We start from the raw sequence: 119,149 nt of genomic DNA, 5'->3' as shown, positions 1-119,149 counted from the left end.
CAGAGGTGACTACACTCCAGGTGGGTGGGGTGGGACCCAAGGGCAATTCTTGCCTCTTGAGACTCCCGAAAGGCCTGCCTTCAGAATTTTCTCCCAAGGAGGAGTTTGTACCCGGTATTTGAACTGGTGAGAGTCCTTTTTCCTTTACACTCTTAACACCTCTACAATCTTCATACTGTGGCCAAAGGATCTTACAAAGACTTTTCAGTCTGGCAGTGACTTCCCAACTCATTCATGAAGCCTGTGTGTGAGGCCCTGCGTGGTCTGGCCCTGGCCCCCCCCCCCCCCCCCCCCCCAACTCACTGGTTTTTCTCATGTCCTTGGACTCCAGGACTCCAAGCACCTTCCCACCCAAGCCCTTTGCCCATCCAGTTACCTCTACTTGGAACATTCTTCCCTGCCATCTCCCAATCCTGCCATCAGCTTCCCCTTCCTACAGATCTCAGCTCAGGAATCATCCTCAGACAAGATGTTCCTGATCCCAGACTTGCTCAGGTCCCCCTTTAAATTTCATAGTGCCTGTGCTTTTTTTCCCAAATGGGATTTTTTATATATATATATATAGGATTATAATAGAGAAGATAGAGGACTGGCATCTGTTTGGGACTCACCCTTGTCCTTTTCTCCCTCCTTGGCAGTGACTTCATCACCTAAAGCTTCAGTGTTGTGTCTGCTTAGCCCTTGAGCTAACAACCTCCCCACCCCCTATCTCTGGGAACTACCCTCTCACCCACACAGGTGGGTACCTGGCTGCCATATTTGTACTCAATGACTCTAACTAATTGGAAAGAGGACGGAAGGTTTACCTGCTCATAGCTCAACCACTTCTCAAGGCTGAGAAGTCTAATGGCCTGAAAGTCAGGGGACTAATGGTGTATGTCTTGATCTGAGTCCCAAAGCCAGAGAACCAGGAGGGCCAATGTCCAAAGGCAGAAGAAGGATGTCCCAGCTCAAGCAGAGAGAGCAAAATTGCCCTTCCTCTGCCTTTTTGTTCCATTCCAGCTTCCAGTGGGATGAATGATATCCACCTGCATTGGGGAGGGTGATCTTCTTTACTCAGTTCGCCAATTCAAATGCTAATCTCAACCAGAAACTCTCAAGGTACACCCAAAATAATGTTCTTTCAGCTATCTGGGCATCCCTTAGCCCAGTCAAGTTGACACATAAAGTTAGCCATCGCATGGAGGCAAAAGGAGAAGGTCAGGGTCAGAGAGATTCTATGCTACTGGCTTTGAAGATGGAGGAAGGGGCCATGAGCCAAGGAATGCAGGTGGCCTATGGAAGTTAGAAAAGAAAAGGAAATGGGTGTTCTCCTAGGGTGTCCAGGAAGGATCACAGGCCTGCTGACGCCATGATTTTAGCCCAGTGAAACCCACGTTGGAGTTCTGAACTAGAAACCTGTAAGGTAATTTGTGTTGTTTTAAGCTATAACGTTTGTGGTCCTAAGTTGATTGCTTGACTCTACTACTAGAATCTTGAAGAATCTTGCTAGAATCTACTAGAATCTATTGAAGTAGTTTCAGTTTCTGTTACTTGCAACCAAAGAATCCTCAGACAGGCCACTTGGGTCCTTTCAATCTTGGTTTTAGAATAAGGCTTTGTTCTTAGAAGGCTATTTCTTTTATATGTCACTTTCCTTTTTAAAACCTTGATAGAACATTATTGTAGAAGGTATCAAATCAAAAATGCAGCAGTTGCTTTCAAGAGCTTCCGTTCTCTAGCAGAAGTAAGGGGACATCCACGTGAGTAGTAGATAGCGGGCAGGAGGGAGGTCTGGGTGTTGCAGAAGTACAGAGGAAGGCTGGGCTTTCAAAGAAGTTTCAGGAAGGTGGAAACATCTGAGTTGGACCTTGGAAAGGGGAAAGATTGTAGCAGGCTCTGTGGGGAATGAAAGGCAAGCACATCCGGTTTCTCAGTAGGGAGATGAAAAGAGCCACGGCCTGGAGGACACGAAGGCTGGTCATCCAGGTGAGTGGGTGTGAAGGGACATGGGTGGTGAGGCCGGGCAGGTGAGCCAGCATAAAATTATGGGGGGGGGGGGGGGTCATTGATGCCACAGTAAAAAGTTTGACTTCGCTCAGGGGACAAATACCAGCTATAGAAAGTTCTTGAGCAGGGGAATGGCTGGTTTAGGGTTATGCTTTGGACTGATAAATCTGATTTTACTTCCAAATGTTTAAAGTCTTTGCGCTTCATGCAATATGTGTTTTTGGGGTCTAGGAAAGCCCCGGATATTAGCATTAACATGGAGGGTGGAGGTGGCCTCAGGATACCCAAGATGTCCCAAGTGCCTTAGGGAATTCCCACTGTTGCAGAGTTTGCTACTCTTCGGGGCTTCCCATTTCACGTGGAATGAGGCTGACTGCAGCTAGCGGTTGCCGGCCGTCGGGCACACTCTTCCCACCTTTCGCATGGCTGACGGCTTCTCACGTTCCCGTCTCCGCTCCTGTCTCCCCCATACAGGCCTGCACCCCCCCCCCCCCCCCCCCCCCAGGTCACTCTCAGACCCAGCAAACCACAGGTTAGCAAGATGCAAGCGCTAGAGGCCGCGAGGCTCTTGACGATAAGCTCTCCGAGCCGGGGCCACATCTGCTTCCATCCGTACGGGCCGCCAGCTCCCGCCACCCCCGAAGGGCCCAACTGGCGGAGAAATACGGGACTCCAGGCCCTTCTGGCGTGGGAACCAAGGCTGGCCTCCCAGGACTTGGGCTAGAATAATTGCGCAAGGAAATGCGAACCGGACGTCTGTTCACGCGGAGCCGCAGGGACGGTTCCCGGAACGGCCGTGCAGGGCTCGCCCCTCGGCAGCGGGCAGCGCCGCAGGGCCCGCGAGAGCAGCTCACCCGCGCCCACGTTTGCAAGTCGGGAAGCCGGGGGGTGCCGTTCTCGAAGCGCAGCCGCCCGAAGCGAGCCCCTGGCCCTGCCGGCGGAGAGACGCAGCCGGAGTGGAGAACGGCCGTCTCCAGAGGCCCGGCTGAGCTGACTCGGCCGTCCGTTGTCCCGCAGCAGGGCAGGAGAGGAGCGCCGAGGGGACAGACGGGGGGCAGGCAGCGGGGGGGCGGATGGGCCGGCCAGGCCCGTTACAGCTGGACTCTGTCCACCGCACCATCCCCCACCCCACCCCCGCCCCCGCCCCGCAAAGGGGTATGCGGAAGCCCTCACCCAGTACCTCAGACTGGGGCTGCATTTGCAGACTAGGCCTTTAAGCGCCCGGCGCCAAATCTGTTACAAGTCGGAACCCTCTAGAGCAACAGGACCAACAACGTGCAAATTTATACCCATATCTCTGCCACCTGCCTGTACAAGAGATGGACTACGTGAGCTGGCTTTTGTGATTATGGAAGCTGACAAGTCCCGCGGGCCGCGGGGCGACTTGACAAGCTGGAGACCCCGGGCGAGCCCAGGGTGTAGCTCCAGGCTCAAGCCCCAGGGAAAGCCAGTGTGGCAGTTGGAGTCTGATGGCAGGCGAGACCCGTGTCGCAGTTCAAAGGCAGAGTCGGGCAGGAGGAATGCTCCCTTACTCGGGAGGGTCAGCCTCCTCGTCCTCTGAAGGCTGTCGGGTCAGCGAGGCCCGGCGGCCGAGGACCCGCTCGGTCACTAGGTCTGCGAGGCCCCGCGGCGCACGGACCCCCTTGGTCACCAGGCCCTGCAGAGGAGAGAAGGACGGAGCAGCTCGGGACGCACCACGTCTGCCTCAGTCCAAACCCAGCGAGCACGAGAAAAAGGAGGTTGTGCTTGGGCTCGTGCGGGTGTGTCTGTGGTGTTTATACTCCCTGCTGACAGCTTTTCTGACACACATACGCTCCTCAGGAGGAAGCTGAGAAAGTGAATGACAGATGCTCTGTGTCCAACAACTTCTTGGACCAGGTCCAGAGATGAAGCGCCTGGAGATGAGGCTCTGGCGCTCCAGGCAGGGACGCAGGGGGCTCACACCAAGGTGCGAGCAGGGCCGGGGAGAGAAGTCGCCCGCGCTGAGTATTCGTGTCCCCTGCAGGAGCAAAGCTCCTTGACCAGTCAGTCGGCATTCGCTGTGCGCTGGGACCAGCCCGGCCCCGAGGTGAGGGTCCCTCGGGCCAGCAAAGTGTCCTTGGCCTCCCGGCTCTTTCAGTGCAGACTGGGAGATGAGAGATCAGGGTCTGGTGAGGACCAAATGAACACAACAGATAACTGCTAGGAGAGGCCTGGGGGACCAACACTTGCAGCCGGTGGCGGATAATCCCACGTGTGGATAATGTGATCCCTAATCCCTGGTGTGGGGTTTAGGGATCCATCCGTCCCCGCTCCACCCCGGGCAACTCAATCATACTATTTCTCTCATTCTCTCATGTTCTTCATGGTGGTGGTTCAGGTGAGTGTTGGTGCCTCGGCCGACTTTGGAGTTCTCCGGACAGAGGTGAGTCTGGGTCTCTGCCTGGCACTGAGATGGTGTCAGCACATACGGGTGGGCACCCCATTGTTGCTGTGGAATTTCACACTGCGGTAGAGATGTTCAGGATGGCCCCCAGTGAGCAGGATGTATGTTCAGGATGGCCCCCAGCGAGCAGGGCTGCCGAGGCAGCTACAGGTGTGATTCTAGCCCAGAGCAGAATTCAAGACGGGGCAAATCGGGTTTGGGAGGATTGGAAACTTGGGTAAGGATTTGTTTGGCTCTTCAGTCAGCCCCTTGCTGTGTGTGTAAAACCCTCCTAGTGTCTGGTGGAAATAGCATCTGGGGTTAGAGCCCAGGGCTGGGGGCCCTTGGGAATCCAGTCCCACAAAGGAACGGCCCAGCCTCACGTGAGCGGGTCCTAACGTTGTATCAGGCTAGGCTGGCTCATGATGCGGTCATCAATGACCCCAAATCTCCGTGGCTTACACAACAAAGGTTTATTTCTGGCTCCTGCTACTTCTCCACGGCGGGGTCGGTGGGAAGAAGTGGGAGGTCCTGCTCACCACAGTCTCTCAGGAATCTGGGCTGGTGGAGGGGGCTCCGTCTGAGGCATGCTCCTGCATGGCCAGCTGCACCCAGGCTCTTAAAGCCTCTGCCTGGAAGTGATCCTCACTTCTGCTCCTAGTCCTCCAGCCACAGCAAACCGCAGCTAACGTCCCAGCAGGCAGGGGTCACACGCACGACAAAGTGTCCAGAGGAGGAGGAACAATACCCGTGAGCCAGTCAGAAGGCCGCAGTGGGGCGCCTGGCTGGTGGAGAGTGCCTGGGGGCCCGAGGGCTGCTCTGCTCCACTCAGACTAAGCCAGATGCAGGCAGAGGCAGAGCAGGCCTTGGGGGCTCTGGGTCCCGGGCAAGCTTTACCTTCCTGAAGCTTTCTCAGCAGACTGCAGAATCCAGTTTAGAACCTTCAGCAGCACCCAACTGTTCTAACCTCATTACGGCCGTCAGCAGGAAAACAGCACATCAGGGCCGGGGTTTAAAGAACCTTCAGGAACCAAAGGGTTTGTTGCTGTTGTTGGACTTTCAGGAACTAAGGAGGAAAAAAGTGAAATGAGGACAGGAATGCTATTTAAAAGAAAACAGAAGCAAAGACGCCTTTGCCTTTGCCAAACACTGGACAAACACGGGGATGCGCTGAAGGGAGGAACCCTCTGGAGAGTGTGACTTGGGATGCCACGAGCTGTTGGGGTTCCGAAGCCAACAGGAGGAAGGGCTCTGTCCTCCCAGCCCTCCATGGCAAAGGCAAAGCTGCTGAGCCAGAGACGAGCGACGAGAAGACATTTGCTGAGGTGAGTTGGTGGCAGGGGGAGGTCACAGAAACAGGAAGATGCCTGAGGGGCTTCCGTGCCTACTTCTGTCAGGCTGGGACATCCTGGGCCCCAACCCTCCCTCCACCTTTAATGCCCTTGTTCATCAGGCCTCCTTAACTGTCCCTTCTCTGGGAAGTGTCCCCTGACCTCCCCAAACTGGGCTGCCTGGCCCTCCCTGTGCCTGCTGTATTCCTTGTACCCCAAGATCTGGGACCACCTCCAGAACAGAGGGCGCACTGTGAATCTGACAGTGAATGAATGATGGGGCTTGTGAGGGCCCAGCATCCTTGCTTCAGGTGTCAACAAGCCAGATGGAGTCCCCGGCTCTGACTGCAAGGGGGCTGCAAGGTCAATGCCGAACCCTTCCTGGTTGCTTCGGGCTGCCCTGGGCGCTGCTGCAGGGCGGTTCCCAGATCCTGACAACACAAGCCCCTGGGACTGGCCCAGACTCAGGGACCTCGAGACCAGCCCAAGGCTCCCCAAAGCCAGAACGTGAGCTGATGAACCGCCTGGCCCAGTTCCATCCCACAGACACCCTGGCTTGCCCCATCCTTGGGGGCTACAATTTCAACCGACCCCACACTACTTAGAGTGGCACATTCTGGGGCTTTATCCCTAATTCACCGGCCCCAGGGATACCTCACTACTATGCCTTTACCACCCTTCCCAGAAACATCCCGAAATGTTCCCATACCTTCTGTAGAGTGGGCCATTCCCGGGCACTGGGAAACAGGAGTACCTTGGTCACAGCCACAGTCTGCCTCTTCGTGCCTCGGTTTACCCATATGTGAAACCTGGGCTGCATCTGCCCCTTCTTATATTACAGAGATTCAGGAAACATTATTATTAAAGCCCTGGCTGCTCTTTGGAAGAAAAGGACTCTATTTTCATGCTTTTGTCCTCTAGCTCCCCACCCCCCACCTCCCTAGAACTTTCTGGAATGTGCTCCATAGGCCAAACTAGAGAGGGAACCCCTGGGACTGGGGGGTGTTGGCAAGTGAATGGTCACAGGCCTGGGAACAAACACAGGCAACGATGTTGTCCAAGCACTTTTAGTCCAAAGGGAAGCAAGTTCAAAAGCTGCTAGTCATGGAGGTGGGGTCCTTGGGCCAGACAGTCCAGGCATGCCCAGCCCCGGCCCTGGGAGGGCTGCTGGGGGGATGCGACCCATCAGAAATGAGGGGAGGCTTGTAGAAATGGCCTCCAGATGTGGACCGTCCGGGGCAGCAAGCCAAGCTGCTCTAGCTGCTGCCGCGTGGGCCTGTAGGCACTGAGGTTGCTGCGGGGAGCTGGGGCGCTGGCGAGGGGCCTCGGGGAGAAGTGCGCCTGTGGGCTCCGGGCCCCCCACGGGCCATGGTGGGGCCGCAGCCTGGGGGGCGGGGGGGAGCTGGGGGTCAGGGGACTGCTGGGCCCCGACGCCGCCGGCCGACTCTGGTTCTGGGGGTTGCTGCCCGTCGAGGCGCTGCTGAAGGGGTCGGAGGACGTGTGGTCGCTGGCTGAGCAGCTACTACCACTGAGGCGGCCAGGCGGGGGGCTGCGGCCTGCTCTGGGCTGCAGGGGCGCCACCGGCCTGGGGGACTTGGGGCCCATCACCGGCTTGGAGGAGGCGTAGAGGTGGCGGAGCTCCTCGTCAAACAGCTCCACCGCGGCGCCCGTGAACTTGGAGAGGATGTTCCGGTGGACGTGTCCGCAGAGCCAGGTGAAGCTGCAGGGGAGGAGGAGAGTGACGGGTGGGACCAGGGAGGCTCCTGCTGGGGGGGGGGGGGTGGGGGGATGTGGGCTCCTGCAGGGCTGGGGGGAACGACTCAACGTTAGCCCTCCGCTCCTCTGGCCTGCTCATTTCATCCCGGCAGAACCCCCGGAGGGCCACCTTGGTACCCCCTTCACGGATGGCAAGACCGTGGCGCAGAAGCCAGCAAATGTTTGCAGGTGAACAGTGAAGACACGAGATTGGATCTCTGGCCTCAGGGTTCCCTCCTGGTGCTCAGATCCTCGCCTCTCCCTGCTGAAGCCCAAAACGGCTAAGCGACAGCTGAGTCCCAGTGTCCCCAACTCTGTGCTGATGAGTCCCCTAGCTGCTGAAGCCCCCTGTGAAGTGTGGGAACCCCTGCCTCTTCTAACCAAAGGGGGGGTCTGGGGAAGACAGCTGCAAAACGTGGGCTGCTCCTTAGTGGGAGGGGAGGGAGAATCCCATGCTCTTCGGGAGGTGGAAGAGGGAACACAAGGCAGGCCCGCAGGAACAGGAATGACAAGCCGCGCCCCCCCCCCCCCATTCCTCCAGCCCAGCCCAGCCTGCAGAGTCCCTGCTCTGTGAGGCACGGTGGGGCCCAAGCAAGGCTGGGCCAATCCTGGGAAGAACAATGAGGCTTTGTTTACACCTCACCTCCCACCCAGGAGCCACCCACACACCCCAGAGAGGTGAGCAGCTGATGCTGAGCCTAGGGCCAGCCAGGTGGCAGGGAAGGCGGCAAACGTGGGGACAGCGGGACTCTTGGCTACACTAAGATGTCAGTCACCCTGTGTTGTTTGAAATCAGACTAGATTAGGCCAAGCAACTGTGTGCTTTACACAACGAAACAGGTCCAAGGGTGCCCTGGAGACTTTTCAGGCTCCCACGCCCTCTCTGCCCTCCACCCCAGGGGCCTCTGCACCCCCCCTCAGGTCCCTTGGTGTCCCGGTCTCCCCTCCTTCACACCCTGCGTGGCCTTCATTCCATGCCCTAGCTTTTATACTTTATCACCACCCGTGGTAGGAAATACACATCATATCTATTGCTTTCTGGCCCTTAGTACATGGAATTGACTTCGTCACAATCTCTCATGACTGGTCTATTCCTGGCCCCTTTTAATTTTTGTAGCTATTTACTTAGTTATTTTAAATAACGTAATAAGCACCAACAAACCCACCACCTAAAATAAAAAGCTAGCATCTAACCATATGGTCCCTCCCAGCAACCTATTTTCCAGGTCCCCCTCAAAAGAGGGAATCATCACCCCAAATCCTGTGTCATAGTTCCCATACTTCCCTTTCTCTGTTAAAAAAATGTCTTATGTATTCTGGAAAGAAAATATTTTGGTTGTTTTTAACATATATGTAATATTTGGGGTTTTTTCCCACTTAATATTATATTGCTAAGATTTATCCAAGTTATCTCTGGTTGCTGTCCCTCATTCATTTTTGACTGCTGTATAATATTCCACCAGTGGCTAGATCATGATTTATTCATCCATTCTTCCATTGACAAGCATTCCCATTGCTTCAACAGTATTTCTGCTGTGACCAGTGCTATAACGAGCATTCTTACACATCTTTTACTGTCCCGTGGACTCATTCTCTTAGAAATAACCCTAGGTGTGGAATTGCTGGACTGTAAACCAGGTGAATAGTCAGCTTTAGGAGAAAATTCCAAACTCTTTTGAAAGTCACTGTATTGACTTGCAATCCCATCATCAATGTAGAAAAGATCCTGTATGAGGTGCCTGGGTGGCTCAGTCATTAAGCATCTGCCTTCGGCTCAGGTCAGGATCCCAGGGTCCTGGGATCGAGCCCCGCATCGGGCTCCCTGCTCAGCGGGAAGCCTGCTTCTCCCTCTCCCACTCCCCCTGCTTGTGTTCCCTCTCTCACTGTGTCTCTCTGTGTCAAATAAATAAATAAAATCTTTAAAAAAGAAAAGAAAAGATCCTGTACATCCAGCATTTGGTATTGTCAGTCTTATTTTTTTTGCTACTTGAAAAAGTATAAAATGGCAACCGGTTCTAGCCTTGATTTGCATTTTTCTGGTCACTTATAATGCAGAACACCCCTTCATGTTTTCACATGCATTTGTTCCTGGCTGAAATGCCCACTCCCGCCTCCCACCTGCTCTTCCTTGTGCTGCTTTGCTCTTATGATTCACAGGAGTTCTTTGTGGTTCTTAACACTAATCTTGTCAGGGCATCATGAAAACCTGCTCCCACTCTGTAATCTGATTTTTCACTTTCTTTCAGCTATCTTTCAATGAACCAAAGTTCTTCATCGTAATGTAGTTGGGTTTAGCAATCTTTTAGAGTCAAGGCTTTTTTGTGTTGTGTTTAACACAAAAGAGGGGTGTCTGGGGGCACCTGGGGGGCTCAGTCGGTTGGGCGTCTGCCTTCAGCTCAGGTCATGATCCTGGGGTCCTGGGATCGAGCCCCGCATCAGGCTCCCTGCTCAGCAGGAAGCCTGCTTCTCCCTCTGCCCCTCCCCCTGCTTGGCTCCCTGTCTCTCTAATAAATAAAATCTTAAAAAAAAAGAGGGGTGTCTGTGTTAAGACACCTAATCCTTATGCTAAGGTCTAAAAGATATTCATTTATTCTTTTCTACTAAGAGTTTTAAAGTTTGTTTTTGACATATCAGGCCTTTTAATCTATCGGAAGGTGATTTTTTGTGTGTGTGTGTATGTATGAAGTGGAATCTAATTTTCCATGTAGAGAATTATTTTTTTTTCCAGTTTCTCCTTTCCCCACCGCTCTGACATGCCCCATCATGGGTGGGCCTGTCTCTGGGCTTTCTGCTCTGTTCCATCTGTCAGTCTGTCTGCTCCTCATCCAATGCCATGTTGTCATGATGACTCCAGCTTCACGAGGCGTCCTGATCTCTGGCAAGTCCCCCCTGCCTGTTCTTCTTCAGACTTATCATGGCTAATCTTGGAGAAATATATTTAATACATGACCTACTCACATATACAAACACATACATCACCACACAACAGTTTTCAGAACATTCCTTACCTCAGTGTGCCCTCAGTATGTTTATTCTATCCTATTTCATTATAAAAAAAAAAATTCCAGGCATCATCCACTAAATTGATTTCATATCCTGCTAATGGATAATGATGCACAGGGTTTGAAAACACTTTGTTCCTCTAGCTACACTGGATGGCCAGGACCTTACATGGACATTCATTCATTCATTCAGCAAATATTATGGTCATATATAATGTTCAGGCACTGGATGAACTGTACTTCATGCCAGGAACACAACAGAGAAGAAAACAGACCCAATCCAGGGCCTGACGTCATGTTTACAATCCTGGCTAAACAAGTCCACAGAGAGGCTCTCTAGGAGATGATCTGGAAACTATAAGAAAAGGAGTTCGCAGGATAAGACAGCAGGAATGACCTCTCCAGCAGAGGGAATACACAGCAAGTGCAAAGGCCCTGAGGCCTCAAAGAGCATGAGAGACCTGGAGGAACACAGTGTGGCCACAGCATACTGGGGAGGAAGGAGAATCCTGCCCAGACAGAGGCCATGCTAAGCATGACTTTTTTTTTTTTTTCCTTTACTAGGAGCAGTGACAAGCATGGAAGGATTTTAAGGATGCAAGTGATCTGATCTGGTTTGTGTTTAAAAATCTTTCTGTTCCAGGTAGAGAAAGCTCAGAGATGGAAGTGTGGGTCAGGGCAGGAAAGGAATCAGGGCCAGTTAGGTTCTCATGCTGTGCCCACCAAGGCCCAACCCCAAAGGCACCAACCTCCTGTACCTGCCAGCAGAAGCCGGAGCTCCCTCCTGGTTGGCCCCAGGGCAACTTCTTAGCTCATGCTGATCTTAGAGCACACACCACACCGCTCTGTGGCCGTTTACCCATGTTGCTTGACAACAGAGACAAGCTTTGTGTCCCCCGCACCTGGCGTGGTGCCTATGCTGGGGTAAGACTTTCTTGTCTTAAGACAAGAGCTTAAATGTTGAAATGCACACCCCCCCCCCCTCAGCCCCAACCCTCAGCTAAAGATGTGGACAGGGCTCTTTAGTTTGGGAGAACTGTCTACAACCAGGGCCAAAATATCTGAAGCCCAGGGACAGCTGCATTGAAAGATGGGATGGAGACTTGTGTTTTGTATTAACTAGAGACAACCCTGAGAGACCCGGGGAGAAGCATCGTCCTCAAGGCTGGCAAGCAGATCACCTTTGACTGCTGAGTGCAAACCAGGTTATAGTTGTCCTGCCCTCTCTCCGGGAGCTGGATTCTTCAGTTCTTGGGAATGGCCCTGCATGTCTTCAAGCCCGCCGGCCCCCGCCTCCTGGCACCTCCCCTATCAGGATGACAAGCCCAGAAGACGCTGGAGAGCTGGGGATCCTCGTCAAGGAAGCTGGTGGCCCTGGGTCAATCACCTACCCTCTCCGTGCCTCAGTTCCCCCATCTGTCCATTGGAAGAATAATGCTTCCCTCAAAGGGTTGTCATGATTAAATCCTTCCTAAAGGTCTAATCACACCTGGCCTAGGGCCTGACACAAAGCTCAACAAGGTTAGTTCTGCTTCCTTCTGCCCCTACCAAGGGCAAGCTCCCCCACCCCCACCTCGGCATGATGAGCTCCACAAGGGCAAATACAGACTGTCTCTTCTCTGTACTGGTTCTTTTTTTTTTTTTTTTTTTTAAGCAATCTCTACACCCAGCATGGGGCTTGAAGTCACAACCCCAAGATCAAGAGTCACATGCTCTACCGACTATCTCTACAACCAGCCACGACTGGCTGTTGTTTATCTCCTTGGTTTGAATGGGAGCTCCAGAGCCGCACCCCAGCCTTGAAGCATGCCTGGTATGTACCCGTGGGTCTCTACATAGCTGTCGAATAAATGAAGGAACAGAGAGGTGCAGTGACTTGCCCAAGGTCACCCAGCCAGGAAGCTACAGAGCCAGGAATTGAACCTCTGTTGTCTGACTCCTAGTTTAGGCTGCTGCCACGGCCAGTCCCTAGCACCAGCCTTAGGTCCATGGAATTTGGACACACTTCTGAAAATAAAATAGGACACACACACACACACACAGCCCAAAACAAATTGCATAGCTTTACCATCACGCCTGAGAGAGCTGAGGAGGGAAAAAGAAGATTCTGTGTCCTATTGCAATCTGCAAGGAAACTTGGAAGTGCCTCTCTACCCTGAAGCCCCCCGCCCCCCTCCACGAAGGGTCCAGATGTCCCCCTTCTGCCCAGGCTGGTCCTGCCTCCAGCCTCATGTATGTGAAGCAGCCCCAGCGTGGCCGGGGCTGGGAGGGGTAAGTGCCTGAGCGGCTGGGGGTGCTCTGCACCAGGCTCAGCCTTGGCCTCCTCGAAGCCGTCGGCAGGTGAAACCCAGTGCTCACCTGTACGATCCCGACAGGACATATCTCCAGTCCGAAATGATGAACTTCTCCTGGATTTGGCCAGCGAACTTCCGGCCTGATTTGGCACAGTACACCTCTCCTTCCACACTCCGGATGGAAATGTTCTGTTGGAAGGAGAGTCAAGGCGTCATTCACTAATTACATGCATATAGATAGATACACGTTTGCCTAGGAAAACATCTGGAAGGATGCTCAGCAAGACATAGGCAGGGGTTATCTCTTATTCATAGGCTCACTGGCTATTTTTATTTTTCCCTTGGCTGAATTTTCTAAATTCTTTTCATTGTCCTGACATTATTTGAGTCATGGCGGGGGAAGGGGGGAGAAAAAAGGAGATGGTAGAATTTAAACAAAGTGGCAAACAGAAGAAAGATGAGGGCCTAATGTCCATGGAGCCCTCCATCTAGGCTCCCAGGGACCACAGAGTCCTGGCAAGCCCAGCCTTGCCCTTTAAGTGGCTTTAGTGACATGAGTCCCTGACCCCAAGCTGGTCAGAGGGAAGTGCAGCCGGAGGGGGTACCTTTGCGGAGACCTCAGTGGACCCTAGATTTTCCTAAGGAAAGGTGTGTCCACAACCCAAATCATGGCCCCGTTTGTCCCTTCCCCTGCCCCCAGGAACCTGTTGCCCCAGCCCTCAGCCAGAACCCTTGGGAGGCTGGAGAAATGAAAAGGTGGGTAAAGCACGGGTATCTCAGAAAGGTAGGATACTGCTGGGATCCCCTGAATGTCCCTGGTGGCTGGGCAGGCTCTGGGAAGGGGATGCACAATGCTTCCAACAGCGATTCCCAGCCCCTCCATAAGCTCTGTGACACGTTAAGAGGAGGGCTGCATCCCACCGTCCCTTGGGGGACAGAGGACTGGCAGGCGTGGCCGGCATGGGCCACGGAGGCAAGGCCTGCGCTGACTCTCTGCACCTCTGTTGATGGCCTCCTGTTGAGGAGGTGTGATCCTGGTCAAGCAGACCCAGTAAGCCCAGGACCGAGGCCTGCCTCTCCGGGAGGTGCCTGAACTCAGCTGCGTCCCGGGCAGTGAGGAGGGGACGCGCAGGAGAAAGGGAGGACGGCGGGGTCTCCCGGAGGCTGACCTGACCGAGCTAGAGCAGGGTCACCAAGGGGCCCACCCATCCGCTGTTCCTCGGAGCCTGCTCATAAACACTGGGTGGTTTTACATCGGACCTTGAGTTAGCTGCCCTAAATCTGACATGACTAAATGAACCCTTATCTCTGGGTTTCTTTTCTCCTTGCCAGAAGAAGGAAGTCAGCGGGGAGTTGGGTTCAGTCCAAGAGGATCAGCTTCCCGTCAGGGCTGACTCGTGGATGCTGCCCTGGCCTGTGAAGTGAGGCCACGGGGTTTCTTCAGCCAAGAGGACAAAAGGCATGTGCAGCAGAGATTGCTGCTCACGAGACACCCAGGGGCCCCCTTCAGTTCCCAGCTCCCGTGTATCTTCATGAGGCTGTAAGCAGGAGGGAAGGCAATCTCTTCCAGGTCAGGTCCTGCACATCCCTCTGCTCTCTCCCTACCACTGCCATCTGGGAGGCCATGTACTCCTTATGGTGTAGCTACAGGATGAGGGAGGGCTGTCTGTCCTACGCTGGACTTTGAGCAAGAAATAAACCTTTACTACATTAAGCCATTGAGATGGGGGGGGGGGTCTGTTAGCATGGCGTAAGCTATCCTATCCTAATACAAAATCCCTTTTGGATGCTCACTGGGGGCCCCTACCTTGAGGTGGCTGTCAGAGATCTGGACTTTGTCACACATCTCTTGGAAGAGCTTCACACCTCCCTGGTCCAGGAGCACACAGACAAACACCCCACGCTTGTTGGCCGCCTCTAGAATGTCACAGAAGATCTCCACATCCGTGAACATATCCATCACGATGGCCAGGACCTGGGCCAGGGCAGAGGGGTGGAAACAAAAAGAGTCAGGGGCCAGGTGCTAACTGGTTTCAGCAGAGCTTCCCAAGTCCCGGTGGCCCTAAGAGAGCAGTTCCCATTGCTGCTGGCCTGGAGGAGAAAGCGTGAGATGGGGGGCTCGCCAGGGCAGCATTCGAGGGAACAGAGCTGGAGGGGAGGCCTCCGCCTGACTCCATCTGTCCAGCCCAACCACTGACCGTCCGGCCTCCCGGCCCACTGCTGGAGTGCGGCATGCACGGGAGGAAGGAGACGAAGGCAGAGAAGGAGCACAAGGAGGGGGAAAGGAGAACAGGAAGTGACCAGGCAGGCTCAGAGCTGAGGGATGGATTCAACGTCACGGCTGCTCAGCCATGTGGAGCTCGAAGGCACTCTATGGCCCCTGGTTTTCAAATGTTTTTAAGCCACGCAATACTGCCTCGAACAAGATCCCCGTGGAGACCCTACAGATCGACTGGACAAGGCTGAGCTGCCCCAGTGGGACGCAGAAGGGAGTCCTCCTCTATCATAACAGCATCCTGGGGAGGGGCGCAGAGAGCCCTAGAAATCCAGCAAAAGGCGGAGACGTGTGTACGCCCGCCTGCCAAGGACCCACCCCTCCTGTTGCCAGCCAATCTCCCTTTAATCAATCACTTCTCCACAAGCAACGTGGCTTGGGCGGGGCCACTGCCCGGCGTCGGATTGGGCGCGGGGAGGGCACATCACCAAGGCCAGACCAATGAGAGCACGGCATCCCCCGCTGGCCACAGAGATTGGCCCAGGGCTGCTCACATGACCTAAGTTATTCTAATGAGGGCCTGGGGGAAAGGAGCGGGGGTTGCTCAGCTCGGGGAGGAGGAGCTACAGCTGCTGGCAGCCGTCTTGCCGCCACGTGGGGACAGCCTGCCTGAAAATGAAGTCAGCCCCCGCGGAAGCAGGACCAAGCACGTTGCCAGCAGCATCCTTCGAACATCTAGTTTCAGTCATGCTTGGAAGTCAGTCCTGCCCTTGACTTTCCCACTGTAGATGTCAGTGCATGCTCCTCTTCTTAGACTTGTTTGGGGTTGTTTTCCACGGTATTGTGATTTATAAAAAGAAATGTATATTTGGTCTTTGTCCTTGTTTCTGGCACCAAGCTCTAAAACACTTGGAATTTCCTAAGTGGTGAGAGCGGAGAGATAAAGGTCCTTTGTTATGTTAATGAGGTGACTTTTGGATGAGGGCTGGTTGCCTGGGGAACCAGCTAAGTGATTAGAGGGTTGGAATTTTCTGTCCCTCCTACCCCCCTACCCCAAGGAAAGAGAGAGGGGCTGGAGGTTGAATCAACTGCCAATGTCAATGATGTAATCATTCGTGGTGTAACTGAAGCCTACCTAAAAACCCAAGAGGATGGGTTCAGAGAGCTTCCGGGTTGGTGATTTGGGGAGAGCAGAGTGCTCAGAGAAGGTATGGAGCTTCCATGCCCTTCCCCATACCTTGCTCTGTGCATCTCTTCCATCTGGCTGTTCCTGAGTTCTACCCCTTATAATAAACTGGTAATCTAGAAAGTGAAATGTTTCTTTGTTGTGAGCCACTCTAGCAGATTGATCAAGCCCAAGGAGGGGGTCGTTGGAGTCTCCAGTCTGAGCTTGGGACTGGCATGGGTTGGGTTGGGACACCCAGCTGGTGGCTGAGAATTGCTCGGTGGTGGGGACCCCCACACAGTGGGATTAGAGCAGAATTAGACGGCTGTCAGCCAATCAAAAGTCTGTCCTAATACCCAAATCGTGGCACGTCGACATGTGGATATGGCAGCCATTAGCAATGATAATTATAAATTATCACATAAAAACTGAGATGTGGTAAAATGTTGAAGCAAAACTGCTGTATGATCCATGCTCGACACAGATGTATTAGCAATGAATGAATTTGGTGAAAAAGGGTAACAGAGCACGAAATGATGGTCCATCCGGTATGATTGCCAGTGAGGGAAAGTGGTGTGTAGACACATAAGCGAGGACAAAGCCAAAACGAGCAGTCACGTTTGGACTGGGCACTACGGCAGTTTTCAACATTACCTGTAATAACGTTCCACCATTTTTCTAATAATTACTATATAGTATATATAGTAATTATGTATATGGAATATAGAGATATATATGTATATACAGATACGTAGATATATTGTCCATCAACATCTGGGAAGTAGCCAGGACAAGAAGAGGGTCATTGAAACAGACCAAGGAGATGTCTGGTACCCACGTGGAGTTGACTTGCTGCTCAGATGATGTGACTGTCCGGACAGGGGAGGGAACTGCCCAGGTTAGAAGTCAGAAAAGATGCTGAAATAGTGAGGCCACGCTCCTTTAGAGCCGTGGCCCTGTCAGCACATGATTGTCTCTGCACATTTAAATTTACGGTATCAACAGCAACCAAGGCCCTCTCTGCCGGAAGAGAAATGTGTCCTCCTTGAGGGTGGTATAGGTGAAAGGGACACTTCTCTCTCCCCGGGAGGTCAGTAAATCCTCCCCGGGTGTGTTCCAGCGAGTCTTGCTTCCCAGAGACAGGGCTGGTGACAGATTGAACAGAGAAGGGGCCATGTTTGCAAATAACCCCAGGTTGTGATTGAAGGGATGCTTGGAAAAACAGGCTCACGATGTCTAGGTTTATCCTGTTGGCCTCCTGTTGGGATTGGCTCCCAGGCAGATTGACTCAAAGCCCATAACCTCTTCAGTCCCCTGCGTGGTCGTGCTACCTTACAGGGTGTCGTGGGATGAATGACGACCTCCCGAAAGATATGTCCACCAGAACCTGTGGACGTGATCTCCCCCTTGGAAAAAGTCTCCACAGGTGCAATTAAGACTTTCAAGATGAGCTCATCCTGGATTATCCGGTGGGCCCTAAATCCAATGGCAAGTGTCCTTGTAGAAGACACCCAGAGGAGAGACCGGGAGAAGAGGGGGAGCTACATGAAGACAGAAGCAGAGCGTGGAGTAAGACGGCCACAAGTCAAGGAACGCCCACAGCCACCAGAAGCTGGAAGCAGAAGACAGGACCCTCCCCCAGAGACTTCAGAGCAAGGAGGGCCCAACTGACAGCTTCATGTTCGGTCTGGCTTCCGGAACAAGAGAATAAATATCTCTTGTTTTAAACCACCCGCGGGGTGGTAACTGTCGCAGCAGTCCTGGGACACTAATACGGAGGGGTCACACACAGTCCAGGCCACAGTGCTCTACGGGGTGTTAGGGAACTGTGGCTCCAGCCGCCGTGCTACTGGTGATGAGCTGAGAGCCTTTGGACAAGTCACTTACCCTCTCTGGGCCTCAGTTTCTTTACCGATAAAACACTGCTCAAAAATAGAACATTAGCTATCATTCAAGCTGCATCTAACCCTGAGCCCAGATAATATAAATGAAACCAGGTGCAAAAAGCAAAGGTTTTTATTCTTGTTTGTAGTGAAAATATGACTATGATTTTATATGCATTATGAGCAAGTATGAATCATGTTAGAATAACACCATGTAAACATGCTTTAGTCCAGGGTATGGAAAAGGATTAAAATTAGTGCTGACACCTCTAGGGGCATAAAAAAGAAATAAAGTAGGCCAATCCGCTGGGCCAGCACGTTGGGGTGGGGTTGGCTGAGAAGAAGGAAGTGCTTCCTCAACCCCTCGCTGAAGGAGGAAGCCCAGCCTGGCAGGCCGGCTCTGGGAATCTGAGCTGCAGAGAGACCCAGGAGCCCCGCCAGGGGGATGCTGGTCCTCTGGAGCTCTACCCATAGGCAAGGGTCATCCTGTGGGGACTTCGAATCCTGGCTGAGAGTCCCTCATCCCCTGCCAGACAGATGGGAGCTCCTCCGGACCAGGAAACCCTGCCGCCTCGAGAATGGCAGGGTGGAGGAGGTCCTGGACAACGAGGGACCACCGACAGCCCAGAGCCTGCTGACACTGTTCCAACCAGCCAGTCCTAAGCTGTTCGCTCTGCCTGCCCTCCCTTTCCTGCAAAAGCACAGTAAGGGCCTGTGCCCACGCGTCCTTCTGGCCCCTTCTGCCTCCCACCCCACTGTGGTGCTTCCTGTGTGGTCCAGCATGGCCTGCTCCGCCTCCTGCTTCTAGAGAGCTCTGAGCAAAACCTCCTTGTTTCTTGCCAGTCATTTCCATGGCACGTCTTCCCACCGGCGGGACACCCAGCCCTCTTACACCTCCTGCCCTTTGCCTGGACTCCCTCTCCCTTTCCCTTCCCTCTCTGCCTGACCACCTCTTACTCAGCCTCTGAGACTCAGCTCAGGGGCCCCCTCCTCCGTGAAGCCTGCCTTAGTCACCCTGTCCTCCCCTCGCAGGCACAGAGGGTTGCTCACACCCAGGGCTGCCTCCCACCCCATGTCTCCTTCTCCTCCCCTAATGGGCAGGCAGAGGCAGGGAGCTCCGCAGAGGGAGGGAGGCCTCTGGTTCTGCTCTGCCATCCTGGGTGCAGGGCCCGGCTATGAATTAGGCTTTGGGGAATAAAGGAATGCGAGCACGGAGGGAAAGAGGGAGAATTCCTGCTAGTTTAGGTAGTGGAAACTGGTCTGGAAAACACGGAACTCTGTTTGTTTTCCTCTCAGGAGGCTGAAGCCATAGGGGGAACATGCAAACCTACCCACCCTCTGGCTCTGAGTGGGGAGGCAGGGTCACAGCCTGCTTCCGTGGACAGCCTATGACGAGGTTCCAGCCCCCCTGGCATCTCTGTGGGGACAGGTCACCCCTGAGCCCGTGTGTGTGTGTGTGTGTGTGTGTGTGTGTGTGTGTGTGTGTGAAGACTATCAACACTCTCTGCCTGCAGGGGCCTGAGAGAAAACAAAGTCGGGGGTGGGGGTTGCCTGGGTGGCTCAGTCGTTAAGCGTCTGCCTTCTGCTCAGGGCACAGTCCCAGGGTCCTGGGATCGAGCCCCGCATCGGGCTTCCTGCTCAGCAGGGAGCCTGCTTCTCCCTCTCCCTCTGCTGCTCCCCCTGCTTGTGCTTGCTTTCCCTCTCTTTCTCTCTCTCTCTCTCTCTCTCTCTCTCTCTCTCGCTGTGTCTCTCTGTCAAATAAAGAAATAAAATATTAAAAAAAAAAAAAGAAAGAAAACAAAGTGGGGGAAGCTCATCAAGGCCTGGGACAAGAGGGCGTGGTGGGGACTGTGGCAAAGGGGACTCACCCACCAAAGAGGGGGTTGCCACCTTCTTACTTCAGGTGAAATCTTCAGGATTTTAAGTGTTGTCTTAAATTCGTAACATGCTGTATTGGTGAAACAAAGCATATCAGGGGCCTCAGGGCCACAGAGGGAGGGAAGCCTCGCTGGGTGGGGAGGAGGGGACAGGGGAGGTCTCAGCCAGGGGATTGCTGGAGTCCCTCTGCCCCTTCCCCAGCTGCAGCGGGAAGCCACCGGATGGGAGAACTGATAACCAAATGCCCTTCACCGTGCCTGAAATTCTACTGGCCAAGCTCCGGTCATGAAATATTTTTTTCTTTTCTTTTTTTTTTTTTTAAAGATCTTATTTATTCATTTGAGAGAAAGAGCATGAGTGGTGTGGAAGGGCAGAGGGAGGAAAAGCAGACTCCCCTCTGAGCAAGGAGCTGGATGCGGGGCTCGATCCCAGAACTCTGGGATCATGACCTGATCCGAAGGCAGACACTTAACCGACTGAGCCACCCAGGTGCCCCTATTTTTCTTCTTCTAAAGTCATCTATTAAAACGTAAATACTCTGCGGAAAAACCTTCTCTCTGCCTATTCTGTCTTCTGTCTGACCACCAGCTGGTTTCAGGGGCTGCCCAGTCATTTGTGGGCAGACAGGTCTATGCTGAGTCTGAGAGGACAAGGGACAAGCGTGTGTCTCAGCGGACTGGCCCCTTCATTTGGAAGCACAGAGGTGAGGCGCCTGGCCTAGCCAGGGGGGAGTTCAGGAGAGCCTTCCTGAGAAAGGGACGTGGGTGCTGCGTCCTGAGGAAGGAGTAGGCCTCCGTCAGGTGAAAAGCAGGGAAGGTGAGGGGGTCCCAGGCAGAGGGAACGGCACATGCAAAGCCCCAAAGACAGAGCAAGGGGGGCTGGAGAGGCTGCAGGTCCCTCGGGACTGAGTGGCAGGAGCTGGGAGAGGAGCTGGAGAGGTTGTGAGCCATAAAGACTTTGCTCTTCCCACTGTGGGCAATTGGGAGCCATGGAGGGCTCTAAGCAGGGAAGGGACCAAGTTAGATTTGAAGCATAGAATAAGTGCTCTACTACAACAGGGAGACTGGGTGGGTGGGGGTCAAGATGGAAGACGAGGGGCAGGCAAGAAGCTACTGCAGGAGTTCCAGTGATGGGTAGGGGTGGTCTGGACGGGGACTGTGACGGGGGGATCAGAAAGTCAGCGATCCAGGGCAAGACAGAGAATAACATCCCCGACTCCATCCTCAGACCCGGTCGTCTGAACTCCGTGCCTTAGAGCAGGACCCACCCCCCTCTTCCTCCTCCGCCAGCACCATTCCTCCCCCCACCCCATGGCCAAGGGGACACAGGCCCCACCACGGATACCTGGCTGGTCCGGCTGATGCAGCGGCGAATGAGGTCTCTGATGTTGTTGTGCTTGTCCATCTGGAAGTACACAGTGGCGCTGGACTTTTCCTTCAGGTAGGGCTTCTCGGCTGAGGCCCAGGTGTGCAACAGGGGCGGCTCGCTGCCCTCCGAGGCCACGGGGAAGTAGGTGCCTGAGTGCAGGGAGTGGGAGTCCATCCCCCGGAGGCCTGCCTCTGCCCCTCCTGGGGGCTCCGGGGCACAAGCGGGCTCCTTGGCCTGGGCCTGGATGTACTGGGCCTCCACCGAGGACAAGAAGTCTACCTCACCTTCCTGGCTGAGCGCCTGCCGGTAGGCCTCAGGACCCCCATCCAAGAGGGCGTCTGTGGCCAGCCGGGCACTCTCATTGTCGCTGAAATCGGCCCTGGTGGGCCGGACCCACTGGCTCTTGACCTCTTCCAGGCGTTTCCGGATCTTGCCCACATGCCTGGACCGGCTCATGTTGCCCCAGCCCTGAGTCGTGGCGGGCAGGAGGCCGCGGCTTGAGCTCCTCCTGATGTCAGGGCAAATGGGCTACACCACCGGGGAGGGGAGCCCTCAGCGCTCCCGGGAAGCACGCAGCATCCACCTGCCACGCCTCGCGCCCGCTCCAACGAGGTGACTTACCACTGGCCTGAGCGACACTTGCCTGGGATCACCCTCCCGGCCAGGCCCTGGCTTATCTTGGGTGCCACCGCCCTGCCCGCGGGCCGGAGGGCCGGCTCCACCACACCCTGGCACACTCAGCCCTGGGAGCCGTCCTCCACGCCCAGCAGCCGGCCCGCGTGCCTTGCACAACTCTCCGGGGGCCCCGGCCTGCGATGCAGAGCAGGGAGGCTCTCCCAGCACCCCCGGGGGCCTCGGCCCCTCCCGTGCTCTCAGTTCAAACGCCATTGGTGCAAGACGAGAACTCCCCTGTGGGAGAAAGAAGTTGCCCCTGAGATTGCGCCAGCATGGGGCGGGAAGCTGGCCGCGGGCCAGGCAGAGCCGTCCACCAGGCATACTCCCTTCTCCCAGAGACAGCGAGTTCCCGGCCTCCGGTCCTCTGAAAAAGCTTTGCTCTGCTCCCTCTCTCCCCTATTGTGTTGGCCACAGTCGTGTTTGAACAGAGCCCCCCAGAGAAGCTCCAGTCTGTGGGCTGCACGACCTGCTTGGAGGAGGGCCTGGAGAGGAAGCTACCCTTGTGTCTGGGCCCCGGGGGCGTTGGGACTTGTCTCCCAGCGGGAGGGGCAGGGGGTAGCAGGTGTGTTTGAAATATAGGAACAGCTAAGGGGGAAGGCACATTTTCTTTCTAGTTCAGGTCATGGTCAAGTCCATGTCGGCGGAATGCAATGTCTGTCTCTGGGTTCAGCCAGAAACAGACCGAGACAGGATTCGAGTATAAGTAGCCCATTGGAAGGTGATTCTAAGAAGCGCCAGTCAGGGAGGGAGGAGTGAGACAGGATGGGACAGGCAGGGAGCCACCACGGGGCATGCTTACGAGCAGGCTACTGTGATGCACATCTGGGATTTATTAACATCGAGGGACCATCTGGGGTCATTCCTGCCGGGCCCCCTGGGAGATGGTCTAGGGGACCTCTTTGAATTTTCCTACCCAAAGGGTGAAAATTCATCTACCAGCCTCCATTTGTCATCGGCAGAGGGCTGCTCCTGGGCCCACATTAACCCCCATGGGGTGGGCCTGCCCGGTGCTCACCCAGCACAACCCTGAAGCCAGAGGAGGCATGGGGTCAGACTCCCCGGGGCGCGGTCAGAGGCTCACGGGAGAGGGGAGGGCTAGGGGGATCGAGTAGGGCCCTGACAATGTCTGCTAAAAGAACTCTGCAGAACACTGGGACTGTGGGGTCCTCGCACGGCTGGCATTGAGGAAGAGCCAGAAGTCTGTCTGGGGCTGGTCTGTTTGGAGGAAAATCGCTGTCAGCATCTGTAACCCACCGAAGCTGCAGCCCAAGCGGCTCCGTCCAGGGGGAGAGCAGGATTTTTAAAAGCACAGCCCAAAGAAGAGAAAAAGAAATTAAAAGAAATTTCTTCTCCTCTTCTGAAGGTCATTGAAGAAATCCAGTTCACAGCCTCAGCGACCCTGCCTTTATTGGAGGTTATCTAATCCCTGAAGCCCTCCGGACGACAAACGTAACAAACTCTCTCCCCAGTGCCCTTCTGGCTCCATGCCCTTCCGCCAACTCTTGCTGATGCGGATCGACTTAACCTCTTTCCCACGTTCTCCTCGGAACCTGCCTCCTCTCTGGCCCTCCTCAGTCCCTTCTCCCGTTCTGTGTCACCTACGTCCAGTGCCCAGTCTGTTGAAACCAGCCTGGGGAGGGGAGGAATGATCCCTGGGATTTGTTCTGGTTCACACCCAGGCTTGAAAACTGTCCGCGGCTCTCCATTGCCTGCCATGTTAAGTTCCATTTCCAAGGCTCACGTTGGAGACACTGTGTGCTTGAGACCTGTGTGAACATTCCAGCCTGTCCTCTCCTACACTGGGCTGTCCTTGAGTGCTCGCAGCAGGCTGGCCATCTGTGCTGAGGGAGATACAGATTAGTGGGCCTCATTTCACAGATGAGGAACCCAAGGCTCTGAGAGGTTGAGTAACGTGTCCAAGATCACACAGCTAGTGAGTGGCATAGCCTGGGCACTGTCACTCCAAACCCCTTGTATTTTCCCCTGGCCAAACTTCACCCTTCCCCTCCCCTCCCCTTTCCCTTTCTACTCTCAGAACAATCCACATCCTCTTACCAGTTCCAGAATGTATACAGGGGAGGATAAAAAAAAGGGGGTGGATGTGATGGGGTTCTCCTCTCACCCAGGCCCAATTCTCTTTGTTCAATGAGTTGAGGGACCCCTGAAGCAGTGGCCAGTCTCCCGGGCCTGCAGGGACTATTTTTAGCTGTGCACTTGCCGAGTAGCTCTCATTTAAACAAAAACAAAAACAAAAAACAAAAATCTGAGTGGACCTTTCACCTCTAGAGCTGCTGGAGGAAGAAGAGCCCCGTTTCTCCTTTCCTCAGCTCCATGCCCTCACAGAAACCCAGAGACTCTACTTAAATCCTCCAGAACAGACACAGATACATTCTATGTGCGCGGACACATCTTATCCCCCTATTACTGTGCCCCTGGCAGACATGACTAGTGGATCACAGAACTCTTTCCCCAGGAGCTGGGAACCACCCCTCCCTGCCCTCTACAGGGCTCAGAGAGAAGCCCTCCCCTGGAGGAATCTTGGATGTACCGCAGACACTCCATTTGCTGATGAGAAGCCAGAAGCGCAGAGAGGGGATGTCCGGTGCGGGTCATCGGGGTCGTCCTCCGCTCCTCTCCTCCGCAGCCCCAGCCCTGTGGAACATCACCGTTCTTGCTGGGTCTGCTGGCTGCAATAACAAATCCCCCGACCTGGGACTGCGCGTCCCGCCAGCTGTTGGGCCACACCTTCATATGCTGAGAAATCCTTCCCAAAGAGCCCTGAGCTACAGGCCCGGCGGCTTGCAGAGGACTCACCTCCTTCCTGCCTTCCGCCTGATGTGTAGTCTCCCCGGCTCCTGATGACACCCACGAGGAGAGCAAGAATAAGAAGCAGGCTCCTATTAGCAAATGAGTGAAATGAATGGTGGTGGGGCTTGGCAGTTTGGGTCTTCACCCGGCGGGCATCTGGCAGTGTCTGGAGACATTTTCAGCTGTCACAGCGATGGGGGTGATGCTGCTGGTATCGGGGGGTGTAAGCCAGGGATGCTACTGCATCCTACAATGCACCGGCCGGCCCCCACCACGAAGAGCTAACTGGCCCCCAACGTCAACAGTGCTGAGACGGAGGAACCTTGTGGAGGGTCCAGGCAGGTGCGCTCGCAGACCCCGCTGAGCAGATGCCTGACCCTCCCCTTGTGGGAGGTCCAGTGCTCCGCCCTTGTTCAGCTTGCCCCCTGCGCTGGAAGTCCTGGCCTCCACCATCACAACGTAGGCAAAGCTTTCTCAGCGTCCTAGATCTTTCTCGATTCTCACTTTCCCTGCCAATTCTCAAGCTGCTGACTTCCTTCCTCTTCTGAGCCTACAAGGTGCTTATAGAACTTGCCTCAGTCAGTCTTGTACTAGATGCGTGCCTCATCTTCCCCAGTGCCAGGAAAAAAGCGTCCATGCCTTCGGAACAGGCACAACTGGGTTCCAATGATACTATGTGACCTTGGGCAGGTAACTTAGAGGACATCACTGAACTTCACTTTTCTGTCCATATACGAACAGCTGACATTTAGGGAACATGTCTTGTGCACCATTCTAAGTGCTTCATGTGTATGAACTCACTCAATCCTCATAGCGACCCCAAGAGTAAGTGCTATTACCATTTCTGTTTCATGGATAAAGGAACCCGAAGCATAGAGGTTACCTAACTTGCCCAAGGTCACCTGGCTGGGAAGTGGCCATGCCAGGAGCTACACGTGGGTGGTCTGGTCCCAGAGTCCACCTGGTAGCCATGGGTGCATTCTGGCTCCCTCATGGGGTGAACCTCAAAGTGCATGGAATTTAACGGGGAAGCCCTGTGTCATAAGTGATCAAACCTTGTTTCATTTTTGCTCCACTCTTTAGTCTGAGAGCGCCAATATGTTTTTCTGAGCTTTTTACGTGGCTTATATGATGCTCTACATGCCATTTTATATCTTGCCTTCTTTGATAGCATACAATACTCAGAAGTCTATTTCTCATATCATTACAAATGTCCATGCTTCCCTCTCCCTTCTCCCCAACCCTGTTTCTTGCTGAACAGGTTATTTATTTATTTATTAAAGATTTATTTATTTATTTGAGAGAGAGAGAGCAGGGGGAGGGGCAGAGAGAGAGGGGGAGAGAATGGATCTTTTTTTTTTTTAAGATTTTATTTATTTATGAGAGAGAGAGAGAGCATATGAGAGGGGGGAGGGTCAGAGGGAGAAGCAGACTCCCTGCCGAGCAGGGAGCCCGATGCGGGACTCGATCCCGGGACTCCAGGATCATGACCTGAGCTGAAGGCAGTCGCCCAACCAACTGAGCCACCCAGGCGCTCAGAAATAAATATTTTAAGGATGTTGGAAACCAAGTCTCTTGCCATAGAGCATACAGAAAGCGGGGAGACCAGAATGAACTCTTGAGTGTTGAATATGAACTGGAGATGCTGATTTGAAATCACAGCTTCCAATATAGATAGATAAATTTAGAAATGTTTAAGTTACATGAATTCTAATATATAATATATAAATGATAAATACATGATATAAAATGTGAACATAACACGTAAATATATGCATATATTCCCTGGTTCCCTGATTTGTCCACTGACAGTGACAAATTGAGAAAATGATTTCTGCTTTTGCAGAAATGGCTGCTTTCATGTCTGGGGCAGGGAAAACACAAAAATGATCCTGAAACATCTTGTGCCAGAAAAGTGCCAAAAGAATAACACACACGTGTCAAAAAGACACAGAAGCCAGCTAGAAGGAGCTCCCACTGGATAACCTGGCACAATCGGAGGATCAGAATAATGGTAAGAAACAATTATAATACACAAAATAAAGTAGGAAACCCTGAGTCCATACTGACAAAAAATTTGAGGAATACTGAAAATTTGAGGGAGAACAGGCATTTAAACAGTGTCAAATAAATTCTCCTTAAAATACTTAGTAATTACAAAGAGGGAATAAGAAATTTGGCAACAGAGGATCCCATCAGCTACCACCCCAATCAAGGGATCAAAGTGACCCTCCTCAATAATGGCAGAAATCAAAACCTTGAGCCACCTGATAGGATGCAGTGAGAACAGCCAGCATCGCTTCCATGATATTCTTGCCAAAGATGCATAACCTGAATTTTGACTGTTTTTTTATTAAAGATTTTATTTATTTATTTGACAAAGAGAGACACAGCGAGAGAGGGAACACAAGCAGGGGGAGTGGGAGAGGGAGAAGCAGGCTTCCCACTGAGAAGGGAGCCCGATGTGGGGCTCGATCCCAGGACCCTGGGATCATGACCTGAGCCGAAGGCAGACGCTCCATGACTGAGTCACCCAGGCGCCCCTTGACTGGTTTTTTAAAAATGTTTTTCAGGGGGCACCTCGGTGGCTCAGTTGGTTGAGCGGCTGCCATCGGGCTCCCTGCTCGGTGGGAAGCCTCCTTCTCCCTCTCCCACTCCCTCTGCTTGTGTTCCCTCTCTCGCTGTGTCTCTCTCTGTCAAATAAATAAAAATAAAATCTTTAAAAAAAGTAATAAATAGGGGCGCCTGGGTGGCTCAGTCGTGGAGTGTCTGCCTTCGGCTCAGGTCATGATCCCAGGGTCCTGGGATCGAGCCCCGCATCGGGCTCCCTGCTCTGCGGGGAGCCTGCTTCTCCCTCTCCCACTCCCCCTGCTTGTGTTCCTTCTCTGGCTGTCTCTCTCTCTGTCAAATAAATTAAAAAATAATAATAATAATAAAAAAAAATAAAAAAAGTAATAAATAAAAGCATCCTATTCTTTAAAAAAAAAAAGTTTTCTAGGTGATCCGGTAAGGAGGAAACAATCAGACACACCCAGACTACGAAGCATTCTAGGAGACAAGCAGGGGGAGATGGGGATGAGGACGGGGACCTGGGGGGAGTGGATAGTCCCATGACATGGGTAGTAAATTCCTCAGTGGCCCAACAGCAGAGCCTGGATCGGGTTTGTCTGCAAAGCCCTTGCTCCTATCTGCAACCAGATTCTGTGTTTGCTGGCTTAGGTGAGATTCTCCTCCTTTAGTCTGTGACCAATTTAGGGGGCGGTGGGGGATAAGCAAGGCCTGACTTAGCCTCTTGACACCCCCAGTGCCTATGCTATTCGGAGCTGGCACACAGGAGGCATTTAATAAATGTGTGTTAGGTGAATGGATGGCCATGTGCTCCTGGGGCAGAGGTCAGCTCACACAGAAGGTACCCGCATAAGATTCCAGAGCTTGTCTGTGGAGCCTTGGGCCCAGAAACCTGGAGGAAGAGGGGGCCTGTTTGACCGTAAGCAGCACCTGCTACCTCCTCCCTACCACCTCTGCATCCGGGCCTGCAGCAGCATGAAAACCGTAGGCTCATTACCCAGTGACCCAAGAAGTGCAATTAAATTGAAAATTAGTCGGCATAATTAATTAGACGGGTAAAGAGCTCCCTGTCAACACCAATCAATCCATTCTGCATATAATCAGCTCAGCCAAGGCCCTTCTGTTGGCGGCCAAGGGCAGAGGGAGGGAGCGAAAATGGGACGGGATGTCCAGCCAGGCATGCTAAACCCCACCCGCAGGTCCTTCTACAGTTGCTTTTCACCGGAGCAGGCTCTCATCCTATCAGGTGGCTCAAGGTTTTGATTTCTGCCATTATTGAGGAGGATCCCATACCGGACACCCAGCAAGACCACAGCTTACCTCCCAGGGGCCCTCAGCTGTCTGGTCCCTTTGTCTCCTCCAGCTTCCTACCTTTGAGTTCCCAGTTTGTTGCTCAAGATTTCTGGTGTGCATAAAAACCATAAGCATGCCTAAAAACCATGGGAGTTCCCAGGTTTTGGCTAGTAAATTTGCAGATGCTTTTTTCAAATTAAGGTAGAACTAAATGAGTAAAATTTACCCTTGTTAGTGTTCAGCTCTATGAGTTTGGAGAAATGCATATAGTCATGTAACCATACCACAGCTAAGACCTGGTGTGCATAAAAACCAGAAACATGCCTAAAAACCATGGGTTGTTCCCACTTTTGAGTGTTTATGAACAAAGCCACTATAAATATTCACATATAAGCTTTTGTATGAACATAAGTTTTCATTTCACTTGGATAAACACCTAGGAGGGACTTTGCTGGGTCTTAAGGCAGGTATGTCGATAACTTTATAAGAAACTGCCAAACCATCTCCTAAAGTCCTGTGCCATTTTGCATTCCACCAGCGATGCATGAGACTTCCAGGAGCTCTGCATCTTTGCCAGGGCACAGACTTCAAAAACCAGTGATATCCTTCGCTGCTGGCAGCAGGGCCGGCTGCAAAATTTTCCGGGCCCTGTGCAAAATGAAAACACGGGCCCCATGATCAAAACAAAAGGAAAAAATTGCCATTAATGGTATTATTAAAATAAAAAACTTTTTCCTTTCTACTGTAGTCTTTCTCTCAACTCATGGTGGTTGTTCTTTTTTTCCACTTGCTATTCCATGTTTTGAGGAAAGAAACATTAAAATTCAAGGCTATTAGCATGAATCTTGCCATTCATCTTTATATTGTGTAATGTTATTTCAAATGCAAATGGGAGCGCATTGAACCTGTCTGTAGGATCACTGACATTACGCAATTCCTATTTCGTTCATACATGCATATGTATTTTGTTTTTCCCAGAAAGCAGAAACGCTGCACAAAATGAGCTCACCTGTTTTTATTTCACTTCTTACTATGTGCGTGTTCTACCAACACTCTCTACCTCTGGCTTACCGGTGACAAAGGAAGGACAGAAAACAGAAGGAAGCATCTTCTTTCTGTTCCCTTCAGTGAGCGTAGGTAGAACTCCTTGGTTGTTTCTTAGAACTCTGGTGCCCTTTCCTGCATTCGAAGCAAATTCCGGTTCCAACAGAAAGCGTGACCCCTCCGGTCTGCTCTCGCCCCCACTTGGCCACAGATGTCAGGGACTGACCTCGTCTTCACGGGGAGTCTCGCCGACCTCCCACGCACGATGGGCCCACCGGAGCTCAGAGCTCACGGACACCAGGCAATCCTGTGCCGCAGGTCAGCCAGGAGCTGCAGACGGGCTCCGTGCACGCGTCTCCTGCGCTCACACCGCCACTGGGCTTCACTTACAAAGCCCCAGTTCAAGGATCGCACCATCCCGAATTTCAAGACGGTGACAAGCAGAGCCTTCAACCAAGCGTAGGGCCCTTGTGAGCCCGGGGCCTCTGTGACACTGGCAGCCTGGAGAAAGTTCTTTCATGTGCGTGTCATTTGTGACACCAAATTAAAATACTTTTATAGGGCGCCTGGGTGGCTCAGTTGGTTAAGCGACTGCCTTCGGCTCAGGTCATGATCCTGGAGTCCCTGGATCGAGTCCCTGGATCGAGTCCCGCATCGGGCTCCCTGCTCGGCAGGGAGTCTGCTTCTCCCTCTGACCCTCCCCCCTCTCATGTGCTCTCTCTCATTCTCTCTCTCTCTCAAATAAATAAATAAAATCTTAAAAAAAAAATACTTTTATAATATTAACACAAAATTCCATCCCTGAGATCCTAGCTAATGACATTCTTTAGGGTATTGTTCTTTAGGCGATTGACGTATGTTTTGTCTCTCTGATGGTATTGTTCCTTTTTCTAGAATGACGAACGCAACTTCTGTTCTTTCATTACAGCACAGCCCCTGGCCCGGCCAGGGCACCCATGGGTGCTCAGGAAATTCTAGCTGGTTTTCAGAGAAACCCGCTGCACTGGAATGAGCTCCCCCCATCCCGTAGCTCTGTGTGGGAGCGGGAGGGGAGCAAGAACACTGAGGTCCCCCCCCCCCGAAGACCCCCACCCCACACACAGCTGGGAGGGGCTGGGGCAGGAAGGTTGAAGCTATCGGCTGGTAAAGGAAGGATTGTGTAAGTAGGTCAACCCAGCAACATTGCAACAACTTAGAAATGATTCTCAGGAATTTCATAGAGCTCCAGGTAGAGGTCAGCAAATGGTCAGAACCTGCCCCAGGTGCCATGGGAGGGACCCTCTCTCGGAGCTGGGCGGGGAAACTCTTCCTCTGCAGGACTCCACCCTGTCTCCTTGCTTTGGAAAATAATTCTGTTGGCTCTGCCCTTTGTTTCGGGAATGTTACATGTTCCTTATAAAAATTTGTAAAAAACACAGATAAGGGGGCGCCTGGGTGGCTCAGTCGGTTAAGCGACTGCCTTCGGCTCAGGTCATGATCCTGGAGTCCCGGGATCGAGTCCCGCATCGGGCTCCCTGCTCGGCGGGGTGTCTGCTTCTCCCTCTGACCCTCCCCCCTCTCATGTGCTTGCTCTCTCTCATTCTCTCTCTCTCAAATAAATAAATAAAATCTTAAAAAAAAAACCACACAGATAAGCCAAAATAAATAAAATGCATCAAAATGAAAACAACAACAACAGCAACGCCCTATCTTCCACGGCCACACCCCCCGGCATCATAATTTTTAACATTTGTTGTGCGATGTGGCAAAAGCATCAACGAGATCTCTCGGGACCCCCTGCAACCTCCCTCTAGAATGTGCTTCTCCCTTTCCCACCCCCCAGGCCTCCCCAGAGCCAAAGCTCTGCGTGGGACCCAAGCTCTGCCAGGCAGGAGTGTCCTCACAGGCCTCGGAAGGCGCCACTGAGCAATCGCAACAGGGACCAGCTCATCTGCAGCCGCGGCTCAGGCCGGAATGAGTGAGGCTCCGGGTCCGGGTGTCAGGGGTGGAGAGCGGTGGGAGCAGGGTTTCCACCGGAACCGTCCCTGGTGGGGCTGGGCCTCTTCCTGGGCTTGTCCTTGCCTCTCTGGCATCCAAGCATGCTTCCCTGGCCCTGCTGGAAACTCTGTAATGAACTCATACTCTGCAACAAATCCCCTTCTGCTCAACCAGCTAGACTGAGTTCTGTTGTCCGCAATGAAGAACTGGCTCCTGGGGCCTCAGTTTCTCTCTTCCCAACTTCCTTCATAGCCCTTACCGGAAATTGCAATTGCCTTGTTTGGGTATTCGTTTACCTACTTAATAGCTCGCTCTCTCTCTTTTTTTTCTTTTTCTTTTTTAAAGATTTTATTTATTTGAGAGAGAGAATGAGATAGAGAGAGAGAGCATGAGAGGGGGGAGGGTCAGAGAGAGAGGCAGACTCCCTGCCGAGCAGGGAGCCCGATGCAGGACTCGATCCCGGGACTCCAGGATCATGACCTGAGCCGAAGGCAGTCGCTTAACCAACTGAGCCACCCAGGTGCCCCCGCTCTCTCTTTTTTAAGATTGTATGTATGTATGTATGTATTTGGCAGGGGAGGAGCAGAGGGAGAGGGACCAGCAGACTCCCTACGGAATGTGGAGCCTGTGGACACGGGGCTGGATGCAGGCTCAATTCCGGACTCCAGCTCACGACCCTGAGATGAGGATCCTGAGCTGAAATCAAGAGTCGGACACTTAACCGACTGAGCCACCCCAGGGGCCCCTACTTAATATGTCTTAATGAGGGAGGAAGCAATTCTGTCTCATTCCCCACTTTGATCCCAGGGGCTGTCCCATGGCAGCCCTTGGTAAGTATTTGCCGCGTGAAATATTTGGTCCTTTCCAGCAGCCCTTACCTTGCCCCAAGGGAGAGTGAACGTACTAACACCAGCCACTTCCGTGGATCAAGTCGGGGGGCTCTTCTTCCTACATGTATGCCCTCCCTGCCAACACTTGCTGACTGCCTCTTTCACAGAGAAAAGCAATGTCCTAGAAGATACCGGCTTGCACCCCCCTGGCTCTCGTGACTTAAGGTGAATGTGACAAATGAATGAGCTCACTGTGGCCAATTCCCTGCTTCCCTTCAATGAGCAAAGCTCTGCTCTGTGATGAGTGTGTGCATGTGTGTGTGTGTTAAGTGGGGACAGGTTTTCTGAGTAGAAAGGCCGACAGACTCAGAAGAGCAGACGTAGATCATTCATTCCTTCCTCAAACAGCGACTGCGTGTCTGCTATGTCTGTCTGTCTGTATGAAGAGCAGGAGGAGGCCTGGACCTCCCAGTAGGTGCCACTTTGTAATCAGACTTTCTCCTTTGGTATCAGACTGTCACCTAAATTAGTTGAAGGGTGAGAAGTCCCAGCCTTAAATTATGGGCCGGATGATGCAACTTTGCCATAATGTAGTTGTGCAAATTCAGACACAAAAGCTGTGTTTGAAATACAGGTGTGGGAGTAGATTTTAGTGATATGATTTGAAAGCATTAATATTTAAGCAGCCCAGGCCCTGGGTGCCCTGCTCCTGTAGGTAGGAACCATGACGCCCATTAGCCCTGTGGAGAAGGGGGCCTCATGCCTCTGTGTCTCAACACAGACTGGAGTTCTAGGATGTTCACTGTGACCCCTGTCACTGCCATTGCAACTGTCGGATCCATAGGCAAAACCACTGTCGTGCTCTAGGTCTGACCCCGGAAGGGGCAGGCCCACCTGCTGGGACCACACCCTTCTCCCCCTGTCTCACCTGCCAGAGGGGGATGGAGTGGGAGGGCCCTGAGAAATGGGTGCTGTCACCCTTTCCTCCCTTCTGGCTAGGGGACCTCACCGTCCTCCCCCCCCGCCCCGTATGGATCTTGGAGTCCATTCCTGGCCAGGTCACGGAAAGGCCCACTTGGTTATTAAATCTGATCCTGCCCATGTTTGGAACTAACAAATAGGTCTCTGATCAGACTAAAAGCTGGGGATATAGAAAGGAACCAACCACAGTCCCTGCCGTCCAGGAAAGACAAGCAATTACAGTAGAATGTGAGAAGCTTCCCCTCCTTAGCAAACACTGGAGGGCCCCCGCGGGTGCTGCTTGGCCTACAGCAGACCCCTGTCGTGGTGGTGCCCACACCCCACCGGAAAGACGGCAAACAAGAAGTCACGACATCAAACCAGGATGAACATTATGGTCAAAGGAGCCAAGAGAAGGCGGAACAGAGAGGCCTGACCCAGCCCAGGGGTCAGGAGGCCTCTCTCAGGTCACAGCCATATGTAGGTGGTGACTAGCAGGGCCGGAGGAATCAGCTGGGGGGAGGGGGAAGGGGGGAGGGAATGGGCACCCAGGTCACACAGAGGTCGTGAGGAGGGTGATGAGGGGAGGGGACAGAGGAACTCCAAAGCTCAGGCCTCTAGGGGCATAGGAGGAAAATCCTCCTCCTCCAGTCCCACATTCCAGCCTCTCTCAGTCTCCCCTCGAGTTGCCCAGCTGGCTGTGCCCTCGCTCCTGGCCTGTCACAGTCAGAATAATGAGATGAGACGCGAGGGCCTGCAGCCAGTTACTGAGTCCTGGCTGGGAAGGGGCCAGGCCTGGAAGCCTCAGCGGCTTCCCCGAGAGCCACAGGCCTGCTTACCATAAACAGCGCCATTCTCCCCAGCGTCCTTCCTTCCCTGATAGCTTTTCCCCTCACTTAGCCCTCTATATGGTTAATATATATATATATATATATATATATATTTTAAAGCAGAGAGAGCTAGAAAGGAAATGAGGATCACAGTGAGCACAGGCCCTGGAAGCTGCTCACCCTGGCTCCCCCCACCTGGCGCAATGACAGGAGAGTGTTGGAGGAAAGATAGGCTGTGGGCTGTGGTCAGGTCAGATGCGGCTCGCCACGTGCCTGTGACCCTGCCAAGCAGATGGAGTCAGCGGCCCGTGGGTGGGATGGAAGTGCAGGGAGAGGTCAGGGTGAGAAGTCCCAGCTCCTAACCGCTGTGAGCGCCAGGGCACAGACCGACCCTGGAGCTTCTGGTCTTTACCCTCAGGTAAGTGGAAAATTCCAGATGGGCTCCCCTGGGAGTGACCCAGCCAATCCTCCAGCATCCAGGACGGAACAAAGTGTTTGGCTGTCCACAGGCTCCTCAGACGTCGCCTGCCAAGCACACGCACGAGAATGTTCACTACAGCATTTGTTACTGATGGGGAAGGACGAGCTGTTCCAGAATCAGAAGGCTAGAGCAGCTGGGGCTGCCACAACAAAGTACTACCGACGGGGAGGGGGGTGGTGGTGGAGGGGCTGAAACAACAGAAATTTAGCCTGTCACAGTTCTGGAGGCTGGAAGCCTGAGGCCAAGGTGTGGGCAGGGCGTCTCTCCGAGGCCTCTCTCCCTGGCTTGGCGATGGTCATCTTCTCCCTCTGCCCTCCCTATGTGTGTCTACGGCCTGGTCTCCTTTTCTCAGAGACATTCTGCTGTGGTTACAAAGAACAGGAAGATCTATCTGTATCGGCAGGAAAAGAGTCCCAAGCTTGCTCTTAGTCACAGGGCAATAGGATACTGATATCCGTGGTCTCCCTCTGGAAAGGGAACAGATCAGGGGCCCGGGTGGGACGAGGGGGATTTTATTTACTTGTGTACAGACTGGATTACTGCTCTCACCTCTTCACTCCCTGCTTTGCCATGGCTTTGTGCCTCTCCCACTGTGGGCTGAGTCTATTTCCCTGCCCCATGGATGTCGAACTTGGCCAGGTGGCTTGGTTGGCCCAAAGGAATTTTGATGGATGTACCAAGAGCAGAGGCCTTGAATGTGCTTGCTTGGCACGGCTCCACCTCCTGGGCTGCTGTGACCCTCAGTGAGAAGAATATACCCCAGGAAATGGCTGGTCCCGGGAGAACGCGGAGACAACCATGAGCAGAGGTGAATTCAACCTCAGCCTGGAGCTAGCAACCCACATACCCATGAGCAAGGAAAATACATGCTGACCTTGAAAACATTATGCTGAGTGAAGTAAGCCAGGCCCAAAGGGACAAATATTGTATGATTCTATGTACATGAACGTCTGGAATAGGCAAATCCATAGACAGTAGATTAGAGGCTACCGGGAGCGGGGAGGGGGGAATAGAGAGCCACAGCTTAATGGGTACAGTCTCTGCTTGGGGTGAGGCAAAGGTTTCGGAAATTGATAGTTAAGACGATTGCCTGACATCGTAAATGTACCTAGTGTCACTGAATTGCACACTGTGAATGGTAAATATGGTAAATTTTGTGTCATATCTTTTACCCCAATTTAAAAAAATAACGTAAAAGAGCAAAATCATTGGATTTAACACACTGGGTCATGACTTGTATGGTGTGTGAATGACATTTCAATAAAGTTATTTTTAAAAAAGAAAAATACATGCTTGTTTAAACCATTGAGTTTTATTATTTTTTTATTTTTATTTTTTTTAAAGATTTTATTTATTTATTTGAGAGAGAGAATGAGAGAGAGAGCATGAGAGGGGGGAGGGTCAGAGGGAGAAGCAGACTCCCTGCCGAGCAGGGAGCCCGATGCGGGACTCGATCCTGGGACTCCAGGATCATGACCTGAGCCGAAGGCAGTCGCCTAACCAACTGAGCCACCCAGGCGCCCTAAACCATTGAGTTTTAAATGATCTGTGAAAGTAGCATGAATCTGGCAATTTTTGACTGAGAGAGTATGTGTGTAGGTATGTTTTCTATACTGAGCACGTTATTAGTGTGATACGAAAGATGCAAAATCAGCATGTATTGGATTCCCCCTGAACAGGCCCCTCTTTTGTGTTTTCCTGCCTGGTGGCGGTACCAGGACGTTTCTGGACATTGTTCATCCTAATTTGGAGTGACTCTTGGTTTCTCTCTCTACCCTTGGCAGTTAACCAGATCCAAGTCCTGGCCGCTCCTGGAAAAAGTGTCTCCATTGGCTCCCTAATCTCAGCCTCCATAGCCATCTCCCGAGACCTGCTCTCATCGCCCTGGGCCTGGATTGTCTGCTTTCCCGGGTGGCCTCCCTGCCTGGGTCCATCCAGGCTGTGGGAGAGCAGTAATTCGCAACAGGTTTCCACTAAGTTACCCTGTTCAGCTGGCCCCGAGGCCGTCTCTCAAAACACACACACACTCAAGCACACCAATGGTCCACTCTGTAAAATGGGTTTACAACAGCCTCTACTGCCTGTCAGTACCCCCAGGGGTATGTGACGAGGTCCTAAAATTGATCAGCTGGAAGGGGGGCAGGTCACTGTTCCTTCCCCATCTCCCATTTCCCATGTCTTCTTCCTCCACTTTTAGGATCCTACTATTAGGTGGGTGTGGAAACCTCTAGCATCACCAGAAGGGGAATGTTCCATTCAACATGGCTTAGAAGTTGAGAAAGCGGAAGATTCTAATGACTATGGTGGCTTCCAATTCAAAATGGAAAGAGGATCAACCACGGTGCTAGATGGATGAAAATTAACTTTGAAGTGCTTTTTAGGCTATAACTTGAAACATGCTGAAGGAATTGAGTTCTGGTGCTGAAGTAAAACTCTCTTTGCCCTTTTTTCTTCTTTATGTGAACAGTTTCTCAACTTTTATATCTCTAAATATGAAAAATAGGAATAAAATTAATGTTGAACCCCATCTTACTCTAGCAAAAAATAATAGTCCTACACCCTATGAACCACACAGGATTAGAACATTGCATCCAGGGGCGCCTGGGGGGCTCAGTTGGTTAAGCGTCTGCCTTTGGCTCGGGTCATGATCCTGGAGTCCCTGGATCGAGTCCCGCATCGGGCTCCCTGCTCAGCAAGGAGTCTGCTTCTCCCTCTGACCCTCCCCCCTCTCATGTGCTCTCTCTCATTCTCTCTCTCAAATAAATAAATAAAATCTTTAAAAAAAAAAAATCATGTTTAGCATAGGGCGCCTGGGTGGCTCAGTTGGTTAAGCGTCTGCCTTTGGCTCAGGTCATGATCCAAGGGTTTTGGGGTTGAGTCCCTATGGGCTCCCTGCTCAGCCGGGAGTCTGCTTCTCCCTCTGCCCCTCCCCCTGCTTGTGTGTGCTCGAGTCCTCTCTCTCAAAAATTTAAAAATAAATAAAAAATAAATAAATAAATATCCGCTCTCTCTCCCTCTGCCTCTCCCCTGAATGTGGATGCTCTCTCTCTGCAGAAAAAAAAAAAAAAGAACATTGCATCCGTGTCTTCGATATTTGTTTTGGATAAAGCTTACATTTTTTAATTTAATAATTGTGCTTCAAATGTATATATTTATGAGTTTTGATTCACTGAATACTAATAAAAATAACAACATGTCAGTTTAGAAGGAAGGTTTGGCCCTTAGAGCCTTATGGTCATGGGAAACAAGAAGATCGCAGTTTATGTACATATTTTTGTTGCTGAGAGCCATGTTAGGGTGATCAATAATCATCATTCAAACATAGAATATGTATTATATGAGGACAAAACTCTGCAAAGGAGGGAGTAGAATGGAAATTGGAGTTCAGAAGGGAAAATAAATGTAAACTTACCCAACGTTAAAAGGGCGCTTGTTCATATGTATTTAAAACAGATAATGTGGTTTTTGGCAGGGGCGGGGGTTGCGTGGCTTAGTCCGTTGAGCATCGGACTCTTGATTTCAGCTAGGGTTGTGATCCCCGGGTCCTGAGATCGAGTCCTACCTGGGGCTCTAAGCTCGGCAATCCTGCTTGTACCCCTCTCTCTGCTACCCACCCCTCCACCGTCTTTCTCAAATAAATAAAAAAAAAAATCTTTAAAAAAATAGATAAAGGTTTGTATGGAATCCATAGAATGGTTTTATTTCATTGGATGCATGTTTTAAAAAATCAGTTTTATTTTAGAAAATCTGCCTATCCTGGAAATTACATCTTTTGTAACTGAACTTAAAATGAGGAAGTTTAGTTATCAACGTTATTCAAGGAAGTGCCTAGATGTTTCAGAATTATTTTAGGGGGTGCACGTGAAGAAGCATATTGGCCAGTTGTTGCTGGGGGTACGGGGAGGGCCGGAGAGAGGCCCAGCCTCGTCTGACTGGCAAGGGGTCCTGCCTCCCCCGCCCCCTCCAAACAGCAGCTCCAACTTGAGCAGGTCGCCTCCTCGCCTTCAATTTGAGTTTGCACACTTGTAGGTGAAGAACAGGGGTGGTACTGACCCCTTCAGGTTGTTCTGGGGGTCAAGGAGCAGGCACAGAGGACGTGTTCAGCTGGGAGGGAGCAGCACCTGCATCCACCCAAGGGAGGGGTGCGGGGAGTGGGGAAAGAAGCGGATGAGGAAGGAAATGGGGATCAGATTTTTGCAGAAGGGGTGACGTTCAGCTGGCTGGAGAAAGGCAAGGAAGAGATCCCTGTCACAGACAAGGTGCTTGACGGTGGAAAAGGCATGCCAGGCCTAGAGAACAGCCCGTCCAAAGGCCACGAGGTGGAAAGGGCTTGTCAGGGGATCCCCTGCGCTGACACCACCTGAGGCCCTGCGGGGCCTCGGCCATCATCACTCACCACTAGCCGGGCCTGGGGGTCTGCGTCTGCGACCCTGGTGGGCAGGTGACACTGACCACCCCTTACTCCAGACAGTCCGGACACAGCCAGTCAACGGTTCCCTGCGCGGCATCCAAGAGGGGCACCTGCCCAGGTTCTGCAGGAGCGTGGGCCTCAGGGAGGCAGGGAGGAAGCAGGTGTGCGTCTCGGCACACGGACTCGCTGGGGAAAGTCTGAGAACTGGTGACACACGTATTTAAAAGATAGAGATGCGGGCGCCTGGGTGGCTCAGTCGGTTAAGCGACTGCCTTCGGCTCAGGTCATGATCCCAGGGTCTGTCAAATAAATAAAATCTTTAAAAAAAGATGGAGAACAGTGGAATATTTGTCCGCTCTACCCCCCCCGCCCCCCACTCCGGTGGTCTACTTTCCATAAATAGGTTTGCGTGATGACGCGGTCCCCCAGGGGCTGGGGCCCCAGCGCGCGCTTCCCTGCGGTCGTGGAGCAGCGTCGCGAGCCTGACCAAGTGGCCGCGCCCCCCACTCCCCGCGTCCGCCCCCCTTCCCCCCGTCCCTGTTCCCGGGCTGCGGGCAGGGAGACTCTGGAACCAAACGGACGGGCCGGCCCGCCTTCCAGCGCCAGGGCGAACCCAGCCGGGCTGGGTGATGGCGGGGACCTCTGGGCAAAGCACCCCCTCGCGGCCGTCCGGGTAGGCCCGGACTGGGGGCCCCCCTCGCAGGGATGCCCCTCACCTTCTCTTCTTCCTCCTTCACCTTCCCTTCCTCCCTCTCCTTCATCTTCACCTTCCCCTCCTCACTCTCCTCCGCCTTCCTTTCCTCTGATCCCTTCTCCTCCCCCTTTTCTCCCCTTTGCCTCCTTCTTTCTCCTCCTCCTCCTTCCTTGTTTCTGCAGTTTCGCGTCTTTTAGGTTAATTGATTCAAAATTTTGAATAGGTAATAGATTAACATTGTTCAAATATTTTATTTTCAACTATTCAAAGGTATACTGTGAAAAGTCTTCATCCCAGAAGAACATCAGACAAATCCTCAACCTGAGGATCAGTCTATAAAATATCTGACCAGTCCTTCTCAAAACTGTCAAGGTCATCAAAAACAAGGCAAGCCTGAGAAACTGTCCCAGCCAGGAGGAGCCTAAGGAGGCACAGCCATTAAATGTGATGTGGCATCCTGCATGGGATCCTGGAACAGAAAAGGGACCTTTGCGGAAAACTAAGGAAATTTGAATCAGGATGGACTCCACTCAATAACATATCAACACTGGTTCATTAACTGTAGCCAACATACCACACTAATGTTGTATGTTAGTAATAGGGGAAACTGGGGGTGGTCTTTATAGGAACTCTACTATCTGCAACTTCTCTGTAAATCTAACACTGTCAACATAATAGTTTACTTTTTTAAGCACTATTGTAAGCACTATTCATCCCATCCTTGCCTTCAACCATACAATTTCCACCCTCCCCCAACACATATTAATCATTGATCTTGGTTTTCTGTGTATCCTTTCAGAGATTTGGTGTGCAAACACTAGCAAATATGAATATTCTCGCCCCCCCTTCGTAAGAAATGCACCCCACACCCAGTTCTGCCTTTGGCTTTCTTCACTCATTTCATATTGGGCATGGAGCGTCCCCGTTCTTGTTTTCAGTCTGGATGGACCCTTATTCTCGTGGCCAGTTCCCTGTTCATGGACTTGGGCTCTTTCCAAGTTTTTGCATTTCTAACAGGACTAGAGGGCGTAATCGTGGAGGGATGAGTTTATCTGTTGGCCTGAGGGACCCAGGAGCGAGTCATTTGTAACTGTGGTAGACCGGGACCTTATAAGGGTTCCTACGAGTGTGTGTGTTGGGGTTTTCCCCCTCCATCCCCTCTGCCCTGTTCTCCGCCCTCCTGCACCCGCGAGCGGTCCTGGGGCCCCAGCGACCGCACCTGGAGCCCTGCCCCTGTGGGGTACTCCCCCCCCCCACGCTTCCCCGGGGACCCTGGGAGGGAGAGCTGCCCCAAGGACTGAGTGATCATGGGGCTTCCACTAGGGACGGTGAGGGTGGGGAAAACTCCCCCAGGATTGCCTGCTCCACCCACGACTCCTAAGGAGACTTGAAGGTGCCCTTAGGAGTCGTCCCCCGCCACGCCCCCTCCGTCCCCCAGCCTCACCTGCCCAAGAGCTCTCTCGCAGTCCTCCCCCTTGTGGGTTGCGCTGACCTCCCACTCCAGGGGTCTCTCTCCAATATAGAGATCTGTCACCCACCCCACCCCTGACTTTCTCTCCCCCAACTCCCAGGAGTTCTGGTACCTGCTCTGAAAATAATAATAGCATTTTTTCCACCTCCTTAGACTCACATTGCCATTCGTTCCCTTCCACATTCCACTGTATCTCCCAAATTCTGCGGGATTTAAACAACTCTCTCTTCCCGCAACATTTTATAATGACAAATTTCAGGAAAACAGAAACGTTGAAAGACTTGTACAGTGAGCGTCAGTGTGCCCACAGCCTGGATCGACGGGAACATCTCACTGCTCCAGCAGTCTCCGAATCTCTACCTCGCGGTCCTCGAGGCCGGCCGGCCGGCAAACTGCCTGCTTTTTTAAAGCGCTTGAAGCTTGCAACCGTCAGTACTCCCCCCAAAGCCCTCTGCATGCCTGTCGATGGCTGGAGTTCAGTCTTAATTTACAGGTTTTTTAAAGGTAAATTTTACACACAGCGAAATCTACAGATGTTGAGTGTGCCATTATGTGGCTGATTTTAAATGGTACGTGGAAGAGTGTTTTCCAGTTTAATAGTTAGGTATTTATTTTAACTTGTGTTAAAAAACAAACCCACCCGCTTTCCATATATGGTAGTGCCATAGTTTCCTTTAACAACGAATGTAGTATTTACTTGAGCTGATGTAAAGGACTGGGGATGGGGGGGAAAGGGAGGGGGCTTCCAAGTTGCTGAGGCTGTGCCTCGAGGTGTCGTTTCCCGAGCTGCTGTCGCTTCTGAGAGCAGCCTCAGCCGGCGAGCTCCGGGCCGCGGTGCAAACCTGGGGCGCCGGGAGGGGCGGGACACCGGCTGCATCGGGGGTCTGCGGTGGGGCCGGAAAGGCATGTGTGCTGTGCATGTGTGCTTGCCTGGAATTATTATGCATCTGCGCCTCCACTCCAACTCTTTGAGGCTGGGGATGTCCCCGTGAACACAGCAACCAGCACAGGGCCGGGAATACAGTAGGTGCCCAGTAAGTGTTTCACGAGATCACGAGTATGCAAACGCTTTGTACGCACTATTCAAAAATAAGACAGTACAGAAGCAGGAAGAATCCCACTCCTCCGTGTCCTCTCTACTCAGCGCAGTGGGTCAAGCAAGCCACAGTGTTTGTTGACTGACGGTCCAGCAGGCAGAGGAAGACTTGGCCGCGGGTGGGAGGTTGTCAAGAACGCGGTCCGGCGTCGGCGTCGGCGCTGCGGTCAAGGGAGCCCAGAACAGACAGAAGTAAAACCGTGGTTTCTTGTCTGAGCATGCGCGCCGGGGCCCGCGCTAGCCTCATTATCCTACGGCCGGAAGGCGCTCGTAGGTGCCTCGTTAGCGCAGTAGGTAGCGCGTCAGTCTCATAATCTGAAGGTCGTGAGTTCGATCCTCACACGGGGCACAATACTTTTGTTCGCTCTGCGTCTCCACTCCCGCCAGGACGACGGGTTTTATTTGCTGGTCTGTGCACAGGGAGACCCCGGCGTGCGCGCTTTTCCGCAGAGGGGTCTCCAGTGCGTCGCTGGGCTCCGCCTCGCCTCCCGGAAGAACGGGTCCGCGCCCGCTGCCATTGCTGTGAAGTCTCCCTTCTCTGTTCAGGGCCGGGGACCGAGGACTGGAAGGAAGGCCGAGGCACGACGACAGGGGGACACAGGCGGGAGACTGGCCGCGACCCCGTAAGCCCCTGACAAAACCGGCGGTGGGGAGGGGGTGCCCAGGAGGCAGCACCCCTGCCGCCCAGCCCTCCGCCGCCGTCCTGCCCTGGCCCCGGAGGCCGGGCGCTCGCGGGCGCCGCGGGAGGGGGCTGATCCGGGCCGCCCGACAGCAGGGCAGGCTGCGGCTGCGGGGCTCGGGACGCGGGCGGCACGAGCGGGCCGGGCGGCGGGGGGCACTGAGCACCGCCGGGCAGCGTGGGCCTGCGGCGCTGGGAGGCGGCGGGACCCGAGGGGGCGGCCGGCGCGGGGGGAGCGCTGTTGGCAGGGCGTGCGGGCGGCCGCGGCGCGGAGCGGGACCCGGGGCCGTGCTGCCGCTGCGGCCGAGACAGGTGCACTTGCAAGTGCGGCCGTCACCGACGGTTCCTGGTAACTGCTCCTCAGCTCGGGCCAAACGGCAAACCAGGTGGGGATGTGCTCGCTGTAACCGCCCCTTCATCCGGCCAGGTTTCCAGGCGGCACCAATCTCTGCAGTCCCCCCCCCCCCCCCCCCCCCCCCCCCCCCCCCCCCCCCCCCCCCCCCCCCCCGGGACGCGATGACACTTCTCGCTCACTATCCTGGGAGGGAGCGTCTTCCAGAGGCTTTCGCTTCGTTCTTTTTACCATAAGGTCCCTTGCTCAAGGAGTCGTGGTGCCAGTGCGGAGATGCTGCCGTTTGTCAGCTGGGTTTATTCCGAGGATACGTTCAGGTACTCGGAATAACCACAGTTGGCTTCGGGGCCCCACTGCATCCGCTGTGACTCCAGCTTGGCCCCAAACCCCGTCACCTGCCACCGTTAGCCCTGACTTGGGTGGACACGGGAATTAGTGTCAATTTAGAGCCAATGTCCAGGAGCCCCTCACGGGCTGGAGCCAATCCTTCAAGGTAAATGGCAACAGGTCCCTTTGGAAAGATTTGGGGGATTATTTATAGCATAATAGGTGGCACTCACTGCTGCAGGATCCTTCCTGGGGGGGGAGGGTGGGGGCTGGCCTTCTCCTTGGGCAGGAGGCTTTGGATCTGGAACTAAGTTTAGGTCTGGAAAGGGTGACAGGCATGGCTCTCCCCGTGGTGACTCAAGTCAGGTTTTCAGCCAGCAGATCTGGAAGCTTTCCTGTTACATACATGGAGTCACATTTTAGTAGACTGCCAACTCTTCCATCCTTAGGGACAACATAACCCATTACCAGTAGCCCCCAATCCCCACTATTACTGCTTCTCCACTGCCCGCTACTCTGAATGGTTGCCACTCCACCTCTGCTACTTCGGAATCCTATCATCTCTCCTGAAATCAGGGAGGGCCGATCGGCAGAGGCATCTCTCCCCGGCTCACCCACAGAACCACCCGGAGCTTTTCCCAAGTTCGCAGATCCTCCCTTGACTCGGTGCCTTCCTGAAACGTCTTTGGGGCTGAGCGCGTAGCTGTGCGATGGGCCACAAGTTCCTATGTGATCCATCCAGGCCTACATCCCTACCTTCCTAAGCTTCTGGATACCTTCAGCTACATCATGCCGGGCAACCTTTGGCGTCTGAACCCTGATTATAAAGAGAGCAGCACTGAGTCCACATTTCTGTCCATCAGCAGGGTAAACTGTTAGAGCCGCTTTTAATGGCTCGGCAGTGCCAGCCACGGGCTTCCTGCCTCTCAGCTGCCATTTCCGTCTTCCTCCCTTGCTGCGTGGTGAGCCACGGGCCTCCTCGGCAGGACCGTGCAGGATGGCACCCCGGCAGGGGGGAGGGCGCTGGCGGACGTCGCAGGAGGAACGGGCCTTCTCTTCCTCCTTCCAACGGGCTGTTCTGCTCCTTCTGGTTCCTGCTTCCCGGTCCGCCAGCCGTGGGAGGCTGTGGGGACAGCCAGGTACCCCGCCCCGGCCGTGTGCCCAGAGTGCACAGTCTCGTAGTGACTTCACAGCCTCCGCCCGATGATCGCGTTGCCACAATCCTCCCATCACAGACGGGGAATGTTCCAGGTCTGATGCCCGCAGCAATATCCGGCTCGCTCTCGGCACCTGCCTTCCAGCCTTGGTCCGCCCGGGGCGCGCGGGGTGGTTTCCCACGGCCCTGTGACATGGACAGTGCTGGGCCGGGCGCGCGCCACCCTGACAACACTCAGGGGCCTGCTGCGCTGACGCCCCAGGCCCTTTGACCCCGCAGCCTTGGGTCGCCTGTGCCCCGGAGACTGACGACTCTGGCCTGGGCAACCCAGAGAACTTCTCCGCCCAGGTCTGAACCTGAGCCTTGTGGAGGGAGGGGGCCTCCTTTCCAAGTCTGTCCTTTACTCTCCCCCAGTCCTTGGTACCCTGTAGAATGCTCTTGACGTCTTTAAGTTAGTCTCCTATCATAGTTTAGTAACTCGCTCTCTCTGAAACTTTTCCTGCTAAAATTGCCGCGTGGTTCGTCTCCTGGCCGGGTCTAGACCCGGCTCCGGAAGCTGTGCCGAGGGCATGGGTACCAGCGAAGTAAGCCATGGCGGTGCTTTCCTTACGGCTACTGGGGTACAGGCCAAAGCGCAATCCCTGTGCAAAGGCCTTTAGCAAGTGCTCAGCTCCTGCTCAGCATCGGGGAATTCCTACTGGAGAAAAACCATATGAATGTAATAAACCTGACAAGGCCTTTAACCAAGTGAATAATTTATTCAACACCACTGAATTCATACTAGACAGAGACTCTTAAGTGTAGCCGACGTGGAGAATTCAGCTGAAGCCCCAAATTTATCCAACATGGAACACTTCACACTAGAGAGAAACCTTGTGAAGGTAATAAATATGAAAAGGCCTGTAGGAACCGCTCTGCTTTAACAAGCTCAAGGGAGTCCTGGAGAGAAACTTCTGCAAGATAGCCGGAGTGGGAAGAATTTTAGCTAAGCTCAACCTTTTTTCAATTCCCAGGGAATTTACATTATAAAGAAATTGGGGTTAAGTTGAAGATATGTCAAGGAGCAGGAAGAGATCATCAGAAATGTAGTTGGTTCATACATTACGTGCGCTAGAGTCTGAAAATGCCAACCAAGCACATATGACCAGAGATTTAGCCCAGTATCTGAAATTTGCTATGGCAGGTGACGTGATCAAGATTATTATTGGGAGAACTACAGAGTCAGAGAAAACTGAAGGAATTGATAGGAAGAGCTTCATTTGGTTGAGGGTATGCCTGTCACTAGATAAATGAAAACTTTTTAAAAATGAAATACTGTAACACTATAAAAGAGGTGTGTGTGTTTGCAAAACCAGTCTGAGTAGGTGTGAGTGCTGGTAAAAAGGGGACCGGAAGTAGAGGTGAAAATCTGGCTTTATGTAGCTGATTCTGGCTGGATCAGGATACTTTAGAATTTGAATCCTTTTAGGTGAACAAGCGATTTCAAGTTCACCCAACTTTCCATTCTCCCCTGTACATTTTATATTCTGTGACTTCCTGTTGCCAGACACGCACCAGCTGGCCCATGAAGGCACGTTTGCCGCTGCCTGAAAATGGACAGAAAAGTAGGCTGAGGAAAGTGCTCTTGGGAAACCAATGCCTTGCATTAGGACTTTGCCTACTGGACAAGAGAGCATTTTGCTTACTGCCAGTATTTGGTTTACTATAAGATTATGCCTAAAAAAAATTATGCTTTATGACCACAGACACAATTACTACTATGAATTGCATGCTTACTCCATGTCAAGCACAGTCCCAGAATTTTACATTTTAATTTAATCCTCACATCAGGTCCCTGAGCTATTTCTACCCTCCTTTTAGAAATAGGTTCAGGGAAGGTTCTGGAAATAATTACCCAAGATGAGGAAGTTGTGAGTAGCCCTGCTGTGGAGCAAAGAGCCAGAGCGGGGAGAGCAGGCGGGGCTGTCTGGAGAAGCAGAGACAGAGACTGGGGTGGGCTCCCTGGGGAAGGGGGGACCCCGCTGCTGGGGGGCTGCTGGGGGACAGAGGGCCCCCGAGCACACTGTCAGTGCTCCAGATGTCCTGCTGACTTCTCTCTCAGTTCTGGCTGTACAGATGTTGAGATGATTTCCTGTTCTTTGTTTCCCCGTTTATCTTTAAAATAAACACTCATCAACTCAAGTCAGAGATTTATGCTGGTCCTTGCAACCTGGAAGAGCCTAACACAAGCTTTAAAGCTTCAAAAATTTTATTATGAAAAGTACAAGAAGCCATTTACAAGCCCAAAGCATCAGAACGAAATAGTACACATAATTTTTATACACACATTTTTTTCTGTACAAAAAGGTTGACCTCTCTAGGGATATAAAATAAATAATCTGAAAATCGGTGTCACTGATTGCAAAACAGGTGTCTCTCCGGCTCTCTCAAGCCCTCTGTGTGGCCAAAAGGTGAGGCGGCTGACGTCTGTTGCGGGCCTGGACGGTGAGTCTTTGGCGAAGATTTCGTACTCTCTCCACAAGATCCCGCTCCGTGGTGTCCCACTGTATTCTTCTTTGATTTAAAGAAACTTCAAAACAAAATTTAAAGTTAACAACAGTTTAATTTTCTGATGTTAGCAGTGATATAGCATTTATTTTAAAGGTAAATACGTTGTCAAAAACCAATAATGAAACGAATATTCGAGAAACCAAACTTCTCGAACAAAAAAGCCTAACCTATTGTTTCCTATATTGTTCCACTTACAAGCCAAATATTTATTTGTTGAATTGAATGAAGGCTATCAGAGAACCTACTTGCTTTTGTTTATATAGCAATTGTTTTTAAATTTGGGGGCTATAGACTATAGATAATCTTTTAGATCAGGAACAAATCTTGTCCAAGAGAGGGTGAGTGAGTTAATGATGAGAAAACGCACTCCAAGTTGCCAAAATTAATATTTAGAAAAGTACACGAAGACTACTTTCCCAATGACTAAATAAAAATAAATACATCAAATGGTTTTCATAGTGGCCAACACAGGAGCGTCCAATTAAAATATTACAATGTGTCCACATGCAACAGCCATTTCATACTGCGTTTGAGGGGCTAGTAAACACTGCAATCTGAAAAAAAAAAAGCACCTTAAAAATACACTTCTCTCAAACTTACATATTCAAACAGCTCCAATTTCTGAATATGATACTTTCCTCCATAGGAATACAACTTTTATGTTTTGTTTTCTGCTAAATAACCTGAGCTTACCAAATGTCTTGATTTGATTTTCTAACTTAGAATTACCTAACTAAAAATTTAAGTTCTGACATGTCGGACTAAAGAACAGCTGAAAATCCCATGTACTTTCGTTCGACCTACACGTGACTTTTGGTTTAATTCCTAGTCTGACACAGAATCTATGGATGCATATGAAGCATGAGTTAGCAAAAATTTACAACACTGGAATCGCGTGCCTTGTTTTTAGGGATATTTTTTATAAAGCTTGTCTTCAGGGGACACTGTATAAGAATCTGTTCTTCTAAAAGAACTCAAAAGATCTTGTTAAATTCTGCTCCTTCTATATGATGGTTTTGTTGAAAATGTCAGTTGAAATCAAAGTCTAACAGAGTTTCTTGTCCCCTCCCCCGTTTTAAAAAGAAATCAATACTGGGAAAACAGCTCCTTTATGGGCTAATGCTGTGACTTTTTTTTTTTTTAAAGATTTTTAAAATTTATTTATTTGAGAGAATGAGAGAGAGAGAGAGCACATGAGAGGGGGGAGGGTCAGAGGGAGAAGCAGACTCCCTGCCGAGCAGGGAGCCCAATGCGGGACTCGATCCCGGGACTCCAGGATCATGACCTGAGCCGAAGGCAGTCGCTTAACCGACTAAGCCACCCAGGTGCCCTGTGACTCTATTTCTGTATCACGTTTCCACCCTGTCCCTTGCAAACATAAACAAAAACTTGCAGGGAATCAAGCGGAGGATCAAAAGTCCGCCATTCAGCAGGAAGCTGTTTGTCTTGGGCAGGTGGGCCGCTAGGGGCCCTGGCGGTCCACCACAGTGACCCGGGCAAAAACCCCTGTCTTCAGCGGCTATCGGACAGGGCCCAGTCCAGAAGAACAGAGTCAGAAAATTCAAGTATGTAATAGCTTTGAAAACTAATGCTCAGATTTTCTCTCCACGAGGGTGTAAAAACTGGTTGTGAAGATCATTACTTTAGTTAGTGACAGACTTCTGTAGGTGCCTATGACTAGTATCAGAGAAAGGAAATGACATTAGTGACATTCATCTGACAAACGTTCGCTACCTGGTTTCGGTCTGACCAGTTTGTTCTCTAGCTAGAAGAGCTGAGAACCCTGCGCTCTCCATTTCAGGAATTTCCATTATCAACCCCTGGGAAAATGGCATCAGCAATGCTGCCAACACAATTCAAGCCACAGTCTTGCTTAAATGAGCGCTATGTTTTAAATGACGGAAGAAAGATTTCTTGCTTATCAACTTACTGCATGTCGAGGAATCCATTTCCGAAACGTCATCTAATTGTGAGGTCCGAGGCGCACCGCTTGAGGCGACCTGTCCGTTTGGGTAGCTGGGCACTGCTGTTACACAAGCGAGGAGATACAGACGGTGTTTGGGAGTGAGTGGAAGCCATTGTGCATTCCAAACAGTCCCTAAGAAATGCCAACTGCCACAGATGAAAAGCCCCCAGTTCTGTTCTGAGAGCTGAAGTTTTGGTGACATGTTTTAAAAACACCTTTAGCCAAGACAAAAAGCCGACCAACCAACCACTCAAAAATAGAGATGTTAGGAGAGAGATCCCAAATATTTCTTGGACAAGATTATGAAATGTGATGAGCAAGCCTTCCCTGAGAACTCCCCAGAGCCCACCCTTGGCAGCTTCCACCGGGTGGGGCCTAATCGCGGCAACAGAGAGCATGTGACAACCAGCGAGAGGCAGGCTCTCCCCTGAAACCTTCCAGAACAGCGAGCGGAGCAGGGTTCCGGCACCAACCTGGTGCCTCCCCCTGTTTCTTGGTCAATTACTCACCTCAAAAGTTATACTGGCCCCTCGGCCGTGTTTTCACTGTTCCCCAACTCTTACACTTTTTCAGTAAGACACCAAGGTCTTTTTTTTTTTTTTAATTTTTCAGGCAAGTGTCATGACTGTCCCTTTCTACTCCCATCACTAGGGTCCAAGCCGCTAAGAACCAGGCCCAGACTGTCTGAGTTACACTGACTCATTAAGATGCCTGCCTTTTACCTGGTCTCAAGGGCTGTAGCTAATGGTTTTAACTCACAGTTTTGGCTCAATGAGTCATTAAGACTATTTGGGGCTGATTACCAAATGACTCACTTGAACTGGCGTGGGGGAAATGGGATGTGAGAGTCATCCTCAAATATGTGAAGGGCTGTCATGTGGCAGAGGCAGTAGATGTAATCTGCATTTGCGCCTAAGAACTGTTTCCAATGAGGGAATTTACAAAAAAAAAAAGGCATATTCAATTTTACACAAGGAGACATAGTTTGTAAATAAAATACTGGCAGAAATGGAATTGGGTAGTGAGCTCGCCAGCTCCATGATATTCTGGCAGAAGCTGGATACCCACCATTCACTACTGCACCAATGATTTGCACAGATCCTGGCTCCTCCAGATCCTTTCATATCTGAGACCTCTCTGGCCCTTGTCTCTCCTCTGTCCTCCAAGAGCCATACTGGCCCGGGGTGTTTCCTTCCTCTTCCTGAAGGGCCGTGGTGTAAACACCACCTCTGTCCCGGCACTGAATGGTCCCCTCTGCCGACAGCCATGCTTCAAACATTGGCTGAGCAGACTCACCTATGAACGTTTAAAACAAAAATCCAGCTTCCTAGCTTCTATCCTAGATCTACCAAATTAAATCACTGTTGGTGAGGTCCTTAAGAGGGTTTTTTTTTTTTTTTTTTTAAGATTTTATTATTTATTTGACAGAGAGAGAGAGATCACAAGTAGGCAGACAGGCAAGCAGAGGGAGAGGGAGAAGCAGGCTCCCAGCTGAGCAGGGAGCCCGATGTGGGGCTCGATCCCAGGACTCCAGGATCATGACCTGAGCCGAAGGCAGACGCTTAACGACTGAGCCACCCAGGCGCCCCGGTTTGTTTTTTTTTAAATCTGCAATTTACAAAAAACTACTAAATGTTAACGGGAACACATTTGAACACATAAAGAATAAAGCAAAAACTCCACCTTATGGTTAGGGTTAGGGCCAAGAGGAATGGCAGGTCCAATCTGCTGGCACTGTGGTGAGCTTCCCAAGAGTTTGATTTGAGAGCGTGGGTCAAGGGAGTGTCAGGCTCATGGTTTGCGCCCAAGGGGCTGGCAGAAAGTGGGGGTTCGCTGGAATGGGCATGCAGATTTCTACTGCACTCTATGGTTTCTGGAGTTCCAAATGGCTTGGTTTCCTTCTGGGTGGCAGGCTGAGTCCTCTGGCATTGCTCAGGTGTCCCCAATCCCTGGGGCTTTGGAGCCAGGCCTCTGGGGACAGACCCCTCAGAAGCCATGCTAGGGTTAGGGGTAAGACCTAGGGGCATGGCAGTCCTGATCTCCCGGCGCTGTGGCGAGCTTCCCAGCGTTCTGTGTTAAGGGCGTGCGGCATGCAAGTTCCCGCACAGGTTTTTGTACAGACTCGTTTCCGAATCTCCTGGGTACATACCTATGAGCGCAACTGCTGGGTCATACAGCCACTTTATGTTTGACCTTCTGAGAATCCTCCAGACTATTTCCCAAAGCGCCTGCCATTTCACACAAGCTCCAGCACCGTCCCCATTTCTCTCTGACCCTCGTCAACAGTCGCTGTGTTTGATTATAGTCACGCTAGTGGGTGTGAAATCGTATCTCATTCTGTTCTTGTATTTTTACTTTTCACATGTGGTTTTGGTTTGTATTGCCCTAGTGACTGATGGAGTTAAACGTCTTTTCTTGGTGTGTACTGTGGCCATTTGTATCTTCTTTGGAGAACTGTATATTCAAATCCTTTGCCCATTTAAAACTCTGCACTAATATTTTATAGGACATGGCTATTCAGCTACAATTTAAGTTTATGGACCACGGATTTCAGGGGCAGCAAGGGCCATTCACATTGTCTAGAAGGTCCTGTTTTCTAGAAAATAATAAGAATTTCCTCCTCACTGCTAATAAAGATTTGACACTAAGCAAAAATTTTATTTTTTTGAAGATTTATTTATTTGAGAGAGAGAGAGAGCATGAGTGTGGGGAGGGCAGAGGGAGAGGGAGAATCTCAAGCAGACTCCATGCTGAGCGCAGAGCCCAATGCAGAGCTGGATCCCAGGACCCTGAGATCATGACCTGAGCCGAAATCAAGAGTCAGACGCTTAACCGACAGAGCCACCCAGGTGCCCCCCACCCATTTAAAAAATTTTAAATAAATGAGCCGTCATTGGCAAGCTCTTCTCTGTTTCCTACTTCCTGGTGCCTCCATTCTGGGCCCTGAGTGACAAACAAATGCCAAGCGCCTCCAATCAAAATGCCATTTTCCTAATTACAGCTGATAATCTCCTAGTGTTAAGAGCAAGTGACTCCGATTTCATTTACACACCCTGATTAAGAAAGTGACAAATCCTTACACGTTTGCCTTTTGAAAAATGGATGATTATATTAACCAAATTATCTCTCGTTGGTGAAATTTAGGAAAGTTAAAAAAATTGAAGTAGCTCGGTGGGACGACCCCAGGGAGGCAGAGGGGCCAGCATGCGGGAAGATGACTGATGACCGACGGGGAAGCTTCTGCAGTTTCTTCCTTTTTTCTATTTCTAAATCCACAGGTTCTCTAACAGCCTCAAGCATCGTTTCTTTCTAGAGGAGGGGTAAGTGCGAGAGGGTTAGGGACAGGTGGCAGCTCCACAGCTTACTCTCTCATAAGCCAGCTGTAAATATTTGCTTTGTGCAAAGAGTGACAGTCCCCTCCCTCCTGCCCCAGGGGTGGGGGAGGGGGAATCCGGGACCTGAGTCTAAAAGCACGAGAGCTACTGAAGAGTTTCAAAAGTAGGCATAATTAATGCAGATGCTTCTAACCTACATTTCTACTTTTCAAATGTGTGAATTACAGAAGTTACACCCACAGCGACATTATTCATAGAAGCCAAGAAGTGGACACAACCTCAATGCTCATCAACTGATGATGAATGAATAAATACAATGTGGAATACCTCCGAAACGGAATACTGGCAATAAAAAGGATGACATACTGATGCATGCTACAGCGTGGATGAACCTCAAAACATCATGCAAAGTGAAAGAAGTCAGACACAAAAGATCATAGAGTATGTGATTCCATTTATAAGAAGTTTCCTGAATAGACAAATCTATAGACACAGGAAGTTGATCTGTGGTGGCCAGGGGCTGGGAGGGAGTGAGGGGAAATGGGGAGTGACTGCAAATGGATACAAGGTTTATTATGGGGCACTAAAACCGTTCTAGAATTGATTACAGTGATGGTTGCACAACTCTGTGAATATATATATATATATTTTTTACATATGGCAATACCATAAAATTGTATACTTTAAATAGGTAAATCATGTGGTATGTGAATTATTTATCAGACTGTTGCTAAAAAAAGGTAATCCATATTTATTAAAAAAGACTAGAACAATACAAAATGTAGTAAAATAAAAGTTCATCGTAACTGCACTTGATTTTAGAATTCTAAGTAATTTAGGTTTTCAGCTGATGCCACTGAAAGTCTGGCACCAAAACCCAAGGGTTATAGTAAGTTTCCTTGTGCTACTTTACTATACTATTGTTTTGAGGACCAGCTATTGGCAAAGCACACATTTTTATCAAAATAAACTAGAAGCACTTTGGGAACAAATCATATTCTGATAGATTAAGAAGATAACAAGGACCATGGAACCATGGAATAAAACAGAACTCTACAGGATAGTTGAGAGTTTTCTTGATCAATCAGAGCTTTTTTTTTATTTTAAACAAAACAACCCCCCCCCCCGCAAAAAAAAAAAGTCCCAGCAACCAAAAAAAGGGTGACTATTGATCACCTTTTAGCTGAGCACTAATTTGAATAAAGTATACCTCAGGGATTTATTCATGATAGCAGAGCACATGAAGTGCATAAGTCTGTAATATCATGAAGAGAAAGGCACTCATGGATACTCACCTTTACTATACAGATGTTCAGCATGTTCTAAAGCATCATTTATCTCTTTCTCTAGAAACCACTTTCTAGATGCATCTGCGAGAGCCAAAGCTTTCTTTTCTGATTTCAAATGAAAGTCTTTTTCTTTAGCTTCCTCCCACTATATGCAAATAAATGAAAGAAAAGAAAAATCACCTAAAAGTTGGGGTAATGTCGCTTCCGACAGTGGAGTAAGTCCCTTTTGTTTCCTCTACTCCACTTCCTTTGGGGTTCCCATGGCATGCAGGATCTGTTCGGTTTTCGGGTAATCTGAGTGCCTGTCTTTGACCTTGAGGGCAGAGGCACTTCTCACGTACCACTCAGTACGTCAGGGGGCCACACAGCACACAGATGGGTGCCCACTGTCTTTGAAACAACAAGTCATTTCAATACATGTCGAATCTTGTGGGATTCAGCTAGTTTTTTAAATTCATGACAATGGTCTTATTTAATCTGAACGCTATCCCTTAATAAAATTTGCCCAGCTCTGGTACACATGCTGACCAACCTCAGGGAAGTCAAGGAATTTCTATGAACCCCGACTTCCTTTTTCATAAAGTGAGAAAATGATGATCTTCAAATTAGCTCAAGGGTGACGAAAATAATGCAGTTAAGATATCCTACAACTCCCAGAGTTCGTCAGTGTTCTATGCCACAGCTCCTATATACAAACACACACAGTCTTTATGTCATAGAAACATGAATGCATGAAATAACACAACTTCAAAGAATCATCAGGGCCAGGAGGGACCACAGAAATCCAACTGTTTCCTGTTACTGAGGAGGAGAGAGAGTCTAAGTGATTTTAAGGCCACATGGTAGTCAAGCTAGCTTTAGAAGTCAGGATACCAGACACAAGGGAGTATCTCTGTATAACAGGAAAAGCCCTCACAGTGATTCCGAGTCCACTCTCAAACATACCACTTTACCCCCCGCCAGCAGCACCAATGCCAGTAATCCTTGAAGACGTGGGCCTCCCCCATGACTCCCCTGGGGGGCACAGCCTCAGGGGGTATCCCCCACCCCTTCCTTGACTCAACGTGCTATCAGATAGGGCCGCGTACCCTTTAGATGGGGTAGCAGGAAAATGAATAGGAATAGTGACTTGAAGGAAAGAGATTATAAAGAGCTTTTGGAATAGACGTCCCAACAGAGCAGAATAAAGAGGAATGAACTACAGCCAGTTCTCTGGTTCCTGATCTCTCCCTAGCTCTTCAGTGTCCTCAGGGAAGTCCGTGTGTCTGTGGTAAGATCTGCAGAGCATGGGTACCAGAGCTGCTCACGGGATCAACTGAAGGATACATCTGTGTGACATGACGTAAACTCTTAGCTGCCGCCCCAAAATCCTTTCTCTGATTCTTCTTTAGGAAAAGAATGCGAATTTTATTTGGGATGATAATGCTCCCTGCTAAAAATACCGTATTTCCCAACACCCTTTGCAGGCGAACGTGGCTAGAAATGTGACATGGGACTTCTGGAAAGGAGTTAGAGTTGTCTCAGCTGGGAGTTGGACCTTTTATATGTCTGCCCTACCTTCGTTCTGCTGGCTGGAATGCATACGTGATGGCTGGAAGTCCAGCAGTCATCTTGGACGGTGAGCCATCCTTGAGAAGGAAAGCCACGCACCAGGAAGCAGTGCAGAAAGACTGAAGGGGCCACTTACCCTAATGACCTCGGAGCCAGGAAACAACCCTGGACTTCCTACCTCCACACTTCTTTCATGTGAAAAAGAAAAACACGTCCATCTTGCTTACAGTCACTATTATTTTGGGTTTTGTTAGTAGCAGCTACATATAATCCCTAACTGTTTAAAAGTCGTCTACATTGTAAGAATCAAGAATTAGGTAATATTAGTAATATTATCCCATCAGCCAGAACAAATCTACTCCAGGAAGCTGAGTTGAGAGGTGCTAATGTAAACAAGAAAGATGCCTAGTCATTTTTAGGTATCATATTAGATTACTTCTCTGCACATACCTATTACAGTTAGATGATCTTTAAGATCTTTTCCAACAAAATTTATCTGGTTTGATGCTTTTGTCATTTGATTATGTAATATTTCAAAATTTAAATGATGAATAACAAGAAATTTGTGACACCATTCTTACCTTTTTAGCTTCCTCCCCCATCATTGCATCTAATACTTCTGTTTCTTTCCTTCTGTTTTCCCGAAGAAGTCTGGCCACTTCCTGGTAACACTCGTTTCGCTGCAGATCGTCACATCTTTGTTTATGTAAAGCTTGAATTCGCCAGTCGGCATTTAGACATGCTTGTTCAGCTTTTGCCAAATTTTCTTCAATTAACTAAGAAATATTTGCAAATTTCAGAAACAAGGTCAGACTATATATAAAATACAGTATATCTGTTCAATGCATCCAAGTGTCTAGGGTAGCTGTTTTTTAAAGATTTATTTATTTGAGAGAAAGAGAGAGTGCATGGCAGGGAGGGGCAGAGGGAGAATCTTAAGCAGGCCCAGCGCTGAGCACAGAGCCCGAGGCAGGGCTTGATCTCATGACCCAGAGATCCCCACCTGAGCCGAAACCAAGAGTCGAACGCTTAACTGACTGAGCCACCCAGGCGCCCCTAGGGTGGCTGTTTATAACCTTGGTTGCATATTAGAATCACCTCACGGTGTTTAAAACAAACTGGTGTCCAGGACCCAGCACAAACCAATTATATCAATCTCTAGGGTGGCAGGATATTGGAACTTTTTTTTTTTAAGATTTTATTTATTTTTTGACAGAGAGCAAGAGTCAAAAAGAGAGTCAAGCAGGGGGAGTGGGAGAGGGAGAAGCAGGCTTCCCGCTGAGCAGGAGCCCAATGCGGGGCTCAATCCCAGGACCCCGGGATCATGACCTGAGCTGAAGGCAGATGCTTAACCGACTGAGCCACCCAGGCGCCCCAAGGATATTGGAACTTTTAGAAAGGTGATTCTAATGCATACACAGTCAAGGTTGAGAATTTCTAGGCTAAGCATTAAACAATTTCCATTTTTTAACCTTTTGAAAAGGAGGCAGAAGAGCTCATTCTTACAGACTGGACTAAAGCCTACAAGGAAAAATTAATGGTAGGCTATTCTGGTGGGACCACCTAAGGGATTGTTGTTGAACAGAAGGTAGGGAAATCTTACACTATTCCTGGCTTTTGGACCAGGGCCAGGCCTCACCACAGACCCATTTAGCATTTTGCTAACTGGATAATAGAGAAAGTTCTTTCCTGAAGTTCTCAGATTCTATTTCAATTCACTTAAGCCAGCATTTCTGAAAGGGTACTCCACAGAAATTCTACAAAATAAGTTTGGGAAATTTTCTTAAAGAAAATATCCTCAAATGTGGCAGAAAAATACCCAACTTTAAACAGCACTTCCAACACTTACTTGCCACTCTCCACTTTACTGAGTAAATAGTTAATTAATATCCTACAGAATATACTTTGGAAATGCTGGCTTATATACCAGGCGAAGACCTGATGTTTTGCAACTAATCTACTCAGGGACAATTTCTGAGACATAACACAGTAGGTTAGTATCTATAATGTTACTATTTCCCTTTTATTTTCTCCTAAGTCTTAAAATTCTTAGAGTATAAAAGATACATGTATATGTCTGGCAGTGAAGTGAGTAACCTGTAAAAATAATGTGAGATTCTAGGAACTGTGATAACTGAAGCAAAGAAATGAATTAATGCAACTTTATAGAGTTTAATGCAACTTTATAGAGTTTAATCTTGAATTTCTTTTTTTGAAAGGATGACAGATGTGGGGGGGTGCAGGGCAGGGGAAAATAAATATATAAAAGAATGACAGACCTGTCCCCCTCTCTATATACACTAAATTTGCCGTATTTTTACCTCCTGAGTTTTTTGGTTCTGAGTTTGATCTGTTTCTATCAGTTTATGAAACATGTGTTCTTCAAGATCCACTTTTCGTCTAAAGGCATTTGCATCTTCTCTCATTTCTTTTGCAACAGCTTCCTGATTTCTAATAAGATTCTGTTAAAAAAATCAATTGTAAAAAAAAATCACAAATCTATATAATAATGCTAGAACACAAAATGACTTTTTTTTTCTAGAATACTAGCACACAAATAAAAAATTGGCATTTGGTTTTCAAGTAAAAAGCAAACAGCAGTGACATCACGGAAAATACAAGAAAGGACCCCTGAAAATTCTCTCATCCAAAAAAGCATTGAGAACACGGGCCGACCAACTTTTTCAGAACTCTGAAATTAACCAAAGGCTTGCAGCAATTTGGGGAGCATTTACTCATAAAAATGGCTGAATCCTTAACAAATACAAACAAATAAAAAAAAAAAATGGCTGAGTCTTGGTAAGAAGAGTAACCCTTAGGGCATTTTTAACTTGCACTATCCCTAGTCCCACCCTACCCCTAAACTCTGCATTAGCCTTGAAAACCAGTAGCCTGGAAGCCAGTGGAGGGGGTAAAGTGGAGTTGGAGCTCCTTCAAACTCCGTTTAACCTATTTGGTGGTTCTGGAAGAACCCACTCCCAAGGTTGTCTTTATCCGTCCTGACTCAGAACTCACTCCTTTGAACAGCCTTTTCCCTGGGGACATTTGCTGAAAAACATTGGAGGAAACTGTTGAATATCTTGGCTGCCTGAAGCAGTGGATCACAGTGTAAACCACAAGTTAATCAAAAAGATTTACAGAAAAAAATCGGAGAATCAGATGTCTGTAGGGGACTTTGAAAAGCTCTGATAGATTCCTGGGACCCTAAAAGTCCATGTGCATGTGTAAGGCTGTACACATACAAGGGCTATGTGAACGCTCAGATCTGAGAAGGTCCTGGGCTCTCAAGTCTGGTGAACTGAGGTACTACACGGTCAGGAAGTGAAGTCTAAGATAGAGTTGTAAACTACGGAGCCAGGTGTTGAAGGCGTGTCCCAACATAGTGCACACAGAGCTCACTGGCAAAGACTAGAAGTGTTCTGGTTCAAGGCAACTATGGAAATCTGTCTGGTCACTAACACTGAGTAAAGACTTTAATTTAGTTCTATAAATTAATTTTTACAGAATTAATTCAGACAAGTGACTAAGTAAAGAGACAAGAAACCCCGAGGAGGGGGGAGAATCTGATTTTCAGAACTGCCACATTACAGTATTTAAAATATCTAGTTTTCAACAAAAAATTACATGAGATATTAAAAACCAAAAGAATAACTCCACGTACTCTGAATAGTTAACCACACGTTCTCCATTAACCACATGTTCTCCAAAGAAGTGATAAGAACGGCCAATAAATATATGAAAGCATCACTACATGGACTAGCATCATTAGTCATTAGAACAACGCAAATCAAAACCCCAAGATACCACTTCACACCCAGTAGTATGGCGACAATCAAAAGGACAGATAATAACGACTGTTCACAAGAATGTAGAGAAATTAGAACTCTACACTCCTAGGGACATATCTAAGAGAACTGAAAATATATGTTCAAACAAAAAGTTGTACATGAATGTTCACAGTAGTACTACTCATCCTAGCCAAAAAGTGGAAACAACACCAAATATCCACCAATTGATAAAAGGATAAACAAAATGTGGTCTTATCCACACAATGGAATATAATTCAGCCACAAAAAGGAAGTACTCACTCATGCCACTACATGAATAAACCTTGAAAACATTATGCTATGTGAAAGAAGCCAGTCACAAAAGATTATACATCGTATGATTTCATTTAAATGAAATGTCAGAATAGGCAAATCCATCGAGACAGTAAATAAGTGCTTGCCAGGGTCAAGGGACTGGGGAAGTGAATGCTAACGAGTATAGTGGTTGAAGGGAAGGATAGCAAACAGTATTCATGAAAATTTAAGTTAAAAAAGCCAATTGTATGTACCAAATAATCTCATTTATCCTTATTAATGATATTAGCAGTTATTTTCCAATTTAGGGATTTATTTCTACTTTTCTAATTATCTACTGGCAACATAATTACCTTCATAATGAAAAATAAAAATGTTTTCCAGTGTTATGTAGAGAAGATATATGTATGAAGAATTTTATTGCCACAAATTGTAAAGCACTTAAACATCCAACGACAGAAAAAAGTTTAAATAAGTTATGGTTCATCAATATCTATTACAAATGACAACAAGATATGTAGTCATTTAGAAAAGGGATTTTATTAAGTAAAAAAGAAAAGCAGAATATAGAATCTTAGCTACTCCATAAAGAGGTAAAATGATGTATGTGTAGAGATTAGGGATTAGGAGGAAAACAGTGGAAATCTACAAACAGCAAAGAGGAAGGAAGACAAGGTGGTGGTTTAAAGAAGCAGACGGGGGAGAGAAGTTGTCCATCCATTCTGTAAAATGGTAGAGGGTTTTAGGCCAAGGGGCAATGATGGGAAACTAGTATCTATCCAGCTCGGGCCAGTACCAGACACTGTAAGGGTGAAGGGTAACTTAGTAGCCAGAGTTATTCAAATCCTGCACATTCCAAAGTAAGGATTAGCCCTTGACCAGCTCTAAACCCCTGTAATCCCCTGCCTAAGAGTGTCTCTGTATGCCTGGGCCCTTGGGCTCTGCCAGATAGTTTGTGCTAATCACGTGGCTTATGGTAGGAGCTGTAGGACACACTGTATCAGCCTGACCTCTGCAGAGCAAGTAACTAGGGTCAGGCACGTGCACACTCCATGCCTATGTGAGTGACTCCCAGTAGAACCCTGGATACTAAGACTCGAGTTGAGTTTGCCTGTTGGCAATGCTCTATATGTGTTGTCATACATCTTTGCTGGCAAAATTAAGTGCTATCTGTATGACTCCACTGGGAGAGGACAAGGGGAAGCTTGTGCCTGGTTTCTCCGGGACTCTACCTTATGTGCCTTTCACCTTTGCTGAGGTGTTTTGTTGAGTAATCTCTACCCCCATCATGGGGCTCAAACTCATGACCCCGAGATCAAGAGTTGCATGCTCCACTGACTGAGCCAGCCAGGCGCCCCCAACCTTGGCTGAGTTTACTCTGTATCCTTTCAATGTAATAAACCATAACCGTGAGTATAACAGCTTTTCTGAGTTCTGTGAGTCCTTCTAGCAAATTGCTGAACCTGAGGGTAGTCTTGGGGAATCCTGTCACTGATATATAGATATTAATTCATTTAATCCTCACAGCAGTCTTGGCAGGGGTGGTCCTACGCCAAGGAGAATGTACATGTGCCTGAGAGAGAGACTGAGACAGAGGCCGAAATTGGACTTGGTGAAACAGGTTTCTAGGAGATGAAGGGGATGGAATCTGGGTCAGAGGTTAGTATGTACTTGTTGGTTTATATTTAATTTTATTCTTTTGTTAAAACAAATTTTATTCAGGGGTGCCTGGGTGGCTCAGTCGTTAAGCGTCTGCCTCCAGCTCAGGTCATGATCCCAGGGTCCTGGGTTCGAGCCCCGCGTCAGGCTCTCTGCTCCGTGGGAAGCCTGCTTCTCCCTCTCCCACTCCCCCTGCTTGTGTTCCCTCTCTCGCTGTCTCTCTCTCTGTCAAATAAATAAATAAAATCTTTAAAAAAATTTTTTAATTCAAATTAGATACATATGGGTATTGAGCATATATTTCCAGTAGGGGTCATCACAATACTGTCTGTTTTCTGGGATATAATTTGTTTACAAACAGACGCAGTTAATCAAACTAATGTAAGAGCTAAGTTTGGCAGATAAAGTATTAATCACTAAAACTGATGAAAATGGCAGGAGCTGCACATCTGAATCTAATGGACCAGATAAAGTTCATGATTTTATAAGTTAGTTTTGTTGAGTAGGCTTGGTCTTCTCTAACTCTAATAGTTTGCTTAATAAATACTTTCCTCAAAAGAGGGCAAAAATGATAATGATCCATAGAAAGAAACTCAGCATTACTTCTGGGGCATTCCTGCCCAAAGCGTGTTAAGTTGAATTGTATCATGAGGAAACAACAGACAAATCCCAACTGAGGGACACTCAACAAAATATCTGGCCAAATGCTTCAAAAATATCAACATTATAAAATATAAAGACAGACTCAGGAGTGGTGCCAACATAAAGGAGACTAAAGAGACATGACAACTGAGAAAATGGATTATGTGAGATTTTCTTTTGCTCTGAAGGACATTTGTACCACAACTGATAAAATCTGAATAAGGCTTATACAGTGGATAACAATCATTTGTTCATTTCCTGATTTTGATCATTGTTCTGTGGTCATGTGATGATTCCTTGGTTTTAGGAAATATACACTGAAGCATTTAGGGGGAAAGGGGCATCAGGTTTGCAATTTTCTCTTAAAAGGTTCAGAAAAAAAATTTATCTACTGTGTGTACAAGTACATACAAGTACTGTGTGTACAAGTACATACAGAGAAAGAGAAGGATAATGCCAATTTAGCAACATGTTAATATTTGAGTATCTGAGAAAAACATATTTGGAAATTCTTAGTATTTTTCTTGCAAATTTTATGTTAATTCTGAAATCATGCCCTGCTGGTGCCACCACCCACCTCCCCCAAAGAAAAGACAGTAAAAAGTAAATTTAGGTTTGGTCCAAATGAATTGAATCTAATTCAAAATCATAGGAGACTTAGTCAGGGTGTAAATCCCTGGCTCAGTTCTAGAAGTAGTTCAGTGTGGAACTTTAAAAAGTGTTGTAGATACGAATGGATGCCGTATGTTTTAAATCTTATTTAATGTGAATAACAATCATATGTTACCTGTTACATATTTGCAGTTATCACTTTCAAATTATCAATTTCAAAGTCTCACTTTAAAAGAGGCTGAAGGAAGTGAAAACTTATGGTTTCAACATTAAATAAATGAATAACAAAATGCTTTTCCCAAATAATAAATATTTATATTAACAAAATTCCTTTTTCCAGTGTCGTGGAAACTAAATTATATATTCTAAGAAGATACTTGATCATTTATTTCCAGGAGATTCAAATTTGAAGTACTTTATAGCTCTTGTCTGATTTACCTGACTTACAAAGACCCTTATGAAGTACTGGGTCAATCACTATCAAAAAGATACAGGAAAACTCAGTAAGTTGGTAGAAAATTGTGAGGCAAAATCTGGGACTTACATCTGGTACCTCAGACACTAGACTAAGTCGCTAAGAGAAACATGAATTAAAGAATTACAACAAACTGTACACTCATTCTGGCTACCTTACAATCCTGGATGACAGTATATTCTGTTTAAAAAAAATTAAATAAAATGAACATTACAAAATCATGAATAAATACAATCTAAAAAGAGTTCGTATACGCCCTGCTTCTCTCATGGTGGAAACAGATGATTTATACCTTCTCATAATGTCTTTTTTGCGATTCGAGTTCCAGATGTCTCATTTCTAGGTCTTTCGCTGTAGTAGCAATTTCTCGATCTCTCATGTGTACCTATGGCCAAACAACAAAGTGTGAACACCAGAAAGAATTTACAAGATAATTTCTGTTTAACAGATTTAGTAATCTTGTAATCCAAACAACCCACTAAGAGTATTTTAAATAAGAAGTATTGGGTTTTGATACCAGAGTAACTGATAGTATATTAACATTCACTGTAGAATATAGGAATAATGCCTGAGTTAAAGTTAAAGCTTAATTTTCTAAAAAGGAAAGTACAATTACCATATGCTCATCTACTCAGGCTGCGAGAACAGACGGCAGTTCTTACCACACTGTATCAGCCAATATTATGAGTTAGAAAAACTTGAGCAATTTAAATTTGCAGTGGTTAAAAATATAGAATGTTTAATCTTATTAAATATAACTATATTTAATGTTCTTTTTGATTAAATGGCTATACTTAAATTTTTTTTTTAAAGATTTATTTATTTTTTTAGAGAGAGAGAATGAGGGTGAAGGGTGGAGGGAGAGAGAGAATCTCATGCAGATGCCCCACTGAGCACAGAGCCTGACATGGGGCTGGATCTCACGATCCTGAGATCATGACCCAGCCAAAATCAAGAGTCTGTCACCCAACCAACCGAGTCACCCAGGCACCCCTATAGGACTATACTTTTATAAATTCAGTTTGGCAACTAGTAACTCCAAGTTCAAATGTGCTCTGCTTGGACTTAGCTAATTTAAAGTTCACCGTTCATCAGATTTTGATTACTTGGAAACTTTTTACTTCTATACACTAGAGAGTTTGAATAAGGCCCTCTTTAGGTAGATAGAGAATCTTAGGAGCAGTCTTAAATAAATACTTGGCTGCCTAAAGTCTCCCATTTTTTGAGGAGTGATATGTGTTTCAGAAACAAAACAACCTATAACCCCATCTAAGCCCATTCATTTATTCAGTAAACATTTAATGATTGTATTATTATTTGCATCCGTAAGTATTAGACATTGTAAAGATAAAAGATACATGATCAAATACCTATCACTGGAGAAACAAATAGTAAAAATGAAAATACAGTGGGGTGTACAAGAGGGACAAACATCTGAGAAGTAAATAAACCACTGACTGGCAACCAATTTCACTTAAGGAGGTTACTGGGAAGGCAGCTAGCTCAAAGTGGGGATGTTTGAGTTCATGAAATAAGAGCAGTAAAAATGCCAACAGGCAGAGGAGAGGTTTGGCATAATTAATCATGCTTTTCAGGAATTTCAATTAGAGAAGCTCTTTTGCTTATGAATTTTTAGACAGACAAATAGCTTAGTGCCCGAGCAAACCCAGATCAACTTTGCTGATGCTAATGGATGTGCAATCACCCATGCGTGTCACCGTGGACTCAAGTCTTCCTGCTGGTGCCTGCGCTGTGAGGAGAAAAGCTCTGGCAGTTTAGCAGGTCAGAGCGCACTATCAGAATAGGGAGATGAAGGACAGGAGACTGGAAGGCTAAGCAGAGGCCAGATCATGCAAACTGAAAGGACTTTACAGGATTCTTTGACAAAAAATTGCCTTCACTATCTCAAAGAGTTTGGAATAAAGAGGTCAGAGTTCTAAGCCCGTATTACTTTTGGAGAAGAACATATGCTCTTCTAGAATAATGAATTATCAACCTCATTTACTCAGTGAGATCATGAAAAGGAATCACAGCTTTCAAAAACCAATTTAAAATTAATTGGCTTCAAGCAAAACAAAAAGTATTATGCTATAAAAGAGATGACAGATTTCGAATACAGACAAATTCAAAATACTTTCAAAGATTGAAAAAAATACTTAGTATTTTACCAAAACTAGGTTTAAAACTCCCTAAATTAAATAAATTAAATTAATTCAATGCAATCCTAATAAACATGCCAGCAGGATGGGGTGAGGTAGGGATTCAGAGTGATACGATTCTCAAAGTGTATAAGAATAGACTGCAGAGAACCCTGAAAAGGCAGACTAATAGTGGGAATGAGGCCCACTAGTTAGAAAAAGATTATGAAGCTGTTGTTCAGGGTGGTGCTGGCTTAGGAGCAGACAGAGCAATGGAGGAGATAAGATATATAAGGGAATTTAACACTGAATAAACCATCAGTTGGCAAATGACTTTGTTAATCAACAAATGGGTATGACTGTGTTCCAATAAAGCTGTATTTATGGATACTGAAATATGAATTTCATGTTTTTTAAAATGTCACATAATATTCATGTCATGAAATTATTGTTAGAATTCTTTTAACCATTTAAAAAGTCAAAGCCAGGGGCGCCTGGGTACCTCAGTTGGTTAGGTGACCAACTCGTGATTTTGGCTCAGGTCATGATCTCATGGGTCATGGGACTGAGCCCCGTGTGCGGCTCCGTGCTCAGTGGGGAGTCTGCTTGAGATTCTCTCCCTCTGCCCCTACCCCCACTCACACTTGCTCTCTCTTTAAAATAAATAAACCTGAGAAAAAAAGTGATCAGTCCAAATTGAGGTGTACTGTAAGTATAAACTGACTGCTAGATTGCAAGATTTAGTATAAGCAAAAAGTAAAACATCTCATAATGTCTTTATACTAATTACATATTAAAAAAATTGGAAAATATATTGAATCAAACAAAATGCTATTAAAATGATTTCCTCTGTTTCTTACCTTTTTTTTTCTTATTTTTTTACATGTGGCTGCTATAAAACAAAATTGCCTATGTGGCTCACATCATATTTCTACTTTCCCAAATGGCACAAACAGCCCATGTAAATTGAAAAGAAAAAACTTGACGGAAAATGGACAAATATGGATATACAATTTATAGTTCTTCTACAAATGGAAGATAACTGGAGAGATATTTAACCTCACTAGCAAGAAAAAAAAGATAAAATACACAACTTCCACCTATGAGATTGGCAAATATTAAGACTGATGTACTCCAAATTGACTAGGGTATAAGCACTCTTCTATATACACTTAAAATAACTTAGGTAGGTTCATTTTTGGAGAATAATTTGGTAGGTCTTGGAATTTACTCAACAAAACTATGTGTACTCAAAGATTTGTACTGAGAATGTATAACCTAGCACCATCTTGTATAGCAAAGCACTGCAAACAACCTCAATGTCCAACAAACAGCAAAGGATTAAGTAAATAAACTATAACATAGCCACACAATGGAATACTACGCAGCCGTAAAAAAGGAAAAAGCTCTACCATGTTTTCAGTTTATTTTGGGGACGAAATGACAGAAGAGTAGGGAAGGTCCATTTTTGACTCCCTGTATTTTATAATGGAAATTTTCTTATACTGGCCAGGTGCAAACTTTTATATTAAAAAAGGGCATTTCCCTTATTTCACAGTTAATGGTTCATTGATATTTCTATTTTTAGAGAAACAGTCACCAAGGACACTGGTCAAATTGACTAATTTTCTTGGCATTTCTAAATTTTTTTTGCTATTAGTGAAATTCGAAAGAGAAGAGGAAAAGCTGAAGGAAAAGGAAAAGTAAAGAGGCTATTTAGTATTCCCTGTGAATCCTAGCGAGGACATTTAACTTGAAGATAGGAGAGTAAATGGAGTAAATGGAGATCCTGTGTGAGCACTAAGATACGGATCATGAACCTTTCTCTCGATTTCATCGTCCAGTCTTCTTAGTTCCATTTCACGCTGATCTTGCTGCAGCTTCAGAAACCGCCTCCGTGTAGCATCTTGTAAGTGCATTTCCTTGACTTTCAGCTCTCTTTTCACAGAAGCTAGTCTTAAATACAAAATACATTAAGAGGAACACATAAACACATTTCCCAATATAGACTGAAGTGGAAAAATCGTATGTTTCACAACAATGAAAGGCCCGCCACTGACTTTGGCGTACCTGCCCCAGTCCCCTGGTGCTACTTTGGCATCCCGCACATGGAGAAATGATGCCCATGGCTGCCTTCGTGGAAAGGACAAGTGTCCAAACGCAACTGGCTATGCTTTTCGTATTTAAAAGTTCCTAACAGGTCTACTCAGATCACCTTGGTGCAATCAATATCCTTTATCTGAAGGAAGAATGCCACAAAGTGCTCTGGGGTCACCAAAGATTATGTATGCTTTCTCTGCCAGAATTTTAGTACAAGGTTAATGCTCAGTTCAGTAACTGTGTTTAACCCACACTAGAAATCAGTTTCGTAAAATCGCAACAAGGAGTAAAACTCAGTAAACACTTACAGAAGTGAGGTTCTCCAACAATTAGGCTTAGTCTCAGTGCTCATCCCATAATCTTAATTAATTGAAACATTTTGCTTTATTAATATACTTTTGAATAAGCATTTAATACTTCTTCCCCTATCCTCCAAAGTATGAGATGCATAATGAGATAATCATTTTATGTTCCAATTTTCAAGTCATATAGATATGTTTAAAACACAATTTTAAAAATTCTGCTCCCCTGGAGGTGATTTATCCAGCACTGTGTTACAAAGCATTTTTGCCTATTGTACAATGATGTTTCCAATAATGTCCTCCAGGGCACATTAGACTTGTGTTACTTTTGAATAATCAGTGCAGTCAGAATTCCATTTCATATGCCAATTTTTTGAAATGTGGTAGATGCAGATTTGTTATTAGCTTAAATTTTTGCTTAATGGAAATGCCACAGCTGGGTAATGTTACGTATATAGAAAAGAAAGAAGAAAATAAAAATTATTCAACTAACTCACAAATCCAGATTTTCTCAAAGTGGTAACACATACCTCTGTCTTTGCTGTATCATCTTTTCCTCCTCCTGTAAGAGCAATTCTCTCCTCGTTTCTTCGGCTTTACGAAGTAGTTCTTGTTTTTGGTACCAAGCTTCGTCTTCAACTCTCTGCTGGTCTACCTCAGCTTGCATATCTTCAACCATCTGCCTTAAGTAGGGAATACTTACTATTATATCCAGACACGGACAAGCCCCCAGGACACACTTGTGATTATGCAAGGGTAAATTGCTATTTGCCTGTCAGACCTTGAACTACTGCCTTTCACGTTCATATTTATCTCATCCAAGTGGCAGAAAGCACCGAAAAGGATGCCCTATGTAAGTCTCACCAAGAAATGCAAACAAAGAAAAAAATTCAAACAAAGAAAACTGAGTAATTTAAGTCCAACCAAAACACAAGATGTATACCTGATTAACATGTAATTGTTTTATTTCTATATGCAAGAATTAAATATTTTTAAAGATACTCCCAGCCTTCAAACTCTGATTTTACACAAATACTTAATAATTTACATGTGTTTTTCATAAAAAATTCTGTCTGTATTTATGACAGACTTTGCTACTATCACACAAAGAACAACTATTCCATGATTACCTCTCCCTCAGGTAGTCCAATTCATCAATCCTTATTCTTTCTCGCTCCTGTGTCTGATAGTCCACAATAAACTTTGGATATTGGTTAAATACTGGATATTGCCCTTTTGTCAAGGCCACAAAGACATGAAGCGTGCTTTTGGGATGAATATCAGTAGGAGTGGTATCCATGAGATGATAGACTTCTCTAATGATAACGCTTATATCCAGGTTATTCCGATGATGAAAAAAATACTGTAAGAAAACTTTGTGTTGAAATTGTGATTTATCTAATAAAGCAGTTACGAGGGAGAAAATAAGAGTTTAAAAATTGTGAATTTATCTTTTCTTCCTTTCTTTCTTTTTTTCTTCCTTCCTTCCCTTCCTCCCTTCCTTCCTCCGTCCCTTCTGTCCTTCCTTCCCCCCATCCTCCCTCTCTCTCTCTTTCCTTTCTTGGCAAATTCACTGAAACTTTTCTTAACCCAAGTTTTAAAATGAAGAGTCAATTTCATATTTTCAAAGTCTAATAAGATTTCAAAACCAAACTTCTGAAATAATACTTTTTAAATTTTAACTCCAACAGAAGGCCTCCTTTATATTAGAAGAAGAACACTTCAACCAACAATGGAGCAAACTCTTCTGCTTGGATTTTTTCCTTGCAAAATCCAAAATAAATAAATTTGAAAATAAATTAGCTTGATTCATTAAAAATATCTGAAATGTTTCCACACTATCTTGTTCTGCTGGCAGGTCCAAATTCTAAAATATATATAGATATGTATCTTGTGAACAGTAAGTAAAAATAAAGTTTGACAGGGGTGCTTGGGTGGCTTTGTCGGTTAAGCGTCCGACTCTTGATTTCAGCTCAGGTCATGACCTCGGGGTCGTGAGATTGAGCCCCTCGTTAGGCTCCGTGCTCAGTGGGGAATCTGATTGAGATTCCTTTTCTCCATCTCCCTCTGCCCCTCCCCACCCCTCTCTCTCTCAAATAAATAAATGTTTAAAAAAAGAAAAACTAAAAACCTTTAAAAAAAATAAAGTTTGACAGGAACCACTAAATAAGTAACAAACCCAATTCATCCTGTTTACCAAAAGAATCTCTCCTTTCATTTTTTATTTTTATTTTTTTAAGATTGTATTTATTTATTTGAGAGACAGAGAGAGAGAACACATACGAGCAGGGCGAGCGGCAGAGGGAGAGTGACAAGCAGACTCCCCGCTGAGTGTGAAGCCCGACTTGGGGCCCCATCCCAGGACCTTGAGATCATGACCTTAACCAGTTGAGTCAGACACTTAACCAATTGACCCTCTCCTTTTAAAAATCTCCTCTAACGCTTTCAAGTAACCTTCCTGCCATATCTCAAAATTCTCAGAGTAACCATTTCATATGTGTAATAAGCATCCAGATTGTCACAGACTGGATGGATCACTGATAAAACCACCCAAGGAATTAACAAGGACTCAACTGGTAAACATCCTTTACATAGGGAACAAGCGCTAAGCTCCAGTATTACCGTGTTTCTTTTCTGAAGCTACGACTTGAAGACAAATAGCGTGCTGTGATTGTCTGTTGGATTCGCGACCAACAATGTCAGAGTAAGGGTGTGATTGGATACCTTGCTCTCCACTCCATTACTCCCATCTGGCACTAGTACCTGACATGCAACAGGTACTCAATAAATGTATCTGTTCTTCAATGGGAATAAATGAGACTTGAGAACCGCGACTTAAGAACAAGGATATTTACCTCAAAATCATCTTTAAGACTGCAGTTGAGCAAAGGAGCTCTAGAGCATATGTTGTAGGCTACCACAGTCATCAGGAGGAATGAAGGATGGTTGGAAAAGACATTATCAAACAATTTTAGCCACTCCTCTCTTGTTAGTACTTCTGAAAAAACAGTTTCAAGAAGAGGCCATGCATACAGCTAAAATAAATAAGGAAAAACTTATTAGTGTTCTATGGAAAAGTCGTTAAGTCCTTGCTAATACTCTCTTACATTTGAGGTAGCTGTTAAAACCATTATATTCAAAACAATTCTGAAAAGAACTCCTTAATATGGACCCTTCTTTACAGACTTTTGGGAAAGCAGTTTAATGAAGAAAAAGAATGGAATACTGTTAAAAATACAAAGGATAGTATGTTCTTTTATTATACTCTTCCAAGAAAATTCTGTCTTATTTAATACCAGAATCAGTGTTAGCTTCCAAGATTAGTCATGTTATCCTAAAAACCTCACACTTCTTACCTGGGAAGTTATGTCATGATCTATGAAGTGCTGCAGCAGGTCTTTGTCGTGGAATGCCAAAACATTTTCTATCATACTGAGAATATTGATGGGAGGGTTAGGGAAATATTCAAACCAGTGTTGACACCAATTGACTATGAAGAAAAAAATTGAAAATCTATCTTTACCATTCTATATTATCAAGGGATTCTGCAATTCTTACATGAATCCACTCTATGTCCTCAATATGCCCATTAATAAAGAAAACATGACAACTCTTTAAGTTCTAGAACCATCGATTTTAAAGTTGCATCATGTTAACATTGTATTTTAGGTTTATAGAATTGCCCAATTTCTTCAACTGAGAGCAGTCAATGAGGAAGTGTCCATTAAAATAAACAAAACTTCCCAAAGTATTCCTGATCTTCCTGTAGGGCGCTCTGCTTCCTGCTTCTCCTGGTTAACAAAATGACCCTTCTACAAAAAGATTCCTTCTTAAGTCTTGACAATCTCCTAAAATCTACTCAAATTCATACCTAATCAAAATTAGAAAAGTTTATAAGAAATGTTCAAAATTACTAATTTTTTTTGAGAGAGCGTGAGGGGGGGTGGGCAGAGGGAGAGAGAGAATCTTAAGCAGACTCCACGCCCAAGGTGGAGCCTAACACCATGACCCTGAGATCATGACCTGGGCCGAACCCAAGAGTTGGACGCTTAACCAACTGAGCCACCCAGGCGCCCCCAAGATTATATTCTTACACATCAATAGCAACACATAAAAACAAATGGGCATGTATCATACCCCTATGCATTAAATGTTATAATAGCAGAATAAACACGTCCCTATTACTAGGACAAGAGTGACTGTTCTACGGCCGTGATAACAACCACCAGAACTGGTTTTAAATCTAAGCCATCGACGACAACTTATTCAGTAAACCTGACTTTGAAAACCAACCAGTGACGGAGGGATTCTCTGAAAGTCAGCCAGTGGAAAGCAGAATCTATTCTGCTCAAGATGCTTCTACAGCTCACGTTAACTCACTGAGTAACCACTACGACCCCCAAAACATTCTCCTAAAAACGCTGGTAAGATCAGTTAGTTTCACTCAATGGACTACGTCTAATCACCACAGCCCTCCTTAATTATTAAATTCGGATTTTTATTTTAAACACTGAATTGTGGTTCCATCCTTTGACAATAAGATCTCCTTTCTCATATTAGCAAAAGGAGGCTTAGATCGGCAGAATTTTGGATTATATCTGGTTATAAAGGGCCTACTAATTCCAGAAGTCAATTATTTATTAGTAAGTAAATGTGAGTTAATAATTGAGGCATAAATAAACTCTTGCAAAAACTAAGCTTTGAAAGAAATTATTTCAGCTTCTTTAACTGCTGCTCTTAACTTTAAAAGAAAAACCCAGTTCAGCAACACATGCTAAGTGTCTATCATGTCTCAGATACTGCTAGTCCTAGGAATTTTAAAACACCACACACACACACACACACACACACACACACACACACAGCTCAGATTTTTATAACTAATCTTCATCAAGAGAACACAGTTCTCAGTTAGGCATGAGGGAAACCCTGCTTTATACAGTGTTTGCCTTCTCTTCTTCTACTCTGCATGGTGTCACCACAACAGAAGTATGGGTAGAGGACCCAGAGACAGAACTCACCGGAGAAGAGGATAAAGAGAAATAACTGTGGAGATCCTTGGCTAAACTGGAAGAACTCCCTCTTGGTCATAAAAGAGACTGTAAACAGTGCTTAAAGATGACTTTTATAAACATATCCCAAAGGACTGTATTCCTTTTCCCCAGGTCCCAACTAGACTGTAAACCTAAAAAGCCAGAACAACAGTGTATCGCAAGCAATGCTAACATTCAGTTGGAGCTCAGTAAATGTTTCTTGAATAAAACTAGTTTGAGACCCTTGACAGAGGGGAGACCCTTCACAGCTACTCATGCTGACCATGATGGATCTTTTAGATTTAAATTTCAGGCTTAGAAGAGAAAATCAATTCCTCAGCACATAATCATACTCCAGCGATATAACAAGATTTTACTGGAAATAAAAAATAGTTTTGCACGCTTACCTACATATAAACAGCTTTTCTTAGGGTAAAATATCATTTGCCATTTTAACCATTTTTAAGTATGCAATTTAGTGTCAATAACTATATGCACAATGTTGTGCAACCATCACTATTTGCAAAATCCTTCCCCAAACAGAAACTCTGTACCCATTCAGGACTAACCTCCCATTCCCACCTCCTCCAACTCCTGGTAACCTCTAATCTACTTTCTGTGTCCATAAATTTGCCTATTTGAAATATTTCATATAAATTTGTCCTTTTGTGCCTAGCTTTCAGGGTCTATTCCTTTATATGGTTAAATCATATTCCATCGTATACCTATATATACTATATACATAGTTGATCCATTCATCTGTTAGCAATGATGATAACATGATGATGACGATACTTGGGCCGTTTCCACCTTTTGGCTATTGGGAATAACGCTACCATGGATAGTCACATACAAGTATCTGTTTGAATCTCTGTTTCCAATTCTTTTGGTAATCCCTAAGAGTGCAATTGCAGGATTATATGATAATTTTATGTTTAACTTTTTGAGGAACTGCCAATTTTCCACAGTGAACACCATTTTACATTTCCAGCAATGTATGAAGGCTAGAATTTTTCCACATTCTTGCCAACACCTATTTTTTTCCTGTTTTTAAATTATAGCCACCCTAGAAGATATAAAGTGGTATCTCAGTGTGGTTTTGATTTGCATTTCCCTAATAACTAATGATCCAGAGTATCTTTTCATGTACTCATCAGCCATTTGTGTATCTTCTTTGGAGAAAAGTCTAATCAAGGCCTTTGCCCATATAAAAATTGGATTATTTGTCGTTTTGTTGTTGAGTTGCTTCTTTTCCTTTTAAAACTCCGAGTGTTATTGCCAGGGTAAATTAGTATAACCCCCCCCCTTTTTTTTTTTTAAAGATTTTATTCATTTGAGACACAGAGATATATGAGAGAGAGAGAGAAAGCATGAGCAGGGAGAGAGGCAGAGGGAGAGGGAAAAGCTGGCTCCTCCCTGAGCCAGGAGCCCGATGTGGGGCTCGATCCCAGGATCCTGGGATCATGACCTGAGCCGAAGGCAGACGCTTAACCATCTGAGCCACCCAGGCGCCCCTAGTATAACTCTTTTAAGGAATCAATTAGAATATTCATATTTTATGACCTAACAATACCAATTCTAGGAATTGACCAAGAGAAAATATTATACATATTTATATGTGAAGACAGTTGTAACACTGTTTCTTTAGGTAAAAGTTAGAAATAACCTAAATGTCCAACAACAGATTAAACTAGTACATTCACATTATAGAATATTAGAGTCATAAGGGGGAAAAAAAGAATATTAGTCAACAAAATATTTATAGGGGCGCCTGGGTGGCTCAGTCATTAACTGTCTGCCTTTGGCTCAGGTCGTGATCCCGGGGTCCTGGGATCGAGCCCGCATCGGGCTCCCTGCTCGGCGGGAAGCCTGCTTCTCCCTCTCCCCACTCCCCCTGCTTGTGTTCCCTCTCTCACTGTCTCTCTCTCTATCAAATAAATAAAATCTTTAAAACAAAACAAAACAAAAAAAATATTTATAAAGTTTATAAAAAGAGAAATGTACCTAACATATTAAATAAAAAGTAGTATAGGGGCGCCTGGGTGGCTCAGTCAGTTAAGCGTCTGCCTTCAGCTCAGGTAATGATCCCAGGGTCCTAGGATTGAGCCCCGTGTCAGGCTCCCTGCTCAGCAGGAAGTCGGCTTCTCCCTCTGCCCCTCCCTCTAGCTCATGCGCTCTCTCTCAAACAAATAAATAAAAAATCTTAAAAAAAAAAAGTAGTATAATTACAAAAATTTTAAAAACTGCTTAAAAAGTATGGAAAAATTATTTTAAAAAAACTAATGGTCTAGCAATTGGGGGACTAAACTATGATACACCTATATGATGGAATATTATATTACACAGTTATATTAAACAAATTATGTTTTTCAAGAATATTTAATGATTTGGGGAAAATGCTCTTATAAGAAATTCATCAATATATTATATCAAAGATTACCAATGAGGAGGAGGAACATTGGTGAATTTTCTTTTCTTTTGTATGTTTTCCTATATTTTCTCCAATCAGTAAAAATTTATCAAAGCAAATATAATGCAATTAAATGAACAAAAAAACATAAAGAGAAATACACTATAATATTCACAATATGTATGCTTGAATCTTTTTATTTCTACTTTTAAAAATTTTACTGTAATTACAGTTAAGTGCTTATCTCCTTTGTATAAGAAAACCTTTGAAAGCAATTTAAAATACATATAAAATTGTTATTTTTGTTAAACCAATCTATAACTGGATTCAGTTTATTGACCTAATTATACTAATATGAAAAAAAGGACTCACTTTTCAGAGTAGATGCTGTTGATGGCAAGGGTAAACACAATGGTTCCCAGCACAGACTAGAGTCTGCCTGGGTTCAAATCCTCGTTCTGCTACCAACCTACCCTTGGGAAGCTCTGTGTGCCTCGTTCTGCCACCAACCTACCCTTGGGAAGCTCTGTGTGCCTCAGTTTCCTCAGTTATAAAAAGAAAATAACAACGCCTACCTCATAGGACTGTTGTAAGATTTAGGTAAGTTAATAAAGGCAAAATACAGAGAATGGTACCTGGCACACGGGAAGTTCTCAAGAAATGTTTGCTCTGGATGCTGAGAACGAGGACGGCAGTTAGCAGCTTCCACAACAGGCACTGTGTTCTAAATCCCTTACGTACTTACTACAATCCTATGAATAATAACTGACTTTCAGTAAGTGAAACATCTGCTTCCTTCTTACCTTTTTTTTTTTAGGATTGTTATTTATTTGAGAAAGAACGTGCGTGTGCACACAAACAGGGATGGGAGGAGCTAAGGGGGAGGCAGGCTCCCCGCTGAGCTCAGAGCTGGATGCGGGGCTCCATCCCAGGACCCTGAGATCATGACCTGAGCTAGACCCTTAACCAACTGAGCCACCCAGGTGCCCCTGCTTCCTTCTTACTAACAAAATCTAACCTGTAATGGTATCTTCTAAAACGCAACTATCCAAATTTTCTTGTAAATAGAAAGGTTTATGTATAAATGTCCGAACTGTCCATTCCGTGCTCTCTATCTGATTGTTCAACACCAGAACTGTTAAATGTTACAAAGCTGCAAAGACATCACAAAAATATACAGGAAATCCACTCTTGGTTTCATTATTTAATACTTATGTACTTACTTATGAGAGTAGCAACAACTTCAAAACAAATGAGCTGGTTGTTCTGGAATAATTTTACAAATGGAAATGCCAAGAGTGGAAGATATGGTGTGTCGCTAAAGATGGCAGACCAGTGAGCTAATGCAGATAGGGTTCTGTGAATCAGGTAAGGAGATAAAGACCAGAGAACAGTTTATTATTAAAATTTGACTAAATAATATATTCACCTGATAAAAAATTTGCTATGGAAGGTATATTTGATGAAAATTCTCCCTCCTACCTTTATCATCTAGCTTATTTCCCCAGAACCACTGTTAAAAGTAGAGATCCTTTTTTAAAAAATAGAAAGGTTGGTATAAACATTGTTTTACACCTTGTGTTTTCCACTTAATAGTATCTTGGAAACAGTTCATTTTCAGTAGATGTGGAGCTTTGATACACAAGATAGTTTCGTATAGATACACCTTAATTTCTTTAACTTGGGCCTTACTGGGCATTTAGGTTGTTTCTAATCCTCTATAAATAATGCCATGCTTATTGTTTTATTTACATCATTCTTCATGTAGGAATATAGATTTGGATAAATTCCTAGAAGTGGAATTGCTGAATCAAAAAACATGTGCATTAATTTCAATAGCCAGTGCCAAATTATTCTTTGCAAAAATAGTGGCTATTCACATTCTCATTAGCCGAGTAAAGGGATGCCCATTTTCTCACTCTGGCCAATGTGTTTTATTATCAACCTTCTTTTTAAACCTTTAGTCTAGGTGAGAAATGGTATTTCAATGTGGTTTTCAATGAATATGTGTATATACATTTTCAATGTAATTTTAATTGGCATTTATTATAAGAGAGGTACAGCATCTTTTCATGTCTAAGAACCATATCCCCAGCTATGAACTACATAATTCAATCCTTTTTCCATTTTTTATTCATTGGTCCTTTCCATGCTCATTTAAATGAATACTTCATATAGAAACCAGTCTTTTATTTGTCCTGTGTTTTGTATATACCTTCTCAGTTTTACATATGTCTCTGGGGAATTTTTTTACATGTAGAGATTCATGTTCATAGCAATCTCTTCCGGATATGTCAAGTTTAAAAAGGCTTGCCTTACTCTAGGGCTATAATTCTCCCATATTCTGATACTTTCAAGGTTTCCCTTTTTTTTTAAACCTTTTGTTTTGAGATAGTTTTAGGTTTACAAAAAGTTGTAATATCAGTAGAGAGTTCCTGTATACCTTTCACTCAAATTACTCTGTTAACATCTTGCATAAATATAGTACAATTATCAACACTAGGAAATTAACATTGGTACTGTGCTATTAACTAAATCAGACTTCATTCAGATTTTATCATTTTTCCCATTTTGCTGTGTCATTTTTTCGTTTTGCCAATCTAGGATGCAACACTGTATTTCTTTGCTAAGTCCCCACAGGTTCTTCCAATGTGGAAGCTCCCAGTTTCTTATCTTTTGGACACTGACATTTTTGAGGAATACCACATAGTTATTTTATAGATTGTCCCTCAATGTTTTCTCACAATTTTAGAGTGAGGTTATAAATTTCTGGCAAGAATACCAAAAAGTGATGTACAACATACTGATGTGTATTATTACTGGTGATTTTAAATCTGACTACTTAGTTAAGGTGGTATCGGCCAAGTTTCTCTACTATAAAATTACTATCTTCCCGTTTGTAATTAATAAATATCTCTAGGAAGATACACATATTGCTGCAATATACCGAACATACCTCTGTAATACTCTGAGTAGTTTCCCGCTTTTGATGGGGTATTTCTTCTGAAGGTTGAGAAATGCCACATGAACACCCTTATCTTCCAGGCTGCTAAATGCCGTATGGTTTTCAGGCAGTTGTAGAAGAGAACGCCAAATGAACATTCTGGAACAAAAACATAATTTCAACCAAGAAAAATTTGGGGGGTAAAATTGATTTAACATGAAAGAAAGTAAATTTTACCTGTATTTCATTGGATATTCACCATAGCCTTTTAATAAGACTTGTAAACGCTTTTTGTTCAAGCCATCGGACAACTCATTCTTAAAAAAAAAAATAAATAAATAATATCAGTAAGTGACATAATCACAAAACTGAAAAGGTAGTCTAGCCCACAGTGGCTTTCCAGCTTTACTTACTTATGTATTTAAAGATTTTATTCATTTATTTATTTATTTTAGAGGGGGGAGGAATGAGCAGGGGGAGAAACAGAGACAGAGGGGGAAAGAATCTCAAGTAGACACCACGCTGAGCATGGATTCTGATGCGGGGCTCGATCTCATGACCCTGAGATCATGACCTGAGCTGAAACCAAGAGTCGGGATGCTCAACCAACTGAGCCACCTACGTACCCCGTGGCTTTCCAATTTTAGAACACTACATGCAGTAAAAAAATATTTTTACAACATGGGACTCTCTATTCTCTGTCTCTCTCTCTCTCCAGTGCACATGTACACAGCAGATAAAGTTCATGACGTATCACCCTAGACCTGGGTTTGGCAAACTTTTTCTGTAAAGGGTCAGAGAGTAAATGTTTTAGGCTTTGTGGGTCAAGAGATAAAATCAAGGATATTATGAAGATACTTAAAATGTAAACATTTAAAAATGTGAAACTTATTCTTAGCCGGAGGAGCCAGATGTGGCCGGCGGGCTGTCACCTGCTAATCCCAGCGGCAAGAGCAACGCGTCCTGGTATTTTCTTTGTTCTTTCTCTCCCCACCCTTTCACTTTTTTCCCCCTTCTTACTTTTTTTTTTTTATTAAGATTTTATTTATTTATTTGACAGAGAGAGACACAGCGAGAGAGGGAACACAAGCAGGGGCAGAGGGAGAGGGAGAAGCAGGCTTCCCAGAGAGCAGGGAGCCTGATGCGGGGCTCGATCCCAGGACCCTGGGATCATGACCTGAGCGGAAGGCAGATGCTTAATGACTGAGCCACAGGTGCCCCTCCCCCTTCTTACTTTTAAGTCAGTTTTTATCTTAATGGAAAATTACTATATAGATTTGGGGATGATAAAGCCATTTTCAGAGATGACCTCGTTTGATGCTAACAACTCAACGGAACAGATGGGATGTTTTTTCTTTGAGAAAAAGGGTAGGTCAGAGCTCAGTGACACAAACCTGATCAATAAGTCTTGGCTCAAGACTCAAAGCCAGATTTTCTGACTTGGTTCAATGCTCCCCCCCCTTTTTTTTTACCATAAAAAACAGGTAGTCCAATGTAAGAGGGGGTGAAGGGAAAACCCAAGAGGATGGTGAATGAAGATCCCCCTTTGAGAGCCATGCGCCAGAGACTGAAGGCTGGGGCAACAGGATCTAGGAAAGAGACACATTCATTCCTGTCATCTGCAAGACACCTGCTGCCACTGGAACCTCTTTGTAAACAAAGATAAAACGCCCAGGTGGGTTTGGCTTGAGTTTTATCTGTTCTTATCTTGACCACATACAGATGAAGTTCCTGCTTCCCCGTCCATATCCCGACGCCAAGATTAGTGGACAAAATGCATTTCACCCTGAACAAGGGTTCTACTTGGACCTACTCCTTACAGCCGACTGCGGATTGCTTAGAAGCAGCCCACTCCCTGACACATTTCTGTAGGATTTCCGAATTTGACTCACACTAGAGCACTGCCAGATGCCCTGATGGTGGTGCCTCTTTTATTTCACAGAAGTCAATTGTGATCATGCCCTCCTTTTTCTCAGAAAAGCCTCCTATAAATTCTCAGGAAAGCTGAGGTCAGACCATGTCTCAGAGCTGTCATTCAGCCTATTTTCTCAGTCCCTGAACAGGAACAATATTGTCCAATCTTTACACAGCTAGACTTGTGCCTGCTAGTTAGCTTTTTAAAACTAACCAATATTTTTGGAAGGGAGCTTGGTGGGGGGATGGGATAATTGGGTGATGGGCATTAAGGAGGGCATGTGTTGTAATGAGCACTGGGCATTATATGTAATGAGCAACCGATGAATCACTAAATTCTACCCCTGAAACTAATAATACGCCATATATTGACTAAACTGAATTTATTTATTTATTTATTTTTAAAGATTTTATTTATTTATTTGAGAGAGAGATAGTGAGAGCAAGAACACAATCAGGGGGAGTGGCAGAGGGAGAAGCAGGCTTCCCGCCGAGCAGGGAGCCTGATGTGGGGCTCCATCCCAGGACCCCGGGATCATGACCTGAGCCGAAGGCAGACGCTTAACGACTGAGTCACCCAGGCGCCCTGTTTATATTCTTTTTTTAAAAATGTATTTACTTATTTAAGTAATCTCTACAGTCAACGTGGGGCTTGAACTCACGACCCCAAGATCAAGAGTCACATGCTTTTCTGACTGAGCCAGCCAGGCACTCCAGGATATTTTATTTCTTCTGCTTATACGAAGTTTCAATGTGGGATGAGTATCTGCCATATGCAGCGCATCTCAGTCCAGACTAGGCGCATCTCAGGTACTCAGTAGCCCCATGTGGCTAGTGGCTAGCGTATTGGACAGTGCAATTCTATACTATTTGACTTCTTTAAAAATCATAAACATGTACTAATTACATACTTAAAATTTAGAAGGCATTGGGGCGCCTGGGTGGCTCAGTCGTTAAGCGTCTGCCTTCGGCTCAGGTCATGATCCCAGCGTCCTGGGATCGAGCCCCGCGTCAAGCTCCCTGCTCTGCGGGAGGCCTGCTTCTCCCTCTCCCACTCCCCCTGCTTGTGTTCCTGCTCTCACTATGTCTCTCTCTGTCAAATAAATAAATAAAATCTTAAAAAAAAAAAAAAAAAAAAATTTAGAAGGCGCATTATAATTTCAGTTACAACTTTCTTCTCTTCTTTCCTTTAACTTCCAAGAGAGGGAAGAGTGATGATGGCCTAAGGTATCATCAATCTTGTCCACAGCAGAGTCATGACAAACAAAAATGTAACTATAATATATTCTTACCTCTTTATTTTCAAAACTACCAGCCAGGTCTTGCTTTAGTATTCTGGTTTGTATTTTGTTTTCCCTTGATTTTGCTGGCCGCTGTACTCTTCCTGTTGTTACTTTTATCTTAAGGTCACCAGAATTCAGTTTACTCTTGGGCAAATCTTCAATCACTTTCACTAAGGGAGGAGGTGGCTAAAAGGGGGAAAAAATAAAATCTAGTGGTTATCCTTGGAAAACAGACCTGTCCACATAGGATTTACAAAATTTGTTGTGATCAATTTCATAATGTGCCTTAACATACATCATTATTCTTCAAGCAAAAAGTGTACATAAAATAACCAAGAATGTTTCCTTGTCATTAAATCAAAACAAATTTCTGCCAAATTCCTTTGAAGAACACAATAAAGATACATGATTGACAACAATAGAGAATTTAATTATCCCTTGAAAGCTGGCCTTCAATCATAGTATATCCATTTTTTTAAAAGATTTTATTTATCTATTTGAGAGAGAGAGCATGAGAGAGAGCGAGCGAGCGAGCATGAGTGGGGGTGGGGGGGCAGAGGCAGAGGGAGCAGTAGACTCCCCACTGAGCAGGGAGCCCAATGCAGGGCTCAATCCCAGGACCCCAGGATCATGGCCTGAGCCGAAAGCAGATGCCCCAATCCATTTTTTTAATACTTGCGCGATAAAGTTAGTAGTTTGGTGATAATCAGCACAGAAGGCACAGTTGGACGTAGGGCCCTCCTAGAACGGGGAGAGAAGCACCCTAATATTCTTTGGGCTCAAGTGAATTTCTCTGAGGGAGTTGTCAAATGACATTCCTCTAGAGGCATGGGACGCCTGCCTCTGTCCCTGGCTCCACAGAGAAGGCTGTTAGTCCCCTATGGCATCAACAGCTTAACGGGCAATTTGGACAGCACCACTTAGAGTCTTAATCCTCATTTCTATGGGAAAATAAGAAGAAAATTAGCCCCAACAATTTACTTAAGGGAAAATGATACACTAACACATTTTCTCTATGAATAATACCACTTTAAAATCAAAAGATCTTCCTTTTTCAAAGGAAATGAGCAGATAAGGTAACTCAGGCTTCCCGAGTTCTAAATATTAATGAAAGTACAATGGCTTTCACAGACCATTTAAATGTTTGAGGCCTTCATTGCTAGAAGTTTCCTTAGTAATTAGCCCAGACCCAAATCAAAGACTAGGTGGATGTGTGATTTTTAAAAATTTTTTCTGGAAGCCAAAGTGTCAATTCCTTTCATATGAAAACAGAGAACGACAACACAGGGAAGACCCCGTATGTCCAAATGAACACATCAGATTTCAGAAAAACACATGTTAGACACAGTACCTCGTATTCACATTGTCATGAAAGCCAGAACAGTGATCTTCCAAGATAATGTCTAATGAAAATGAATCACCACTCTTCAGGAAAGCTCTCTGAAAAGGATACCAAACTTTTTGACCTCTTCCCCTCTCACTCCCAAAAGAATAAAGCAGAACAAAGCAAACATCTTGACCCTTTTTCATAACATAGACTACTAAAAGGCTACTTTGAGGTTTCAGAGATTTTTCTCATGTTATCTTCAGAGGTTTAGGACTTCTGCTTTTGAAATCTACAGCCTACTGTCTGAGTCCAAAAAAGTCTTCCCTGGGGTGCCTGGGTGGCTCAGTCGGGTTACACGGTTGACTTCAGCTCAGGTCATGATCTCAGGGTCCTGGGATTGAGCCCTGTGTCAGGTCTGTGCTTGGTGGGGAGTCTGTTTCTCCCTCTCCCTCTACCCTCCCTCCAACCCCCCGCTCATGCTCTCTCTCGTGCTCTCTCTCAAATAAATAGAATCTTCAAAAAAAGTCTTCCCTATTGCCAACTGCAGTGTGATGAATACATAACACTGTAAAATGTATACAGTAGGTAATGTGACAATACACACATGGCATAGATACTAAATTTTTGTTTTAAAATTATTATAAAAAGCATTTAAAGTTGTGACTGTTTCTATAAGATTTTTTAAATGGTGTTTTTCTCGGATACATGGTCATTTATTCACATCTAGAAAAAACACAAGGATAAAGGCAAGTATAACAATAGCTCTGACCCAAAAAAAAGTATGATGGCCACCTATTCTATGATTCAATTTTTCAATTCTTTATCTATGAAATGCAATTAGAAATGGTCTGACTTCTAAATATTGCCCATCTTTCTAACCTCAATCCATTCTTCCCAATCTTTATTAAAATTTTTATTCTAGCGCCACGTTTTTTCTCTTGAACTTCATGTGCTTCCACGAAATACAATCTCCCAAAAGTTAGGGCCTGAGATATGACCTGCATAGCCAATACCTTAGTAGTGTTAAAACTTCAACAAAGAAGTAGCAGTTAGCTTACTTACTGGCACAATTAGCACCAATAATTCTCCAATAGCCAAAAAACAGGACTTGAAGGAATGGAACATGGGTCAGTTCTATAGAAACTACAGACCTGAGCATTCGTGTATGCTCAATAGCCAGGAAGACACTGGTAATGTGTACAAAAGAAAAAGAAAAAAAGATCATCCTCCTCCTGTTATACTCTAGCTTTTCTGGTCAATATGATGTTAATTTGCTTAACAAAGAGCAGAGAGGAAGTCACTGACTTACTCTTACTTTGGTTTTTCTCAGATCTCTCCCCGCTTCTATTAATAACATGTACCTAGCTCCTCCAAAATTCAGCTAAGCTGAAAACTCCCATTAAGAGCAAATAATGTTATTAAAATTTTTAAAGTTTACGAGAACAGTAGAGTCTAATTCCATATGGTTAAAGAAAATGTACGCATGTGCGTGCACACACACACACACACACAGTAGTTTCTCGCTAGTCACAGTAGGTCTGTTCTATAAAGAAGCCGCAAGTACTGAGTTAGTGATACTGAATCACCAATCCTAGGAGAAATACAGTTAGGTCCCTGTGAGCCAGTGATCACAGCCTTTCTATAAGCCAATCAATATGTCACTTTGTTTAGTGTATGTTTGTGTTTAAAAGACACTTATTTCATATATATTGTTGATTTTTACCAGGAGGTGAATTCACATTTACAGAATCCATAAATAACGAGGACGGACTGTCTACATTCACAAGCATAGACAAAAAAGCCTGGGAAAATATACACCTCAAAATCATCCAAGAAAGGAGAGACTGAGTGATTCTCATCTCTTTGTTTATCTGTATCTTTTGATTTTTTTTTTTCCTGTGTTAAGACACTTATTACTTGTCGGGCGCCTGGGTGGCTCAGTTGGTTGGGCGACTGCCTTCGGCTCAGGTCATGATCCCGGGGTCCTGGGATCGAGTCCCGCATCGGGCTCCCGGCTCAGCGGGGAGCCTGCTTCTCCCTCTGACCCTCTCCTCTCTCATGCTGTTTCTCTCTCGCTCACTCTCTAATAAATAAATAAATAAAATCTTTAAAAAAAAAAAAAAAAAGACACTTATTACTTGTCTAACTAAAAAAAAAAAAAAAAGATAAAAAGGACAAGAAGGAGCAGACACATAGCAAAAAGACTATATCATTTTAAGAACAGAACACGGGCCCTGCTAATGACTAGCTGTGTGATGAGGCTGAGGCATGAGCTTCTTCCTCCATAAAAGGAAATCATTAGACCAGGTGATCAACAAAGTCCCTCTCAGGGGCAATGACACGACCCCAGAACTCACAAGGCTGCACACAGACAATGAGACTCGGCAACAAGTCGGGGAAATTCTAGATAACCATAAAAGAGAAGTGGGAAGTATATTTTAGGTGAAATGAACAATGCAGCAGATGTAGAAATGAGAATGGGGTCTATGGGGGGACAGTGAGGGAAGTTACAAGTCTGGGGAAGTAAGTTAGACAGGCAGACCAGACAAGATTAGAGAGGACTTTGACAGTCAGGCATTAGAGTCTGGACTTAAAGTGGCAGACAAAAGGAAGGAAGCCACCAAAGTAGCACTATTTTAGAAATGATGATGACAGTATTATTTTTAGAAACATGCTATATAAAAGAGGGACTGATGGGCAGAGGGAGGCCCTGAGGGCTCCAAGTTTTTTTTTTTTTTTTTAAAGATTATTTATTTATTTATTTATTTATTTATTTATTTATTTATTTATTTATTTGATAGAGAGAGACACAGCGAGAGAGGGAACACAAGCAGGGGGAGTGGGAGAGGGAGAAGCAGGCTTCCCGCCGAGCAGGGAGCCCGATGCGGGGCTCGATCCCAGGACCCTGGGATCATGACCTGAGCTGAAGGCAGTCGCTTAATGACTGAGCCACCCAGGCGCCCCTCTGAGTTTTGGTATATTGGTTTAAATAACTGAACTCAAGAGTAGTTACTGAGTACAAATACAGGGACAGCTAATGTGGAGATGGACAACAGGCAACACTTACATAGATATTATTTCAAATTTAAGAACTACGACTTAATATTGACTAAAGATGTACAGGAACAGTCCTAGTGCTCCAAGATTTCTAACCTATAAGATGGGAAGAAAGACGAGACAGAAATGAAGAGACTGGGACTGAAGATCTCTTTTGGGAAGGAGATCATGACAGGCACGCTGAATGGGATAGGGACCCCACAGATGCCTGTTAGGCAGGCAGCAACTTAAGAAAGGAGCACAGCTGAGAAAAGTGTGAAGGGGCCTGGCTGGTTCAGTCGGTAGAGCATGTGAATCTTAATCTTGGGGTTGTAAGTTCAAGCCCCACGTTGGGGGTGGAGATTACTTAAAATTAAAACCATGGAGGAAAGAAAAAAAGCATAGAGATGTGGCTTTGGGAGGAAGAGGAAAAAAAACAAAACAAAACCCAGAAGTATGGATAAGGTCCAAGGAATTTAGAAAATCAGAGCATAAAGATTATATTTTTTTGTTTTTGTTTGTTTGTTTTTAATATTTTATTTATTTATTTGAGAGACAGAGAGAGAGGAAGGGAAAGCACAGAGGGAGAAGCAGACTCCTCGCTGAGCAGGGAGCCCAATGCAGGGCTTGATCCCAGGACCCTGGGATCATAAGCTGAACTGAAGGCAGATGCTTAACTGACTGAGCCACCCAGGCACCCCAAGATTTTATTTTTGATGATACAACATTTAAATCTTTAAAAAAAACCCGTAATAGGGGTGCCTGGGTGGCTCAGTTGGTTAAGCGGCTGCCTTTGGCTCAGGTCATGATCCCAGGGTCCTGGGATCGAGCCCTACATTGGGCTCCTTGCTCCGCGGGAAGCCTGCTTCTCCCTCTCCCACTCCCCCTGCTTGTGTTCCTGTTCTCACTGTGTCTCTCTCTGTCAAATAAATAAATAAAATCTTAAAAACTAAATAAAACAAAACCCATGATATTCTTTACTTGATAACATACCTTATTTATTTCTTGTGTTAGAGCTTGAACTGAATATATGTTCAGACTTCCATTTTCCATAATAGATGCAATGTACCGTCCATGTGGGCTAATTACTGATGAGCTAATTCCTTCATCAAGGCTCCCAATTTCAAAGAGAAGTTTACAAGTCTGTATATTAACAAATCTCATTATACCATCTTGACTTAGCACTCCAAGAACCTAAGAGTAGAAACAATATATGAGTTCCAAAAACACATTTAAAAGTCCAATGTCTCAGACATTAACTAGACTTATTATAGTGATCATTACACAATGTATATAAATATCGAATCATTATGAAGCTAACATTTTATGTCAATTATAACTCAATTTAAAAAAAAGTCAACTCCCTAAACATCAAACTATACACATTTACACATACATATGTGTATGTAGCTATATATGGAGGGTTTTTTTTTGTTTGTTGGGGGGGAAGATTGTCAGAGATTATATTCGCAAAGAGCCATCATGTATTTCAAAATCTCTAATTATGGCTCATGTACATTAGCCCTATTGAGGTCCAGATAAGCCTGACTCTGACCAGAACCAGCAAGGTGCCCATCCTGAGAGACTATGGCAGGGAGCATCTGTACTAATCCCTTCAGAGGGAATACAGATGATTAGACAGTCCTTAACTGTGACCTCCACTCTAGTTGTCAGAGGCAAGGAGGGGGGAGCGTTTGTTTTCCTTTACCATCCCCACAGCTTGATCAGAACTAGCATTTGTCCTGCTGCCCCTACATAAACCTGACTCTGGCAGGTGTAACATTTGGGGAATGGAGAAAAGAAAGTCTGTGGGCTGCAAGGAAGGGTAAGAAGGAATCTAGCTTTTAAAGGGGGAAAAACTTAGTTTTAATTCACGTAATTTGAAAAACTGAAAACATGTACTAAAAAAGCGTAAGTCAATACACAACAGACCCCTTTACTGCCTTGTCTACGCATGGGTTCTTTCCCCAATGCCGGGGCTGGCAAGCTGTGCCACCATGGACTGCACAGAGATGCTGATGTCACTTGCTACATGAAAGACGACAGCCTGGAAGTGGCTGGAGACAGTCTGAAGGTGGCAATCTCTTCTGTTGGGTCAGGCTGTAGGAAACCCCCTCACTCACAGCTGATGCAACCTTTCTAGAGGGCAATTTGGCAAGATCCTTAAAATTACAGATGCACATAATCCTAATACTACTATTTCAACTCTGGGATTTTATCCTATGGAGAGGATGTATGAAATGGTGTGTGCAAAAAGTTATTCAGTGCACCATTATTTGTTTGTTTGTTTGTTTAAGATTTTATTTATTTGAGAGAGAGAGAGAGAACACAAGCAGGGGGAGGGGCAGAGGAAGAGGGAGAAACAGACTCCCTGCTGAGTGCGGAGGGCACAATGTGGGGCTCGATCCCAGGACGCTGAGATCATGACCTGGGCCGAAGGCAGACGCTTAACCAACTGAGTCACCCAGACACCCCTCAGTGCACCATTATTTGTAATAAAGAAGGACTAAAAACAGGCTAAGTGCCCAATAACAAAGCACTGGTTAAAAAACTATGAAATACTATGCAGCTGTAAAAAAAAAAAAAAAAAATGAAGTTCTCTACTGACCATCTTCAAGGTCAATAATTAAGTGAAGAAAAGCCAAAAAAAAAAAAGTGAAGAAAAGCAAGGTGCAAAGCTGCATAAGAAAGTGGGAGAAACAGGAGTGTTATAACAACAGTAGTTATGGAGAGTGAGTAACTGGGCAAATGGGAGAGAAGAATAAGAGATTTCACTTCATTGTCTTTTTATTTATTTATTTTTTATGTTTTCAACCTTGTAAATGCATTATCTATTCAAAAAATTTAAGTTGGGGTACCTGGCTGGCTCGGCTGGCAGAGCATGCAACTCTTAATCTCAGGGTCATGAGTTATATATAACTTGTTAAAGTACGCGACTCAAAACAGTCAATTTAAAATAAGAAAGTTAAGGTTTGACTACTCAACTATTAAAAAGAAAAATGGTATGAGGATGCCTGGCTGGTTCAATCCATAGAGAATGTGACTCTTGATCTCAGGGTCATGAGTTCAAGCCCTATGCTGGGCGTGGAGTCTACTTTAAAAAAATGAATAAAATACATAAGCAAAGAAAATTTTTACAAAATAGTATGTAGAGGGGGGAATATTTTGTAAACTAAGGCAAGATACAAAGAAAACATGCTTCATAAAACTCAGGCAACAAGTTATGGTAGACAAAACAGTACAACATAGAGAAAACTTTAATTCTACTCCCCCCTTTAATCCTTACAATTAATAGGAAGGTTGACAAGTCACTTAATGATTCTAAGCTTTAATGTCAGTCTATTTAATGGTGAGAATACCTTCCCTATACGCAAATAAAAAATAACATGCTAAAGCACCCAGTAAACCATAAAGCATGACATAAATTTAAAGTATACTGATTTTAGAAAAAGGGTTAATTGTCAGTAATATACAGAACCTAATAATGTAAATTTTTTTCAATTTTAGACTCTTCATAATCTTAGCTATTTCAAGTCCTTGTAATAATCACGGTACAAGAGCAAAGATGGTTCAGAAATTATACAATGTCCTACCTTTATATTACTAACCTGATTGGAACCAGCATCAAAACTATCAGGGAGAAATTCTAGGTGGCGGATGGCTCGAACCTTAGTAGGCATCTGAATAATTCTGAATAGCTGTTTAGCTTCCAAGCACCACAAGTGAAGATGATTTGATTTCCCTCCAGCGGCCAGGATTCGACCATCTCTGCAGAACAAAAGGTGAGAAAGTACAACTAAGTGGACTGTTTACAGCAGTACTGTCCAATATGATCCAACAGGATAGAAATGTTCTCTATCTGTGCTGCCCAATATGCTCACTACTGGCCACATGTGACTTAGAACTTGAAATGTGGCTAATGCTTCTGAGGAAATAAAATAATTTCATTTAATTTTTACTAAATAGTCCCATGCATACAGTGGCTACCATACAGGAAAGCTCAGGTTTACAGCATATATATATTTTTTTACCTATTGTACTAAGACACCAGCTTAACAAGTACTTGTTTGATGACTTGATTGAGGATTTCTGAGTAACATTTATCTTTTATAGCATAATCTCAATCCAACTTCCTATATTTCACACAGGACTATACTGAGTTGGTACAGCACCGATACATGAAAAACCCAAAAACTCCAACTTTTTTTTCCTGCTCAAAGCAAGCTACTTTTATAAGGTACGAGAAGAATAAGCTGTATTAACTTGCAATGCTGTTGCTCATTCATTCACCAAGGACTTGTAAAGTGTCTATTACAAGCCAGGTATCATCTCAGGCACCAGGGACACAATGGTGAACAAGGCAGGTGGGATCCCTGCTCTTGTGGAATTTTTTAGTCTAGAGGAAGGGAAGCAAAAAAATGAACTTGATCTCAGCTGATGATAGTTCTATAAAGAACTACAAAATGAGATGGGACTTATAGAGTTGGGAAAGGAGGAAGGTCTGCTCCCTAAAAAATGTGAATGAGCCAGTTAAGGGATGATTCGGAGGAAGAATTTCATGCTGGTTGGTATTCCAGACTGGTTGACACGTGAGTGTTCAGAAAGGAATAAGGTCAGCCACCTAAGGAAGAGAGAGAAGTCACACTCAAGTGTGGCTGGAATTGTGTTACAGGAAAAGGAAACAGGAGGAAAGACAGGAAAACTAAGGCCAGATGACAGAGGCCTCAGGGATATTATGGGGAGTTTGGGTTTTATTCTAAATACAAGGGAAAGCCTTTCAAGGGAGTTCAATAGGGAAGTGTCACGATTTGACTTATGACTTAAAAAGACCACTCTATCAGGGCGCCTGGGTGGCTCAGTCAGCTCAGCTCAGGTCTTGACCTCAGGGTCCTGAGTTCAAGCCCCGCACTGGGCTCCACACTGGGCATGGAGCCTACTTAAAAAAAAATTATAAAAACAAAAAAACAAAAAAACCCCGAAACCCCCCACTCTATCTGCTATGTAGAGACTGACTTTAGGAAATGGAATTGAGGGGCACCTGGGTTGCTCAGTCAGCTAAGTGTCTGCCTTTGGCTCAGGTCATGATCCCAGGATCCTGGGATTGAGTCCCACATTGGGCTCCCTACTCATTGGGGAGCCTGCTTCTCCCTCTCCTCCCCACTCATGTTCTCTCTCTCTCTAAATAAATAAAATCTTAAAAAAAAAAAAAAAAGGAAATGAAATGAAATGAAGTTGAAAACAAGGAGACTATTACAGGAGTCTGAAAGAGACCAGGGTAGTTGGAGTAGGGTAATAGCCGTGACAATGCACAAGATCAAACCAAGTCAAGATCTCATTTGGTGCAACTGATGGGATTTATTCATGGCTTAGAAGAGGGTGAGAGAAAATAAGGAAATAACATATATTTTCTAGCTCTTCCACTGAAAAGGCCTAGAGACAATGACCGAATCAGTCACAAGGAGTACCCCAGCATCCTGGTTAGGTTCTGAAATATCATTACCCACTAAAACGAACCCAGGCGCTTTAGAAAAATGGCCAATTCCAGGTTTGGGACAGAAAATGTGTAAGATAAGCCTGGAATATCTCGTCAGATGAGAAAGAATGAGAGCATTCAAAACAGACAACTGGAGTTTTATCAAAGGGGCTCAGAGCCAACTTGAAAGGATCCCAGTGGTCAAAGATGAGAGAACTGGAGCATCACTAAGAATAATGTCAATGGATTAAATCATGTTGACTATGTTTAAATCATTCATTCACAAAGATTAAAGGCAAAGCCTTCATTGACCACCTCTGAAAGATGCTAATAAACCAACCCATTATTTTTCATAAAAAAATTTTGAGGGGCGCTTGGGTGGCTCAGTTGGTTAAACTTAGTCTGACTCTTGATCTCAGGGTTGTGGATTGAGCCCCACATTGGGCTCCATGCTGGGCATGGAGCCTACTTTAAAAAAAAATTTTTTTTTTTTTAAAGACAGGGAAATCAAGCATTTATCCTGCCTTTCCTTTGCAACTAACTAGTAACCAGAGAGTTGATGAGAAAAAGTTCCTTTCTATAGAAGGTTTCTAGTAAATAAGGGAAAAAGGAATGACAGAATTAGCATAGTACCATTTTGCTAACCTCTAATGCAATACTCATTTTAGGTCATGATCATCAATGGCCACTAATATCACAAGAGAAGTGTTCGTCTGATGAAAGTACACAAACCACCTATCATTATCATGTCTTCCTGACCCCAAATCAAATCTGAATCAGACCAAGCCTCCAATTTACAGGAAATATAGGTATGACCAGTATACAAGAAACACAGACAAAAGAGGATCATATTAAACACCAATGCAGGGATGCAAAAAGCAAAACCTGAAATACAGAGAGTGCTATAGGACAAATGACCAGTTCCTTAACAAATAAATTGCAAGGAAAACATTAAAAAAGGGATATATCATCCAAGACACTGTGTGAACCTTGTTTGGTTCCTGATTTGAACAAAGACTAGATATTTGACAATATTAAGAAATTATTCATTTTTTAAAAAAGATTTATTTATTTATTTGAGAGACGGTGAGCGAGAGAGAGAGCATGAGTGGAGGGAGGGGCAGAGGGAGGGAGAGAAGCAGACTCTCCCGCAGAGCAGGGAGCCCGATGCAGGGCTCGATCCCAGGACCCTGGGATTGTGACCTGAGCCGAAGGCAGATGCTTAACCAACTGAACCACCCAGGTGCCCCAGAAATTATTCATTTTTTAAAAGTGTGATAAAAGGGTTAATGAACTGGAATTTAAATAAAAACTTGAAAAAGAAAAGTGACAATAGTACTATGGTTATGTTCCAAAAAGGACCCTTTCCTTCAGAGATACACACTGAAATATTTACGGATGAAATGATCCTGCTTGGGCTTTGCTTTAAAGCAACGCAGTAGGTAGTAGGAGGTAGTAACAGGTTGAGTTATAGATAAAATAAAAGTGGCTATAAGTTATTACAGCTAATGAGAATGCTATAATTAGGGTTTCCTGTATTTTTATATTTTTACGTACATTTGAAATTTGCCAAAATAAGTTAAAAAGTTCTACAGAACATATATAAGTTTGAAGGAAAATTTTCTCATATGACAGTGAGATAATGAAAATTTGTAATATTTTCCTAGAAGCTAGATTTCTTAAATTCTCAGTATTTTAAAAATGTACATTTGGATCAGAGAGGGAGACAAACCATAAGAGACTCTTAACTCTAGGAAACAAAGTGAGGGTTGCTGGAGGGGAGGTGGGTGGGGGTGTGGGGTAACTGGATGATGGGTATTAAGGAGGGCACGTGATGTGATGAGCACTGGGTGTTATATGCAACTGATAAATCACTGAACTCTACCTCTGAAACTAATAATATGCTATATGTTAACTGAATTTAAATAAAATAAAAATTTTTTTAAATGTACATTTGGGGTGCCTGGCTGGCTCAGTTGGAGGAGTGTATGACTCTTGATCTGAGGGTCATGAGTTAGAGCCCCACACTGAGTATAGGGATTACTTAAAAATAAATAAATAAACTTAAAAAAAAAGTGAAATGCACATTACCTGGTCACGGCAAATACTTTGTATAATATACTAGAACTTTCAGGTGGAGCTGGTAATTGATATCTGCAAGAAAGAGTATCACATTCCCAGGCAAAGATGGAATTATCTTTAAAACAGCTGAGGATGGTATTACTTAATGGTAAAAAGAAAACCTAAAGAGGGAGAAAAACAGTTATTGTTCATATAGCCCATAGCCCTCTTTATATTTAAAATTATACAAGTTGTCAATTTTTTTTTAAAGATTTTATTTATTTATTTGACAGAGGGAAACACAGTGAGAGAGGGAACACAAGCAGGGGGAGTGGGAGAGGGAGAAGCAGGCTTCCCGCAGAGCAGGGAACCCGATGTGGGGCTTGATCCCAGGACCCTGGGATCCTGACCCGAGCCGAAGGCAGACGCTTAACGACTGAGCCACCCAGGCGACCCACAAGTTGTCAATTTTTGTTTTAAAAAATTACTTTTTCTTAAACTGGAAAAAATATACATTTATGACATACGATGGGATAATACTGATATCTCATATACTATTATAAAACTGAAAGGAAAAGGTAAAACCCTTTAAATAAAAAAATTGGGGGGGCACCTGGGTGGCTCAGTTGGAGGAGGGTGCGACTCGATCTTGGGATCATAAGTTCAAGCCCCATGTGGGATGTAGAAATTACTTAAATAAAACTTAAAAAAAGACTGATGAGAGAGAGAATGCATGCCCCAATGAAGAATGAGGTATAAAAACAGTAAGTTTCTAAAATAACCTGAAAGCCAGGCGCCTGGGTGGCTCAGTTGGTTAAGCGACTGCCTTCAGCTTAGGTGATGATCCTGGAGTCCTGGGATCGAGTCCCATATCGGGCTCCCTGCTCGGCGGGGAGTCTGCTCCTCCCTCTGACCCTCCCCCTCTCTCATGCTCTCTCTCTTTCTCTCTCTCTCAAATAAATAAAATAAAAACTCTTAAAAAAAAATCGGGGACTAAAATGACTAGGTAATTCATAAAATACAAAGTAACAATTTTAAAATATTTAACCTTATAGAAGATTCAAGTGTAAATATTGATAGCATTTTATATGTATCAAATTGACTTTAAAAATAACATACATAAATACATACGCTAACATATGTACTCTATAAACTACTTACTACTATAAAATGACATGAAATACTAACTACTCATAAAGATTACAAATATTAAATGTTGGTGAGAGTGTAGGACACAGGCATTGTCCTACTGGGATGCTGGTAATAAAAACTGGCTACAGATACTATATAATGTATCTCAACAGCCTTGAAAATACATAACTCTTCTGAACTAGTCAATCTGCTTCTAAGAGCTAATCCTTTGGAAGAAAAAAATCAGCAAAGTGCTTTAAGATAAATGTATACAAAAGTTTGTTGAGCATTATTTATGATGTTTTATTAGTGACTCACTTTGTGCAATGGACAATTGTGACTGAACCTGATATCAAAGTTGGAAATACCACTTTCTATTTTTCTATTACATAAGCTCTACACAATGCTGACTTTTGATAATACAAAGTTTTAGTTAAAATTCACCATTTTCTCCTAAGAATTTCGATGGCCTCCAGTATGATTTTGTGTGTCATTTCTGTAAAGCACACAAAGGGAGGGAGGGAAGGAAAAAGAAAGAAGGAAAGAAAATGGAAGAAACCTGTGCCCTAGGAATACCATATTCCTGCCCATCTTCTCAAAATAATCTCCCCAAATAGCCTGGGACATTTCACATGGTTAAATCCTTAGTTACATCTCCAGCTCTTTATTCTTTGATTCCCATCGAGAATAGCCTTCTTAACTGCAAAACAGCTTACTGTAATACTTCATATTTGAATATATTTCGTCCTTGTTTCCGCCAGTTTGTCTTTACAAGCTTTATTATTTTTTTAAGAATATATGATTTGGTCTTGTGTTGGAGAGGAACAGGGACTCACTGAGGAGGCAGAACACCTTGAACAACTTGCAGCCTCTTATTCCGACCCCTGATTGGTCACACACCTTCACCATTTACTAGTGTCAGAAGGAGGCCTGTTTTCTCTGAAATGCTACATTCTTTGGGGATGAAGTGTTCAACATCTCGAACACTGGAATGTCTCTGGAGTATTTACAATCTGGAGGCTGTCAGCACGGTAATGAGAGGGGGCAGACCGAAAATGGCCAGGGGAAAAGCAGGCTCAACACCAAATCTACCGCAGCTTTCTCCAGCGTTACAAACATAATGAATCAATAAGGCACCTAAATGAAATACTTCTGCAACCTTGCATCTAATTTGTGTTGTCACTTAGCCTACTATGTATATATACAGTTAAGAAATGATTCTAATAGTTAATGATATTACTATAAAAACTTCACAGGAATTGAAACCCCTAATTATTTTTAATAGTTTTGTTGTTGTTTTTTTTCCTTAGAGGTGGAGGGAGGGGCAGAGGGAGAGAATATCTTAATCAGGCTCCATGCCCAGCGCGGGCCCGACACAGGGCTCCATCTCACAGCCCTGAGCCGAAATCAAGAGTTGGATGCTCAACTGACTGAGCCACCCAGGCACCCCAAGAAACCTGTAATTTTTATAACAATAGTTGAAGGCTATTATCACAAACTACTTTTCTCATATACATACAACAGTATCTTTTAAAATAGTAAATAGTGCTAAAAAACCACAATGCATGCATACACACATACATAATGCATGATGGGACTTACTGGTTAATTAAAACAATCTACTCAGTGTTAATGGTAATAAGGCACAATAAAAAATGCTAATTTGACTGCTGTCCTTGCCTGATTCAACACTCGCTTTTGTCCTTGGCTCGCTTTGTCAAAGACAATCTCTGGTAGACTGCCAACAGATTCAGGAAGATTTATAATAGAAAAGTCTTGTTGAAAGAATATGCGATAAATACACTGTGATCTATAATCAATGCACCGAAACACTGTTTGAAAGCCAATGTTGAAAAAAGTGACTTAATATTTTTATTATAATTAGCAATATTTTTCTAGAAAAGTAATAAAGTTTATTCCTACTGGAAGAAGCAAAAGCTTAAAAGTTAATGAACACCAACTGCTATTTTAGGGGAATAGCTGTGACAGATTATTGCCTACATGATTATTCATTACTAGATTTGTGATTTTAATTGCAGATTTTAATGATTATAAAATTGTTCCTAATGAATCATGTCATTATTTAGATAGTGTCATCTCTTGACAATCATAAAAAGCTTAGAAAAAAAATTTAAGGGCGCCTGGGTGGCTCAGTTGGTTAAGCGACTGCCTTCGGCTCAGGTCATGATCCTGGAGTCCCAGGATCGAGTCCCGCATCGGGCTCCCTGCTCGGCAGGGAGTCTGCTTCTCCCTCTGACCCTCCTCCCTCTCATGCTCTCTCTCTGTCTCTCATTCTCTGTCTCAAATAAATAAATAAAATCTTTAAAAAAAAAAATTTAAAAGCACTAACAAAATATACTTTTTGAAGGGTTGGGTAAAAGGGTAGGGCTGCAGTTTTTCCTCATAAAATACGAAAATGCTAGGCTTTCCAACTCACTTTGAGAGGGATGTGAGTCCTTGTATAGCCCAGGAGCTAAGAATGGTTTTTACACTTTAAAATTATTTCATTGTAGATGGTTAAATAAGTATATACCTAATATCCTCAATTTTGCTCTTAGTCTGCAAAACCAAGAATATTTACTATCTGGTCCTTTGAGAAAAAGTTTGCAGGTAATGTAGAGACTATGATGTTCTATTATTTTAGAACAATATACCTTTTCAGGTTGAGAGTTCAGTACGGTAATAAAGAGCAAGTTAAGTCAAATGCACAATTCAGCAGAAATTTAGTGAGCACCCACTATATACAGAGACTAAACTAAGTTTAGTAACACGTTCTTTGTTAAATGTTATCTCATATCCATCACTAAACCTTTTCCAATACATACTGAACCATAGTAATCAGATACCCTAGGATTTATTCAAAAATCCCAAACTAAATATTTAATTTAAACATTCTACCTCAAACATCAACAAAATAATCAAAATTTACTAATATGAAGAGGTGTAACTGGCTTATCCAAGAGGCAGTATGGTATAATGGAGTGACTCTGGAATAAGACAGGCTTAGATTCAAACCACAAATCTTTGGAAAGCTATGTGACACTGGGCACATTACTTAATATTTCTGAACTTCAGATTCCCCATTTGTAAAATGAGAGTAGTATCTACTTTTAGGATTATTTAAGTTTAAAAATAACTAAACAAAATGTGAGGTACATAGTAAATATTCAACAATTGGTATCTATTGCTATTGGTATTGATTATTCCTATTGCCAGGTACAAAAACCAGTGGAAAAATGTTGGCATGATAGGTTCTTTAAAAACATTTTTGAAATCAGGGGCGCTTGGGTGGTTCAGTTGGTTGAGCGCCTGACTCTTGATTTTGGCTCAGGCCATGATCTCAGGGTGGTGAGATCGAGCCCTGCACTGGGCTCCATGCTCAGCGGGGAGTCTGCTTGAGATTCTCTCTCCCTCTGCCCCTCCCCCTGCTCACGCATGTGCTCTCTCGCTCTTGAAATAAATAAAATCTTAAAAAAAAAAAGAAAAACATTTTGAAATCAAAGGTCCACAGTTATTTTTCCGAAACCCCTGGTGTTAGATGTGTTCCAGAATTCAGAATTACTTCCGATCTGAGAAAGGTAATATGATGTATATTCTGTAACAGTATGTAGAACCCCTGGGTGACCCGAGGCAACACTCTATGACTCAAACATATTAACATTTCAGCCCCTGTCAGTTCAGTTCAGGTTTTGCTGCCAAATGAGTTCAGGCAAGATCGGATTTTGCCACCAAGTGGGTTATTTGAAAACTTTTGGGTTTCTGAATTGCTAATGAGGTATTATTCATCTATTTCATGTAGTTCAAAAGAGACAGAACAGTGACCTTACAGCTTTTTAAAAAGATAACTAAGTGCACTGAGATAATCCCACAGTAGGACCAGGTAACAGATAAGAACAGCGGACAAGAGCAGAAGCATCAGCAGCTGCCGCGGCGCCGGTTCTAAGCACCTGCTACAGCACAGCAGGTGCTAGCGGGCAGGTGCTAGGGATCAGCTATCACACTCCGTCCTGAGGCCAACCCTGAGACACGTGAGGCTACATGTGCCTCCTACACATCAGGCGAAGAGCTCGTCGACAGCGCTGAGCGGGAATCTACTGGAAACTTTAGACTTAACTTCTGGCTTTACTAGAAATACAAATGAAAGAATAAGTTAAATGACATAATGATGATCAGTAAGACAAATTCAGAATTTGGGGCATTTTCCAGGACAACTGGCCTGATTGCTCTCAAGATAAATAAATGAATAAATAATAATGTCATGGGAAAAATGGTAGAAGGCTATTTTATTTTTAAAGCTTTATTTATTTGAGAGAGAGAGAGAGAGAGGGCACGTGTCTGGGGGGCGAGGGGGGAGGCAGAGGGACAGGGCGGCAGAGAATCTTAGGCAGACTCGCCACTGAGGGCAGAGCCCAAAGCAGGGCTTGATCTCACCACCCTGAGATCATGACCTGGGCCAAAATCAAGAGTCGGACGCTTAAACGACTGAGCCACCCCAGTGCCCCAGCAGAAGACTATTGTAGATTAAAAGGAGCCATCATAAAACGAGACTCACGGCATCATTTGTCACCATGTATCACACACACACACAAAAAGTCACAAAAGTTCTCTTTAAAATACAGAATCAGAAACTGGAAGAAAAACAGATTTAGCAAAAACTTGGTAAGAATAAGATTAGTTTACAATTACTTCCTATTTTCAATAGAATAAGCTAGGAATGACAACAATCTGGCCTCTTCAGTCCTTGTATAGCCCAGGAGCTAAGAATGGTTTTTACACTTTAAAATTATTTCATTGTAGATGGTTAAATAAGTATATACCTAATATCCTCAATTTTGCTCTTAGTCTGCAAAACCAAGAATATTTACTATCTGGTCCTTTGAGAAAAAGTTTGCAGGTAATGTAGAGACTATGATGTTCTATTATTTTAGAACAATATACCTATATGCATACTGCATACGATACATATATTTTCTAACTTTTATTCTCATATTGCTAACATTTAGAGTCCTATCTTTTAAACTAAAATGTCTAAATGACCAAGCAGGGTTAGAATTGGCAACGATCCAGCATCTAGTAATTTTAATTTCATGGTAAAAAGAACAGATGGTTTTTGTGTCACTGTTTCATAACTCTATTTCCATTGTGGGTTCATTTCCCAATATGCTCTTCTTTGGAATTTAGAATTCAATTTAGTGCTGAAGCAATTAAAGAAGAAAAGACCTACTAAGATATTTGGCCTAACCCCCTGAAGAATAAGCTGACTACAACTTTTATCTTTTTTAAATTATTAAAGGCAATCTAAAGAACTCTGAGATTTCCATAGAGACTACAAAATAAATTTCTGGTTGACATGCACTGCTAGCTGTTCACGTTAATGACCAAGATATTAAAAGCAATACTGCGCATATAATATAACCTGAAGCAATAGAATGAATCACACGGGAGACTCAGACAATCCCAAAAATAGTATTAGGCTAATCAAATGGAAAAAAAAAATTAAGCCTTAGAAGCTTAAAAAAAAGCAACAGAAGTGTATATTTTTTAAAAAGTGATATATGTATACAATGGAATACTGATCAACAATAAAAAGGAATGAACTACTGCTATGTCCAAAAACATGGATGAATCTCAAAACCATCACACGGAAGGAGAAAAGCTTTACACATACCATTACTGACTAGCTCTATTTATTTGAAATTTTAGGACAAAACTAATCTACGGTAGAAAAACATCAGGACAGTGCTTCCCTGGGAAGGGATAGAAGAGAACTTTCTGGGATGATGGTAGTAATAGGTCTGCACAGGTTACAAAAGTGTATGTATTTGACAAAACTTAACAAATGAATACTTAAGATTTGTGCATTTCATTATATATCAATTTCACATCAGCAAATACTGAGCCCTAGTCAATTAAATTCAGGCTTAAGTATTTATGGGCAAGTATACTGACATCACAATTCACTTAAAATGAAAAAGAAAAAGAATAAATGGACAGAAAATGGATAGATCCATAATACAGTATAGGGACATAAGTACAGTAAAGGATAATATAGGAACATGTTAATGGTAGAATCTAATGGTGCACATGGGTTCACTTTGAAACTCTTACAAATTTATGTTTGAAATTTTTTAAGACAAAAACTCAGTAAGTTATAAACTGTAGCCACAGGCAACATCTTCAATCCCGTGGGCCACTCGGCTTTGCGTGTGGCTGGTTAGGAGAACACAGTTTGTCGGACAAAGTGAATCATTCACTACTCTTCTATCATCTATAAATCCTGCTGACCAAGAAACTGGTCTGAGAAGCACAACAGACCAAGATGCGCCCCACCTCCACTGACCTTTTGGATACCCACAGACTGTAGAATATTCAGCTTTCTTTTCCTCTGAAAGGTATCCAAGTCCCATAGCTGGGCCGTGTCGGAAGAAGTAGTGATGGCGTATCTCCCTGAGGCATGCACAGAGATCGAAAACACTGATGACTCATGGCCTCTCATCCAGCTAACAAGCTCCTTGGTAACTGTGGTAAAGAGTAAAAGTTACACAGGTAAAACACTCTATGTCATCCCAGAATGGATTCGATCGATGGCTAGGTTTTTATGAGACACCTTCATTACACTACACTACAAAAGTAAGAGCTTAGTTGGCTAGTTGATAAAACGCACAATGGAACTCATTAGTAACATGAATATCATCGACACGTGAGGAGATGAGGCCAAATGAAAAAGGGCTTAAGAACAGCTTTCAATGTGACAATAGGGAGTTTGGGCTTTCTCTTGGGAGGCATAGTTTTGTGTAGAAGAGTATCATATCTGGTGTGTATTTTAGAGCGAGCACTTTGAAGGTACATGGTGGATACATTGGGAAGAAGGAAGAGATTAGACAACTGATTTATTTGTTGCTGTGATAATCCAGGGAGGAGATAAGGAAGGTCTACACAAAAAATGTGACAATGGAGAAAGAAACAAATTCAAGAGCTATGAGGGAGAAATTCAAAGGACTTTGTGATCAAATAGATGTGCTGAAATAAAGGATGAGGTAAGTCTTCAGTGGTTCTAGCTTAGTTATCTAACGAGATGGCGATATTAGTAACTGATTTAAGAAGTACATGAGGAGAAACAGATCCAGCAGTGTGGGAAGAAGTGATCATGAATTTGATTCTTAAAACTGATCCTGAGGTGTGTGCATGCATGTGTGAGAGAGCAACACAGAAAACAGCTGGCAAATACCGAAAACATCACGACAATTATCACTGGGTCATAGAATTATTAGTGATTTTTATGTTCTCTTTACATTTTCCTGTGTTTCCAAATTTGCTATGGTAGGCAAGTTTTACTTTCATGATCAGAATTTTTTCCTCCAGAAAGATGAAACTGAGGAGAATAGTCCGAAAGCAAGATGTAAATCTGGGAAGCATTAAGACACAAAGTAGGTTAAAACTGAAAACAGAGGGAAGAGAGAGAAACCCCTGGGGAGAGAGCAGTAGTTTCCAAACACCAGTCTAAAGTCTGGCATTAGTTAATGATCAACTTTTCACTGGTCTTCAGTGAAATGAGGAAAAAAAAGGATGATGAAATGAGGTTTTCATAAAGCTAAATTTAAAGTACTACCTTTTAATTGAGTATTATATCCTTCTAAGTTTCTTTATGTTAAAAAAAACTCACTTCGTGAAATGAAATTCTACTGTTTTTTCCAATGTCATTTAGCAAAATTAAAAGCTGACAACCCATGTGGGTTGTTCTCTACTTTTTCTTTTTAACTGAGTGAAAAATCCAAAAGTCTAGGGACCACTCAAATAACCCAGGAGAGAGCCTAGTAAGAAGCAGTCAGAGAGGTAGGAGGAGAACCAAGAGAGAGAAGAGTATGAAAACTAAGGTCCTGCCCTAATGCAAAGTACTAAATGCTACTGAGAGGTAGAATGAAAAGTACAAAGAGGGTTTCAACAATCAGAGGTTACTAAGGACCTTAGAGGAGTAGGAGTGGGGGGGAGCAAGAATCAGAATCCGCTGTTGGAAGCTGTCAGGATTTAGCAGTGAAGAGGGAGGTGGTCGGGGAGGTGGCGACAACATTGTAAGGAAGGGCTTCATTGGCGGGGGAAGGGGTTCAACAGACAGAAGAGACTGTAAGAAGATGGACCTGGGAAGGGAGAAGAGGAGAATGGATGGAGTCCAAGGGAAGCAATCACAGATGAGTATAAACATTTAGTTTTTCAGAATTTCTGTGACAGTAGGGTCTGTAACCAAAAACTGGAGACAGTTTAAAGTCCACTGATAGGTAACAGGTTTAATAATTATGGTACTGCCAACACCTACAGAGTAGAGTATTACATGCTGATTTTAAAATACTGCATGCATTTTTAATGAGGTAAGAAAATGATTCCACAAAACAATCTAGATAGGATGATCATGTTTGTTAGAATGTACAAGAGGTGGGGCGCCTGGGTGGCTCAGCTGGTTAAGCCTCCAACTCTTTGTTTGGGCTCAGGTCATGATCTCCGCATCGTGAGATGGAGCCCTGCATCATCAGGCTGCCTGCTCAGCAGGGAGTCTGCTTGAGAGCCTCTCTCTCTCCTTCTGCCCTCCCTCCCTGTTTGTGTGCGTGCATTTCATGTTTTCTCTCTCAAACAAACAAATAAATAAAATCTTAAAAAAAAAAAAGACCGTAGGGCGCCTGGGTGGCTCAGTTGGTTAAGCGACTGCCTTCGGCTCAGGTCATGATCCCAGAGTCCTGGGATCGAGTCCCACATCAGGCTCCCAGCTCAGCGGGCAGCCTGCTTCTCCCTCTGACCCTCTCCCCTCTCATGCTGTTTCTCTCTCTCTCAAATAAATAAATAAATAAATAATCTTAAAAAAAAAAAAAAAGACCGTAAAAGAGATATATGCAGAAAAAACAGACTGGAAAGATAGGTCCCTACTATAAAAACATGGACTGCATCTGGGTTTTACTGAAGGATGACTAGTTTGTCTTCTTACAAGCAGTGAGGGCATAGTAGTGATTAAGAGCAGGGCCCCTGGAGCTAGGCTTCCAGGTTAGGAATCCTGGCTCCACTGCTTACAAGCCGTGGGACCTTGGTCAAGTTACTTCTGTGCCTCAGTCTCCTCATCTGCGAAATGGAAATAATATCATCCACATCTGTGGGTTTTATGACAATTAAAATTAATATGTATAAAGTCACAGAACAGTACCTGGCAAAGAGTAAACACTATGTAAGTGTTAGCTATCACAAATATTACTATGGTTATTATTATCTTTCTTTTTTAAAAAGATTTTATTTATTTATTAGAGAGAGAGAGAGGGAGAGAGAGCATCCTGAGATCATGACCTGAGCTGAAACCAAGAGTCGGACGCTTAACCAACTGAGCCACCCAGGCGCTCTGGTTATTATTATCTTTCTACATATTCTATCAATTACTATAATAACAAGAAAAAACAATACAGTTGAGATATCTTTTTTCTTAAGAGCTTCAGTTTACCGAACTCTAAATTCTCTAAAAATATACGATGTGGTATACAATACATAAGATATATTGAGAAGGTTATTATTCTTGTACCTAAGTACTAAGGAACCGGGGCTTTGTCCAGGTTCCTGGGAGGCAATCTCTAAACCCCCAGCCTCCCCAGTGACACAGTGTCTCTGTTATTCATGGCAGGCCCCTCAGGCAATAGCAGCTGGCTGACCTAAGGAGAGAACCTCAGAGTGGGGCTGGCCACATGGGAAAGACCAACTGTGGGAGTGACTGGAAGGCTGGGGCTTTGGGTCACATGATATTCGCCCAACCTCCAGAGAGAGGAGGAGGGCTGGAAATTAGAGTTCAAACCAGTAAGCAATAATCCAACCAGTCATACCTGTCATGGAGCCTCCATAAAAAGCCCTGGACCTCAAAGCTTAGGTGAATTTTTGGTTTGGCAATACTCAGCATGGACAGCCACTTACTGATGCTGGGAGGGTAATGTGTCCCTAAGGATAATGGCAGCTTCTCTTCTGGGAGCCTCCCACATTCTACCCCATTCATCCTTCCTTTTGGCTGGTTTGAATTTGTAACCTGCTGCTGCAGTAAAACTGTAATTGTAAGCAGAGTGCTTTCCTTAGTTCTGGGAGTCATTCTAGTGAATTATCAAACCTGATGGTAGTTGTGGGGAACCCTGAGTTTGTAAACAGCTGATCTGATGTGAGGATGGTCCCGGGACCCCTAAACTTGCAGGTGATGTCTGCAGTGAGACAGACTGGCAAACTCCTTGCAGTACCTCAGTCTAAATTTGACTCTTATTCAAAAGATAAATAGGAGGACTTCTTACCTGTATCGAAACATTTAATAGAATAATCAGCTAATGCCACAAGGAATTCAGACTTCCTACGGAGATTAAAGGCCAGAGCCGTGCAAGCTTGTGCTGTTCGCTGAACAAGATTAAACCTATTAAGAGATTACTGCATTAGTATCAGAAATTCTTCCAATAATCATAAATCTTACGTTGGAGAAGTCCTCAGATATGAAGAAAATGAAACCCAGAAAAACGAACCCTCATTTTGGTAGGCCAGAAACACATCTGTCTGCCACATACACGAATTTGGAATTTACTTAACAGGTTTTAAGCTTAGTGGAATTACCACCAGCCATGTCTTTCAGGAAGAAGATTCTGGCAGCAATGGTAAATGCCCAGAAAGAAGAGATCATGAAGCAAGCTACTACAGAGCATCTCAACCAGAGCTATGGGTCTACAACGGAAACGACAAACACGACAAGAGTCAGGAGTCAAGTGGGAGAAGGGCTGGTGATGCATCAAACATGAAGTGAAGAGGGAGGAATCAAGAATTCCTCACGTGCAAAATGAAGGTAAAAAAAAGAGATGATTAAGTACTTAAGTGAACTAATACGCGGACTGAATGAAATAACATATGCTAAGTGCTTAGCAGAGTACTTGGCACACAGAGTTTTAATTTACTAAAAAATCAAGTTTTCAAGATTGGGCAAAAGAGGGACAAGTTTGGGGGTAGGAAATAAGTCTGGCTTTAAATATGTTGAGTTCAAGGCCTTCGCAAAAACATTTAGAGCTGTGCTGTCCAAGAAATATAGGGCAGGCCACAGGTGTAATTTAAAACTTTCTAGGAGCCACGTCGCAAAAGTAAAAAGAAAAAGGTAAAATTAATCTTTTTTTTAGATTTTATTTATTTGCGAGAGAGAGAATGAGAGAGAGAGCATGAGAGGGAGGAGGGTCAGAGGGAGAAGCAGACTCCCCGCTGAGCGGGGAGCCCGATGTGGGACTCGATCTCAGGACTCCAGGATGATGACCTGAGCCGAAGGCAGTCGCTTAACTGACTGAGCCACCCAGGCGCCCAGAAAAAGGTAAAATTAATCTTAATAACATATTTTACTTAACACGTATTTGTCATTTCAACATTTAACCAATAAAAAATTATTGAGATATTTTATATTCTTTTTTTCATACTGAGTCTCCCAAACCCAGTGTGTATTTTACACTAACAACACATCTCAATTCGGACTAGCCCGCTTTCACAGGCTCCAGAGCTCGATGCAGCTAGTGGCTATGGCACTGGACAGCCTAAGTCCAGAAGGGGATAGAAACAGATCTGGGTTAACAGTATTTGCATGGCAGCTGAAGCCTTAGGCTTGGTGCTGACGAGATTATGAATGAGAACATGGAAGGGAGCAGGCCAACGAAGATGCCCAAGCAGCACAACAGGTAGGCTCTGGCAGAAGAGTCAGCAAAACAAGCGGGGGAAAATGATCAGCAAAGTAGAAAAGTCAGGAAAGAGCTGTACCTTGAAGCAAAAGAAAAAAATTCCAGGGCGGAAGTGAAGACGAGTATTTAGTAAGATGAGAAAGGAAAAGAGACGAGTGGATTAGGCAAGTAAAATTTCCAAGGGGCCCCAGCATGGCGGGCATTAGAATCCGACAGGCCTGATTTCAGTCTCAGCTCTGCCACCTGCTCCTCCACTCGGCTGTGAATATTTACAGAGAGAAAGGGACAGTGGACAAAATAAAAGAGAGGAACACTCATGGTGCCAAGTCCCAGGGGTGGCTACAAACAATCGAGATTAGCACTGGAAGAAAGCAGGATCACTTATTTCACGAATAAGCCAGCCATAGGGACGGCCAGGTATCTGAGGCTGCTCTGGGGAAGAGGAAGGGAAGCTTGAAAGTGTCTCTTTGCTCATGAGTTTAGGAGGCCAGGGAGTCGAGCAAGAGTAGGGTCGTACCCAAGGAGATAAGGAAGCGGGCAAAGCCCTGGAAGCTGGGGGAGAGTGAGAGAAGTAATAACTATTGATAAAATAATAACTATTGATGAGCAAATGAAGGGAAAGCATCATTAATGCTGAAGTCCATTGTTTGGTAATGGAGTCCCTCAAGAGCAATTTTTGTTTTCTTTAGCAGTGGAAACAGAGATGAGACAGTCGTGTGGATTTAAGATTGAGAACTGGCAGGGTGCATGAGGCAAGAGTAAAAGGGTGGGAGAACTGACTGTTACTTTTTTGGTAAAGAGCAGAAACCGTGACTAACAGATATCTAATAGGCCACAGAGAAATTAATTATATACGACCTCTTCTTTTCCTGAACTCTTCGAGAATAAGTTACCGAGATCATGATTCTTACAAACAAGAAAATTCTGCCCTATAATCAAAATACAACTATCAAAATCAGAAAATTACATTTATATGTTACCACCGCCTAATCCTCAGACCCCATTCAGTTTTGCCACTTATGCCCAAGAATGTCCTTGACAGCAGAAGGATCAGTCCAGACTCATGCCTTTACTTGTCATGGCTCTGGTCTTCCTCAGACTGGAATAATTCTTCTGGTTTTTCTACAACGTTCATGACCTTGACCCTCGGGAAGATTACGGGCCATCTGGTTGTACAATCCCTTAATTTCGCTTTGCCTGTCTGATGATCCCACCGATCGGATTCAGGTGCCATGGTCCTGGTAGGAATACCACAGAAGTGATACTCTCCTGTTTCCACCGCGCCCTGTCAGGTGGCACACAAATTCTGATTTGTCCCACTACTCATGTAATCATTTGATAAGGTAGTGTGTCTGCTCGACTTCTTCACTGCAAAACTAACCCTTCCCCCTCTATAATTAATAAGTATTTTGTGGGGAGCTGCTTTGTGACTATGCGAGTATCCTTTCTAATCAAATTGTTTCTTGATTACAGCATGAAGTTATAGATTTCTATTTCACTCAATGGGTATGACCCCTTACTATCATTATTTATTTTGATACTCCAAGTGTCTCCAATATGGCAAGAAGGAGCTCTTTTAAGCTGACATTTATGTCCTTTGGACACTCTTTCTTTAAATAATTCCTTTCTGGCTACAAAATGTTCCAGGCTCACCTTGTACTTTCCCTTGCTGCATCCTGAAACTGGCCATTTCTGCAAGGATCCCTGACTACTCTTAGCAGAGCGTGGTATTTAGAACAGAACTGGGCACTGGGTGTATTCACTGCGACTGGGGTGTTGTTGCTCCCAGGTCCTATAAGTGCACAAAACTAGGAAACATATGTACCTATAATGCATTCATTCACTCACATACTTCTATTTATTTCTATGTCTATATATTCAAAACCCGCTGTGCACTCAGATATATCCAATTCCAATCCAGTACCCCTGGGTTTGTTCTCGTTTTCTGCCTTTCCATATTTGTAACTCCCCTTTCCAATCGTTAGAAACCTGGCCCCCATTATCCTCAACATATTTACTCACTTGATCAAAGTCTCCGGTGTTTCCCATGACTGCCCCATCCCCCACACAGACACCTCCTGACTGCCAGGCGGACATGGTTCTCCCTCCCACCTACCCCCACTGCATGGATGACTCCCTCCGTCAATCCCACCTAACTGCTTCTGTACGAAACTGTTCAGCAAAGGAAGAGGAAGCAGACGAGTGAGGATCAATTCTTTAAAACTGCTAGATGTGTAAACTGAAACAATAATATACAAAGGAAATTATGCTCTTTCTAAATCACCCGATGAAGTACCAGACACTGATAAGTGAGCAAGAGTAAATTTTTAAATTTAAGGAAAAACAAGCTACTAGAGATACTGCGCAAACTGGAACTTGAATTCTCTAAAAAAAATCTAACCATATTTTCTATGCTTTCCCACTTTCTTCCGTCAGCATTTATGAGTGTTTCACAAGGTACCTGAAATATAGTAAGAACTTGATGAATCTTGCTGAATGAATAATTAATAAGAGGTACTAAAATTGGCAGTAAATGACTTGTTAAATACGATATATATCAAAGGTATCTGCTCACCTGTTTCCATACAAGTCAAAAACATAGATATTTCCTTGATGGTCCCCAGCAATTACGCAATCACCTGAGCTATCAAAAGCCACATTCAAAAATCGCAAGACTTTGGGAAGGTAGTCAGAAGTGCTGTGAATGATGTTCACTATAATCCTGTCAGAAGCAAACAAACAAACAATATATTTAATTCTAGGTCAAGCATTACTTATTATGAAAAATACGGCTTTTATAGTGTACTTCACTAATTTTGAAGTTTCCTGCTACCCGTTCTTCCCTCTCCTGCTACTCTTCTAGAAGCAATCCCAGTGATTTCTGAAAGCAGTTGAGAAAGTTATTCATTATCAAAGTAGGCTACTGTGCATATATTCATCAAATACTTGAAAACTCACTATGTGTCACACGCTGAGCAAGCTGGGGCCTGAAAGTAACTGACAGACACAGGCCCTGCCCTCAGCGAACTTTCAGTGTAGTGGAGAAGACAGATATTAAAGAAACAAGCACACATATGAACAGATTCATAAACTGTGACTAAGTGATAGATAAAAACAAGATAAAAGAGGATGTATTTTTGATTTAGTCAAATTGTTACATGAAGCAATAAACACATGCGAAAGTGACAAGTAGTTTTATGTAAATCACAAGCCACCACATGTAAGAAAAGTTTCAATTCAATATCTTAATTTTAAGATAGCTTAATGAAATTTTGTAATATAAAGTGTTCCAAAGTGAATTAAGTGTACATGAGCTCTATTTTCAGCTCTACAAGTCTAAAGTTACTATTTTTTTGAGAAGATCACGTACCATGTATCTGTTGAAAAGAAACCTGTTAGAAAACTTGCAGCACAGAATAACTAACTTCTTAAAATAATTTATATGTGCCTATTCAGGTCACGAAGATCAGAATAATCCCCTTCTTTGTTGCGACAGTAGTTTTCAAATCATGAACATTTTTATCTTAATTGACTTTTTGTGAGTTTCTGAACTCCAATCTTAGAAACACTTATCTTCCCCATTATCACTGCATTAAAAAATACTACACTGAATTAAGTGTATTAAACATTTTCTTCAGTTTAAACTTAAGGCTTTTCATTGGGTGAAACAGCAAAATTCTTACGATACTTATGTTTATCAAGTCCCTGACAAAGATTCTTTAGTCTGGCTCCTGAACCTTCTCAGAGGCACTTCATTTGTGCGCTTCCTTGTAAAATCTAATTTTAGCATGAACTCTGCTCAGTCTGTTTAATTAGAACCCCTCATCATCCGTGATAACTGGTCAGTTTCTCATTCTTCACCATCTCCCAGCTGACATCTAATCACCCTGGCCTGTCTTCAGCAACAATCTCTTTAGGTTGGTTTACCCAGAACTCCCTTATCCTAGATGTTTCCTCTTAGTGATTTTCCATCCACTGCCTCCCACTCTGCTCCTTGGTGGTACATCCCCACTTGCCCAGGCTGTATCCAGAGCTGAGCCCAGGGTTATACTGAAGTCTCCTTTCCTCTATTGAAATAGAGGAATAAAATCTGTTTTTACCACTTTAACTACTGTCAAGCTCTGGTTTTCCTTTGACATCCCCAAAGGGGAGAGGGGGAGAATAAATATATTGAAATGAATAATAATATCAAAATGTTCCCCGGCAGTTAAAATCAGACAGAGTGAAGGACTTTTCCCTCAGCTCTTGTTTCTGTAACATTTACTATGTGTTTGGATTACAAAATTATTCATGATCATTGTTCAAAATAAGGAAAGTATGGAAAAACACAAATAAATAAAACTGATTATAACCCTACCATCTAAATAATAATCACTATAATAGCAACATCCTGCCCCTCTGATTTCACATAATGCACACATATCAGCATTTATTCTAGAACAACTGCCTTTCAATTGCTCACAGGCTGTCTGACAGTTCCTCAGTCCTTAAACATAATTTAAAAATCAAATATTTACCGAACACCAAGATGCATGAGACACTATTTTAAAGTCTTTATAATGTCCTAAGACAACCCTGTCTGGCAGGCATGATTATCTTCACCTACAGTCTTAGTGATTAACTTGCCCAAGGTCACAGAACTAGTAAATGGACATTTACTTCAACTAAAGTCCATCTGACTCCTCGGTCTATGCCCCTTGCCTCTCGACACAACAACGGGTTTTGATGAACAGAAAAAAAGCCATGGTTTAGTGGGAGCAAATAACATTTGCATAAAACTCGTTTCTTTCCTTTTTTGAATCTTGCATGTATATCTGGATATTTTATAACAGCAAGAAATAGAATTACTGTGGGTTGGCAATAACTTTCAGAACATTTCGAGAACATAAGTAGGGGTAGTATTTACATAAACTCCAAGTTTGGAAATGAAAATCCCTACTGAAGAATCCCTACTCTAAACAGAATTTTTTATTCAATAGAGTTGATGGGACAGCAGCATTGCTAAGGGGCTGACGGCAACCAGAAACCAAACAAGCTGTTAACAACGTCCAGCCGGGTGGTTCAAGCAAGCATAGCTGGCACTTGAAGTCTGTTGATTTGTTGAGAAGCAACCAAAGGATCAACAGAAAAATTACCAGGAACAGAAACATGAATTCAAGTGATGCAGCAAAGGCCATGAAATCTTAGGAAATTAAAAGCAATAGCATCGGTCTGTTCGCAGCAAATGGAAGCAAGATGGCACCACTTGGGGCAAAGGTTTCCACTGAAGTCTTGAGTGGCTAAGACTCAAACAGGTCAGGTATCTGGGATCAGAATGAAAAGAAGAGCTGGGGAGGGAGGGAAAAACAGGCAGAGCACAGAAGACTTTTAGGGCAGTGAAAATACTTTGTATGATACTATAATGGTGTATATATGTCATTGTACATTTGCCCAAACCCACAGAACACACAACACCAAAGTGAATCCCAGCATCAACTGCGGACTTCGGGTGATGATGCTGTGTCAATGCAGATTCATCAGCTGCAATAAAAACACCTCTCTGATGGGGGATACTGCTAATGGGGAGGCTATGCATGTGTGAGCGCAGGGGGGTATATGGGAAAATCTCTGTCCCTTGCTCTCAATTTGGCTGTGAACCTAAAGCTGTCCTAAAAAAAAAAAAGAAGTCTATTTAAAAACAAACAAAAGCAACCAGCAGCAGCAGCAGCGCTGGCCTTATTAGAAGGGCCACCTTGCACTGTAGGATGTAACCCCCGGTCGTCACCGCCATACACGCTAACGTGTAAACGCCACAAAACCGGCAGTTTTTGTTCCACTGCTGTCCCCCAGAGCTTAGAAGCTTGGCACAGAGTAGGTGCTCAACCAACAGTTGATGGATGCATGCTTGTCTGAATATAAACGATGATTTAAGATGGATAAGTTGCAGCATTCGGAAGGGGTAGACGTGCACTGTTCCCCTGTCCCTGCATCGTTCGTCCTGAGTTCTTTTCCAGCTGCAATCGTTAACAAATACTTGCTGAGCATCCACTGTGCGCCGGGAATGCGACAGGGCTCCTACGATAATTCAGGCAGGCAGCGCCCTGGTACAAATGCTCGCGCGCTCCTCGCCGACCCCCGGCCCACGACCGGGAAGGGGTCTCTGACGACCTCTGCGTCCGGAGCACAGCAGGACTCAGGCTACCTGCCTTTCAAGAGGTCATCCGGGCCAGGGATCCGGGGCAGGTCGGAGGCCGAGCCCGAACCTCCACCCGGCCCCCTGCACCCCTTCCCGAAACCCTCCCCAACAGCGCCTCCAACGCCTCTGCAAGGACGCAGACCCGCCCCTCGCCGGCCTCCAGGCCCGTCCGCAGCCCGCCGCCTTTACCCGTCCCGAGCGGCCGGGGAGGGCTTGCGGTGCCACAGCTTGCCGCTCTCCTTGTTGCCCAGGTCTGTGCTCTGCATGGCGAAGCCCACTCGCGGCAGCCGCCGCCGCCGCCGCCGCCGCCGCCGCCGCCGCCGGGCGCACAACCGACCCGGCGCCTTCCCGGTAGGCCCCGCGCTCCCGCCCGGGAAACTTAAGCTCCCGACCCGGGAGATTTGAGCTCCCGCCCCGGCGTCCGGGATCCCCGCGACGCGACCATCCGCGCCCTGGAAGCCGACCTTTCTATTCACAGCCAATAGGGAGGCGGTTTTCCTCCCAACTCCGCCCAGGCGACCCCTACAGCTCCGGGCAGTGGAACCGGCCAACGACCTTCTCTCAGACTCCGCCCCTTTTAGAGATCCACCCCCCATCCCGGGGCCCAAAGCCTTCTGGGAATCGTAGTTTTCTGCAGGTGGCACAGGGCGCCGGAATCCGCGAGAGAATTCTGCACTTTTGGGGCCTCGCGGGGTTTTAGGCTCCCCACCGAGGCAATAAAAGTGGTTTTCTCCTGCGGTCCCTGCGTTCCTTTCTACAGTGCGTTTAGGGATTAAGGGTTGTAGAGACAACTATTAGAGAAGGACCCAAATACATCGAGAATTGAAGGGTTCCTTTTATAGAGCATTCGGGCTTAAAAAGAACCTCTGCAGAGTCCATTTTTCTTGTCCTTTTCACCATCGTGATTCCTTTTTCAATTGTAATCTAACAAGAGGCGCCAGTATCATGGTGTCCAGTCCACCAGTCGTGGACCAGAAAAGCAAAATGTCATCAGCAACCAGTTGCGCTGACATGAGAGTTCCTTTTTGTAAAAATTCACTTAGCACTTCTCTCGTGCCTGCCAGGTATCAAGCGTTCTTCTAAGTGCTCTACGAATATTAACCCATTTAATTCTCATAGCAAACCTACAGTGTTGGTAGTACTATTATTCTCATTTTTTGTGTTCTGTGAGGTAGTTTATTGGTTTCCTGAGGCTGCAGGAATAAATTACCACAAACTTGGTGAAGAAGAAGAAGGAGGAGGAGGAGGAGGGGAAGGAGAAGAAGAAGAAGAAGAAGAAGAAAGAAGAAGGAGAAGGAGAAGGAGAAGAAGAAGAAGAAGAAGAAGGAGAAGAAGAAGAAGAAAGAAAGAAGAAAGGAGTTATTCTCTCATAGTTCTGGAGGCCAGAGTCAGAAATCAAGATGGGGGCGCCTGGGTGGCTCAGTCGTTTAGGTCTGCCTTCGGCTCAGGTCATGATCCCAGGGTCCTGGGTTCGAGCCCCGCATCGGGCTCCCTGCTCCGCAGGAGGCCTGCTTCTCCCTCTCCCGCTCCCCCTGCTTGTGTTCCCTCTCTCGCTGTGTCTCTCTCTGTCAAATAAATAAATAAAATCTTAAAAAAAAAAAAAAGAAAGAAAAAAGAAATCAAGATGTTGGCAGAGCCGCTCCCTCCAGAGGCTCTAGGGAGGGTTCCATTCCTTGCCTTTTCCAGCTGGTGACCTCCTTGACTTGGGACCACATCATTCCCTTCCAACCCTCCATTCTCGGCCTCCATCTTCACATTGCCTTCTCTTTCCCACCTCTGTCTCAAATCTCTCTTATAAGAACACCTGTCATTGGACTTAGGGCCCTCCCGGGTATTCCAGGATGATCTCCTTATTCCAAGATTCTTAACTTAATTACACCGGCAAAGACTATTTTCTAAATAAGGTAACATTCACATGTTCTGGGGATTAGGTCGTGGATATACATTTTGGGGGGCCACTGTTCAACCTACTACAGGTAGGTACTTCTTTCATTCCCGTTTTGCAGACAAGGAATTGAGTTAGTAGGGGAGCCAGGATTAGATTTTTAGTCTTTTCATTCTTAGTCTCCATGTTTTTCTACAACAGAAAAATGAGTTTTTACAAAATTATAAAGCCATGAAAAAAGCCAGTTTGAAAAGCTCAAACTCTACCAAAAAAACAAAACTCTCACAAAAATTTACCAATGCAGATTTTATTTTTTATTTTTTTTAAAGATTTTATTTATTTAAGAGAGCGGCAGGCAGAGGGAGAAGCAGGCTCCCCACCAAGCAGGGAGCCCCATGCGGGACTTGATCCCAGAACCCTGGGATCATGACCCGAGCTGAAGGCAGACACTTAACCATCTGAGCCACCCAGGCGCCCCTCAAGGCAGACTTTAAAACTTTTTGTGTTGTTACCGAGGGGTGGCTCTGAGCGACCACACAACTTTTCATAACCTGTTGCAGAAGAGAGCATCACGTTCCTCATTTTTATTTATAGGAATTGAGATGATAATAAATTATGCATGTGAATGTTTGCATTTTTAGTCAGGAAACTTAGGGTGTTAGGCTTATGGGCGCTTAACTTGAAACACGGGTTATTTCTCACATTTCTATCCCACGCAGGTAACCAAGCAACATTTTTATCAGTAGCAGAGACAAACATGCTGAATGATTTCCTTAACTACTTTGGTTTAACCTGCCTGCAGGTCGGCTTGTATGGGCTGTCACAGCCCATGTGACCATCCTATTCAATTTCAGGTATGTGATAAAGACGTTTCCATATTACAGATCTTCTGGGCGCCCACTTTGCACTTATCTTTGGATTGAATTTGGGCCAGATCTGAAGGTCAGGCTGGCGACTGAAGAGACATGCCCCCAGTGGCTGTCAGCCTTCTCCTTATTATAATTTCCCAATGTTTATAACCCAAGTTGGTAGACCATTTGCTAGTTCCTTCCTGAATCATTACTCGATCAATAACTGATGCATCGTATAAATATATTTTTTCAGCCTAACTGAGGTGTAATTGATATCAATAAACTTCATGTATTTAGACTGTATAATTTTATGATTTGACATAAATATACTCTTATGAAGCTATCATCATAATCAAGATCATGAACATATCCATCACCCCTGAAAGTTTCCTCCTGCCTGTTTGTAATTCATTCTCTTTCTATCCGCACCCCATCTTGCCTGCAGGCAACCACTAATCTGCTTTCTGTCTCACAGTTAATTTTTTCTAGAAATTTATATAAATAGGTCCTAAACTATGTACTCTTTTTTTTTTTCTTTTGGCCTGGCTACTTTCACTCAGCATAATTATTTTGAGAATCAACTATATTGTTGGGTATATCAACAGGTCATATGTTCTTATTGTTGAGTGGTATTTCATGGTATTGATATACCACAATTAATGTATCCATTCACCTTTGATGAACATTTGATTTGGATTGTTTCCAGTTTGGGGTTATTACAAAGACAGCTGTTATGAACATTCCTGTACAAGTCTTCGTGTAAACATATGTTTTCAGTTCTGTTGGGTAAATTCTTAGAAGTGGAATGGCCGGGCCATATATGGTAAATAGAGACTTAACTTTTTAAGGAAGTGTCAAATGTTTTCAGAGTAGCTGTGTCATTTTGCATCCCCACCAACAGTGTAGGATAGTTCCAGGCACTCCATATCTATGATGAGTCTTTGTGATTACAGCCATACTAGGAGTGTTGTGGTACTTCACGGTGATTTTAATTGCCCTTTCCAGAATGACAAATGATATGTTCAGCATCTTTTCATGTGATCATTTGCTTTCTGCATATATCTTGGGTGAAGTATCTGTTCAAATATTTTATCCAGTGTTTAATTGGGCTGTTTTTTTCTTATTGAGTTTTGAGAGTTCTTTACATATTCTGGATCTAAGCCCTTTATCATATATGCGCTTTGCATATATTTTCTCCCCGTTTGTGGCTTGTTTTTTCGTTCTCTTAACAATATCTTTCAATGAGTAGATGTTATTAATGTTGATGAAGATCAACCCAACAGTGTTTTCTTTTATAAATTGTGTGTTTGGTGTCATGTCTAAGAAATCTTTACTTAATCCAAGGTCACAAAGATTTTATCCTGTTTTCTTCTTTATATATATTTCAAATACATCCTCAGAGTGAACAGAAAGTTATGTGTGTCCAAGGGATTTTAGGGAGTTGCTTTGCTAAGTCCTTTCTCCTTGCCCTCTTGCCTATCCCACTTCCACCACTGTGGGATGCTTTCTTTTTTGCAGTGATAATCTATAATCTGGAGAGAGAAGAAGCACTTCCACTTTGCCTACTTTGTTAGAGGGTATTTAGTGGACATTTGGATTGCTCAACATCTGAAAACCCTTTCTGTTTGGGAAAAATCCCAATATATTTAGAAGGTAAAGGGCAGCTCTTCCCTGGCACCCAGTTCTCTAACACCCCCAAACCTAGGCCAATCAAGGAGTGAGCAAGCAAATCAAACCAGTATGGTAACCGAAGACAACTGAAAATACAATTCAAATATTTACTGCAGTCTCTCAAAGAGCATCAAGTAGAAGCAATTAATAACCTTTAGCAAATTTCTTCAAATACACTTTTTCACCTCATTGAGTTAGGTTAAACTAAGTTATGCCACAATAACTAAGAACTCCAAAACTCAGTGGCTTAAAACAACTCAGCAGCTTGTGTTGCTCATCTTAGTCTCTAGGGGAACCGGGCTGATGGAGTAGCCAACATTTCAAAAGTTTTTGGTTGCTGTCCAGGGGAAAGAGAGTTCTAAAGGGTCTCATACCAGCAATTAAATGCTGTAGCCCAGAAATGTCACTATAACTTTTACTCCCAGTTCACTACCAGACCTAAGGCTCCATCCAAACACAAGGGGCCAGGAAGTACAATAGGACTAAATTAGTTATCTGTAGCTGCAATATTGCTGTGAAAAAGCAACCACCAAAACTCTGTGCTATTCAACCATGAGCATTTACTGCTCACACATCTGGGATCAGCCAGACTGTTACTGCAGCATAAAGTAGCCCATCCTGACTAGTAGAGTAATTTTGTCCCCATTTTACAAATGAGGGAACAAGGTTTGGCGTGCTTATTTACTTGTCTAAGGTCATGTAGCTATTGAGGCAAGAGTCAAATGTTGGGGTACCTGGCTGGCTCAGTCGGAACAGCATGCAATTCTTGATCTCGGGGTTGCAAGTTTAAGCCTCACATTGGGCACAGAGATTACTAAAAATAAATAAATAAATAAATAAATAAATAAATAAACCCATAAAATAAAACTAAACAAATGTAGACCTATCTGGCTCCATTATCTCACTGCCTTTCCTGCACCAGATTAGTGTGGTTGTGAATTCTTCCAAAAGACCTATCGCCTGGACCAGAAAATAATTTATTGCTAGTCTGGGTTAAAGAATCTCTGGGAACTTTTGTAACAAGATTCTGTTTTATATCCTTGGAAAAAGGTTTTATTTGCACATTAAAAGGGGTGTTGGTAAACAAAGATTTTGAGAGCACTTAAAAAAAAAATAAAGCACTGAGGTAGTGGGGCTGGGGGGGGGGTATTGGTGGGAAGGGTGGGGAAAGAAATTTACCCAATCCGGCCCCTCCCCCCCCCCCCCCCCCCCCCCCATGCACTGTTACACACACATTCTCGGAAATGCTTCTAGCCCACCTCTCACTGGTCAAATGATTGGCTCAGGGGTGGGGCCTGACTCAGCTGAGCCAATCAGAGCCCTTTTTTGGGATTTTTTAAAGTTGAGACCAAGTGCCCCCAAGTCTCAGTCCCTCTCTGGTAGCAAAGACTGGAAGCTGCCAGAGGCCGTAGCTCCAACTTTGTGGTGTTGGCCAGTCTGAGAGAGGGTAGCCGGAACTCGGGGAAAAAAAAAAAAGGAGAGATAGTAAAAGAACATTCTGTTCTGGCAGGATTTATGTCTCTTGTTCTAATTATTCCAGAAGCTTGCCTGGACTCTTGTCCTTCCTATACTCTGGTCATTTGAGCTAAAACATTGCTTTCTATTTCTAAAATAGATGTAATTGGAAGAAAAAAGAATCAGGGAAGGCTTCAGGAGGGTGATACATGAGCTGAGTCTGGAAGGATGAATAGGGGTTACGAGGCAGAGACGTTAGGGAGGGAAACAGCATCTGCAGAAAGTCAGGGGCATTTGTGAAACAACATGGACCCTTCTAGAAACTAGAAATGTTTAGTGTAATTAAAGCACAAGATGCAAGGAGATATTATGCATGTAAAGTGTTCAGCACCTAGAAAACCCTCAATAATAACAACAACAATTATTATTATTATTATTATGTGGGTGAATGGAGGAAGAGTGAGACACATGTCAAAGTCAGAATATAAAAGACCCAGACTGCCATTCTAAGGCGTTTGGATCTTATTCTAAAAGGTTCTAGGATAACTTGTGGTTTCTAGACACATCCCTCTGACCTTAAGAGAAAGATCACTTTTTTTTTTTTTTAAGATTTTATTTATTTATTTGACACAGAGAGAGGGAACACAAGCAGGGGGAGGGGAAGAGGGAGAAGCAGGCTCCCTGCCGAGCCACCCAGGTGCCCCTAGGAGAAAGATCACTTAAAAGAGTTTGAGGCTCGAGGCAGAAAGAGGGTGGGGACTGTTGTTCTACTTGAGACAGAAGTGATGAAGGGTCGACCAAGGCACTCACCACCAAAGGAATCCAAGCAGGCAACAGTTAGATGACAAGGATACATTGATATACTGGGTAGGAAAGCTGACATTGCAAAGGAAAGAGTTGTGTTTCCTCAGTGAAACAGAAATGTGTATCATGCTGCTAACTGATGCAAACCCATGTTTGCAATGATGCAAACCCATCAGGCCATGTTTTCCATTTCCTAGATGACTCAACTGTTTGGCATGGTGGGGAAGGCGGGGAATAAGGCAAGAACCTTTGCAGGTGAGCTACGACACAGCGCCCCTCTCCCACCCTTTTAACGTGACTCAGAAGAGACAGAAAATCAAAGAGACATGCTCCAAGTTGCTTAAATAAATATTCATGTCT

At 45.1% G+C, this 119,149-nt stretch overlaps 2 protein-coding genes, 3 long non-coding RNA genes and 1 other non-coding gene across 13 annotated transcripts; 4 read left to right on the top strand and 2 right to left on the bottom strand.

The window, feature by feature from the left end:
• Positions 1–3,248: 3,248 nt before the first annotated feature.
• Positions 3,249–22,112, bottom strand: FAM83A (family with sequence similarity 83 member A). Of its 3 annotated transcripts, XM_035011852.1 has the most exons (5): positions 21,261–22,112; positions 14,583–14,750; positions 12,840–12,964; positions 6,434–7,444; positions 3,249–5,459 (listed from the first exon to the last, which is right to left on the bottom strand). In XM_035011852.1, exons 1-4 carry the CDS (start codon positions 21,738–21,740, stop codon positions 6,910–6,912), a joined length of 1,308 nt encoding a protein of 435 aa, XP_034867743.1. In that variant the 5' UTR covers positions 21,741–22,112; the 3' UTR covers positions 3,249–5,459; positions 6,434–6,909. The 3 variants fall into 3 exon arrangements, with proteins under 3 accessions (XP_034867743.1, XP_034867745.1, XP_034867744.1); XM_035011854.1 differs by lacking the exon at positions 6,434–7,444 and having other exon boundaries at positions 21,261–22,103; XM_035011853.1 differs by lacking the exons at positions 3,249–5,459; positions 6,434–7,444 and adding an exon at positions 11,629–11,789 and having other exon boundaries at positions 21,261–22,105.
• On the top strand, positions 7,241–11,686 carry LOC118015175. Its single transcript, XR_004680549.1, has 5 exons — positions 7,241–7,438; positions 7,593–7,668; positions 8,021–8,157; positions 11,046–11,095; positions 11,605–11,686. It is a non-coding gene; the product is annotated as an uncharacterized LOC118015175 (long non-coding RNA).
• LOC118015176 lies at positions 12,218–14,480 on the top strand. The gene is made up of 3 exons (XR_004680550.1): positions 12,218–12,294; positions 13,476–13,531; positions 14,108–14,480. It is a non-coding gene; the product is annotated as an uncharacterized LOC118015176 (long non-coding RNA).
• Positions 22,113–42,698: 20,586 nt separating the features above from the next.
• TRNAM-CAU lies at positions 42,699–42,771 on the top strand. The gene has a single exon. It is a non-coding gene; the product is annotated as a tRNA-Met (tRNA).
• A 4,395-nt stretch (positions 42,772–47,166) lies between these two features.
• Positions 47,167–112,550, bottom strand: TBC1D31 (TBC1 domain family member 31). 6 transcript variants are annotated; one of them, XM_035011844.1, is made up of 22 exons: positions 112,313–112,549; positions 108,524–108,670; positions 104,545–104,660; positions 100,590–100,768; positions 93,149–93,300; positions 89,193–89,352; positions 86,578–86,778; positions 81,231–81,407; positions 78,262–78,341; positions 78,037–78,183; positions 76,304–76,437; positions 70,994–71,127; positions 70,493–70,672; positions 68,768–69,000; positions 68,168–68,320; positions 67,056–67,191; positions 63,390–63,482; positions 57,949–58,089; positions 56,209–56,403; positions 54,083–54,221; positions 49,417–49,512; positions 47,167–47,505 (listed from the first exon to the last, which is right to left on the bottom strand). In XM_035011844.1, exons 1-22 carry the CDS (start codon positions 112,387–112,389, stop codon positions 47,363–47,365), a joined length of 3,213 nt encoding a protein of 1,070 aa, XP_034867735.1. In that variant the 5' UTR covers positions 112,390–112,549; the 3' UTR covers positions 47,167–47,362. The 6 variants fall into 6 exon arrangements, with proteins under 6 accessions (XP_034867735.1, XP_034867736.1, XP_034867737.1 ...); XM_035011845.1 differs by having other exon boundaries at positions 49,417–49,509; XM_035011846.1 differs by lacking the exon at positions 57,949–58,089 and having other exon boundaries at positions 112,313–112,550.
• Positions 52,685–55,811, top strand: LOC118015173. Its single transcript, XR_004680548.1, has 3 exons — positions 52,685–52,772; positions 53,015–53,228; positions 55,543–55,811. It is a non-coding gene; the product is annotated as an uncharacterized LOC118015173 (long non-coding RNA).
• Positions 112,551–119,149: the final 6,599 nt, after the last annotated feature.

The sequence above is a fragment of the Mirounga leonina genome, unplaced genomic scaffold (genome assembly GCF_011800145.1).
Source record: "Mirounga leonina isolate KUSES-001 unplaced genomic scaffold, KU_Mleo_1.0 Mir_165, whole genome shotgun sequence".
Lineage (NCBI taxonomy): Eukaryota > Metazoa > Chordata > Mammalia > Carnivora > Phocidae > Mirounga > Mirounga leonina.
This window is presented reverse-complemented; position numbering and strand designations above follow the sequence as displayed.

What these genes read in the sequence shown, in the direction of transcription:
- TBC1D31 (XM_035011844.1), bottom strand. Translation starts at nt 112,389, where the DNA reads ATGCAGAGCACAGACCTGGGCAACAAGGAGAGCGGCAAGCTGTGGCAC. An exon ending in AGTCTGTGGGTATCCAAAAG is followed by an intron (nt 93,301 to 100,589) that starts GTCAGTGGAGGT and finishes CTCCCTCTTTAG; the next exon opens with GTTTTCTTTTTACCATTAAG. An exon ending in AATGGATTCCTCGACATGCA is followed by an intron (nt 47,506 to 49,416) that starts GTAAGTTGATAA and finishes TTTGTTTTGAAG; the next exon opens with TTTCTTTAAATCAAAGAAGA.
- FAM83A (XM_035011852.1), bottom strand. Translation starts at nt 21,740, where the DNA reads ATGAGCCGGTCCAGGCATGTGGGCAAGATCCGGAAACGCCTGGAAGAG. An exon ending in GCATCAGCCGGACCAGCCAG is followed by an intron (nt 14,751 to 21,260) that starts GTATCCGTGGTG and finishes GCCCTGGCCCAG; the next exon opens with GTCCTGGCCATCGTGATGGA. An exon ending in GTCCTGTCGGGATCGTACAG is followed by an intron (nt 7,445 to 12,839) that starts GTGAGCACTGGG and finishes CCTCCCCTGCAG; the next exon opens with CTTCACCTGGCTCTGCGGAC.